Source organism: Cajanus cajan, chromosome 7 (genome assembly GCF_000230855.2).
Source record: "Cajanus cajan strain Asha chromosome 7, NIPB_CcT2T_4, whole genome shotgun sequence".
NCBI classification, from domain to species: domain Eukaryota; kingdom Viridiplantae; phylum Streptophyta; class Magnoliopsida; order Fabales; family Fabaceae; genus Cajanus; species Cajanus cajan.
The window spans coordinates 61147259-61250546 of record NC_138523.1 but is presented as its reverse complement, the minus strand read 5'-3'; the positions used below and the strand labels follow the sequence as shown (position 1 = coordinate 61250546).

The 103288-nt window shown below is 33.1% G+C and overlaps 10 protein-coding genes and 1 long non-coding RNA gene across 17 annotated transcripts; 4 read left to right on the top strand and 7 right to left on the bottom strand.

Moving 5' to 3' along the window:
• Positions 1-1248: 1248 nt before the first annotated feature.
• Positions 1249-4110, bottom strand: RAD52-2 (cobalt ion-binding protein). The gene is made up of 4 exons (XM_020368652.3): positions 3607-4110; positions 3430-3467; positions 3206-3297; positions 1249-1591 (listed from the first exon to the last, which is right to left on the bottom strand). Exons 1-4 carry the CDS (start codon positions 3966-3968, stop codon positions 1439-1441), a joined length of 645 nt encoding a protein of 214 aa, XP_020224241.2. The 5' UTR covers positions 3969-4110; the 3' UTR covers positions 1249-1438.
• Positions 4111-9459: 5349 nt separating this feature from the next.
• Positions 9460-13580, top strand: LOC109806551 (trihelix transcription factor ASR3). 2 transcript variants are annotated; one of them, XM_083060419.1, is made up of 3 exons: positions 9460-10365; positions 10460-10501; positions 13006-13580. In XM_083060419.1, exons 1-3 carry the CDS (start codon positions 9669-9671, stop codon positions 13251-13253), a joined length of 987 nt encoding a protein of 328 aa, XP_082916545.1. In that variant the 5' UTR covers positions 9460-9668; the 3' UTR covers positions 13254-13580. The 2 variants fall into 2 exon arrangements, with proteins under 2 accessions (XP_082916545.1, XP_082916544.1); XM_083060418.1 differs by having other exon boundaries at positions 9461-10365; positions 12970-13580.
• Positions 13581-18151: 4571 nt separating this feature from the next.
• LOC109795341 (myosin) lies at positions 18152-28694 on the bottom strand. Its single transcript, XM_020354803.3, has 17 exons — positions 28056-28694; positions 27826-27968; positions 27676-27742; positions 27560-27601; positions 27426-27488; positions 27077-27126; positions 26963-26990; positions 26724-26798; positions 26535-26645; positions 26391-26451; positions 20715-20831; positions 20439-20560; positions 20274-20343; positions 19989-20030; positions 19842-19882; positions 19402-19528; positions 18152-18472 (listed from the first exon to the last, which is right to left on the bottom strand). The coding sequence occupies exons 1-17, from the start codon at positions 28350-28352 to the stop codon at positions 18363-18365; spliced, it is 1566 nt and encodes a 521-aa protein (XP_020210392.1). The 5' UTR covers positions 28353-28694; the 3' UTR covers positions 18152-18362.
• Positions 28695-32436: 3742 nt separating this feature from the next.
• On the bottom strand, positions 32437-37231 carry LOC109791654 (uncharacterized protein At2g33490). 2 transcript variants are annotated; one of them, XM_020350977.3, is made up of 10 exons: positions 36846-37231; positions 36691-36763; positions 36523-36597; positions 36387-36448; positions 36238-36306; positions 36016-36044; positions 35732-35939; positions 35394-35630; positions 33323-34283; positions 32437-32712 (listed from the first exon to the last, which is right to left on the bottom strand). In XM_020350977.3, exons 1-9 carry the CDS (start codon positions 36945-36947, stop codon positions 33330-33332), a joined length of 1809 nt encoding a protein of 602 aa, XP_020206566.1. In that variant the 5' UTR covers positions 36948-37231; the 3' UTR covers positions 32437-32712; positions 33323-33329. The 2 variants fall into 2 exon arrangements, with proteins under 2 accessions (XP_020206566.1, XP_020206563.1); XM_020350974.3 differs by having other exon boundaries at positions 32437-32797; positions 36846-37230.
• Positions 37232-48560: 11329 nt separating this feature from the next.
• On the bottom strand, positions 48561-49731 carry LOC109795030 (serine/threonine-protein kinase PBS1-like). Its single transcript, XM_083061055.1, has 5 exons — positions 49528-49731; positions 49337-49450; positions 48993-49248; positions 48878-48885; positions 48561-48752 (listed from the first exon to the last, which is right to left on the bottom strand). Exons 1-5 carry the CDS (start codon positions 49729-49731, stop codon positions 48561-48563), a joined length of 774 nt encoding a protein of 257 aa, XP_082917181.1.
• Positions 49732-50360: 629 nt separating this feature from the next.
• DCI1 (delta(3,5),delta(2,4)-dienoyl-CoA isomerase 1) lies at positions 50361-51509 on the bottom strand. The gene is made up of 2 exons (XM_020354437.3): positions 50845-51509; positions 50361-50752 (listed from the first exon to the last, which is right to left on the bottom strand). Exons 1-2 carry the CDS (start codon positions 51470-51472, stop codon positions 50562-50564), a joined length of 819 nt encoding a protein of 272 aa, XP_020210026.1. The 5' UTR covers positions 51473-51509; the 3' UTR covers positions 50361-50561.
• Positions 51394-53107, top strand: LOC145949674 (uncharacterized). Of its 2 annotated transcripts, XR_014428062.1 has the most exons (3): positions 51394-51527; positions 52703-52746; positions 52839-53107. It is a non-coding gene; the product is annotated as an uncharacterized LOC145949674 (long non-coding RNA). The 2 variants fall into 2 exon arrangements; XR_014428061.1 differs by having other exon boundaries at positions 52703-53107.
• Positions 53108-55863: 2756 nt separating this feature from the next.
• On the bottom strand, positions 55864-60483 carry LOC109808033 (serine/threonine-protein kinase PBS1). 2 transcript variants are annotated; one of them, XM_020370841.3, is made up of 6 exons: positions 60338-60483; positions 60025-60221; positions 59601-59806; positions 58641-58830; positions 56848-57239; positions 55864-56756 (listed from the first exon to the last, which is right to left on the bottom strand). In XM_020370841.3, exons 2-6 carry the CDS (start codon positions 60158-60160, stop codon positions 56298-56300), a joined length of 1383 nt encoding a protein of 460 aa, XP_020226430.1. In that variant the 5' UTR covers positions 60161-60221; positions 60338-60483; the 3' UTR covers positions 55864-56297. The 2 variants fall into 2 exon arrangements, with proteins under 2 accessions (XP_020226430.1, XP_020226438.1); XM_020370849.3 differs by having other exon boundaries at positions 60350-60456.
• Positions 60484-68615: 8132 nt separating this feature from the next.
• LOC109813717 (exocyst complex component EXO70C1) lies at positions 68616-70448 on the bottom strand. The gene has a single exon (XM_020377961.1). It carries the CDS (start codon positions 70446-70448, stop codon positions 68616-68618), a length of 1833 nt encoding a protein of 610 aa, XP_020233550.1.
• Positions 70449-73385: 2937 nt separating this feature from the next.
• LOC109817672 (uncharacterized) lies at positions 73386-81049 on the top strand. 3 transcript variants are annotated; one of them, XM_020383001.3, is made up of 7 exons: positions 73387-73850; positions 73931-74383; positions 76069-76225; positions 76562-76734; positions 79080-79135; positions 79416-79518; positions 80804-81049. In XM_020383001.3, exons 1-7 carry the CDS (start codon positions 73476-73478, stop codon positions 80891-80893), a joined length of 1407 nt encoding a protein of 468 aa, XP_020238590.1. In that variant the 5' UTR covers positions 73387-73475; the 3' UTR covers positions 80894-81049. The 3 variants fall into 3 exon arrangements, with proteins under 3 accessions (XP_020238599.1, XP_082916543.1, XP_020238590.1); XM_020383010.2 differs by lacking the exon at positions 79080-79135 and having other exon boundaries at positions 73386-73850; XM_083060417.1 differs by lacking the exons at positions 79080-79135; positions 80804-81049 and having other exon boundaries at positions 73386-73850; positions 79416-79679.
• Positions 81050-98557: 17508 nt separating this feature from the next.
• LOC109795102 (photosynthetic NDH subunit of lumenal location 5, chloroplastic) lies at positions 98558-101284 on the top strand. The gene is made up of 5 exons (XM_020354520.3): positions 98558-98698; positions 98797-99186; positions 99264-99318; positions 99392-99477; positions 100896-101284. The coding sequence occupies exons 1-5, from the start codon at positions 98651-98653 to the stop codon at positions 101046-101048; spliced, it is 732 nt and encodes a 243-aa protein (XP_020210109.1). The 5' UTR covers positions 98558-98650; the 3' UTR covers positions 101049-101284.
• The last annotated feature ends 2004 nt before the right edge of the window (positions 101285-103288 follow it).

The window sequence follows — 103288 nt, the reverse complement described above, 5'->3', positions numbered from 1 at the left end:
TATGTATATGTATATGTATATGGATAACTATTAAAAATAATTTCATTTTAAAATTGTCTCGTGCTTTACTTATTTCGTTACAAAATAAATAGCTATTAAATATATACAACAATCTCGTTAAGTTGGAGTAAAAATATTTACTTTTACAGTAACAAGTTCACACGGTTGATATATGTTGATCTTACTAATAGATCGTTGTTTTATTCCAACATATTAATTTATTATTTTGAATTAGTTATTTACATATATTTAAAAACATTTTTACTTATAAACTTTAATAGTATAAGACAGTTATTTATTTTGTGTATTACATTTTTACTTTAAAATTATGCAGATAAAAAGTTTTACCTTTGAATTTTTTTCTTAGTTTTTATAAATAGATGTAAATTGAAAAATAAAAAAAATCATATATATATATGTGTGTATTTATATTAAATCTGAATGTGAAAGAAATCTTATATTTTAGTATAATTAGCATATTAAAATTAGAGATTTAATTAGAAGCACCTAAAACACATCAAAATAATGAGGAAGTTTAACATATTAAAAAATAACGTTAGCGGGTGGAGGATTTAATCACAATTTTTAAACTATAAAATTTTTTTAAAGCATTTTTAACTATAGAGACCTAATTTAAAAATTCAATAAAAACTATAATGACAAACAGATTAATTTAACTAATTTATTCTTATTTTTTAATACAATATTTCAATAATATAAATCATGCGTTGTAATATGTAAATATATATTATAAATGCAATTGAAGAAATGTGTGATGCTTTATTTTTTAAAAATAAGATTAAAAATTTGAAGAAAAAAAACTCAGTTGAAAATATATATTATATAAATATAAATTAGTTCTATGTATAGTGGGGTAAATAAATAACCTCGCTCACGTTAATAATATTTCTTGTAACTTGAAAATATTTTAAATATGTTCTTAATCACAGGAAGAAGGGCGGGGACACTCACTAAATTACTATTATTATTAATCCCAGGTATGAGTTTTAGGGCGACGGGCTACGCCTACCTTCCATTTGCTACACCGGTTCGCGTCGCGCCAACACCCAAGACATTAGTCCCACGCATAAAGAGCGCGGAAACACCTCATACAATACCCAGTCCTCGCTCCCAACAAAAACGGCATTCCTTAATAATAATAATAAATTTTTATTATTGTTGCCGTTTTTCATTTATTAATCGAAGGCATTAGGCCACCATAACCTACAAAACATGAAGCCATACATGTACCTGAGCAATAAAAGAAACTTGATTTCACATGAGCAATAAAAACAAAAGATACGGCTTCAAGTTTTCCACAATACTTGACAGTTTATAATGAGTACCTAACAGCAGCCACCTATTGTCTACTTCTATTCACATCAATGAGAAGAAAACAATACAACATCACATCCAACCAAAACAAAAAATTTGAAGCTTACATGCGGCTCATTTTATCTTCATGATACAAATACAAGCCAAGACCAAACCGGGCACAAGCTTTGCAGAAAGCAATTTCCTCGGCAGCTGAAACTGGATCACCAATGGAGACATCATTGGGTGATATTGTACCAGTTGACTCACGATAGGCCTGTCATCAAGGGAGAAAATACAGTGCTTAGACATTTCAGATGTTACTAATTCTGCAGTTAATGGAGTAGAAACTCTCACTTTGACCTACAGGAAGCAACACGGCCCTCATCAAAGAAGCCTAAGCTTACCAATAAATTGTATTTACCTTTCTTCTTGTTACAGGGGTGATTATAATATTTCAAATTTGAACATTTAGGATTAGGAAACTATTCTATAACTCATTGCGAAAGTAATTTAGTAATGTTGTATTTCCTGGTCTTGAAACTCCATTTATGATCTCATAAGCCAATTCCAACCTCCACTAAAGGAGGAGGGTTGTGTTAGGTCCTTGAGTGCAAACATAAAACTTGTCGAAAACCCAAACATGAATCACTAACAACGGATTATATGTGCTAGTGCTAGTTCGTTCTTGGGAAGCAACATGTTGTATGGCTCGAGTACAATATTAAATGAGCTGGTGCCATTACCATCACCACCTGGATGTAGCGTTAAATTAGCAAGGGTCCTCACATTTCCTGGACAAATACGAGTAAAGAAACTATTCTAGGAGTGCCTGATAAGGCTTAGTACTTAGAACATTAGTACTTTGATAAGTCTTCAGAAGTGGCGGACAGTATGATTCAAATAAGAATTAATATCATTATTCTTCGAGAAACTAAACTAATATAAATAAGGAAATCTAGATGAAGAATGAAGTCAAAATTATTGTGGATAAAAATTGGAAGAGACATGTGGTGGCTGTAAAATGGATTGGGGACAAGAACTTATCTTTAAAATTAATGATTGCACAAGAGACTAATAAAATCAACAATGTTAATACACCACTAATAGAACCGGACACACTTTAGGAAGAAAAGTTTTGGAAAGTTTTAGAGGGGTTGCTTTAGGGATTTCCACAAGAAGAAAAGATTACCATAGGCAAAAATCTAAATGGACATGGTAGTGAGACAATGCAATTTATAGGAGATCATGGATTGGAGAGCTAAATGACGAATGACAATTTATTCTTAATTTCTTAATGGCATAGGATTAAGGATTTCAAGATTAACACTTGTTTTACGAAGCGGGATGATCATTTAATCACTTACGGTACTAGTTCTTGATGTAAGTTTTAAGGGTCATAACTGGAAAATCTGACAAGTTATAGATCCAAGAATCAAGTAAGGGTGGTAAACATTTGACTTTAAGAAATAAATTATCAGAAGAAAGCAATTGGGAATCACAAAGTAGTGCTAACCTCGTCTCAACGAGATTATTAAGGATGAAAAGGAAAAAAGTTTGGTTATAGATCTAGAAATATGGGAGTACTATGTTAAAATCACAAAATTTACCTGCCCCCCTTCCTTTTCCGATCCTATGTAGGACCTGAATTTCAACAACCTTACCTAGGAGGATCCTCATTCTAGTAACCATGATACAAACTATATACAAGCTTAGAGAATTAATTGTTAATTTGCGGCTAATCAAAAGATGAGAAAGAACAATCAAATGCAACAAAGTGAAGGGGGGAGGGCCGGAGGGGGTGTGAGGGGTGGGGGGCAACAAGTGGTATAAGAAAGTGAAAAATCACATATTTTAATTTAAATAGACTACAAAACGACTAAAGGCTCACCTCTCCATCAGATCCCCGCACAGTAAGACGGTATACCACAGTTACACTGCCATTGTCAGAGAAAATGACATCGCGTATCTCTCCACACCATCCTGCAAAATAGTTTTGAAATTTACATTTAGAATGAATGAGAATGGGTAACATCTTTGGTCCTAATTAGACAGTGCACACAATAATTAATTAGAAAACAATGCGAATTCCAATAAACGGGTAACTCCAAGCACCTGGGGCGTAGAAGCTCAACATCCTGTTGGCATGATACCTACCAAAGGAACAGCAACAGATAGCATAATTTAAGTAATCGTCGTAAATATTTAATTTAGCAGATTTTAGAATATCTATTTGGAGAGGAAGAAAAGAAAAATAGTGAGTAAATTTGAAATTAACATGCAGCAAAGTACCAGGGGATGAAGGTGGAAGCAGAAGGGTCTCCAGGGACACGAGCTTTGACGATAGTATCGGGGATTCTTTTATTGAGGTCTCGGAGTATCTCGGCTAAAGGACGAGTTATGCAGGATGAGTTGGAGAAAGGAGAGGAATTGTCCAGCGGCACCACGTAATTCGAATTAGACACGCCTCCTTTCTTTCCATCGCTGCTTTTGCTGCTTCGCTCGTGAGTACACTTGAGGGTCAGGGTACCAAGGCGATCCGTTACCCCAAAAACCCTTTTCCCAAACACTGGTTCAAAACCTTCTTTCCTGGTTTGGACATAGAATGACAGCGAAATTATCTTAGGCCTAACCGCAAAAGCCATCGCCAGCATACCTCACCAACCTCTCAAATCCCCAGTTGCATTGGGACAGTCTAAGACAAACTTTATATCAAATCTGACTAGAACCAACCGCAAGAGTTTCAGCGGTGGGAAAGTAGTGTTATTTAGGTTGGCTCACCTACTCCACATTACGATCGGAAGTTGGAACAAGTTTTTTTTTTTTTGTTAAATAATTAAAAGTTATTGTAAAATATATTAATAATATAAAAAAGCTTTCCAAAAACTAATTTTATAATCATCTTTATTAAAATACATATATTTGTGCATTAATTACATTATATAATTTAGTTTTATTTTTGTGTAGTCTCTAATAGTGATAGGACGATAAACTTGTCCATTCAAGTAATAATTCGAATTTGAAATCATTAGTCGTATTAATTAATTTATGTGTTTAGTAATATAATATAGAATCTAATTTTAAAACATTATAAGTTCATATTTTTATTTTATTAATTAATAATATTTTAATTTGTACAATGTATATAATAAATGTATAATTTTGTATAATAAATAAATATTTTAAATATATAAATTATATTTTTTTTTGTCTAAATTGCAAGTACATTAGGGAGTGTTTGGCCCGCACGATATTTTTATATTTTTTTTAAATTTTAAAGTTAGAATCTTAATTTCGTTTGATAGTTATTTTAAAAAAATAGATGCTTAAGGATGTTGTTTCTCGTGAAATATTTTTATTTTACTTTTTCACAAAAAAAATATTTTTGTAAGAGAGGTGGGAATCAAATTTTCTTGATTAGGAAAAAAATCTAATGTATATTAAAAAATCACAATATTTTTTTTAAAATTTTTTCTTTTTTTCTCTCTCCTATTTCTCTATTTCTCTCTCACACTCTCACTCCCTCTGTCTTTCTCTTTCTCCGTGTCCCTTTCTATTCCCTTATGTTTCTTTTTCTCCCTCTCCCTCACTCTCTCACTCTCACTCCCCTTTCTCGCTCTTTCTCTCCCTCCCATATCTTTATTTCTCTCTCCCCCCCTCTCTCTCTCCCTCCCATATCTTTTATATTTTTTAAACCAATTGACTAACTTAATTATTGAACTTTATAATATATATATATATATATATATATATATATATATCATAATCTTATATTTTAGAATTATAACTATGTTAATAATAGGTCAAAAAAATAAGTATCAACCACAAACAACCAACTTAATAAACTTAAAATTTTAAATAATCTAAAAGTTGTTAAATAAAAAATTAACAAATAATACCAAATTGATACTAATTATCACAATTTACAACTATTATGTATAAAATTTAGTTAATGTATGAATGTATAATCACATAAATTAATATTTATGAACCTATAAATAAATATACTAAATGAATCAATCCATAAGCCAACTTGGCTCACTATGGATTAACCCACAGAGAGCTTGATTGTAAGTGGGTTAGGCCAAAATTTCTTTATATCCAAAATAAACTAGATTTTCTAGCCTAACTCGACTCAAACTCGTGGTTAGTTGAGTTGATTCACAGGTTCCGGGTCACTTTGATGACTCTAAATATAAGCATTTCAATGTTGTCAATTTGATTGAGATGTTAATATTTTACTATATTACCTGATATTTCAACTTCCATTGAATCTTTCTAATGATAATGTTAGAGATTAAGTATTCTTTTTTAGTCATTGTAAAACCAATAAAAATCAAACATATAAGATTAAACTAACATATTTTGAATAGATAAAATAAATTTTTTAAATATTTTTTTTGAGAAAAAAAATATAAAAATTTAAACCATATACTGAATGATTTAGCACTATGTTGTTGGAAAAAGATGTTCTATAAGTTGGTGGTGGTGGACAAAATGCATTTTCTAAGTCTTCTTCTCCCTTGAGATTCCTAAGAGCATTAGAATTGTGGTTCTTGTTGTTGGGAACGTTCAAAGCACTTAAGGCTAAGAATAAGAGTGAGTTTAGTGTGAAGCTTCCTCGAAGCTCAAAGTTCTTCTCTTCCTTTTTTTCTCTTCTCTTTCTTCCTCTTCTCACTTTGAAAGCTCGAAATCAAGGTAAGGGAATCTATAATTGATTGTTGATGAATTGGCTAAGTTGCATGTTGTTGATTTCAATGAAATATGATAATGTTGTTGGAGTTTTCATATTGTATGATGAAGGGGTTGAGTTTGAGTGTTCTCGAGGTTGTGAGAGATATTGGTGATTTGGTCTTAAATATGGTTTCATGTATTATTTTTTGTTGGAAAAGAGTTGAGAATGCTTCATATATATGAAATTTGATGTTGCATGTGGTTGATTTTTAAGTTCCAAGTGTGAATCTGAAGTTTTGGAGTTGAATGACTTAGTGGTTGTCTGGTCTCAATGCTAAACATTGCTTTTAATGTTGAGCATTTGGGCTCATCGAGATTTCGAGGTTGAGCATTGCTCTCGATGCTAAGCATTGGACTAATAGAAATTTCGATGTTGAGCAAGACTCTTGATGTTGAGCATTGGGCTCACAGAGATTTCAATATTAAGCATTGTTTTCGATGCTTAGTAGTGGGCTCACCAAGATTTTGATGAAAAGTATCGCTCTCGATATTGGACATTGGGTTCACAAAATTTTTGATGTTAAGCATTGCTCTCAATGCTGAGCATTGGGTCATAGAGAATTCGATGTTAAGCATTGGACTCATAAAGATTTTGGTGTTGAGCATTAAACTCACATAGATTTCGGTGTTGAGCATTGCTCCTTATGCTAAGTGGAAAATTCTCTGTTGCAAATTTTTTTTTGTGATTTTCAGTGTAGTAAATGATATAGTTAGAACTTGAAGTCTTCATAAGAGTTGTAGATAATCTTTTTAACTTTCATATGAGATAAAGATGAGTTTGATTAGACTAATGGAACTTCAATTGTGTTTAAATTTGTGAAGATTATCATTGTATGATAGTCGATCTTGATAAGATGTATGTTGATACATGTTGTATGATAGGTGAATTTGGTGAACATGAATAGAAGACTTGTGTCTATTGCATGTTGTATGATGTAAGATGATGATGAAAATCATTGATATGCTATTATGATTAAGTTGTCTAGCATTAATATGCTATATATGATAAACATGCTAAAGTTTGCGTGGTAGAAGTAGTGTATTGACATTGATATGCTATTGTGATTAAATTTTCTAACATTGATATGATATGTATGATAAATGTGATATAGCTTTCATGGTTGGAGTAATGTATAGGATGTTGATATGCTATTATGATTAAGTTGTCTAACATTGGTATGCTATGTATGATTGATATGTTATAATTTGTATGATTGAAGTGTTGAAGTAACATTTATATGTTATTATTGAATGAATTGTTGAGCATTGATGTTATATTTTGATAAATTGTTAAGCATTGGTATGCTATTATTGATTGATGTGTTAAGCATTGGTATGATATACATGATTGGTATGATTTGATCTTTATATGCATTAACTTGTGATAATGTATATAAAATATGTATGTTGAGGTGTTGATACTAAGAATGTTGCAGACATTAAAGCATGTTGATTGACTTAGGATTAGAAGAGAGGATGTTGTTTAAAAAGTTGAAGATCCCATATAGAAAATAGTGTATTGGCGCTTTAGGAGGCCAGTTGTTAAAAATCCTCCTTAAACAGGTGTGAAACTCTTGAAATGGATTTTGTTGAGTTTCGTCCAGGCCTCTAGTTAATGTGGAGTAAGGTATGGAGTCGATAACTATAACCCTTAACTGATTACTAGCGATTTTTTTATATAAATTTAATCCAAATCAAACCAATCAAAATTGATATAATAATTTAAATATTTTTATAAAGAATAATACCATAAAATAGTCAGCTTTGATTATAATTTAAGTTTTTTTAATGTGCTCGAATTAAATAATTTTAAAATTGTAATTTTTTTTAATAATATTTTAAATTTTTGTCTTCTAAAATAATACTATTAACATTATTAAATATGCATAAACAAAAAAAGGATAAAAAAAGAAAAATATTGAGAGATGCATACACCGTATAAACTTAAGAGTGTGTTTTGATACCCATTAAGATAGAAGACAATGAGAACAATATAAGATAAATGTTCAAGTTAATAGATAATTTTTGGTTTTATATATTATTTGTTGAATAATAAACAATATAAATAAAATAATATTAAATTTACTTTAATATTATTTTTAATAATAATTATTATTATCTTAATGAAGATGATAGTAAAAAAATTATGATGATGACAATAATATTGTAGTCGTGTTATTGGTGACAACAACAACATTGAGAATGGTAAAAATAAAGTGTTTGTGGATAACAAAAATGATGGTAATAGATTGCAAAAGTAATGGTTGCCAATAATGATGATAAATAACGACAATAATAAGGATTGATATGATGTTGACAATAACATGATAATAATTAAATATGATTTTGTAATTAAAACAAAAAATTATCCCATAACAAGTAACAAAAAAGTATAACTTCTGTATTTTTTTTTTAATCTCATAACCCTTTTATAAGTTAAATAAAAAATAATTATATTTATCATATTTAATAGTAGGATTTTTATCGATTCAAATAAACCTTAAATATATTTGTCATATTTCCATAATAGATAAACATAAATAAATACTGAAACTTGATCTCCTAAGTAAACTTGTATAACTTGATCATGGGCTTTAAAAGGATTTTAAATGTTTTGTAGGGACATTTGCTTTTCAATTTTTTTTATCCAAATCAAAGGTTAAGTGAGGTGCAGGTATTTATATTTAAGTGGCCTAAAATGCCAGCCAAAAACGAAATTGAAAGAATAGTTCCAAATTTAAATCGATAACATTGTTAAATCCATTAATTATATTTTTTACATTGATAGTGAATAAAAAATAATTATTATGTTTTTAATAGTATAATATAGTATTCTGAATAAGAAATTGTCTTAAAAAAATAGCGATAGACGGGGGATAAGAGTATTTCTACATGGAAAACTTATTTTAGGTTTTTAATTTACTTTTTGTGAGCTTTACAATGTCATGTAAAATTTTAGAATACATTTTTTTTAAAAAAAATTTCTCCAATAAAAAAATGAACTTAAATTATTAATTTACTTTTGGATTCTTAAAAGTTTTTATATAAAATAGTTCTTATATATCAGATCCGTATCATCCTACTTCAATAATAAAATTTGTAATTTTTTATCTATAAAAAATTATTATTGGAGATGGAAAAGTACTAACAAGAATTTGAAAGTGCTCTTCGTGGCATTTGTTTCAAACCATGGGTAGCGGATAAATTAATAAAGAAAATGGCATCAATAGAGATAAGGCAGAGGGTTAAATTGAAATATGAGGCAACGGAAATAAATAATAATTAAAAAAAACCTTATTAAGGGGTCAGGGTCAATAAGCTTTTATTTGGTAGTTAAGGGTCAATAAGCTGTTTAGTGTAGATTATAGCCAGTTAGAAATTGAAAACCAAGTTACAAATAATAACAAATACTAGTACAATTAGAAATGCCGCAAAAGGCAAAACAAAAACAAAAACTAAAACGCCCTCTCTCTCCTCCAGTTCTGTGCCTCTTCTCAGTGTTGACGGAGAAGGATGAGGTGACGGAGCCTCTCTTCTCTCGTAAACGGCGTAACGGACATCCGAAAAGGAGTCACGTGGCGAAGAAAAAGAAAAAGGGTGGGTCGGGTCAGGTGGAGTGAATGGCTTTGGAGCAGGAATTATCTTTGGGTCAGAATACGAATAACCGAAACACAAACACAAACGGCGTGGATGGTGGAGAAGAGGGAGGGAAAGCGCCGAGGCTGCCTCGGTGGACAAGACAAGAAATTCTGGTTCTAATACAGGGAAAGAGAGACGCGGAGAACAAGTTCAGGAGGGGTCGGACAGCGGGATTGGCATTCGGGTCGGGTCAGGTGGAGCCAAAATGGGCATCGGTGTCATCTTACTGCAGAAAGCATGGAGTGAACAGAGGTCCGGTTCAGTGCCGGAAAAGGTGGAGTAATTTGGCCGGAGACTATAAGAAGATCAAAGAATGGGAGTCTCAGATAAGGGAGGAGGCGGAATCGTTTTGGGTGATGAGAAACGATTTAAGGAGAGAGAGGAAATTGCCCGGATTTTTCGACAAGGAGGTCTATGATATTCTTGATTCAGGCTCGCAGGCGCCGACGTTGGCACTCGCTCTTTCGTCGCCCACAGTAACGCTGCCCAAGGACAATGACACTAAAAGAGTGCCTGACCCCGAGGAGCCTCATCCTCACCTGAACCTCTATGATAGTAATCGAAGTGCCGCTGGCGAGGATGGCTTGTTCTCAGATTTTGAACAAGATGAACTCCCTGCTAGTCCCGAGAAGAAGGACATTTTAACGCCCTCCATTCCTGCTCCCATCCCTATCTCAGGTTTTTTATTTGCCTTTTCTGCACTCATCACAACTTCCACTCCTTGCTCTGAATACTCATTTCCTTTCCCTTCATGTTTTCTTCTCATTTCCAGAGAAACAATATCAACCACTCCTCCGCGGATGCCAGGCTGAAGGTAATGCTCAATATAATGCCACACTCCTCTTTATCACATTTTTGTCATTGTTTCAGATTCATTTAGCAAATGTTCAAATCCAAAGCCTTAACTCTACCAATCATCCCTACTTTTAACACCTCTCCTCCTACTTTCGAATTCATCAAATTAAATCCCTTTCAACCTAAAACTTCATTCAATAATTAACAGAAATCTAAACCATCAACTTTAGTGCATGAAATTCTAAAGATCGATCAAATTAGTCCTAACCAAAAGGGTCTTGCTTAGTTGGTTAAATAGGGTGTCTAAGTTGTTGTCAATCCCTGCTTTAGAGTCAGAGCTTGATTCCGATGAATCAAAAATAAAAAATATATATAATGACAAAATAGTCCCTGAAATTGTAAATTATCAATAAATTTAATCCTTCCGCTTGATGTCATTAGTCATCTAGCATAGTTAAAAACTTAAGTCCTTTGTTTAATCCTGCATGTTACACAACTTGGACTTGGTTTAGGGGTTGCTTTGATGATATTTTCTCAATGGAAAATCAGAAAACTAATGCAAAATTAATGGACGGAAAAAGAATAAATATGTAGGGAAGGGGAAAATTGATCATTACTCCACCAAGTTGGCAATCACAAAAGCTCTTTTAGATTCTAATAATGAAGAGACTGAATTGATTGATGATTTACAATTTTAGAGAACATTTTGCTATTTTGTTAATTTTAAGACCAATTTGATGACTAAATTGGTCATTCACTTAACATTAATTTGTAAGGAAAAGATATATAAAATATTTCTATAACAATAAGAAAACGAAAAATGGTTTTTGTTACATTTTATTTTCTATTTAAATATTTTATGCATCTTTTCATTTGCTAATTTATTCAAATTAATGATGTTACACCTTTATTACATTTCGGTTAATTTTTGAATGAAATTTTGAAGGGAGGGGTTTAATTTGAACTATTAAAACTACGAGGACTAAACGTGAGCAATTAAATTTAGGGGAACCAAAATTACACAGATTAAAAGTATGAGAATCACAAGTGCAATTGAGTCATTTTGAAATGAGAATATTGATTTGGCAAATTTGCTGAGTTCATAATGTCTGTCATAATTTATTGAACATCTCGTGTATTGTCTTAAAAGAGTTAAGACTCGAATGATATAGTTAGCAATATTTAGTTATAACATTACGATTAATTAAACTTCTGCCCAGTTCGGAGAAAATTTTCAATTAGACATTTATAGGAAAAGAAAATAAAAAAGGTAAAATATATTAAACTTTTTTCTTAAGTTACTATCAACTTCACACTTTATTTTTTTATAGAAGCTGTCTCATCTAACTTTTCTAAAAACTAAGGGGCATAAGTTGATTTAAACTTGTAGAAGAAGTTTAACTCATTTTGCTTTCTATTTTTTTCTCATATTAGTACTTATTGAAACATTTTCCCAAACACGGCCTTCATATTTGATCTGATTTGGCTTCTATGTGCTGTTCTTAAGATTGCTTTCTCTCCTAACCAAATTTGATGTGGTGGGCTCTAAACATAATGGCTAATGCCTGTTTTAGTTAGTTAAACTGCACAAGATGACAAGATGGCTAGCCCAAAAATATGGAAGCTACTTGAATGACATTTCTTTATCTCCAGATCCAGAATATGGTGAACATGGAGCTTTTAGACCTTGAATTAGCTAAAATCCATCTGTGGCAGCTTGCTACCTTGTTCAATATCTTCTTGTTCAATAGCTAAAATACCTTGCTACCTTTTAGACCAATGCTTTTGTTTCTGTTGCTGCTTCTGATTCCTCCCGCAGCCTGAAAATAAAGTCCATTGTTTTCTCATTTCATCAGTTTCCTGTTTTTGCATTTGAAACTTCAGTAATGCCATTATATTATCTTCTTGTGCTAAGTTTCATTTACTCGTATTCACTTTGTATCAGTGTCTATGGGAATTGGTAGCATAGAATCATCCAACGTGTGATTGCTTACTTAAAATGATCTAGAAATTATTTGAATGCTCGTTTATGAATATTGCATCCGTACAATATGAATCAGATCAAAGTTCCTTACATATAAGTAAATGATGTCAACTTCTATATTCACACAAGTAATGCTACTTACAAATCCTCACACTCTCACTCTTCCATGAGTCATTGGATATTAAAGTTTGTTGTAACCTTTTTTTGGAACGGTCTAAATTCGGTACATACCTGATACCTCGCATGGTATGAGTAATTCTTTAACTATTTATGTTTCAAAAATCAAAAGCATGTTATTCATAAATGGAATTTTTTTTTGATAAAATCATTCTAAGAGTCAATAGCTTAGTATTCTGATTAGTGATTATGAGCTTTAGCTGTGGTTGTAGCTTCTCATAATAGACTTAAAAGCAAAGGTGCTGGTTGAACAATGATAATATTGAGGACTTAACTGATGCTTAATTATACATTTAACTTGTTTAAACATTCCTTTCATTCTATAGGTGTGACTAACGAGAAACAGTCTACTTCAAATCCAGAAATGGGTTCTACATCTCAAGGAGAGCGGAAAAGGAAGCGGTTAGCAACTGATGGAGAGGAGGAAACATTGCAATATCAATTAATTGATGTCTTAGAAAGAAATGGCAAGATGCTAAGCGCTCAACTTGAAGCGCAGAATATAAATTTCCAGTTGGATCGGGAGCAGCGGAAAGACCATTCAAGTAATTTGGTTTCTGTGCTTGATAAGCTTGCAGATGCTCTAGGGAGAATCGCTGATAAATTATAGTGCAAGAGCAATCAAAATACAGTGTACATAGAAGTTGAAGTCCGGTAGATAATAGTGGTTTCTGTTATTTGTCTCGGGATGTCTTCTAGAAGATGACTGCCACACTTGTTCCCCGTTTGTTTTCCTTTCTGGACATGCCATATTTTTGTGGTTTATTACTGCCATTTTAGGATTTTACACACATTTGGATTACAGCTCTCTCTCTTACTGTTAATATAAATATAAATCTAAATGAGGTTATACGAGTCTTTCCCTGGGAAGTACTGCTTGTATGGATGACATTTCATATTTAGATTCACTTTTATTAGATGTCCCTTTCATTATTAATTCATATTTTATTTGTTCCGATAGTTTAGGTAGGGGTGTTCATGGCTTAGACATTTTCTTAGAATTATATTTTAGACTTTATTATTAACTCTAATTAATTTAGTGTTAACATGACTAATAAAATAAATTAGAATTATTTTTTAGACTTTATTATTAACTCTAATTAATTTAGTGCTAACATAATTAATAAAATACAAAAATATTATTATAGGTGAAATTCTTTTGGTGGACCTCTATTAATTCTCAGTTTGGTAAATAAAGTATTAAATTAAATAGGATATTATCAGGCTTCAGCTAACTATTAAGTGAAAAATAGTGTTTTCCTTAATATGTCATTGGTTCTCTATCTAGTAATCATAGATGTGTCACCTCTTATCTATCATTTTCATGATAAAAAAAATAAAAAATATATTTGAAGATAACAAAAAAATATTTTAAATTTAAATAATTAGATTAGTTTTAGGTGTATAATTCAATTAAGTAATATGTTTATTATTTTATATACATAAAACAATTATATATTTTTTATTTTTAATTATAATATATTGCAAAAAGTAGTTTTTATTGTTTTAATATTGTTCTCACTTTGTTTCTAATTTTGCACATTTTTAAAAAAAATATTTTACTTAGATATTTATAATTTACTTTTAATATACTATTTTTTTATCTTTAAAGAAAAAATGACTACTTGTGATATATTAAAAAATAAATATATTACGATAGGTCAAAGTTAATTAATTGAAATATAAAAATAATATTAAAAGTACTTTATAAAAGTCTAAGTAAATTATAAATTTTAAACAAATACAATTTAAAAGCAAGTTAATGAATTGAAAATTAAAAAGTATTAAAACAATAAAATTACTTTTCATAATATATTTAAAATTTAAAATTAAATTATATGTTGTTATTTTATTTATATAAAATAATTAATGTATTATATTATATATTTTAAATCAATCTTATTATTTTAATTTAAAATATTTTTTATCCCAATTATCTCAATTAATATTTTTATTTTATTAGTTTTGTTAGCATTAAATTAATTAGAATTAATGATAAAAAGTAAAAAAAAATATAAAAAACATGTCAAAAATCTTAAAATAATATATTTTTAAGGACTAGATCAAGCAAAATCATATTTATAAAGATTTAAAATATATTTTAGTATTTTTTATTAATGCAAAGAAAGATCAATTTATATTAGTTCAAGATCTTTCCCTCTAGGATCTTAATCAATTATTTTAGTTAGAGCATGAATATTTGTCCGCCTAAAATAAAGTGGATAGAGATAAAAATAAGAGACAAATAAATAGAGAATATATATTAAATACGAAAATTTATCTTACATAAGAGTCATTTTATAAAATTTTTAATTTTTTATTTAATTTAATTTTTATTTATCACAATTATTTATTAATTAAAATTTTAAAATAAATTATTAACAAATAAAAATAATATTATGTTACAATATAAATTATTTATCATAAATTTAAAATATAATTTATATATATATAAATATCTATTTATATAAATTTTAAATATAAATATAAATATAATATTTATTTGTATGTATAATTTATTATTAATTTTAATTATAAAATATTAATTGAGAAAATGTGTCGATAATGACTTAATGAGATAAACATAACAGAGATAGAGAGAAAATAAGATGAAGGAAAATTGAATAGATAATGAGTTTTTATACATTTTTTTTTAAATATAAGAAAGATTACCAAATTAGTCACGATAGGAATTGAACTTAAACCTAGGATTCACTTCAATATGCAACACAACACTCACACAGAGAGTGTATTCCTCTCCTCCCATGATGATGGTTTACAAGACTTGGGATAATGCAACCTCCAGTGTGATGTAAAATAAAATTAGGGTTTTGTCTCTGTGTTGTGCTTTGTACCTAGGACTTTTGTCCTTGGTCTTCTTTCTAAGGATTTTGTGAGGAAATCAAATTCGGAAAACCAAGTAAAGCGAAGAAAACTTGAGTTTGAGAGCCGTGAAATTCATGCAAATGGTCTTGTATTGTACTCTTGTCGATGATTTACCTTACTATATAGTCGTGTATAAGAGCTGATGGTGTCGATTTTATTTTGATTAATGGACCTGTACCACTCGATCGGTGGCGAAGAGAGTGGGCTAATCAAGTCATTACGCCTTCTTGGCTCATGACTTACGGGGTTTGTGTACTACTCGGTTCAGTCCCTTTGCATCCGTGAGGCACCTGGACACATACAACTGGCAACCGAGGTAGTAACTAATGAGAACGCCAATCCTCCGCGAACATTTATGTGTTAGGAAAACGCTAATCCCACTTGTTTCGGTAAAAGGATACTAGTCAGAAAACTCCTACTGATACGAACTATAACAGAATCAAGCAGTCGTCCTGAGTTAAAATATTCAATGAGTGTAACCTATTTTTAATAAAACTCTTTTTCTTTTATATACGTGAGTGTTATATTAAGGATATAAATCTTTTTCTCCGATCTCAATCTCTTGAAATAAGCCTTGATTTTATTTATCATAATGAGTCTATAAATCATATTAATAATCGTAATTAAATATGAAAATCGTGGAAATTACTGTTTTAATTAGTTTTAGAAAATTTGTGAGTGACCCTAAATTCGACCTGTTTAATTGATTCGGTCAATTGGAAATCTGGAGGGTACACAACCCTCCAGACTCGAACGTCAAGGGCGCGAAGAGTCTCAAATTAGCCAGCTTAGCCAGTTTAAGAGTCAGACGGTACACAACCCTCCAGGCTCGAGCACTAGAGTGCAAAGAGTCTCACTCGTTATGCCGAATTCATGTTTCTGCATTGTCAAATTAGTAATTGCTCACAAGATAATCTTGTTATTGAACAACTGATTATCAAGTGAATTTGATTTCCAAATAGCATTTCATGCATGGTAGATAAAGATTTTAGTGCGTGTCGAATAGTCAATTAACAACCGATTTCATGAAGATTAATTCATGAAATTGGAAGATTAGATTTTAACCAAGTATTTTTGTTTTGCAGTATCAAACATCTTATAAATTATGAGCACATCTAATGTATTGACCCAATTCAGAAGGTAATAGGGCACCAGAAATTCACCGATATGATGAAGACCTTAAATTATTTTTCACGTCAAGAAATTAGAATTTAGTTGACCTTAAAACACGTATTTGACGTTAAGAGTGTATGTTGATGAAGACCTTAAAGTGTTATTCACTTAAGAAATCGAAATTTAGTCGACCTTAAAACACATCTTCAACGCTAAGGGTGTATGTTGGTAAAGACCTTAAAGCGTTCTTCAGGCCAAGGATTCAAATTTTAGTCGACCTTGAAACGCGTCTTTGATGCTAAAGGTATATGTTGGTAAAGACCTTAAAGTGCTCTTCAGGCCAAGAAATCAAAATTTAGTTGATCTTAAAACGCGTCTTCGATACTAAGGGTGTATGTTAGTGAAGACCTTAAAGCACTCTTCACGCTAAGAAATCAAAATTTAGTCGACCTTAAAACCCGTCTTCAATGCTAAGGGTATATGTTGGTGAAGACCGAAGATCTTAAAGTACTTTTCACGCCAAGAAATCATAATTTAATTGACCTTAAAACGCGTTTTCGACGCTAAGGGTATATGTTAATAAAGACATTAAAATATTTTGACATAAATATTTTACTCATATCCTAAACATTCTTCAATTATCGTTATTATAATTCATAACAATCAAGTAATAGCTGATATTTTATTATTGAAAAATTAAAAGAATAATTGATTTTAACAGGTAATTTATTGTAATGTTATATTATCAATTTGATAATGATTGTTCCATAATTATAGTCAATTAGCAACAAACATGATTATTATATATTAATTATAATTTTGAACGAGTTATTTAATTGAAAGAAACTTAGTTATTTAATTGAAAGAAACTTTGAATCCTTTTCTAATCACAAAAATATATAACACAATTTTTTAAATGAAACCATAAAATCATACCATAAACATATATGTAATACTGAATTGATTGAAATTGTATTGATTGCCTTTTATTTTAACTGCGAAACTGATAAATTAATTACTTGCTAAACATAGTGCTAATTATTATAAATTGTGAAATTATATAAACTAAATAATGCAATTAAAATAAATTAAAGTATATATTCAGCATCATATATCTTGTCGAATTAGATTCTATACCTATTTGTATGATCTTGTCGAGTTAGATGCTATGCCTATTTGTATAATCTTAGTCAGATCTGACTCATCTTTCCTTTATTTGCTTTTTGCTTTCCATATTTTATAAATAAATATAAAAAAAAAAGACACATCCTTGTTTGTTCCCTTAAAAAAAAGCACTTTAGAGACTTTTCCAAGTAAAAGAAAAAAATTGATCAATAATATGAGATTCTGTTATAACTATTTTAGTAAAATAATAATAATAATAATAATAATAATCACTTTTAAAAGCATATCAAGCACTTGATTTTCCTTTTCAAAATAACTTTTAGAAGTTATTCATATCACCGAACTTCCGATGTGTTAAATGCATCCTAGTGGTGAGATTCTCCATGATTATAATCGGCCAGGTTATGACTATTATTTATGTCATCGAAGGTGAAGGAACAAGAGAGCGGTAGCTTCATCAGCTCCTAGAGCTAACAGTGCGAGTAACCTCATTTGAACACAAAGTGCAAGGTGACAGTCTCCCGAAGGAAGATGAAATTCACAATTCATATGTATAAATCAACAAACCTCAAGGAAATTAAGCACAAATTTCAGGTCAAGACAACTTTCGTGCGACAGTAAAGTCATGATCAACTTCCTTTCTGGATGCTTCCCAAAGTCGATGTTCAATCCCCATTTTCCTCAGCTCAGAAAGTCCTTGCTCAACTGGAATTTGAAAAATACACATAAGTAACTGAATGCATATTTTCCGAGAATACTATTAAGTCATTTTCAATGGAGGCAAAATTAAGGATTTCTTTGGTTCAAGGAGAAGGGGGAATGGTAGAGATTTTAATGAAGGGAAGTGGGAGGGAGGTAACTCTTTTCTCAAAAGGAGTGAAAAGATTTTAAAAATCAATTTAATCTTTATAATTTTAAATTTTAAATTTAAAAACATTAATAAAGATATTTTAGACATTACATTAAAAATATTTTAAAATATTTCCACTCCCTTCCAAATTCCCTAATATTGATGAAGGGAAGGAATTTTGTTTCATTTCATTCCTCTCCCCTCCTAAAAACTTACCAAACAAGAAAAGTTTATAAAATTGCCTATCCTCCATTCTCCTCTAATAAAATATTATGTAAAGCATTTCTTTCAAGTGCTTTATGAGAAGACGCGGAATAGGAAAAAAGTCAGAGTGTAAATTAATTTAACATCCCTGGAGTAAATGGGTATGGAAATCAGAAGGCAGGAGGAAGAAGGAACAGCCATTTATGTTATTGGTAAATGATAGATGACATGAACAGTAACACTAAAGGGAGAACCGGGAACTTCAACACATCAAAATTTCAAGCAAATGGATGCATTTTGAAGTGTCCATGTATCACATGACAAGACTCCCCCTACCTCGTTCTTACCCAATTCTAGACTCTAGGTCTACCAGCTGAGACTCGTTTCACATAAGGAGTGTTAATAAACTATGTCTTCCATGATTAAAGGTGATCACTAGCAAAGCATCGAATCGAGAAATATGTTAATGGTGACACCATAATTGAACATTTTTTCTTTTGAACCAATTAGCATAATACTGGATCGATGCATCCAGGCGTGCTACGAAGTAATCAATTAAAGCAAAAACGGTAGACGCTACCATCAACAGCATCATGTGAGGTAGGTGAATGCCCACTCCGACCAATCCAAAATTGAAGGCGTTCTTTGGCAGTGTCCTCCTCTATACCATGAGCCTTGGCTCTTCTCCAAAAATATGTCAGCCAAGCCTGTCAACGAAGAGTAAATTCACATAGAAGGCATGTTTCAGTAATACAAACCACACATTTCTAATCAGACAGAGAGAACCACGAGAGTAAACGTCACCTTCACTGGTTACAAATCCAAACTAATGTTTATGAAAAGGTTGAGGATAGGATGATGTAAATCGTTAAAAAGTACATGTTACAAAAATTAAAATCAAAGAACCATGTAATCCAGAATCTAGAAAAGCATGCCTTCTAAATGAAATATATAGACATGTCAAGAAGCTGACAAAGTGGTAATAATACGGAATGGATAGGTCGTAAGAGAACAGAATACCTCCTTGAAAAGAACATCCTCAGACTCCTCTGGGCTCAATTCTACATAAAACAGATATTTAGCATAGCTTTAACTTATCATTTGCAATTTGCACAAAAGGGACAACGTATAACTATTTCAGCTAATAGTAGGTGGGAGGTAACTTACCAAAGGCTTCCATAAACTTAGGGTCCCCGGGTGATTTAATATCTGGCAATGGCCAAAAGTGTACAAAATGTTATTAGTATGTAAGAAAGATGGTTTTAATCTGACAGATTTACTGTGTATAACAATCAGGCAAATAGAGAGGCAACCCAAATTCAAGCACATTTAAATGATTCGTGTCTCCTGATGAAAATTTTCTAAAGTCAACCATCTCTTCATCGAGGTTAGTTGCCTTGCCTCCACTGAAATTTTCTCAGTCCATTCAATTACAGCGGTAAGAACACATACCTGAGACTAATTGTCGAGCAGAATTTGGACGCCGCTGTTGGGCTAATGCTTGCACAATAGCATCCTCAACCTTTACAAAAAAGAAAAAAAAAAACTTAGATGACTGACTTTCCTTTAACAGAGGAGCATGAAGGGGGGCAGACCACCCATATATTTGAAGAAAACCTTTAAAGAAGCAAGCTCCTTTAATCCCATTTCAACTGAAAGCATACTTTCAATATTTCCTTCTCCGGTAAGATCATTTAAGTCAGGAACAAGTTTGCTTCTCTTCTCTGTTGAATCATCACCTGTTTAAAAATCACAACAATTATCTCTGGAAAATTCACTAGTCCATGCAACAGAATAATGAAAATCATCACTATAAGAAACATAGAGCACAGATTTGCCCTACTATGCAGCCAAACTAATATGAACTGTAGAGTCCAAATCTTTATTTCATGCCTTTTTCCCAGCATTCCTCCTTAGCCTTTTGTCCAGCAGAAACAACGACCTCAAATGGAAGAGGGGCTAAGGATGACCAAAGCTCATACTTGGAAATTGCAACATCTGCACAGATGCCTATAAACCAAGGAAAAAAGTTACACTAGATAGAAGAGAGAAGTGAATCATAAAATTATTCACTTATCCAAATTGACTGGATCCAAATTATATAAAGTATAATTTTTACATGCATGCAATCATACAAAAATTTAAAAAAAAAACTGATACTTAAAAGCTCTGGTAATGTATTCCAGTGCTGCTAAGAGATGCAAAAAAGAAAGATTAAATTGCCACCTACTGTGGCTTAGTTTATTTTGCAGCAAAATCCCAATATGTAATCATCACTCATTAGTTTAACAATGTTAAGATATTCTATGATATTATTATGATAAGATATAGTTTACATATATTAGTTTATCTTCTCCTGATTTATAGTTTATCTTAATCTCAAAACTTTAGGGGTTGTTTCTGTTACATGTCTATTTATTTAATTGTACCCATCAATTCAGAATAATAAGAAATTATTCATATTCAAGTTGGTACCAGAGCATTCTGGTCAAGGAACCCTAATCCAGCTGCCAACATCTAGGGTTTTCGACTTTTGTCAGCGGTTGCTAGAGTTGATGCCACCTGCGTGTTTAGAGGTTGTCAATCAGCCTCTCCGTTGCAAGCCACCTCCAGCTGGTGTCTCACACACCCTCACACACGATTTTTGTTGAGGAAGCTCACCGGCGCGTGAGGTTCACACGCCGCCCTCCAAGCCTCCGTTTGTGACTTTGTTACTCCGTTGGACTTGTCAACCCTCCCTCTTCTCATTTTGACCATTTTCAGGTCGTGGGTCACACTCTAGGTGGTCTGTTGGTGGTTGTTTGGTTGTTGTCTCGAAGTTTCGTGGTTGTTTGGTTGTTGCCTCGAAGTTTCGTGGTTGTTTGGTTGTTGCCTCGAAGTTTCGTGGTCGTTTGGTTGCTACCTCGGAGCTCCATGGTTGATTGGTTGCTACCTTGGAGTCCCGTGGTTGATTGGTTGCTGCCTCAAAGGATTTTTGATTTTGAGTTTTTCTTTTGTTGTTTTTCTCCTTTCTCTCTTCATGGCAGAGATTCCCAAAGCGAATCCAAAAATTGAATCCTCCAAAAGGGGGTTGGTCTCCTTTGCCTTTTCTGGATCACCTACTATTACATCTAAAAAGCTGTACGGTAAAAACTATTTGGATTGGTCTACTGCTGTTGAGATGTGGTTTTTAGCCCAGGGTCTTTATGATCATCTTACTAAGAAGGCGTCCGAGGTTGATAAAGAGGTGAGAGATGAATGGAAGCGAGCAAATTATCAACTTGTATCTCTATTGTGGCAGCCCATTGAGCCTAAATTAATGGTGCATTTTCGTCCATACAAGATATGCTATGATAATTGGAAGAAGGCCTGAAATGTCTATGCCAATGATATCCAGAGATTGTATGAGTCTATTCGCGGTCTGACAACCCTTCATATGGTTGATAATGATTTGTCAACGTATTTGAATCGTGCTCAATCCACTATTGATGAGCTCAAGCTAATGTTGGTTAATGATGATCCTCAGCAAATATTTAAACAAACTTGATAATATGTTTATGGTGTTTATCCTTCAAGGCCTTCACATAGATTATGGATCTGTTCAAGATCAAATTTTGACAAATCCTGTCATTCCTACAGTGGAAGAGCTCATAGATCGATTGATTCAGGTCCCTTCATTGGAGGCAGATCCTCACACAAAATCTGAGTCCTCTGCTTTTATCTCTAGTACAACTGACTGTGGAAGTCGAGGTTGTGGTCGTGGTACAGGGGGTAGAGGAAACCTCCATTGTACCTACTGTCAAAGAGATGGACATACACGAGACAGGTGTTATTCCTTGCATGGCTTTCCGAGCAAGACAGCTAATGTGGCTCAATCTCCGACTTCAGCTCTAGAGCTCAAGATTGAATCTGAGGGCAATCATCCAATCTCATTATTTGCCGATGATTACAAAGAGTATCTTCAACTGAAGGCAGCTCAACAGGCCCCTTCCTCTGTCACTGTTGCTCACACTGGTAATTCTATAGTTTGTCTCTCTCATTCTATGTCTATTGGACCTTGGGTTTTGGACTCCGGTGCTTCTGATCACCTAACTGGTAATGTCTCCCTTTTCCCTAGCCTATCATCACCTAAAACTCCACACCATATCACTTTTGCAGATGGGTCAAAAGTCCAAGCCATTGGTATTGGCCAAATATCACCTATCCCTTCACTACCATTAAAATTTGTCTTACTAGTTCCTGGATGTCCCTTTAATTTGATTTCTATAAGTAAGTTGACTCGGTCACTGAATTGTGTCATAACCTTCACTTCTGATTCTTTCTTGATACAAGATCGGAGTATGGGACAAACGATTGGAGCCGGATCTGAATCACATGGTCTCTACTACTTCAAGCCTTCTACCTCTACCATATGTGCATCTGTTGAGTCTCCTAGTTTAATCCATTGTCGCCTGGGTCATCCAAGCTTGAATAAATTAAAGAAAATGGTACCTTATCTCTCACGATTGGAGTCCTTAAAGTGTGAGTCGTGTCAATTAGGGAAACATGTTAGAACTTCTTTTCCTAATAGTATTAATAATCGAGCTGTGTCTCCTTTTGATGTCATTCATTCTAATGTTTGGGGTCCTAGTCGTGTTCCTTCTCTTTTAGGACACAGGTATTACGTCACCTTTATTGATGATTTTTCTAGATTTACTTGGATAATTTTAATGAAAAATCGTTTTGAGTTTATTCAATATTTTTCAAAGTTTTTATTCAGAGATCAAAACTCAATTTGGCAAAGTAATTCGGATTTTATGAAGTGACAATGCTAAAGAATAGTTTTCAGATTGCTTCAAATCATTTATGACTTCCCATGGCATTGTACATCAATCTAGTTGCCCTCATACACCTCAACAAAATGGTGTAGTTGAGCGAAAACATAGACATATTGTGGACATTGCTCGTACTCTTTTATTGAATGCCAATGCACCCCAAAAGTTGTGGGGCGATGTTGAACTTATTGCAGGATATTTAATAAATCGAATGCCATCCTCTGTCTTGAATGATCAAGTACCTTATTCCCTATTATACCCATTGGATCTCCTTTATTCTGTTCATTCTTGTGTCTTTGGTTGTACTTGTTTTGTCCATGATCTTTTCTCAGGACGTGCTAAATTGTCTGCTCGGGCTATCAAATGTGTGTTCTTAGGATACTCTCATGTCCAAAAGGGGTACCGTTGTTACTCCCCTGCTACGCATAGGTTTTACACCAGTGCAGATATCACTTTCTTTAAAAATGCACCATATTTCATTGCTACAAATGTCTCTCCAATTGACTTAGATCTCCTTTCTCAAGTATTGCCTACTCCTCATTTTGATCCTGGTGTGCCTCCTACACCTGCTACTTTAGAGACACCAGAGATTCCTCCCACACCACCAAGGTTTGGCAGTCCTCTACACCAATTTGGGATAACCTATGAGCGTCGATCACATATTGTTGTTCCTGCTCTGACCTCCTCACCTACTTCGGCCCTACCTACCTCAGTTGACTTGCTCATTACTCTTCATAAAGGTAGCCGTTCTACTTGTAATCCTCATCCTATTTATAACTTTCTTTCATATCATCGTTTGTCTCCTACCTATTATGCTTTTGTCTTTGTTATTTCCTCTGTTACCATTCCCAAGACAGTGCAAAAGGCATTAACCCATCCAGGATGGCGACAAGCAATGATTGATGAGACGACAACTTTAGACTCTAACCACACTTGGGTACTTGTCTCACCTCCGCCTGAAAAATCTGTTGTTGGTTGTCGGTGGGTCTTTAATGTTAAAGTGGTCCCTAATGGACAGGTGGATAAATTGAAAGCCCGTCTTGTAGCTAAAGGATACACGCAAGTATATCGTTTAGATTACAATGACACTTTTTCTCCAATTGCGAAGATGGCCTCAGTTCGTCTCTTATTAGCCATGGCTGCTATGAGGCATTGGCCTTTGTTTCAATTAGACATCAAGAATGTCTTCTTATATGGTGATTTGGAGGAAGAGATTTATATGGAGCAACCTCCCGAGTTTGTTGCTCAAGGGGGGTCTGGTCTTGCGTGTAAATTATAGAAGTTTGTATGACCTCAAACAATCACTTCGTGCTTGGTTTGGTCAGTTTAGCAAAGTTATACAGGAATTTGGAATGATCCACAGCGAGGCAGATCACTCTGTCTTCTTTAGACGCTCACTGACACATAGATTTGTTTATCTTGTTGTTTATGTAGATGATATTGTAATTACAAGTGATGATCAGGAGGGCATCAATGCTCTGAAGCAACACTTATTAAAACACTTTCAAACTAAAGATTTAGGTCCCCTGCGTTATTTCCTTGGGATTGAGGTCGCTCAGTCAAAGTCTGGTATTGCTATTTCTCAGAGAAAATATGTCATTGATATTCTAGAGGAGACCGGACTTACAGATTGTAAGTCAGTTAACACTCCCATGGATCCCAATGAGAAGCTTATGCCTAATCAAGGGGAGCCTTATCCTGACCTAGGAAATATCGGAGATTAGTGGGAAATTGAATTATCTCACCATGACCAGACCTAATATATCCTTTCCTGTCAGTGTTGTAAGTCAGTTTCTTAACTCTCCCTATGAGAGTCATTGGCATGCAGTTGTTCCGATCCTTAGATACATCAAAAGATTACCAGGAATGGGACTTGTTTACAATGATAGAGGACATATAAACATTGTTGGATACTCAGATGCAAATTGAGCAGGTGATGTAAGTGATAGACGGTCAACATCAAGCTATTGTGTCTTCATGGGTGGTAATCTTGTCTCATGGAAGAGTAAAAAGCAAAGTGTTGTTGCACGATCAAGTACAGAAGCAGCATACCGTGCTATGGCTCACACCACATGTGAGCTCCTGTGGCTAAAATTCTTAATTCAAGAGTTGCAGTTTTGCAAGGTTGGTCATATGGAACTAGTTTGTGATAACCAGTCAGCTTTATACCTATCCTCTAATCCATTTTTTCATGAGAGAACAAAGCATATAGAGGTTGACTGCCATTTCATCAAAGAAAAGATCCTCTACGGTATCATCAAGACCTCCTCAGTTTGCTCCAAGGATCAACTTGCAGATATCTTTACTAAATCTTTACGAGGTTCTAGGATAACATATATATGTAACAAGCTAGATGCATATGATATATATGCTCCAGCTTGAGGGGGAGTGTTAAGATATTCTATGATATTATTATGATAAGATATAGTTTAGATATATTAGTTTATCTTCTCCTGATTTATAGTTTATTTTAATCCCAAAACTTTAGGGATTGTTTCTATTACATGTCTATTTATTTGATCGTACCCATCAATTCAGAATAATAAAAAATTATTCATATTCAAGTAACAATAATACTAACATGCATAAATGGTGAAAACAATATAATAAACAGCTCTAAAAGTTTATTCGGGTTCTGTAAAAAATGATTGACAATTTGACATACAAAACCAATTGATATTGAAAGAACTCATTAGTCATGTCAAGAAGAGATGCAATAATGTTACTCTCACTCCCAAAACAAAAGGGAAAAAGAAGTTAAAACACAGTGGCTTACCATATTTTGCAGCTAAACCCCAATAACGGGCAAGCCAACACCTCTTTAGAACAACTTCTTCCTGGCAAGAAAAAAAATTATATAATAACTTTTTCAAACAAGTGACAAATAAAAATGGACTCCTGCAACTGTGGAAGTAAATACCATTTCTTTTTGAGTTAATATCATTCTTTGAGTCATTGACCGAAGAGCTTTTACTTCAGATTCAGCTCCATTTAGCTGTCTCACTGCAGCCTCAGTTTCAACTTTTGCATTCTAATTCAGAGAAAATAATTAAACATACATGGAAGCTTGTGTTGAGAATGTTAAAAACACAGCATATTCATTATTCACCTCAATTTCAGCATGTAGAGATGTGATTTCTTTATCAACTCCATCCTTAGAGTCTTTGGCATTTTTAAGCGCAGCCTGTGAAATTTAAAGCTGTACTGAAGGCAGTTTCTCACAAGGGGATTAAGCAAGAAATGGAACATCCTACAATTTACCTAAACAATATCTCCATTGATAAAAATTAACTCCGTTCACAGTTTGTATAAAATACAGCTCTATAGTTAAAGTTTTCTCCACATTACCTCTCTTTGACGCAATGCTGCTTCCTTTCTGCAATTCAGTAATATGGAGATGTCATATGCAATACTAAGTGAAGGAAAACCCATATGCAACAGTTTTGATTTCATTTCACTCACCTGCTCAAGAGTTTGGCTTCCAAAGATACACCTTCTCCAAGGGAAGCAACCTACAACGTCAGAGATAAAAGATTAAAAACTGCACATGCAGACTTGACAGAAATTGCACAGGCACATACATATATAAAGTATAAACATAAATATCAAATTAAAAAAAAAAAGGAAAGTTCTGTTAATTAGAGAGAAACTCTTTAAGTATGTTTGTTCTTTTAATTTTTGGTTACCTAAGGTATAATGAGATAGGATCCAAACACCTAGCCTAATGGTAAGGAAGTGACCATTGGGGCAAACGCCACATTCTCCTAGCACAGCATAGTAAATATGATAATAAATAAAGCCTGAACTGGACCTGCTTCTCTAGCTCCCTAACTCTGGCCTCTGATTCCTTGCATCTCTCTTCCTCGAGTCTGAGCTGCATTTTAGAATAGTTGAAAATGATGTAAGCTGATTGAGAAGTGGAAGAAACAACGTAGATGGTAGTACCTTGTCTAGAATAGTTTCATTCTCTTCCTGCAACATATCAACCTGCAGGTAGAGGTAAATTATATTAACAAATTATTATTGATAGAAAGATGAAAAGGCGGAAGAAAGTAATTAACCTGATCACGAAGTCCAGAAGCGTCTCCTGAATCTTTTGGTGGAAGGAGTCCAGTATGAAACGGAAATCTGTATAAGAATGAGCAGATAATGAATGCATTGTTACAGATCTATTAGTTAATATTGATATTGATAGCGGTATGAGAAATTACCTTTTGTTGTTATCTTTGGGCTTGATGGGAGGGTCTATGGACGGAGGAGGAGCTTGAGTCCTGAGGCTTAGCGGTGGTCTATTATTAGTGGCAGGTGGTGCTGGACGAAGATACATTGATTCTTCTGTCCGAGCAGGAGCAAACTAATTAAGTAACGTAAGGAGGTGAATCAAGTTAGTTAGAGTTGGTTAATTATGGATACGAGTGGAGAGGAAGAGAAAGAGTGTTACCGTAGACGCAGGAGACGGAGATCTATGAGAGTTCCTAGAAAAAGAGAGAGGCGGAGGAGCAGTGTAGCGAAATCCTAGATCGTCTTCCTCCTCCTCCTCCTCCTCCCCCGCACTCTGAGAAGCCATCACCTGGGCGAGGCGCTGAGCTGCGGCTTTCGCAGCAACATTCTGAGTCCTTTTGACGCTTGAGATTCCGGTGAGGGTGAGGGAGGACGAACGAGAATGCCCGTTACGTGACTGTGACTGTGACGACATCACATTCCCAGTTCCAGATTCACTGCTCCACTTCCGTTCCATCTCTCCAAATTAATGTCTCTTTACTCGGTAGTTAGTCACCGGAGCTTCTTCACTCTCATGACTCTCACTCGCTAACTGCGACTATGACCCACTTTTCATTTTTTTTTCTTTTAAATTCAATAACTAATGGCAAAATAGTAATTAATCGCGCAAGCCAGCATGCGTTGCATCTTCATCTTTCATGGCCTCATATAAGTCATAAATCTTCCTTCCAACACGGAGCCAGCAGCCAGTTTTGCAAAGGACTCATCCCACTTGGAAAATCTTGCCAATCACTACCCAACGTTTCTTTACTTTTCTTTTGGTGTACTATCACTACTCACTAGCCAACATCTTGGTCCTGCTAACACGGTGTCGGTTGATTGGAAAGAAAAGAATTTGAATTTAAATTCAAGATAAACAGAAAAGAAAACAAATTTTAAATTCTTGTATCTGGAAATCAGCTCTTTTCTGGTTCTTTTTTCACTTTTTTTAATCAAACAAAAAAAAAACGTAATAAGTGTTTTTCTTTTTCCCAATTTTTTTCTTCCTACTTTCATTACTTTCAAACATAGTAGCACACAACACAATCATATTAACATTACCCAAAATAAAACCAACAAACCCACAAAGACACAATCTCAACAATGCCAATAAGTCCAAACACTATTGTTATCACAAAAATTATGATCATACAATAAAAGAATGTTGGAGGCTAAAAGATCGAATAGAAGAATTGATCCAGACAGGGCAACTCGTCCATTACATCTAGCGATCTCAGCCACATCGAGGCAATTATCAAAGCCAAGGTCAAGGTCGCAGGTAGGGAAGAGGCCCGCAAAGTCAGATAGACTAACCCTCAAGTGCTCATCAAGTACGAGTAACACGAAACTACAAATAGGTGAGCAAGACAGAGAATGTGCCTATCTCCGTGAGGTAATTAACACTATTCCGAGAGGATTCACAGGAGGGGGAATGACCAACTTGGCCCGAAAAAGACACCTGTGAAACATTAACAACGTCAGCTCCATGTTAATCGCCCCCATCCAAACCACATTGTCGATCATGTTCACCAACGAGGACTACCTTGGCATCAACCCGAACCAAGATAATCCAATGGTGGTCGTAGTGGAATTGGCCAATTGAGAGGTGCACAAAACCTTAATTGATCAAGGAAGTTCAGTTGATGTACTTTATTAATTTAAATTGACGGATAATTATAAAATTATTTTATACGTTGATATGAATTAATGAAATGAAGTATCAAATATTTTCAAAAAAACTTAATCTATGTATTAAAAACTTTAAAGTCAATAGTTGGATCGTTAAAATTTGATGTAAAAATGAGTTATTGAATGAAATAAATCTAAGTAAACTTATTATTGAAACCAATAAATCACTCATTACACACACATACACACGTACGCGCACACACATATATATAACTAATGTAATTAAAATTTTATAAAATAATTATATCAAATAAATTATAAAATATTAATATATTAGACGTGCCTGAAATAAAAAATATATATATTTATAAAACACGTGATTAATTGAGTATTGTGTAAAAAAAATAAAAACAAGTTCATTGAACTGTGTGCAGCTTGGAAAAGAAGTAAAAAAATTCTAACATTTACTATCATGCCACCATGTTTTCAATTCAAAACATCATTTTTCTGTTTTCAAAGATGAGCTTATTTTGAAAATGTTTTCATTGAAAATATTTCTTAAAATTCTAACATTTACTATCATGCCACCATGTTTTCAATTCAAAACATCATTTTTCTGTTTTCAAAGATGAGCTTATTTTGAAAATGTTTTCATTGAAAATATTTCTTAAAATTAAAAGTAAATATATTTTCAAACTTATTTTTCTTTTTTTTTTCTTCTTAAAATGGAAACAGAAAACAGCGAAACCAATCAAGTTCTATTTTTTTTAAAAAAAAATTCTCCTATTTCTTCTTGTGTCCACATAAGTGGAAATCAAAATGAAAATTTTAAAAATATATTTTTAATTTCAGTTTTTCTTCTCTCTTTCACCTCCACATGGTGTGTTGTTAGTAAGAATCAAAATGAAAAATGAAAAATAATATATTTTAGCTTTGTATTTCTTCAACATGTTTCTTCTTCTTCTTCACTCTTTCTTTTCCTTAGCTACATTTTTCACTTTCTTTCATTTTCTCTCTTCCTCTATTCAGTGTCAATCTCCATATCATAACAACATATACATATTATTGTAATTTCTTTCACTTTCTTTCACTTTCTTTTAGTCTCTGTTTTGTTTCATTCTTAAGATCCAAACAAACCATTTATGTAAGAGAAAAAAAGTTAATGTATGGTCATGTCTTTCTCTAATATAAATTTTTCATTACTAAAAAAAATATTAATGTACCTAAATCAAATCTAGCTCAACCAACAATTAAATTAGACCAAGCCGTAACATTTTTTTTCTAACAACCTTTCAAATAATCTCAATGCATTGTTATCAATGTCATATTTTGCATTTACATGACATTATGTTTCAATTTACAAGAGCTAACATTTTTATAAACCCCAAAATCTTCCTGATTCTTCAAGATCATGAGAAACATTTTCTAGGACTTCTCAGAGCATGTGGACAATTGAGATAAAAGAGAGAGAGAGAGAGAGGAGAAAAAACAGGTTGAAGAAAGGAAATTTTAAAATATTTTTTTAATTTTTATTTTATCCCTACATTTTCATTTTTATACCTGAACGTCATGTGACACTGTGACAGGCTACAAAGAGACGAAAGAAAGTTGCAGAAAAATAAAATAAAAATTGAAGGTACTAATTAATTCAAGTATAGACTAATTTTATACCATTACCGCAAGCAACTGAAGTTATATCAACGATATTTTCTCCTTCACTAGAACTATGAAGGTACGAACAGTTTGGGATGACTTTTTTGTAAAGAGAACGCAATTTTTTGCAATACAAGACTATTATTGTTCCTGCGTAGGAACACTCCTCTTACCGTCCTTTCTTCTTGGTCTCTTATGTCTTCTTAATCTTCTAAGTTCTTGATCCTCTGGGTCTTCGGTACCGACCGGATGCTGTTTCTGAGGGGTGGAGAGGGTACCTGCAAAGGCACTCCGACGATCAAGTAAGTATTCGGTATAGAGCAATAAGTGTTTTTATATGGAATAAATCATACCTCATTTATGTCCCATCACCTGTGTATTTATAGTGACATGTTTGGGCCTGGTGGGCCTTCTGTCTTGGGAGATGGGTAATATTTTAATTGACCTTAAGCTCCCCTTAATCAAGGTTGATGCTTGTTGTATAACAGGTGTTTAATTTGCCAGTGTTTTCAGTGAATTCCCCTTAAGTCAAGTCCTTCGGTCAAGTCTGAAGCCGACGGGGTATTCGGCCTGGCTTGAGGCCGAAAAGGTACTCGGCCTGATCTGGGGCCGAGGGGGTGTTCGGTTCGATCTACGGCCGCAGGGAGTATTCGGTTTTTGGTTCCTGGCCGAAGGGGTACCCAGCTTGGTCCATGGCCGAGATGGTGTTCAGCTTTTGTAGTGACTGCTTGTGATTGGGCCTAGGGGGGGTATCCGGTTTGGTTCCTGGCCGAAGGGGTACCCGGCTTGGCCAATGGCCGAAATGGTGTTCGGCTCTTGTCGTATTCTGCCTTTGACCGAGTCAACGGGGGTGCCAACCCGTACAATTATATTATGAAGAAAACAATACAAAAGACCAGGAAATTGATACTTGTAAATTGTTGCATGAAATCCTTTGAATTTTAAAACAAATAAATTGAGCTCCGGAAGATTTGTTACGACTTTTGAGTTGTTCCCAGAAATGATCATTTATTAGTTACTGCAAATTGCTATATTTGGATTCCTTAAAGTGAAAAATTTTAACTATTGATGACAAAGTTCATGGTAATATCTATTTTATAGATTTTCTTATCATAAATAATACTACCTCCTCCATTCCTCCTACAACATCTTATTATCTTTCTATTCTATTAAAAAAAAAAAGTATTTGGATGAAAGCATAATTATATTTAAATCTTGAAAATATATTAAAAAAATTAATACTTTCATCATTTAGCAATTAAGAAATTATTGAGACGATGTTGTAGAAAGATTTATATCACTTTTCACTCTAAATTTCACTTTAAGGAGCTAAATCTCTGCTTAGATGCATAATTCAACAACGCAATACATGCGCATTTATTTCAATAAAATAAAATACACGCTCCCATTTATGAGCGAATTAACAATATTAACGACGTATAAAAGAATTATAAAAGGAATATTTACAGATTTGCAACTGTACCAAACTATGAGAAACAAAACTTGACCCTTGCGATGTTGAATAGAGCTTATCTTCATACTCGAAAGCAATTAATCTGCGTAAGTGCCACATGTGAGCCATTGGACTTTTTTTTTTTTAATGAAGGCCATTGGATATTATTAATATACGCATGTACATACCTGAAAGCAGAAAATAAATATTCAAGTCTGTGTTAAACCATTGTTTTCTTAGAGGATTATTGGTACCAAGTACAATAATACAGAAATTTTTAAATAAAATCATCTTTCAATAGCAATATAATTTTGGATTACATACCCTCCAATTAAAAATAGTTACTAATGGCATTTAATTTCAATCCTTTCTACCAATTCAAACATAGCTTAAAGATCCCGTGCTTGCAATGTGAATACATTCAGTGCCCATGCACATTTCTAGAATTTATTTGTATAGAGGTGTCGAATGATAGAACTTAATAAACATTATCCTCCATCCCAACAGGGCATTCCAAGAACTTAATATTATAGGACTGAGAGTTAACCCACATATCCAATTTTCTCACTTGAAACCGGGTAATAAGAAGGATTTTCCATTTATAAATGAAACTTAAATTATATTTAATAATTTATAACAAATACCTAATTAAACCATGAAAACAAAAAATAAATGAAAATTAAACAAAAGTATCCTATTTTAAATATTATTACCTCCAGACTAGACAGCATGAGCAACAGTCTCAGAGCCATCTGATGATGCAATATCTTCGGATATTGTTGATCTATTAGGGTCTTCTAGTGGTCTTGATCCATGTAATGCTGCAACTTTAGCACCACTAGAAGGTATGGAGAAACTTCTAGCCATGGATGGAGGAGGCATTGGCAATGGAGATGCTGCATTTGACGCAACCAAATTATTTGGAGCAGAAAGCTGTTTACCTCTGGAAACCAATGGACCTGAATGTCCAACCAAACCTACAAACTTTGAATTGGATGGCGAACTGGTTGGAGGCCTTGGAAGTTCATGAAGCTCGTTTATTTTAGGTGAAGATGAAAGAGGGGGAGAAGCACTAGGAGATACTTTTGGAGACGACAATGGAGGCTGAAGATTTGGGGTCCCTAAAAGAGGTCCAGAAAACAATTGGACACTTTCTACCGAGACAGGCTTGGTTGGCCATGCATTACTAACCAATGGACCAGAAAAGGCATGTCTTTTAATCTTTTTGGAATAAGCGGCAACAAAACCACAATTTGAGGATGAATTACCATCAATTAAAGGAGGTGGAAATCTTGTGTATGCAGTATTACTGTTGCTCTCCTTGAGTACAGACTGTGCATTCCTAACATTAGGACCAGAAAGTCCCCCATCTCCAAAATTGTTTTCATATTTCTTTTGTTCCAGTGGGGATGAATGCCACAAATTCTTCATAGGCTCATTTAAATTTGTCTTTAGTTTGGAAGTTACTTGATTAATTGACCTCGAAGATGTTGTACTCTTTGCATCAACTGGTGTAGGCAGCACGTATGAATTGATCTTCCGTGATAATGTTGGCCGCATATGTCTCAGATTTTCGATAGAATCAGGTTTTTTGTCAGCAAAAAGTGGGGCAGATTGGCTCACTGACCTAGCCCTGAAGGAGAATGAATTCCTGCGAAGCCTATCAAAGTTTTCCTACATAAAAAATATAATTATATATATGTGTATATATATATATATATATATATTCATCATGCATATTCATAAGAGTTCAAAAATTTTACATTAGAAGAACATTAAATAATCTCATTTCCAAATGCATCAAGAAGCTTCCACATGAGGAGTATTATATCAAAATGTGAACTATTTCCAGTCCTAAATCCCAACAACCGATGCTTTTGTTTTCTCTTACCTTCAAGCATTTACAGTTGAACCTTTGGGAAATGCAAGTTCCACCAGGTCCAACTGCAGAAAAGCATGCACGACTCAACATGCCAAAATGAGAGTAATTAGGCCAATGTAAGTGCTTTATAGATAAAAATTAAAACCTAAAATATGGATCTGATCCAAAATATTAACAACGATAAGTGTTTCGGTAGTACAATAAGTTTAGAGTACCACTTCCATAGAATTAAATAAATCACATTTGAAAACAAATATTATGGATTTGAAGTTCCTGTGCACAAGCCCTTGATTACTCTATCTACAAACTCTGATTCTAACAGATTTTGGTCCTACACAACAATACATAACAATGGCCCCCCTGATTTTCGTTTTACTCATTTTTCTTTAGCATGTTAGGATTTAAAACCGCATCTGTTGTTAGGAATGAAACTAAAAGGGGTGGGGGGGTGGTATGGACAGTGTATACTAGAAGGAAATAGAAAAGGAGGTTAGAGGTTTAGGTGGGATGCTAGGTGGATAGGAAGGCTACTTAGCCAGCCATTAAATAACAAATTGTATTATAAAGGGGAAGTAGCTTTTGGGGAAAACAATCTGAATTGAGCACTTTGCTTTGGTGTAAAGGGAAAGCCCTTGGAGGAGAATACTCTCCTTGATTATTTGGATCACAATAACAGAAAAACTTCTTTATCCTTCTCTTTCAGTCTTTCACTCTAACCTTACGTCTCTGTCTCTCAATCTACACAACTTCCCTGTGTGTACTCAATTAATGGCCAGCTCATATTGATGCTGGTTTGTTGGGAGGCTACTTAATCTTCATAATGTCCATTTATCAGTGAGATTGAAATATGCAAAAGGAGGAAAACAAAAGATTATAAATTTGTAGATGCAGATGTTAGTCACCTTCATTGATTTCTCTAAGGTAGAAGAAACATCTTGCTCGTGTTCATTTGGTGCATAATCAAAACTCAGCTCCCCATCATCGTTCTCATCAAGGCTGTCATCATCATCATCATCTTCATCTTCCTCCTCTCCTTCAATACCAATGAAGTGGTAATCAATGTGATGCTGTTGTGTTACAGATTTTACATGTGGCTCTACTGTCTCAAGAGATTTAACTGCTTTCTTAAAGAAACACAACTGTTTTTGGGGACAAAGAAGAGTGTTGACAACGAAAATAAACATTAAAATTTCCATAGCTCTCCCAGATCTGAAAAAGAGATATTGGGAGTAAGCAAAACCTGAGCTGCATGATGACGTGCTGCCTGTGTTAGAAGGCTCCACGATTGTCCTTGTCTCAGAGATTTCAAGCGGAAAACAAATAATGTAGCCTCCTCATCATATTCATCTCGAGCAATTCGCAACTGCTGCAACGAAACACTCTCTGCTTTTCCACTTCTAGACCTACCTCTTTCTCTATATCTCGTTAACATGGACTCGTATACTTCTCTGCAGATTATACACCAAAATGATAAGGCACGATACACATTCAAAGACAAAAGTAAATCCAATTAACACTCCAAACCTTTTGTCGTCACAATGTTGCTTCATCTCCTGCTTGGGCATGAAGAAAAACAAAATCAATAGAGACAATAATAGAAGTTCATAGGCAAAAAAGAATAGGGATGTGGTAGATTCAACAAACACAATAGCAATCCTGTTTGGATGAAATAGAAGCATTGCAATAAATATATTGATGGGGCATGATGTTAGAGAGATAACAATAGAAGGGTTTGATGGAAGAAACCTCGACAATTCGAAGTTCATTGAGAAGAGAGTCTGAGGGAATGGTAATTGTCTGGGTGATATGAGAGCGCTGAAATTGCAAAGGAAAAAAAAAAGGGGTTAGAAAAGAAGAGAGATTAAGGAATTGTTATAGTTAGGAGGAGTACTGACATAGTTATCAATGAGCTTCTGGAGCTGAAACTGCATTTTACCGAGCATTATGAGAACTTTGCCTGCATGAGTTTGGAATTAGGTATCAGGAAGGAAGAGAAAGAGTGAGTGTGAGAGGGAAGTGTAGAGTAGGTACCGCTTTCTTCATCGTCATGCAAGGCGGTTTTCTGAAGAAGACAAGAGCCCAATTCTCCCAAGGACTCTGAGAATTCTGTAAGTTTAGATAATTTTGATTATTATTATTATTATTATTATTATTATTATTATTATGGAAATAGAAATAGGAATAGTAGAGGCAGCACACCATAAGCACTGTTGGCGGCCTCTGCTGCAGCGGAAAACAAGCTTTCGTAGCAGTCTTTCATGTCTTGCATGTCCTGCAGGGCATTTTGAATATGAATTTGATGGTCATAATTAAACAGAGAAAAAAAAAAAAAAAAAAAAAAAAACCTAGTGTACCTGGGTAGCCTGAGCGAGGTCCTCTAACTGGGACAAAGGCAGAATGTTATGGTCATGCTTGTCTACTGCCAGAACTCCCAACTTTCTCAGAGACCTCTTCATCTATGCAATTGCAATTCAATTCTCTCACTCTCTCTCTCTCTCTCTGCGTCTGCGATGCGATTCGATGCGAAAACAAAAGAAAAAAACTCGGTCGGTCAGTGACTGAGATGATAACAAGTTAACGACCTCCTAATTCCAAAATTTCAATTTCCCATTCCCCATCCCATCAACCAATAGCATCTTCTTTGCATTGCAGTCAGCAGCCCTTTTCTTTTCCCCGCTCAATAATAAACTATTTTTTTCTTCTTTCTTGACTTCTTCGTATTCTCTTCCGCGTTTCATCAAACACTATTATCTTACACTAACTACACTATTTTGTGTTTTTAACAAAACTTTTCAATTTTATTTTCTTAATTTAATGTTCATAAACGCTTGTTACCAAATTATTTTTTACTTTCTTTATCCATAAAATTTTGATTTAGTAAAAGAGATTAATTTCCCATCAAATATTTAACTAAAATTTTTATGAGAGACACTAACATTTATTATTTTATTTCATCATTTTCAAATAACTTTTTCGTACTTTTTTTTATATACACATGGTTACTTGTTCAAAAACATGTAAGAAATTAATTATATATAATATAATATATGTGAGAAGATATTCATTTATTTCGACTCTATTTAATAATTTATTATCTACATCAAATTTTAATGATCTAATTATTAAATTATACATTTTTAATATATAGATCAAGTTTATAAACTTTTAAAATAATTAAAAATTATTTGTTATTCCATTTAATTAATTCAATTAAAAAATAATCATAACAACATTTTATACGATGATTTAAATTAATGAAATAAAATATTAAATAATTTTTAAAATTTTTAAAAATTTGCATACTTAATCTATATATTAAGAAAAATTAATTTATTGACTAAATTATTAAAATTTAATGTAAAACATAAGTTATTGAATATAATAAGTCTAGATAGATTTACTTTTGGAGCAAATAGATCCCTTGTTCACCATTGGTTTTTCATATTTGACTGGCACATTATATTTTCTTTGAATTTGGTGCAATTAATTTTAAAAAAATTAGTGTTGATTCCTCTTGATCACTAACAACATAGTTTTTATATATATATATATATATATATATATATATATATATATATATATTAAGGACTAAAAATATGTTTTAAATTTAAAAAATAAAAAAAATATATACAAAAATTAAAATAATATTTTTGAAATTACATGAGGTAAAAAGATAAATCTTAAATTTAAGAGATCAAAATAATTTTAAAAAATTATATTTTACAAGATTAGAAATACAAATTTTAAATTTTGAGGACGAAAAAAACATGTACTCCTGTATCGTGGTGGTCTCCTATGGACCAACCCAAGGCACGTTGGCAAAATGTCGATCCAACATACTCTTTACACCTTAGTGCTTGAGTATGGAGGACTATGTACCGTGGTGGTCTCCCATGGACCGACCCAAAGCACGTCGGTAAAATGCTGATCCAACATACTCTTCGCACCTTAGTGCTTTAGCATGGAAGACTATGTATCGTGGTGGTCTCTCATGGACCAACCCAAGGCACGTTAGGAAAATGCCGGTCTAACACACTCTTTGCACCTTAGTGCTCGAGCATGGAGGGCTATGTACCATGGTGGTTTCCCATGGACTGATCTAAATCACGTCGGCAAAATGCTGATTCAACATACTCTTTACACATTAGTGCTCGAGCATGGAGGGTTATGTATCGTGGTAGTCTCCCATGGACTAACAAAATATCGATCCGACATACTCTTCGCACATTAGTATTTGAGCATGAAGGGTTATGTATCATGGTAGTCTCCCATGAACGGACACAAGGCATGTCGACAAAATGTAGATCTGATATGCTCATCGTTCCACAATGCTCAAGCCTAAAGGGTTTGGTATCGAGGTGGTCTTCAGGCTTGGTACCAAGGTGGTCTCCCGTTGCCCAACCTGAGGCACATTAGCAAAATGCTGAGTCTACCGACAAGATCTCTTGGATAAGGAACAAGTGTTGTATACTGACAAGGTTCGAATTATACGTGTGGAGACTCAAATATAGGGTTATTTATTCGCCCACTTAGACAATCAATAACATTTCGTGAGATGGGCAATATAATGGTCATAAACATCAAGATTTACGAGTCCATAATGAGACGTGATTTAATGGATCACAAGAAGGAGTGTAAGATTCATGGTTGTAGCGCTACGCCACTATATGGAAGAACGATTAGGTCTAGAAGGATAGGTTACTCTCATCAAATATTTTAGGCCAGGACTGCTATCGAGTTCTTTTAACACTGTATCGCTAAGGATTCTTCGGCAATGATCTCTAACACTCGAACAACTCCAAATTTGGAGAAAATACAATTAAGCCAAATAATAATACTTTTAAATTAATTTAAAATTTTTATTTTATTCGGATGATAAATAAATTTGTTTTTAAAATACAAGTATGGTAAGTTTTATTTATTTATTTAATATTTATTTATATAAATAATTTAACTTTCTTCATCCTAAATTGAGAATTAAAAAAAGTACTAATACAAATATGAAAACAACTTTAGATAAGAAAAATGTTCAATAAGTTCTCATAATTTTTCTGATATATAAAGTTGTAATTTTTTAATATATAAAGTTGTAGTAAAGTATCATTTTGATTTTATTGCAAAAGTGTCAAAGTTTTGATGTGCTTTCTAAGAAAGCCCGTTAAGTTTTTAAATTATTTTTTACATGTTTACTATATATATATATATATGATTAAAATTTATAATAAATTATATAAATAAATATTATATTTAAATATATAAATTATATTTAAAATTAGTATGCATAAATTTTATTAAATATGTAAAATATATTTTAGATTTATGATAAATGATTTGTATCGTAATAAAAAAAATTATTTATTGATAAATTATTTTAAAATATTAATATTTAATTTATAAATACAAATTAAATTAGATTAAAAGTTAAAAAATTTCTACAAATTCTCTTGATAAAAAAAAATTCCTACATATATATATATTTGCAATAAATGATCATAAGGGTCGATTAAAATTAAAGTAATAGTAGAAAAGGAAAAGTTAGCTAACTATTTTGGATACATGTTCAGTTTTAGAAATTTTTTCTTTCTCGTACATAGATTATTGGAAGCATCTAATCAATTTTCTATGGTCAACAAATGTATAATTGAACACATTATGTAGGGCCAAATATCCCGAAATGTTTGACCGTTTACAAACGGATGAAACAACAAAACATTCATTTCAAAGCAGTTTCGATCGAGAATACAAGACCAGACCATGATTCATGAAGGAACTCTCAGAAAGAAAATTAAACTATTCGTTTTGGTCAACAAAACGTGTTCCGTGATTCCCAAGTCAATAAACATTTTCTTCATCCCCTCCTCCTCAGTGCTCCCCAAACCTCAATAATTCAAATCCTGTAGGTTTCCTTTCCATTATCTAACACTGTTATTGTGTAAAATTTCTTAACTGTTAGAAAACATTTTTTTATGGAATGGATTAGATTACTTGAAGAATTTACTTTGAACTAAAGTTTGAAATTTAATTGAATGATTCATCAAAGTAATTAATAGTGTGTTTGGATGAAGAATTTTACAAATTCAAGAAATTTTAAATTCTTGGTATTTGAACTTTGATTTCAATTTCTATCATTCTTAAAAGATTTTGTTTGGATAAATCAATTTAAATTTCTCAAATTTTAAATTGTTAGGTTGGATATAATAATTTGATTCTATCATATGATAAAATTGATCTTAAAAATATATTTATATGTTGAGATTTTTAAATTAAATTTTTAAAAAATAAATATTAGCTAATTTTTAAATATTTAATAATTTTAAAAATTAATATTAGATAATATTTAATAATTTTAAATATATTTTTGAATATTCAATAATTAAAAACATGAAGAGATAAGAGATAAGATAAAATATATAAGTGAAATAAGAAAAAAAAAGTATGAGGAATTTCAAATTCTTACTCTTTTGGGAGAATTTGAAATTCTACTATTTCAAGGAATTTCACAAATACTTGAATTTCAAATTTCTTATAAATTCTTCATCCAAACAAGGTATTTCACCTCAAAGAATTTAAAATTCTTCAAATAAATGAATTACTCCATTTAAATTCTCCATCCAAACACACTATAAAGGTTTAAGGTGAGAATCAAAATATGAAGATTGAAGAAATGAAAATCTCTGGTAGATCGAATAAAAAGATAATTACAATTATTTATAATATGTAAATTGCAAAAAATATTTCATATCATTAAATATTTCATATCAATGTTATGATTTAAAAAAATAAATGACACAAATATATTAAATTTGTATGTTTGACCATATTTAAGTTGAAAACATGTAAATAAGTTTTATATATCGTGTACTATATTGGGATTTTTTCGACTAGTGTATTATCCTTTTATTTTTCGACTAATGTTTTGCTTATGTTTTTTGTCAACTAGTGTATTGTCATGATATTTTTGGATTAGTATACTATTTAGGTATTAGGTTGACTAGTGTGTTTTTCTAGGTATTTTAGTATTTAAGTATTTATTCGATTATATGTTTATGAAATGTGTGTTTATTGAATATCATGTTCATAAAATATTGAGTTAAGATATATTCAAATTATAACCAATGAATATTTTATCCCACTTGATAACTCAACTAAAAATCAAGGTACTCTATTAATAAGATACCAATTTCAAAAATCGTACAACAATTATGATAATAATGACTAATTCCTGACTTACTAAAATCATTAATAATGTGACACTATTTGAGAAATTGAAACATAAAAATAAGATATTTGTGTTAAAAGGTTAGTCCTAATATATAGATGCTTTCTCACATAAAAAGGGTGAAATTTGACTAGTGTTCTAGACTTGAATAGTCGTTAAATTTTCTAGTGACCATTCATTATATGTTGAAATACTTATATAAAAATTACTATAATTAACTTAATAGCAAAGAATTGTGTAATATGTATAAAATTCTACATTCAAATTTTATTCTCATCGTAATTTTTACCTATAAAAACACACTTATAGAAAACATTCCATAAAATTTAAGACTCAAACAGATTTATAAGTGTCTATATCGTGCCTAGTACATGTTTTCAAGAATTACGTTGCTTTTCCATTTACATTCGGTATTTCAATGTACATTTTTAGTTTCTTTTAATTGGCTCATTTTTATTATATAATTCTTCCATTATTGTTCAATTCGTTTAATTCCAAGAGCTCAATTCTTGGTTATGTATATTGGAAAAGAAAATAATTGAAAGAAACGATAATCAAGTGGTAATTTCTGTACTTCAAACAATTTAATTTTCATCTATTGATGGGGCAGTATTTATAATATAGATGAAAATATATTTTTATTTTATAGTTTTTTTTTGTATTTTTTTTTATTTTTTCACTCTAATGCAATATTTTCTTTTTATTTGCTTTTTGTCACTTTAATTCATGACAACAAACAATAAATAACATTTTGATTAAAAGTAAACTAAATCCCAATCATATTAATTTATACTCAAAAGTCAAAATACCACATCCAAATTATAAAATTTGTATATTATATAAAAATAACTTTAAATTTTCGAAAAAATCCAAAAGTAATATATATTTACTATTTTTTAATTAAAATTCACCAAAAAATTAATTAACATAAATAATGCAAAACTAACATTAATTTATAACTAATTTATTCAATTGTATATTTTAATAATGTAACGTGTTAAGATAGAAGATATAAATTGATAAAAAATTAAAAATATCAGTATGATTTATAATGTCGAGACCTTTGAATCATTTTAAATAAGAACAAGACTCAACTATAATCTTGTCTTCACTGATTAGAATTAAAATTACATTTATATTTATATGAAATGAAGAGCTTTTCAGACCTCATGTATATTACTGTTAATATATAAACTTTATAAAGGTACTGGGTCTAAGTTTTTGCCTTTAAATAACAATAATAGAAACTGGAATCAAAATTAAAAATTAGTTCCTACTTCACTCCCTATCGCATCTCCATTCAGCGGTAGAGGTTGATTTACGCTTAAGCAAGGTCAGGAGTTCGAATCCTGCCTTGTGGGTCAGCTATCCCACCTTTGAGGTGCCTCCAACGTAGGAGGAGATTAGTCACTGTTATCGGCGGTGAATACTCTAGGGACGAACAAAAAAAATCTCCATTGAAATATTGTTAGAATAGTGGATTAAGCCTAACTCAACCCTACAAAACCGGTTTGTAAGATGAGGGTTGCTTTCCACTTATATACTATTCAATTTCCCAATAAATATTGAACCAGGAGGATATGTAAAGAAAGAATTCAAAAAGTCGTGGTTCGGGGAAAATGATTGAAGAGCAGCAGCAGTATAAATAAGCAAGAGATGAGAGGGGAGGAGAGGAGAAGACATACGAAAGAAGAATGAAAAGGACTAGCCAAGAGGAGAGAACCCATGCCTATATCAACTAATTATTGAAACTCAAAAATATTTTTAAATTTCCAACAATTTCCAACCACACTTACATGCTTCTCTAATTGTATTATGAAAATGTCATTGCCTGCTCCGGTTTTTAGTTTTCCTTCTCTGCGCACTTTTGAAATTTGGAGTTTATTGTTGTTTGAGATTAATGGATTTGGAACAACTTTCCCCACACACGATTTTGTGGTTTTTTCTTCTGTATTCAAATACCTTATCTGATTGGGTAATGGATCTTATTAGATTATAGTTTTACTAATCAAATAGAGTCTTTATACAGTATGTATTTAATAGTAAGGGTTTGTTTATGTTTAAATCACTTGATTTAAAAGAAATTCATTGGGTTTTGTTTCTAAAATTTGTGCAGAACATTTTCAATAAGAACCTGGGGCAGAGAGAAGAGGCAAGGTAATGTCTGTTTCATGACACATGAATCATTTTCTTCCATTTTTCCTTCTAGTTTTTTTCTGCACCCACCATCATTTCTTCGAAAGGATTGTGCCCGAAAGATGCTATCTCACCACATTTCTCAAGAAGCCTTTTGTTTTTAAGCTTCAAGAGAAGTTATCTTCTCAAAGTTAGGAGAATCTACAGATTGATAGATTAAGAAAAGAGTTTGGCAGACTTTATTTTTGGACTCAAGCTACCCCTTTGGGCCATACACTTCTTGAGTGTCATCTATTCTTATAAACAAATACTACAAACAGATAAAGGTAGCACAAACAGAAACTTTTACCTGGTGTCTAACTCTCAACAAACAACCTAAATTTGTACTTCCAAAAAGTTAGCTATTTGAAGAATTTAAAGATTAAAAGTAAAAAAGAAAAACAACACAAATACATGCCCACGGGAAGAGACAATAGGGAATAGAGAATTGGCTCCAGTAAAATGTTTGACAAAAAAATCGGAAGAGTAAAAAAAATCAGCTTTTGCCATTGTTTCTCAGGCTTCGTAAAATAAAGAGACAAAAGGTAATAGAAGAAAACAAAAAGGGAGCAGAATGGTGAGCGCAAAAGGGATCTCTGGGAGTGTGAAAATTTCACCTTAGTGGGTAAGCTTTATTGATGTCTGATGAAAGAGCGAAAAAAGTGGTATAAAAATTGCAAACGTCCATAGTAAGTCATAAGGAGAGAGACGATTGTAGACCTTTATTAGGGAAAAGTGCTTCACGAAAATGGAAGAAGTTCAGATAACGGAGTGAAAAGATTTAGCAGGAGTCTTTTGGAAAACAATGCTTCCTCTGATTTAATATGAAATTTGAAATTTGAATTTTTTTTGTTTGTGTTTGATGGGAGCTTTGTTCCATACACGAAAATTATGAGGATTGGAGGAGTTGTTCGGGACTACACCGAAAGATGGTTATATGGCTTCACTAAATTTGTTGGAAGGGATGGCCATATTCTAGCTGAGCTTCTTGCCATCAAAGAAGGTCTGGCAAGATGTTGGGATAAGGGTTGGAAATATATTATCTGTGAATCTAACTGCTTGGAGATCACGGAAGCACTTTCCAATGGGGAGGTTGAAAGAAATCATTGTCATAAATACAATGGTATCTTGGAGGATATTCATACCCTCTTAAGAAGAAACTGGTGCGTTAAAATCTCCCATATCAGCAGAGATGCAAATAAAGTGGCGGGATAGGCTTGCTAACTGGAGCAGATCAGAAACAGATCGGGACTTGCACTGGTTTTGCCCTCCTAGCAGCGTTTTGGAGCTCTTAGTTTTAGATATAGGAAACCCACGTGATCTTGCATGCATGGGGTTGCGCAGGTTTTAGTTTTTGGCTTGTTTTTTTTTGGTAAAGTTTTTGGCTTGTTTGGATATCTTTGTTTCCTTTTCTGTATTTTTTCTTGTTTCTTTAAGATGTCCCCCTGTACCAAAACAAAAATGTGAGGAAGGCGTAAGGAGGATATATATTCCAGGGGCAAGTAGTAGAAGGCATGCGGCTGTTTAATGTAGAATTAGTAATATGATTTTTTGAACTACTTTTTTTTATTTATCATTAATTATGTTTTATTATCATTTTTTTTTTCTGTTTTTTAGGAATTAAAGAGTTAAAAATAGTGCATCTTTAATCTTTTCATATTTTTCTGGTACATTTTGTCTTTCATATTTTATCAACAATTTTTTTATGGCATTCTGTAGATTCTAAAACAGTTATGTTCATATTTAGAGAAAAATATCATTTTTCACTATTATACTTTTGTGTTTCAGAAAGATTCAACATGGGAAAAAGTAATAATTTTTGTTTTATTATTTTCTTAATTTGTTTATTTGTTGGTAAGTTTTTTATTGGTTAATAGTCTTTGGATTATGTGGTCATCACACCGGTATTTTTCATGGTGTTTACGTACCTGTTTCAATGAAATTGTAAAAAGACCTCCCTATAACTAATATAAAAATAGCTATACATACTGTTCAGAAGTGATGTCATTTTCTTGAATGAATTTGATGGTTTTTGGTACGTTAAGGTTTAACTAACATGGATATATCCTATAGCACACAAGGATATAATTAACTTCCTCCTATGTGAAAAGGATATTAAACTTCTATATTATTCTTTCATTATCAAACTTCTGTATTTTACTGGCCAATTTTCTAAAAGTTGGGGCTTTTGTGATTGCTTCCACTATCTCTGTTAATGATCAAGTCTGTATTTTATTGTTACTTGATTATATGCTGCAATATTTTGTAGGAACTAAATAACTTGGAGAGTATTTTTGCAGATCTTGGAATGTTTGGTCTTGAAAAAACATGCTACAAGAATGCCATTCCAATTAGGTACACGAGCTCATCAAGGTGTTGACTAAACTAATTGACAAGCTAGAAAGAAGAGATGATCATTCCAATGTTGAGATTTTGCAACATATTCCAAAACATACATTGTAGCATAGAAAGGATAAGTCGAAGGAAATGACAAAAATTATTTCAGTGGTGTAATCATTTAGTATTTGACAAAAAAATATTAATATAATATCTATTTAATATTTTAATATTTATTAATAAATAATGTATATCCCGTGAGTATAAAATCTAGTTCTTACAATTTATTGTACTTCTCGGAAAAATGACAGCAATCTTCATACATCATTGTTAAACTTGCCATAAAAACACAAGTTGGCAGGGAAAGCCACAATAGAAGCACTCAAGATTTACCATTTGAACTTTTCAGAATTCCACACCAAAAAAATTGGCACACAGATAGAAAACCCATGCAAGAAAGGATTTCTCATACAATACAAAGCCCCGCAAGCTAATGTGTTAGAACACACTCAGAATCAAAGGAAAAAAAAGGGTGAGAGAAAACAAGAGATGAATTATTATTTATTTTTTTATAAGCAAGAGAGATTTAAATTAAAAGGGAGTACAAGAGGTACTCCAACCCGTTACAAGGAACACACAAACATAATTATAAATAAAAATCAAGGTCGAAACTATGAAAAACATAAATTCGGGTTATGATATCAGTTAATGTAACTAAAAGAATATCCAGAGACAGAACTAGTTATCCACTTCCATGAACGCAGTTTAATGCTGTCCAACACTTCCTTACAATCCGAAACACCTTGCTGAAATGTGATCACATTTCGATGAAGCCATAGTGACCAGATAACAGTAACAATGATTTGCACGGAAACGCATTCAGAAACACCTGCCACCAAAACACCAGACACTTAATCGGAGCCTTGCTTTTCCAAAGACTTTTTATAATTTGTTGAAAATCTGAAGAATATGTAGGTTCTCCACCCAACAAGCGCTGGAGCCAAAAGTACGCACTTTTCACCAAGAATACTCCATCCTTATCACAAATTCATCTCCAATAATCTTGCTTAGAAGGGAAAATCTACAAACCTTGAAGCATATCCAACAAGGTATTCACACTACTAACTTCATGGACAAAAGGTTCTCTTCTCCACTTAACCTGCCACACCCACCTAGATCCCTCCCATGTTCCATTATGTGTCACCACTGACAAAGGATCAATAGCAAAGGAGTACAAACGAGAGAAAACATCCAACAAGCGCAAACCACCTAACCACTTATCCTCCCAAAACTGGGTCATAGTGCCATCACCAATACAACGATCAATTTTTTCATCTAACCAAAAATTTCCTTATTGTAGCACACACACTATATCCTTCCACCACCAAGAAGCCCTCCTATCCACATCAGAACAATTAGAAAAGGACTCAATGCGCCTATACCTACTATGAAGAACTTTAGCCCACAACATCCCCGGAGAAAGCATGCTCCTCCACACCCATTTTCCTAGTAGTGCCAATTGAACAATCTTACATCCTTGATTCCTAGTCCACCCTCAACCTTAGACTTACACACAATTTCCCATTTTACCCTTCTTTGAGCCATCCTTGACACATCTCCACAAGAAATCACGTTGAATGGCCACAATTTCCTTAATCATTGAGTTCGGTGCTTAATAAAATGACAGAAAATGGATGGGCATAGCATTCAGAACCGAATTAATTAAGGTCACCCTCCCCCCAATGGACAAATGCCTATACTTCCAAGAGGATAGACGCTTTCGTAAGCCATCAAGTATTGGTTTCCAAGTAGACAACTTCCTAGGATTTGCACCAAGAGGTAAGCCCAAATGCTTAAACGTTAGTTGACCCACCTTTCAATGTAAAAAAGCAGCTGCCAAATCAATGAAATCTGCCCCTGAATGGATACCAACCACGCAACTCTTGTGGAAATTTATTTTCATACCTGAAATTAACTCAAAACAGCACAAGATGGCCTTTAAACATCACAAATTTTGCCTAGTAGCTTCTCCAATAATCAAAGTATCATCCGTGAACTGTAATAGAGAAATCCTCGGACCTTCACCACCCAAGTTTAATCCCGTAAACAAATTCAAATCTAAAGCCCTAGTCATCAACAATCTAAGACCTTCCACAACGATCAGGAATAGAGATGGTGCTAATGGATCCCCCTGCTTTAATCCCCTACCAATAGATACTTCCGCTGTAGGACTCCCATTCACAAGGGCTGATAAAGTACCCCCACATACACAACCTTCCATCCACCGGACCCATCTCTCATCAAAACCGTACTCTCGAAGCATGAACAACAAATAGTCTCATTCGACATAGTCATATGCCTTCTCATAATCAATCTTCATAACAAAAATCAACTTCTTATATTTTTGAGCATAATCAATGGCCTCGGCAGCAACTAGAACACTATCCAACATATGTCTATCAGGAATAAAAGCAGACTGATTTTCTGAGATAATTGATGGAAGAGTACCACGCAATCTATTCGCCAATACCTTAGAAATAATTTTATAAAAGCACCCAATAAGCAACTCCCTAAAAATTATGAATTTAAAAAAATTATTTCTTACTTTTGTCTATCACACATACATCACTATTTATTAACAACTCCCTAACTAACCGAATTATCTACAACACAGCCACGACACTTTGTATATGAAGATGCATGTTGTTTAACATCCTTGCAGTTTCACGAGGGGACTCATCTTTCTCAGATCATTCCGAATCCCATCTACGTGCAGATCCTCCACCTTTATCATCTCTGTTCCTTTTATCTTCACCAGCTCCCCTATGGTCGTATGCCTGGTTCGCTGGAAAAGAAAGGGCTGTCACCACATCCCCAATGAGAGGACGTGCTGCCGATTGTTCTTGAATGCACATTGTTGCCACAGCTAGAGCTTGGTAAAGACCCCGCATGGGATACCGCCCCTGCAGCTGTGGATCTACTAACTTAGGAAACTTCCTGCGGTCGTTGAACAGTGGACGTGCCGGCTCAAACATATAAAACCACCATTACCACTTCCATGGTTATATATGCATAAGGCAATGCATGCCAAACTAATAAAGACTACAAGATTACCCATGTGACAAGGTTTTGTTCTCCATGGGATCGGATGTTGTCAATGGCCTTGCGGCCAGTAATCAGCTCCAGGAAGACTACCCCAAAACTATATATGTCAGACCTCAAAGTCAGCTGTCCAATCATAGCATGTTCCGGAGCACAGTAACCATAATTTCTCATGACATGGGTGAAAACATGTGCTTTGTTACCAACAGGCCAAAGTCTGAAAGTTTTGGATGATAACCTTCATCAAGTAATATACTAGATGATTTGAAGTCTCCATAAATATTGACCGGAGGATTTACTTTGTTTTGAAGGTATTCCAATCCTTTTGCTGCCCCAGCAGCTATTTTCATCCTGGTGTTCCAATCTAATGGCTCCTTATCCGGGGTAAGATCTGCACTCCAGTCCATAAATAATGATTAAACCTTAGTTATTATTAGAAAAAGCTAGTCTTGCAGGCCACATACCAAGTTGATAAGGCTTTATTAGAAAAAGCTTTTAGATTTTAACAGCTACTACATTAGCATATATATGCATCATAAATAAAAATAAACTTTCCAGTGTAACAGCGTTATTCTTTCCTCTGTCTCTCTTGAAGGAGCTAAAGCAGAGAATTATAGAGGCAAAGCATGGAAAATAATAAATAAAAGCACATAACATGACAAACATATTTGCTTAGGTGTTCGGTTTCAGCTCAAGGGCAAAACCCTTCAGACAATGATATTTACATTAAAGCAATTAATTATATTTTTCCGTATTGCAAAATATATAGTAGTATCCGTCTAATCGGTGGTTTTGAATTTGAATCCTAAATATGTAATTATATTAAATATTTAAAATAGTTTTGTTGTCCATATTGGTCCTTGGAGATTCAAACAAAATTGTCATTAATGAAAAATACATATGGTCTAAATTAAAACTATTACGTAATTTTGTTAGTGATATTACATTTTGAAACATTTGACTGTAAGTCTTTTCTAAGAAATTATAAACTTGAGATAATTCCTAATCTTATCCTCCCGTGTATTTGCACTGCATAAACAGATAATGGTGAGCCTTTATCAATTTTGAAATGTATTAGCATCTGATCTTAGGAGTCGGCCTATTTCTAAAAGAGAAAACTTATAATCAATTTCTTAATATATGAGAAAGTACTCGACTAAAACTGAAACAAAGAAATTCTTAATATAAAAAGTGGTATTGAACTCCAAAATATATAGTACTAGTAAATGCATTGATTTTAGAGCTTGGAAAAGAGTGGTTTCCGTTTCTGCTTCTGTGCCATCACTGCTTCAGTTAAGTCAGGGGATAACAATCTGGAAGCATTCAAGGTTGCAACATAATCCAACCCTTGATCCACAGCTAAGTCCCTACTTTTAAGCAAAACCATTTTTGTCCCAACAACTGCAAGGGGAGACTTGGTAGCAATTGCTGTCATGTGAAGCATAAGTCAGAATAAGGACAAGTTGCAAGTTGCAAGTTGCAAGTTGCAAGGAAAGGAAATCAAAATTACTAAAATGCACCTTGAGCGACAAGGCGGACGGCCTCGTCGAGGTCGTTTTTGGAATTGAAAGTGCGAGAAACGAGACCCAACTCCTTAGCCTCGGAACCGGAGAAGGTGCGAGCCGTCAAAGCCAATTCCATGGCGTTGGCGAAGCCCACAATAAAGGGCAACCTCTGAAGAGTTCCGAGATCAGCCGCAAGGCCCAAATCCACTTCTTTCACCGAGAAAAATGCCTCCTTTGTGCACATCCTTATGTCACACGCCGTTATGATATCAATTCCACCGCCAATGCAAGCTCCATGTATGCTGGCGATCACCGGCTTCCGGCACCGTTCCAGGGCCGTCACCGCATCTTGCATCGCCATGATCTGTCGCCGGAGGCTCTCGCCGGAACCTGAATTGCCAGCGCTTGATGTTGATCCCAAAATGGAGAGGTCGATGCCGGAGCAGAAGTGCTTGCCAGCACCCATCAAGACGATGACCTTGACTTGGGGGTTGTCATCGAGTGCATAGAGGACTTTGGGGAAGTCAGTGAAGAAATCATGGGAAAGAGCGTTGCGTCGTGAGGGACGATTCAATACAAGATAGGAAACACCCGATTTTGGGTTCTTCTCTACAATTTCCAGGCTTTGGTATTTCTCTTCCATCCCTCTTCAAACCCTATCCCATATGCAACAACTCACACATTGACATTTATATGAGGTATATTGAATTGAATTTTTTAAATTTTTTTTATTATAAAAAAGTTTTTAATATTTAATTAAGATTTTTTAATATAAAAAGTTATGTATTATTTAATTAAAATAATTAAAAATTTTAAAAATATATCAATGGTACTCAATTAAAATAATAAAAAGATTAAAATATATCAAAATCTATTAATATTTGATTAAAAAATTACTTAAAAAATATAATAATATTTTAAAATATATAGATTCAATAGATTATTTTAAAGAATGAATTTTATGAAACTTTTTAATATAATTTATATATAATTTATTCATCCAAAACTATCATCAAAACTTTATATAACTTTTTTTCTTCCTTTAATTTTTCTCATTTTTTCTCTCATCTTTTTTCTTTTATCTTTTTCTTGTATTGCTCTTTTTCTTGTGTCATTGGTATTCTTCTTTCTCTTTTCTATTTCTTTTTTTTTTCCTCTCTCTCTTTCTTTCTTTCCTTCTTCTCTCTCTTCTCATGTATTTTTTATTTTTTATTTTTTTTATTTTTGTTTATCTCTATATTTTTTCTCTTTCAATATTTTTTGTTACATTTTTATCTATCAATGTTGATGTATAATTTATCAATTAGATAACTATGATTTTACGAACATCCCACCAACTTTTACCACCTAAAGAATATAATCCATCGTCTAATCCCCTTTTAAGTTCACAGGTTTCCATTGAAAAATCAAGCCATCAAAATAGAAATAGTTCCAAATGTGAAGGGAGTTCTAATTTAATTGGTACTAACAATCATGCCAAAGTTTTAGATAATTTGTCTATTGACATTGGGGCCATTGGTGTCAATTTTTTTTTTAAATATCTAACGTGTTGAAGGAAAAAAAATGGCAATGAGAAAAGAGAAAAATAATAATATTTTGGATGTTATAAAAAACATTCCAAATTTGAATGACAAACTTGTTTCATAGTTGTTGGTTTGCTTGATACTAAAGCAAAAAAAAAAAATTTCTTTAAGATGTCATTAGAAAAATGTTCATCTTGGATAAACTTCAAGTTAGGATGATTAACAATTTGTTAAACTATATTTTTTAAGTGTTATTTTGACTGTATTTTGGTTGAAATATTTGATTTTATATTTTGGTGGAGCTATAATGGTTGAACTTTAATAATATAAAGAAATTTGGATTGCGTCAGGGCTATTTATGGTACTCATTTCGACAATAGTGAAGGGACAAGATGTAAGTAATTATTGTAATTGTTATGGAAAGATATCACAAAATGTATTAGCAACTTGTAAGTTTGATTTGGAATTCATGTGTATTCTTAGCAGATGGGAGGGTTGAGCTCATGAATCCAAGTTATTAAGTAATACTTTGACAAAGCAAAATGGACTTGAAAAAGTGTCTCAAGGTAAATTTTTCAATAATAAATTTTTTTTCATTTTTTTATACTAATTTTATATGTTGTATATGTAATTAGATAAATATGGTTGAGCTCATGAATCCAAGTTATTAAGTAATACTTTGACAAAGCAAAATGGACTTGAAAAAGTGTCTCAAGGTAAATTTTTTCAATAATATTTTTTTTTTCATTTTTTTATACTAATTTTATATGTTGTATATGTAATTAGATAAATATTTTCTAGCGAATTGTGGATTTTCTAATAGATGCTAATTTTTAACTCCATTTTAAGGTATGTGATATCATTTATGAGATTTTGCAAGTCATTGATCTCAAAATGAAAATTAGGTATTCAATTTATATCATGCATTCTCTAGAAATCTAATCAAGATAATATTTGATATTTTAAAATCACGTTTCACAATTTTTAAATTAGTGTCTCAATTTCTATTTTAGACACAAGTTGACCTATTATTAGCATGTGTAACACTACATAAATTTTTTCACAATGTCGTTTTGATGAATTTTCAACTAAAATAATTGATGACTCTTCATCTTCATTACTACTAGTTCATAAAAATCATAATTTCGAACATATTTTCAAACTCGAGTATGAAAGAAAATATGTCAATGCATGAAGGACTAATATAACTTTAAATATGTAGAGAAATATTAGTTAGGAGGACATTAAAGTCAATTATTTGTCAAAAGATGAAAATAGTTATTTATCAAATGAAAGAAAAAATTGTGTTGGTTTTACTTTTCTTTAATATGTATGTTATATTTTTTTATTAATTCATGTAGCATTAAATATGTTTTATAAATCCATGTTTTTATGTGAAATTTATAAAATCCTTTAAAATTTTATGATATAGATCTATCAAAATATGTTAAAATTGATTAAAATTTGAGCTATAAAGTCTTGATTAAATTCATGTTTAAAAAAAATCTTAAAAATCTTAAAAATCATGACATTTTTTCAAAGTCTTTTAAAATCTATTAAAATTCACAAGACATTTCCATACCAAAATAGTCTTTCAAAATTTTAATCCAATACACTCCCTTAAACTAACTTTTTTTTAATAGTATTATGATACTAAATAATTTGATTAAGAAACATAAATCAATATCATTTACTGTCAATTGAGCTAAGCTAAGTAACCTAAACTATAAAATAAATACACCTTCATCTCATTTTTTGTTTGCTAAAAAGACTTGAAAAAAATATACATTTACAATTAATGCAAACTTAAAAAATAAACATTCATTATATATCTATGCATATTATTGAGATAAAACTCAAATTTTGATTGGAGAACAACACCAACCATATATAAAGAATTACACTTAATTTTAATTCCTAAAAAAATATAATTAATATGTTTGATTTCATAAATTTTTTAATGTAATTTTTCAATATGTGCTTAATCTTTTTTTGTTTCCTACCAATAAAATAAAAATTTAAAAATAAGATAAAATATTTTAATTAAATAATAATTAAAAACATAATAATAATAATAATAATAATAATAAAATATTTAATATCATATTGATATTATAAACAACAATCAAATTTAATAGACAAAAAAATTTCAAACCATCAAACAAAATGAAAAGAGAGTAACAAGTAAGCAACAAAAATACAATAAACATTCTTTACAAAAAAAAAATCATTATTTGATAAATATTAAAAACACATTTTGTAATAATTTTTTATTTTTTTAAATTATAAAATTTTATTAATCTTTTTTATTCTTAAAAATTATAATATGATAATAAAGTTCAAACCTAAATCATTGTGCATACTATACTAATCTCTCATCACTAGATTGGTTTTAGTAGTTCAAAAATATATTTACATTATTTAATAAATTTATTATAATTTTATAAATTATAATAAATTTTAATCAATAAAAATCATTAAAATAAATATATTAGATTTTTTTAATATATATTATATATATATATATTAATTAGAGAGCGTACGTACTATTACTAATACTAATTCATTTCTTTGTCTTCAGTTACGTAAGAAAATTACCTAAAAGTATTAACATAATGAGATAATAATCCTATAAGTACCATTATCTTATCTTAATAAAATTAAAAGTATACAAAAATAATAAAATATTTTATATTAAAAATAAATTACTTCATTATCTTATTTTTTTATAAACAAAAATTAGTGAATGGTGTTTGATTTAATAAAAAATGATTTGATATTTTATTTTTATAAAACAAAATTGACGTAATATATTCATTTTAAAATACATTAAAATATGAACACTTTGATTATCTTCAAGTTCTTGTTCAATTTTAACAAAATTTGATATACACGTATAAAGTGATGTAAACTTTCAATCTATCGGTTGGATTTACAAAATTCACAATTAATATAAAGTTATTAAGCAATATAATACTTATAAAAGTTACACCGGTGTAATTATAACCCTCCTCATATATATATATATATATATATATATATATATATATATATTAGTTTGCAAAATTAATTTGTAATTAATTGATATACTCAATTGTATAAACTTCAAAGAAATTGGTAGAAAAAATATAGTTTACATATTCAAATTTATATCACTATTTCACATACATTTTGTTATTAAAACTAATTATTATATTTATTAAATATAATATAACTATTAAATTTAGTAAACTTAATAACAATATATGCATATTGAACAAGAACATATAAATTTTTAAATGACTATATATATTAAAATTTAAATATATTATGAACTCTTTTAAAGAAATTTTTTCAATAGTGTTAAACTAAACGATGTAAACCATATATCTTGATATAAGAAGTAATATAATACCCGCATTTTTTATGATAAATCTGTAACTTATTTTATATCAAAGAGAACTTGGATTTCTCATGAGAAAGAAGAGTATTTTATTTTATCGGCAGTAAAGTAAGTTTAATGAACTAAATATGAGAGCGAAGAAACTTATTGCTTTTTGGCTGAGATTAGCAAGAAGACGTTACAATCTTGGATTCATTCTCACATTTTAGCTCAAAAAACCCAGGCGAGTAGGAACAAGCATTTTGGCCTGCAGCATTTTCAAAAAGCGTCGGTCCTCAACTCATAACTTTGACCTCCTAGTTCTAGCAAATAATGTACACTCTCCAACACCAATATGCTCGTGTGCACGAGGTAAATGAAAGTACATAAAAGAAAACTTGGTGAATAAACGGGGGTGATTTTGGTACCCGGTTCATTATGTTTGGTTGCGGCGCAAGACAGATTCTAAACAAAGTAGAACCTGGTGAATGGCCAAAAAGGGCATTTCAGACTCGCATTGCATCTGCATGAGCGCAGCTGAGCTGAAGACGGTAATGTGATGGGAAGGAATTGTACAATGGAGACTAGGCGTTAGAACCATCAAAACTGCCCTGCGCACTTTGTCGTCTTTTCTCCCTCCAGTTCTCTCCCCACATCTTGGCTTCAGCCACCGCACGTTCTCTATCAAGATGCATGTTGTTTAACATCCTTGCAGTTTCACGAGGGGACTCATCTTTCTCAGATCCTTCCAAATCCCATCTGCGTCCAGATCCTCCACCTTCATCATTTTTCAATATTCTTCCTCCTTTATCATCTCTGTTCCTTTTATCTTCACCAGCTCCCCTATGGTCAAATGCCTGGTTTGCTAGAAAAGAAAGGGCTGTCACCACATCCCCAATGAGAGGACGCGCTGCCGCCTGCTCTTGAATGCACATTGATGCCACAGCTAGAGCTTGGTAAAGACCCCGCATGGGATACCGCCCCTGCAGCTGTGGATCTGCTAACTTTGGAAACTTCCTGCGGTCGTTGAACAGTGGACGTGCCTGCTCAAACATACAAAACCATCATTACCACCCCCATTGTAATGTATGCATAAGTTAATGCATGCCAAACTAATAAAGATTAGATGATTACCCATGTGACCAGGTTTTGTTCTCCATGGGGTCGGGTGCTGTCAATGGCTTTACGCCCAGTAATTAGCTCCAAGAAGACTACCCCAAAACTATATACATCAGACTTCACAGTCAGCTGTCCGGTCATAGCATATTCTGGGGCACAGTAACCATAAGTTCCCATGACACGGGTGGAAACATGTGATTTGTCACCAACTGGACCGAGCTTTGCAAGACCGAAGTCTGAAAGTTTTGGATGATAACCTTCGTCAAGTAATATATTAGATGATTTGAAGTCTCTATAAATGACAGGAGGATTTGCTTTGTCATGAAGGTATTCTAATCCTTTTGCTGCCCCAGCAGCTATTTTCATCCTGGTGTTCCAATCTAATGGCTCCTTATCCGGGGGAAGATCTGCACTCCAGCCCATAAATAATGATTAAACTTTAATTATTATCAACGTAACTGCATTATGTTTAAGAAAGCAGTAATGTAAAAACACGACATTTATTCTCCACTCTACCCAAAAGTATTGAGATTTTAGTCAATCATCATAAGACATATATGCTAACAAGGCAAAATGGAAACATTTCTGGCAGACAAGCTAGTCCAAACATTAAGTTGATTAGGCTTCATTAAAAAAATGCTTTGGGATTTGAACAGCCACTACATAGCATATATGTGCATCGTGATTCATGAATGGAAAATAAACTTCAATGTGACAACTTTACTTTTTTCTGTGTCTCGCTTGAAGGAGCTAAAGCAGCACCCTGAATGGGTAGAAGTTGCTTTACTCCATTCTTCTTGTTAAATTTAATAATTTATGGCGTGGAGGTTTCATTATCATTATTCATTAGACACAAAGTCCGCTATTCTATAATATCCCTTCTTGCAATTTCAAGACCATAATTAATATACAAGAGTTACCTAATGGTGATAACAAGCACATATTTATGAGAAAAAGCACAAGAAATGATCTCGATCAGTGTGGCAGATGATTTATTGAGCAAAATGTACCAACCAGTTGCCCATAATTGTATAGCTTCCCCGTGACAGAAGGAACTTTCACAACAGTAAAATAGCAAAATCAAGAATTATTAATGGCTATAATCATTTTTGCTTTATAGAGGCAAAGAATGGAAAATAATAACCATAAGCATCTAACATGATAAGCATAGCTGCATGGGTGTTTAGTGTTCCCGTGAAGGGCTAAACCCTACAAACAATTCTTTGTCAAATTGTGGAATAGTTAAAATTACTCAAAAGAAAAATTTCTTTTTAAGTAGATATGAAAGAAAAAATAACATACACAGTAGAGAACAAATGCATAAGAACTTATCCAAGGTTACCTTGCAAGAACAGACCACTTATTGATTAGAAATGAGATTCTAAATAGGAAGTCAAGTATGTCATACAAATTAGAATACGCTGACTACTATAGGATTTAATTTAATTTCAGCACAGTTATTTGCCCTAAAGCTTAATTATATTTTCTGCATTGCAAACTATATAGTGGTAATGGTTCTTTAAACTATACCATAAATTCAATATAGAGATGTTAGATTATGTAAAATCTGACCGTAAGTCTGCTAAGAAATACTAAACCTTGGATATAATCTTATCCTCCCCTATTAATACTGCACAAAGACTGCACAGATACTGATGAGACTTTCATAGTTATTACCCACTGATCTTGGTGCTCAGGATATTTCTAAAAGAGAATACAAATTATCATTTTCTAAATATACAAGAAAATACTCAACTAAAATGAAGAAATCTAATCATGGAATTAGAAAGGGTAGAAAACAGCCATACCATGAAGATGGTCTTCCAATGACCCCATTGGCATGAATTCATAAACTAAGAGGCGTTGGTCCCCATCTGCACAGTATCCAATTAGATTCACAAGATTAGGGTGGTGTAGAAGACTGAGCATGAGAACCTCCACAAGGAATTCCCGATTACCCTGAAGACCATTTCTGTCTAATTGTTTTACAGCCACAACCTGTGCAGGTAAATGAACAAATGTCAGGACTCAGTACTCACTATTCACCAGAAAACAAAAACTCTTTGAGCATAGGAGATTAAAGTTGATATTATTATATTAGAAAATGGTGTTGTAATTCCTTTTAGTGTAGTTTACCCTATTTCAATCCTGGATTGATCCAATCCTGGATTGATCCAATCCTTGCACATGGGAATGGGACCTGCTGCATGTGGGGCTTTGTGCATACTATCAATTCATTTGCAAGTGGTAAGAGATGGTGAAAAAACAAAGTGTGAATGAATCATCTCCCTTACAAAAAAAATAGGGAAAATTTCCAGAGATTACAACTAAAAGTTGGAAAATATGAAAATTGCAAAGAGAGAGAAGCGAAAAGTGGTAAGTTGGACCAATGTTATAGATATATGGTCGAGTATTTCCTTCTCTCTCCTCTTCCCAAACACCCACAATAGAGAAATTGTAAATTTTGCTTAGCAATTGTACCATTGAATAATAAGAACAATATTGTCAAACTATGAACAAGGGGGGAAAAATGTACGGTTTGGAAAGAGTGTGATCTATGGAGATGGTGCTTGTATATCTTTTGGTACTCAAGAAAAATTTGAATAAAATGCGGATAAGAAGTTAAGAAGAAAGAGCAATTCTGGGTTTGTGGACAAGGATGACATCCAAGAAGCATGAAAATATTAATTTGTAGCCTACACATTTTATGACTGAATCATAGATTCATAGGTCTCCAAAATTGGTTTGGTTGAACATGAAAGAATTACCTGACCCGTGGTTTCGAGACGGCCCTTGTAGACCCTTCCGAAACCACCTTCCCCCAAAAAGGACTGGGGCCTAAAGTTCTTGGTTGCGGCTGCAAGCTCACGGAAAGTAAACGTTTGAGCGGCAATTTGAACAGCGGGTCCGTCCTTGAGAGCAGCCAATTCCCCATTCGAGTCTCCATTACTTGTTGACCTTAGCTTCTCTGCTCCTGTTATCCAATTCCAATGCAAAAAAAAAAAAAAAAAACAACAACAACAGCAAAAACTTAGGAGCAGTGATCACAGCTGAGCTGCTATTGTCAATCATTATACATACACCATAGATCTGATTTCAGTCTCATTCATCAGAATCAGATCAAGCTGACTGGAGTTCAATATAAATAAATAATAATTTGTTTGTTGAAAAAGAAAAGAGAAAAGAACTAACCAGAGGCAGAGGGCAATCTGGAAATACGAGAGGGGACAGGGGGCTTAAGCTCATGGTCATGATGATTCGTTTCCTGCTGAGGATTGGGATTCAGCTTCTCATCCTCCCTCGAATCGAAACAAGAAAAACAACCCATTCCTTAATCCAACAACTTCGCACACACGCAATCAATCAAAGCCTCGCCTCATCTTCCAATCCTAAATAAAACTCGAGATTCTATTCTATGTCTTGAAGGAAATCAATAATAATAATAAACTTTATATTTGGTTTGGTGGGGTGGCAGAATAGAAAATATGTAAAATAAAACAAAAACCTTTGCGCGTACAAGTTAGTCCTTCCACTTTCACTTCGACCTGGGACTGCAACTAGGAATAGGACGACACCAAGTCCGAAACAGCGAGGGGGCTTCGGATTAATTCGGAGTGGATCCCAATCTACATATTATTTTTCTTAATTATTAAACCCAAACAATATATCTATTTTATAATTTTTCATTAGATAATACATTATTGTTAAAATTAAGGGTCCAGTTTTTTGAGTGTGTGCATATTTTTAGATTTTAAATATAATTTTCAAAACCACGCGCTTTTAGCTCAAATACATTTTTAACTAAATTTTAAGTTCATTTTTAAAAGAAAAATAATCTATAAATTTAGCTTTTAATTCTAAAAAAATATTATCTTTACATTTGACAATAATTTTTTTTTATTGTTATGATTGTTATCAGTAGGGTTGAAACACCGTACTTCTTCTATATATATTTTATTTAAGTTAAATTGAGAGAATTATAATTTTATGTATTAACAAAAATAAAGTTTTTTTGATTTTGGTAATTTTACAAGGTGAAAAACTACTGTGTCATGTGTGTAGTAAAAGTTTTTTTTTCCTCATGTGTAGTAGAAACTGATAAATGATTGGAGAAGTTGTGGAATAATTTAATATTAATTAATTAGTTATTAAATTAATATAATAAATAAAAGTTACTAAAATGTCTTTCATTGATAAAAGAAAATATAAAAGATAATATGATAAAAATTGTAAAAAAAACATAACAAAATAAGTACATAAAAATTTCATATCAATTTTATATAAATTATTATTATCATAATAATTAACATCATTATTAATAAAATTATTATTGTCACTAATAATATTGTCATCATCTTTATTAACACTAACATTTTTATCATTGTTAATGTTATTATTACCATCATCATCATTATTAGTACTATTAATTTTATTATTATTATTATCTACATTCATAATATCAATGATAATATCTTTACATATATTGTCGTTATTATAACTATTACAAAATACACTTATAAATTAATTTTAACTTGACAAAAAATTTGTAGAAAAAACTAAAAATAAAATTGAAATAAAATAAAAACTAAAAATTAAAAATGAACTATGGTGAAATTAATCTTCAATTTTTATAAAAAAAATTTAAAATAAAATGGATTTCAATAAGGTACTCTCATTCCAAAAAATTATAGAAGTTTGTTTGAAAAATTATTAACGATTAATTTTATAATAATTTTAACTGTTTTGATAAGTTAGTTTTGATTTAACTTTTGTTTCTAAGCAATTATACAATTCTAATTCCTCAAATTTTATTAGTGCAATTTTAATTCTTTAAGAGAGATGTACTAAATTAGAATTTTAATAAAAAAAATTTATTAGAATTTTTTTTATAATTTTTAATAAAAAAAAGTTTTAATACAAAATAATCACATAATATTTATAAAAATAAAATAAAATTTAATAGTTCATCAAAATTTAATATTATTCAATTAACATTATCAGAGTAATAAATATGAATAAGTAATGTCATATACGACCTTATTTTATTTACAAATTTTATTTAAAAAATTTTATTTTCATAATTTATTTAACTTCATGCACGCTTATTATAAAAGGTTAGTTCAGTGTCATTCGACTACTTCGTGTTTATAGCTACAACTAGGCATGGCAACGGGGCGGGGCGGGAGCGGGTTTTACGTTTCCTGCCCCCGTCCCTGCAAATTTAAACCGCCCCCGGTACCCGCCGGGGATAAAATCTAGGTCCCAATCCCCACCCCCGGCGGGGTTCGGGTTTCCCCGCCCCCACTTTTATTTTTTTTTCTTCTTTTTTTATTTTAAATAAATATGAACAATTTAAAAAAAATAAAATAAAAATAAAATAATATAAATTTTTACATATAAATATTTATAATTTTGGTTTATATATATAAAAATAATTTTTTAATTATATTAGTAAGCGGGGCGGGGGCGGGAACGGGTATGGGGACGGGGGCGGGGTGGGTATTAACATCCCCGCCCCCGCCCCCGCCCCCGCCCCCGATTTTATCAATCAGGGAAAACCCGAACCCAATAGACACGGGTTTTCCCCATCCAAATCGGGGCGGGATCGGGCGGGTACCCATGGGGGCGAGTTAGATTGCCTTGCCTAGCTACAACATTCATCAAAAAGTTAGTTTTTCACTTACATCAATATGTGTTTAATATTCAATTTTTTTTTCTTCTTTTTTTCATATAGCAATAACTAAACCCTAAACCCGTCCCCGCCCCCGCCCCGCCCCCGATTTTATCAATCAGGGAAAACCCGAACCCGAACCCGAACCCGAACCCGAACCCGAACCCGATAGACACGGGTTTTCCCCATCCAAATCGGGGCGGGTTCGGGCGGGTACCCATGGGGGCGGGTTAGATTGCCTTGCCTAGCTACAACATTCATCAAAAAGTTAGTTTTTCACTTACATCAATATGTGTTTAATATTCAATTTTTTTTTCTTCTTTTTTTCATATAGCAATAACTATCTAAGAATATTTTTTTAGTATTTTTATATATTTAATTAAAGTGTTATATATTCATCTCCTTTTAGGATTTGCACTCAAAATGTTCATCAAACTTTTTTAAACAAGTTTTCAGGAGATAAAACTTTTAAAATTTTAGAAATTAAGTCAACATAATGTTGGAATATGAGCGTCTATTACAAAGAATCCTATCAACATTGATAGCATAAAGTGATAGTAATTTTTATTTTTTAATTAAGTTATTTAAAGTTTGAATATTGATCTTAAATATAAAGTTGACTATATTTTAAAAAATTTATTTTATTTGTACTCAATTTGTAAAGGAGATTATGGGTGGGGAGAGGTTGGGGTAGTTAGAAACATGAGAACCTAGGTTTAGTCTTCATTACGACCATCTTTGTAATTTTTCCTATCTTTACAAAAAAAAAAAAAAGAGATTAGTCACTCATTTCAAAAGTAAATATTTTATATCAATATTATTACTAAAAAGAAAAAACTACAAAAAATCCAAGCAATGTCAAATTTAAAAAAAAAAAACAAGTTATAAAAATCAATTCTTCATATTTTTAATATTATTATAAAATTTAATCGATAAAATATTTTTTTTTGTCATTTTAATAGTTTAATCAAGATTTTATGTAGATTTAATTTACGTCTAACCAAAATAATTAACATCACATTTATATTAGATGTTGTCTCAACAGAGAAGATAAAATAATATTTTTTATTCTATTTGCATAATATTTTATTATTATGAATATATTTTTGTCTTATTTACAGTCTTTTTATCTAACTAATATATTTTTTAAAATATATATATATATATATATATATATATATATATATATACTTTTTATTTATTGCATGACAACACGCATATAATTTCTCTCGAAGGATTAAATACTAAACTAATTATTAAAAAAAAAAAAACTAATCATCACAAAGAGAAAAAAATGAGAGAAAAAGGAAAAAAAATGCATGTATAATAATTAATATAATGTTTTTTTATACAATAATTCATATAATGTAATAAGATAGAGATGAAAATAAATAATAGATACTAATTAATGAATAATAAAATATAGAGAGATGTCTATATATCATCATTCTTAAAATAATATTATTTTTATAATAATTTAATGTATTTTTTTTTAAATATTAATTATTTTAATTGAATATTACATAAATTTTTATATTTAAAAATAAAACAAAATTAAACACTTCAATACTTTTTTTAATAAAAAAATATTTCAAAATTTCAAAATTAAATCCAATATACTCTTAAATTTAGAATATGTTTTACCTTAAATTTCTGCATTTACGATTTTGAATACTTCTAAGTTTTATTCTATTATTTTATCTTCGCATTCCTGTAAATCTAATTTATGTTCTTTTATTTTACTTGAATCTGCCTCTTGAATTCATTCGATAATTCTGTTTAACGACTTGTTTAGTTCTTATAAATTACTTTTTTATTCTTTAAGCTTAAAAAACATTTTTTTTAACTTTAATAAAAGTAATTTCAATTTTCTTTTAGTCCTTACCATTAAAAAAAAGGTTAAAATTCTAGATGATGTGTAGTTGACCTCAAATTGATATGTATTACCCTTTACATCGTAGTCTTATACTATTCTTACATTTGAATTTTTATATTTTTATTTTTTTGTTTCTAAATTTATAATCTTCTTAATTTTAATTCATATATATATATATATATATATATATATATATATATATATATATATATATATATGAGTATTTATTAACGTCGTTATCATTCATCTTTCTATTTTTTCCTTCTCCACTTTTTTTTTTTTTTTCCGTCAATATTTATCTTCTTTTATTTCTTTTTTCAAATTTTGCCTATTTTTAATTTTCTTATATCTCCTAAATTTTATTAAAAAAAAGCAAAGATTTTTAAAGTAATTTGTGAATAACAATTTGTATCAATGCTCCTTATAATAATAAAGACTTACTAATTGTTTTAATACTTTTACATCATATTTTAGATCACATAATATTTTTGTTGCATTGCCGTCAAAATTTACTTTTGTTACTTTTTGACAGCAATGCATGATAATTGTTCACATAGTACTGACAGAAGAATCCAAATGTTTGATATAAAGTTATTAAAATGATACAATAAAATAAGTCTTCATCATTGTGAAAACTAAAAGATAGAGATTGTGTAAGTATAAAAATAAAAATTTAAAAATAATACAATACTATAGAATAAAATGTAATTTACAACACACATTAATATCATATTAGAAAATTTTGTGATGTTATATACAAGAAATGTAGAAGTTTTCTATGGGAAGATCATCAGTTACATAGAGAAGTTCATGTTATTGTTTGTCTGTTACTTGTGAATTTAAGGAGGAAGGATGTCTTGGTTTAATGATCTAGGATTGACAGGACTTAAATATACTTTCTCATGTTCATGGTGCATGTATCAATGAATGGTAGGTGACATTTTTTTAATGGCAGGACTCGAATACACTCCCTCATGCCCATGGTACATGTATCAATGAATAGTGGGTGACCCATTTTTAAGAATCTAAGATAGTTTTGATATTATCTTAGAATAGTGGATTTGAGTCTAACTCAACCCTACAAAATTGTCTTGTAAGATGAGGGTTGCTTTTCACTTATATATTATTTAATTGCCTAATCTCTAGTTGATGGGTTGATTGACCAATTCGGGGTAATTTTTAAAATTATTTACGTAAATGAGACTATTTTGAAACTATTTACACCTTTGGGGCTCTTTTGTAGAGCGTCGCTATGACCCATAGTGACATACGTGCCACGTGCAATTTTTTTAATTTTAAAAAGTCATAAAAGTCATATTATGAAAGTCACTACAGCTGACAGTGACCCAAAATGGCTTTAATGAAGTCGTTGTAGTCTATAGCGACATCCATTAAATATTTTTTTATAAAATAATTTTTAACAAATATAATTAAAAAATAAATAAAACTAAAAATATTTAAAATTATTAAACGAATAAAATATAAATTTAAAAATAAAATATGAAAAAATTGATAATATAAAATGAAATAAAAGAAAATAAAAAATAAAAAATAAATTTAAAAAGGTGGTCGCTATGGCCTATAGCGCTACTTATTAAATATTTTTTTATAAAATAATTTGTAACAAATATAATAAAAAAATAAATTTTAAAATATTTTTAAAAAATGGAATAAAACATAAATTTAAAATTATAATTTGAAAAAAAATTGATAATATAAATAAGAATAAAAGAAAATTAAATAAATAATTTACTGAAATTAAATAAATTTTTGTAAAATAATTTACTAAAATGTTGAGTATATAATAATTTTTAACAGATATATTTTATTTAAAAATTGTGTATAGTGTATAATAAAAAATGAAAAAAAAATTTAAGGACAAAATTTATTTATATAAATGGAAATAACATAAAAAATAAAAATATGAAAAATATATTAAAAATAAAATAATTAATAAACTGAAGGGAAAAAATGTTTAAAAAAATTTTAAAATATGTAAATTAAAATGAATATATAAATGAAGGATTTGAATGAAAAAAATTGAAAAAACAGAAATATAAAATTAATATTTGAAATAAATTGATAATATAATAAAATAAATAAATAAATAAATAAATAAATAAAGCATGTTGCTATGGGCTATAAGGACATTTTGTCGCCATAGCGCCTCCTTCATGTTTGAGAAGTCTTTCTGCGCAGAAAATTTGGTTTTGAAAATCGCAATTTATCCGAAATCAAGTCATGTAACTAGAACTTGGCATGTACCATGTTCACATGTATGGCTTCAATTTTCAATTTCGTTATGCCAATTTATACGGACAAATGCTATGCTTAGTAATGGGTTAACAGTTGATACGCACTAGGTTTTTAATTTATATATCAGTGTAATTATTATTAACAAAACATTGCTTAAAATTAGAAAAAATAACGCTTGAAACTAAGTCCCTTTACAGTTATAATGATTTTTTTTTTTCATTTCTTGCTTATTTTTATGATAAAAAAAATTAGATGCGTTGAGTTCATAATATAAAATAAAATAATAAATTAAGAAAATAAGTAAATAATTTAAAACAAAAAAAATAAAAAATAGAAGTCGCTATAGTCTATAGCAATATTGGGTCGCTATAGGCCATAGTGCCTTCTTTGTTAAATATTTAAAATATATAAATTAATAATTAAAAAATATACTGAAGAAAAAATGGTTTAAAAAAATATTTAAATGATATAAACTAAAATTAACAAATCCAATGAAAGAAAATAAATTTAATATATAAAAAAATTAAAATAAATTTATTATATTTTTAAAATGGGGATGTAGCCCATAGAGACTTTATAGAAATTGTTACAGCCTGTAGCGACTTTTACCCGCTAAAATTAAGTCGTTCACATTTAAAAAATAAATAAAAATACACGTGGCACGTATGTCGTTATAGACCATAACAACACTGTACAAAAAAGTTCCAAAATATAAATAGTTTTAAAATAATCACATTTACATTAAATTTTAAAAACTATCCCAAATTAATCGATCAACCCTAATTGATATAGAACTTGAGTTTAAACCAGAGAAACTTTGGATTCAAGTGATTAGAGTAAAGTATAATTGCGGTGAAGGCCTTATTCCTAATTTTCGGAAGAGGTCTAATGTACCAAATTGTTGGAGAGGTATGTGTGATGCTTGGAAGTATGTGAAACTTGAGATTGCTTGGAGAGTCGGTGATGGCTTAAATGTCAAGTTATTTTAATTAAGATGATCAATATTATTAATATTATTTTAAATTAAGGTAATTATATTTTTTTTTTACTCGACTGCAATCCTTGCACGTTTTATTCTGCAATTTTTTTTATGTCGTTAATTCTTCTACTAAAGGCTCACTTTCGATGACAAATAACAAGAAAATCATATGTCTATTTTTAAATATTTGTTGTTTTCATACGATTTTTTTTCTTTCACTTTTTATTGCATGGTTTGAACGAAACATGGGAGAGTATTTTCTTTGGATTCATGAGATGTATCAATGGACTAAAAAAAAATTGATTAGAATAGTTACGACAAGTATATATATTTATCTTCTTTTTTGCTTTTTTCCTTTTACTATAACCCTTACACGTTTTCTTTTACAATTTAGTTTTACCTTATATATTGTTGACTCTTCTGTGAAAAGTTCACCTTCAATAAAATCAAAACTTGTTTGATTGAATATTATAACACTTATTTATATTAAAAAAATCTTAATTAAATTCTATAAGATTTTTAGGAAAATGATATTTGTAAAACAAATTGTACATTATTTTTGTCTTCATTTTATTTATTATATATATTAACAATAAAGAGACATAGACATAAAAAAAATATATTCTGCAAGTTGTTGTATGAATTACTATACATATATCATTACTATTTTTTATAACAAAAAAAAAATATTTTAAAATTTTAATCAAATGCACCCCCAAAGGTTATTTTTGTATTAAATAAGCTCCCAGAGATATCTATAGTTCATAATATGTTATATAAGTTAACTATGTATTAAATTGGATAAATATAATATATTAACACTAATGTATTGTCAATTTTACTATAATTTTAGATAGATGGGATTGAAACAAAGTAAGAATATGCATTTTTAATTACATGCTTAATGTTTACATAAAGAAATACATATTTTGACTGTAAAATGAAGATATAAATGAAATGTAAAAAGGAAAGAAACTATTGTATAAACAAATCTTGATTAATCACGTCCTCTTTCGAGTCATGGACACAACATTACCATCAAAAAAATCATCAACCAAAAGCTCAATATCTTCGGGGTGATATTTGATATACTTGTCAATATGTCTACTTGATTCTAGATGTTGTTTGAATCTTCCAACAAAGGACCGGTAAGCTGGAATCACCAAAGATGATATTGAAACCCTGAGTTCAGACTGAAGTTGCTCATCAACCACCATCCAAGTACTTTGGGTCTTATGTATCTCTTCAAACATGCTATTGAAACACTTAAACCTTTCCTTCACAAGTTGTTTGGACACTTTGTTCCCAGTCCCCAGCAAGCCCTCTGGCTTAAGGCATTGCAACACCTTACTCCAAGTTTCCCTCTGATAACACTTATGGTACAACCTTAAACCCGATTGCCTCTTTCTACACCAATTGTCACCCATCATATCATGCAGCTCACTACATCCTTTGACTTTCTGCACTATGTATCTCCCATTGTTCATTAGAAAAATGTAGCGCAAAGCAAGATCCCTATACAAATTTGACTTCCTTTCCACATTTGCATCCAAAAGGTCCATGATGGACATCAATTGAATTGCAAAAGGTGAATCCTTAGGTGTCCCTACATCTTCCACTTCTTCGATGGATTTATCATTATAAATATCAATCCTTGTAAAGTTTACACTTTGGCCTTGTTCAAACACTTGCTCCAATGTATCTTTGTACTCACATGCATATTTAAGATAGTTCATAACATAACGAGTCAAAGGGTGAACTGCACCATTAGGGACAGGAATCCTTTCATTATCATTTTTTATGGAGTTTTTCAAATCACAAAACATGGCCACAATAGCCTTTATTACCCTATCTTTTGCAATGACTATCTCATATGCTACCTCACTTGCACCCGGCTCTAGACAAGAATCCCCAATAATGTCTTCTCTCAAGGTCTCGTACATATCTAGGAATTTGAATAGTTTTTCTGTCGACCATTTCGTTAGAACGACGCCTTGTGCAAAGTTGAGTAAATGAATGATGACATGTCGTGCAAGATCAATAAATAAGCTCTGTGATATAAAGGGTTGATTGGGGAAGATGGAGTCATAAAGTCTTCGTTCAGCGTTGAAAAGCATGGTGGTGCAATGTCGAACCACTTGATTCCATGTTGTAATTTCTCTTTCTAGTGTTTCCCATGACATTTTGCACACATCTTCCATTCTCATGCTCCTGTATCCAAGTCTTTGTAAAGCAGTCTTGAAAGCACTTCGCCTGAAATTGGCGAAAGCAATGCAACACTCTGTTTCATAGCCAACAACAATCATTGTAGTGGCAATCTTGTTCAAAATGGAAATCTTATGTGTAGATAAATGAGTAAGGAAGTCTTGATGATAGTGATCTTGTTCATGTTGTGGTGGCTCAGGAGAGTCAATCTCAAAAATGACGCTTAGATCAGAACGGGAACCAAAAGAGAATGATTTATTGGGTGTTTTGGGTTCCTCCAAAAGAGAACAAAGATCTTTCTCTAATAGGGACATTGCTTTTTCTAAGACGGAGCTAGTTTGGTCCAAGGTATTACTACAACTACAACTAGTTGAGAGCTTGTACATGCGATTCACAACATCTAAGAAGGAGTTGTCATATGTTGCATCCTCCCCAAACTTGGTTCTCCCACAATTGTAGCTATCCAACATATCCTCAAACAATTTGGGTAGCACACGAACACAATCTGGAACATCTTTCCCCCCATTAGCACCTATGATAAGGAGAAAAGCATCCACATCCTCCACAACTTGCATCAGCTCTTCTTTTTCACCATCCATTATCCCAACATCACTTTTTCTTGATGACATGTCTATCCCTTCTTCACATTAATTTATGCCTATGACTATCTTCTTTATAGTGTCAATCAAATATGAGGTTTGGGCTATAGGCTCAAGAAAAACACCACATTCGCAGTGAGATGTATACGAACAATGCAATTCCTTTTTCATTTTCTTCATTTCACTAATTCTCTCTCCAAATCAAAATCTAAGCACCAAATTGAAATTTGAAAGGGTAGAGGCGCATCCTGTCCCCAATTGCTAGTTAGATTGTTGATTTGATCTTCTTAATTTGCCTCTCTACCTTCGTCTATTTTCCTTTTCTATTTTTCATTTTACTTTCCAACTATTTTGGTGGAACTAACTCGTGGTGTCTTGACCATTGACCTAAATGGGAAGGTATTCCGATCTTTATGGCTAATGCATATCCATTATCTCCCTTCTTAATTAATGTCACATTCTTACTTTTAGTTTCATTCTTGTATAATTTCACTTTTACTTTTACTCTACACAATTAAATTATAAATAATTATGTTCAAAGTTTGACGTCCAATTTTTGTTTAGTTAAAGTTGTTTAACAAATTCATGTCCACATATGAAACACCATTTACAATAGTTGAAGAATACCCATCTTTTTATCTTTACCAATAATACAAAGCTCTAATAGTTTTTCATCTTCATACTTCGACAATAAAATTTCAAAATAACTTCATATTTTCATTTTATTAGTTTTTAAGGGAAAAAATACTGAAGTGATAAAATTTAAGATACTTTTTTTTACCAACTTTTATATCTTACCAATTTGTTAATTATTTAACTCACTCTTTACACTTTCCTTATTATTTTGTTATTTTCTTAATTTTTTTGTTGTTGTTGTTATTGTTGTTTTTATTTTTCTTAGTTAAAATGATAAAAGCTAACATACAAATGTATAAATATGTTTGAAAGAAGCATCCGATATTGATCATGTAAACAAATTGCCAGCAAGTATGTTTTGATTGTTTTAAGAACAGATTTTTAATATTTTTCATCCATTTAAAATTTTCAAATTCTAACTTTTATATTATATTAAAGAAGTATTATGTCTTAGGGTGGAGAGATGGAGACATATAAGTTCTACCTTCCATCTGGCTAATGCTTGGATGTGGTGGTTTATCTTTATAATTAAAGACTAAACTGGTGATATTTAAATTTCAATAAGACGTGGACAAGTTGTTTAGAGTTATTTATATTTATCTTTGTATTAGTACAGAAGTGAATTGCCCTTGCATGTTTAAGTAAATTAATTTGAATAGTTTAATTACATTAAAAAAATTAATTTGGTTAGATAAAAAAAATATTACTTGAGTTGAAAGACAATGTTAAAAAAACAATCATATTAAAATTATTATAACCATTAATTAAAGAAAATATAAAAATTGTAGTAAAACGTATGGCTATTGTTTACTTTAACGAAAGAAATATATATTTCGATAAAGTAATTAGAAAAAAAAACAATAAAGAATAGTAATTTGTCTAAGATTTTTTTTTCACTTAAAAAAAATAGTTGATATTTAAAATCATAGACATTTATTTTAATGAATTGTTTTGAATAATGGATTTTGTGAATTTTTTTTATAAATTTACTTATGATTTATTCATCCAACAACATCACTCAAATTTTTAAAATTTCTAGTGAACTAGTATTTTAGCATGTCAGCCGTAGAATGTATTGTTCAAACACATTGAAATGAGAGAGATTCAGAGATTTTTATAAATGTGAGATTATATAGTTAAAAATGATTTAAAATAATTAATTTATTATACAACTTATATCAATAAGATACGTATATTTTTCAGTAATCTATATAAAATAAAATAAAAACTTCATAGTTAAACATATTTGACTTGTAACAATTTAGATATGATTGACTTTTTAAAAAATTTTCAAGATTAATAAATTTTATCACGATAAACTATAAAATACTTGACTATGTACTTACTTATATATTAATCTATATTATCTAAAAGGACATAAAATTATAATCAATTATTTATTGAAAAATTGAAAAAATCGTATTTATTTTATTTTATTTTTATTCAAACTTTATTATTTATATTAATATTTTTTGTTAATTTTTTTATTTTTAAAAAATATATAGTATCCTTTAAAATTTCATATTAAAAAATCTTAATTATAAAAGACTTAAAAATCATTACAATTTTACAAGTATTTTAAAAAATTTACGGGGCATTTTTATACTAAAATAATCTTTGAAAATACGATGGAGGGGCAAAATAAATTGAACTGAACTGAACTTATAAAAACTATACTGAACTTAAAAGTAGTTTTCATGAACTGAACTAAACTAAATATTAGTTCAGACGAACTGAACTGAACTATTTTTTTGTGTCACTGAACTGAACTGAACTATACTATACAAACTTGAACTGAACTGCAATTTAAATTGTACTGAACTATTATGGTATTTTGAATTGAACAATTTTGACTCATTGATCTATCAAATAGGACACATTTGTCAACTTTACTTTATTTTCCATTTTATTTAAATTTTTCAAAGAAAAAAAAAATAAAATTAAGTCAAAAAAACTCAGTGAATTTTTTAAGCCTAAAAATAAGTAGTCCAACATAACTCAATTGATTCGTTAGGTTTGACAAAATTGATTCCATTTTTTTTATCACTTTTTTTTCTAAAGTTTTAGTTATTAGACTATCGAGTTAATCTATTAAGACATAACATTTTAGACACATTTAATTTTTATCCTTTTATAAAAATAGTTCAATTTTTATAATTCAGTTCAGCTTTGTAGTTCATTACAGTTAACTTTCCAACAGTTCAGATCAGTTCAATTTTTTTTTTAAACAGTTCAGTTCAGTTTTTTATAGTACAGTTCAGTTCAGTTCACCACCAGTTCAGTTGAGTTCAGTTTTTCCCACACCCCTATAAAGGAGCCATAGTACGGGTAGAAAGGAAGGTGTGAGACTGTGAGAGTTTAAATTGGGAGGGATCAAATGGAGTAAGAATATTAGGAGTAGGAGAGACCGAGAGAGAGTGGATGATGGAGCGGAAGGTGGTGAGTGTGCTGCACGGTGGTATGATTATAACGATGGACAAGGAGCTGCGGGTGTTTAGGGATGGGGGCATCGTGATTGAAGATGATAAAATCAAAGCTATTGGAGAATCTGCTCATATTCTGGCTCACTTTTCTCATGTCGCCGACCACATTCTTGATCTCACAGGCCATATCTTACTCCCTGGATTCATTAACAGCCACGTTCATAGTTCCCAACAACTGGCGAGAGGCATAGCCGATGACGTTGACTTGATGACCTGGTTGCATCACCGCATTTGGCCATACGAATCCAGCATGACAGAAAACGATTCTTACCTCTCTACCTTGCTTTGCGGGATCGAACTCATTCACTCTGGGGTATGTACTCTAATTTAATTTGTAGCTCTCCAGGCATTTAGGGTGGGCTCAATTGCCAATTGGGATTGATTTCGTTTCAGGTAACCTGTTTTGCGGAAGCCGGTGGCCAACACGTTTCTGGGATGGCTAGAGCAGTCAGCTTACTGGGTTTGCGAGCTTGTTTAACCGAGTCAACCATGGACTTTGGCCCCGGTTTGCCACCATCCTGGGCCACTCGCACTACTCACCATTGCATCCAGTCGCAAAAGGATAATTATCACAAGTACCATAATACAGCCCAAGGCCGCATCAGAATCTGGTTCGGAATTAGGCAAATCATGAACTCTACTCCTCACTTGCTTATCCAAACAAGAGATGCTGCAACACAACTCAAAACTGGAATACACATGCACGTTGCAGAGATACCCTATGAGAACCAACTAGTCATCGATGCTCACAAAGTAGACCACGGAACTGTTACATACTTGGACAAGATACATTTCCTTCGGAACAATCTCTTAGCAGCTCACTCAGTTTGGATCGATAATAATGAGGTAAATTTCCCTTTACAGCTCTTATTCCTGAAAGAATGAATCAGCTCCTCTCCCTATTTAACTGTGATGCTATCTCATAATTAACTACTTTCGTATTTGCCACCTTCTAAATACGAATCTCATAATTTGGATGGGTACAGACGCACATATTTTGGGTTTCTCAGAATATCTTCCCACCTGGTAGTTCAGAGACTGATTTCCCAGAATAAAGTAGAGACTCTTCTCAGCAAGTCAGCAATTTTTTCCCCATATACATGAATTATGGATAGAAACCAAAACCATGTAGTTAAAACCTGAGTCCTTTCTACTCCGTCCAACATAATTGGTCCCAAGTCCTAACACATTTTCAACCTCTGAAACATTATTTTTTCTTTTTTACTATTGCATACTTTTTCTTTTGCCTAAATCTCCTCCATGCTATTAAATTTGTGTTTTTGACTCTTCTGAGCTTTAAATGTCGGTTAATATACCATCAATTTAGTCACCCAAGTATTACTCTCTATCTATTTAGTTCCTCAAGTAATAAAATTATGTAAGCAATCACAATATCCATCAGTTTAGCCTCTGAGTTGGTATATTTCATTAACATTCTGGAACTATTTTGATGGATTTTTCAATACTTGAAGGACTATGATTTCAAATACTCGAAGGATTACTAATATAATTTTCTTACTTTAAGGACTATTCAAGAGAGAGAATAATACTTTAAGGATGAAATTGTGGGTTTACTCTGAATATGCTGAGTTTTAAATAGCATAAATTATAAGGAAAAAAAAAATTATTTGGTTGAATTTTTATTTTTTTTTGAAAGGATTTTGCTAACTGGTGTCCTAAGGACATTAGTTAAAGAATCAATATGGAAAAAATTTTCATTAAAAATTACAATAAAGTTATGTGAGATAATATGCAGATACACTTTTCAATAATAATTTTTTACTTTTGATTCCCTAACTAATGTCCTAAGGGTACTGGTTAGAATTTTCATATGTAGTCAAGTTATTTCTATCACTGTGAATATCAATTCAAGGGTAAAGGCAGGAAAAAAAATCATTTTCTTAAAATCAATCAATAAAATGGAACCAATTAAAGACTAAGTAAAGAACTCTAGGATCAAATTTATATCCCAGGGATGTGAGTTCGAATCCCGCTATCCGACTTGAAAACTTTGTTAATGGGTAAGTACTTTTGTAGGCTCTCTTTGAGCCTTGAAGCCTCATCTGTCCTAACCTTGATAAGTCTTTGGAACTTAACTCTTCTAAACTTTTGCAACAAAAAAAAGGAGAAAGTTAAGATTAGGAAAAGGCTTATCCATGCACATACAATGTCACAGAAGATCACCAACCCTTACGAGGATTTATGGTAGAATTATGTATTGCCTACCAATTGAATAAAATGTATCAATATATTTGGGGTTGGAATCTCCTATCCCATCTTCTGTCTCTTTCCCTTTATTCCTTCAACGAAAACTATTTTTATTGAAGTTGTTATGTTTTTATTGAATTAATATGTTTTAATTGTAAAGACAACAGAGACAGAAAGTAGAAATATGTGATTTGCATGCATACATGGGGTTCCAGAATTGAACTAACATTTCCTAGGCCATATTTATAAAGTTTGTTGGGATGGTAAGTAATCCTCGAGTTAGTGTGATGAACACTACTTATTGCTGCATAACATTTTTTCAGATATCTCTTCTTTCAAGGGCAGGGGTCAAAGTGTCTCACTGTCCTGCTGCTGCAATGCGAATGCTTGGATTTGCACCTGTAAGGGAGATGCTTGATGCTGGCATCTGTGTCTCCCTGGGAACTGATGGGGCCCCATCAAACAATCGCATGAGCATCGGTTCATCTTAACTCAAACTTTTAAATTCTTTTTTATTTGTTCTTATAATTTCCCTATATTCAGTAATTCCACTTTAGTATTCACTATTTAGTTGGCTTGCGTTCAAATTTGATCGTTGTGTGAAGATTTTTTACTTTCAATATTGTATTAAATAGACCACAGAAGCAACCTATCCGCTCACAGTGGAATAGGTTCTCGTAAGACTGTGCGTCAAACCCTCACAGACCGCAATGTGGTGGGAGTCTCTTGCCCGGATGGAAAATACCGGGCAGTACACTTCTCTAAACATTTTCATTTTACTAGGTTGAAGTTTTCATTAATAAATTACATTTGCAGTTGATGAAATGTACCTAGCTTCTCTAATTAACAAAGGACGGGAAGTTTATGCTAATGGAACGACAGATCCAACTGCGTTGCCTGCCGAAACTATTCTTAAAATGGTTACAGTTAATGGTGCAAAATCCGTATTATGGGATGATGAACTAGGTTCTCTTGAGGTTGGGAAAAAGGTTGGTATTGGTTCGCATCATTGCGTTTCTCTTCTCATTTTTATTATTATGGTTTTTTCTTCTCCTGTTAACTGGGACCAAATATGAGATTGCTCCTTGTTAAGCACAGCATATACTTTAGAGTATAGACATTTGAATTCAAAGTTAAAAACTTTGAATAAACATTCAAATTGGTCCTAAAATTTGAAAAATGTCAATATATTAGTCTCTGAAACTGAGAAATAGTTAAATATGTCCCTAAAATTGTGACTTCATAATCATATTAGTCCAAAGTCCAAAATAAAAGTATCTTCCAAATTCAAAGATCAAAATGGATGATTACTTAAGAAAAAAAAACTTTTAAATAAATGATCAAATTAGCACTTGAAATTGTATAGCATTCTCAATTTAGTCATTTACTCTAGTAAAACTAAAAAAAAGTCCCCAAAAATGTGATCCATCACTCATTTGAGTCTCTCCCTTAAATAATTTTTGTTTCTTAAATAGAAGTGGCTATGTAACACAACAATGTCATGTGCATATGTAGAGTAACACGTGTCACGTGAGCGTGCCACGTGATGTACATATACCACATGAAATATAACTATAACACAATATCATTTTAATTCTTAAAATTATAATACAATGGCACTTTAGTATCTAAAATTGTAACTTAATGTCACTTTAATCTCTAGAATTTTAACTCTGTCACTTTAATCTCCTAAGATTATCATAATTTTATTTAAATTAGATAATTATGACTTGAATATTTGCACAACAAAATAGATAATTAAGTTAATATTGTAAATATAGTGATAAGTATAATTAAATTGTACTAAGAAGGTATTAGAGGACTAAGGACCATCATGCCAAACAATTAAAAGAGAAAAATAAAATAAAATAAGAATAAATATTATGCAATATGTACCACTTTTAAAATATGTTGTTAAGTATATTAATCTTTATAAAAAAATAATATTAATTTATATAAGAGAATTAATTATGAAAATAAAATATAAATATAAAGAAATTAGAAACTATTTTTATATATGTATTCTAAAAAATGAAGTGGGTAAAAGAGGGAGGAAATTGACAATAAGAAAGATATAGTATATTTAAAATGAAAAAGACTAGTATTTTAGTATGTACAATATATGCACATTTAAATGTTTATTGTATATAACTAAAATTTAAAATAAATTATGTATATAAGTAAATATTATGCTTAAATATATAAATTATATATAAAATTTGAATAAATAGATATTTTTAAATATATAAGTTATCTTTATGATTTATGATAAATAATTTATATGATAGCAAAAAAATTTATTTAATGATAATTTATTTTTAAAATATTAAATTTACTTCATAAATATTTATGATAAATAAAAATAGAATTAAATATAAAATTAAAAGAATTCCTAAAAACATTCTTGTTGAAAAAAAAAATCCCTAAAATTGTTCTTGTACAATATAATCGTTTGTGTTTTATATATAGAAGTTCACACAATGTTAAATACCAAATTTTTAATATGACTTGAATATATTTATCATATTATTTACTATATTAATTTAATCATCTATTTTATTATGAAAATATTTAAGTTATAATTACTTGATTAAAATAAAATTGTGATAACATTTGAGGACTAAGGTGACGTCGAGTTAAAAAATTTAGGAACTAAAGTAATATTAATTTTAAGAATTAAAATGATATTGAGTTATAATTTTAGGGCTAAATTAACATTATCTTACAATTTCAGGGACTGAGGTGAAATTGTATTACAATTTCAATTTAAAGTAACATTGTGTTACAATTTTAAATTTTAAAGTGACACTATGCTATAATCATATGTCATGTGATATATATACACAATAAGTAACATACTCATGTGATATTTGTTATTTTACATATATATTACATGTGTCATGTGGCATTATCATGTCGTATAGACACTTTTGTTTAAAAAAATGAAAGATATTTAGTGAATGAATTTAAATGAGTGAAAGATTATACTTTTAAAGTTTTTTTTTTTTTTTTGGAAATTTCATTAGAATTAAGAATCAAATTGAGAGCGTTATACAATTTCATTGGTTAATTTGATCATTTATTCAAAACTCTAACGGTTATGAACTTATGATGTTTCATTTTGTGAACTCTAGCAAGCAATGGAAATTAATAGAATTTATGATATCATTACCTTGCGTAAAACTTGTTGCATTCAATTTGATAAATGTTGCCATTCTTTGCTGGCTTTCATGGTCAATACTTCTGCAATATATTTCTTTAATAGACCACATCTTCTGTGGGTGATAACGCAGCAGTTTTTGCTATTTCTAGTGACGTACTTGTCATTTGACAGGCTGACATTGTTGTAGTCAATCCCTTGTCTTGGCCTATGGCTCCTGTTCATGACTGGTACGAGCCATTTCTTGATTGGTACTTTTGGTTAATTATAAAGACCTTTTTAATGACTTTTTCTTTTTTTAATAAGATGACTATTCTAGTTGTGTGAGTACGAAAATGTGACGATTGTGATATAGCATGCATTATATAAACTATAAAGCAATTTTGAGGCTAGGTAGCGGAAGTTCCTTTCTACTGCAACCTTGGCTGGCTACATTCAGCTCTCTATTCCATGTACGCCATCCGAAGACTCTTTTTTTTAATACATATTTTCTGTCTAAACAATATGCAGCATTTCCAGCATAGTGTATTGTATGCGATCAGAAAATGTGGTTTCTGTCATGTGCAATGGCTTATGGATAATGAAGAACAAGAAGATTATGAATGCGGATGAGGTATTTTATTGAAGCATTTTTCGTATGTAAGAGAAGGGCCGGTAATGATATGAACCAATTCTATATTAGTTTGAGGTTTCATCGATAATTAGCTCTATGTGAACTAACACTTCATTTGAATGAGCAATGAAACAAGGGGAAAAGAAAGGTTTAAATATCCATTTATCTCTAAAATTTTATAAATTTTAACTTTTAATTTTTATAATTAAAAAGATTTCATTTTAATTCTTCTACATATTATTATTTTTTTCTCTAGTCTCAATCGTCTATTCATTATAGGATAGGATTTTAAGGAAAGGTTTATGAAACTATAAAAAATAAAATGATACAAAAATATTATGTATATACTTTATAGGGATTAAAATATAATATTTTTTAATTATATAGAGTAAAGACCAGGTTTATAAAATTATAAAGACCACGAGAGTATTTAAACAAAAACATAAAATTATAGAGCACAGAAGTGTTTTAAAAAAAAAGAATGAAAAAGGAAGAAAATAGAAGAGATAGAAATAAAAGAAAGGTAAATAGATAGAATAAATTTATTTTTTGAATAACAAAAAATAAAAAAGAAATGAAATGGAGAAACTTTTTCCACTTATTTAGATGAGTGAATATAGGGTTTAGGGCATGTAAAAATATTTTTTTATTAATTAATAAAATGAATTTAATGTGAAGATTTGAACTTTTTACTCTTATTTTCTCTTAACGTAAATAATTTTTATATTATAAAAAAATAATTTTGAAAAACTAAAACATAAAAACAGGCTTTCTCACTCCCCTACTTTCATGCCACTCAACTTTATTTTGCCAGTTTTTTTTTTTAAATATCCTTTATTCTTTTTTCAAACAGTGAAAGTGTAGTGTTTTTATTTTTATTTTCTTTACTTTTTTTAACTTTTGTTCCGCACACCCAAATGAAGTGTAAATGAGTTGAACTTTCTAAAGAGTAAATTACTATTTTGCATAAAATATATACTGTTGTCTTTTTGAATTTTAAATATATGTTAAATATTATTTAAATCATTTTTTTTATTATTTTAGATTAATGTAATTGATGAATTAGTCTTTTTGGGACTTCTTTAAAAAAATAAATAAATCTATAGATTAATGTGACGTCACTTTACCAAAAAAAAATATGTGACAACGTCATATTTGATTCAATTCCAGAGGACTAGAAAAGCCAATTCCAAGATTGTATCTTTCAACTTAGTTTTAAGTTTAGGACATCTTTCGTCTGTAATCATTGTGACAAGGAAAGTTTAACTTGTGTTGTCCACAACAGGAAGAAGTTATTTCGAAGGCAAAAGAAGCTTCTGCTGAGCTTCTGAAGAGGGCAGGCATAGAATTACCAACCAGAATGAACATCATTTGATTGTTGTTTCTCGAATATTGTCTATGATAAGTGTTTGATGTAATACAGGAAATAATGTAGCCACTTGCCCAATCCGATGAACATGTTTCCGAGAGGCGCCAACTGTTTGATGTGGAGCACATGACAGTGCAAACATAAGTGAGTTTGTTGTCTGCCTCCAATGATGCCAATAGCCATAAACAGTAGGGTGTTGAAAAAATTATATTAAACTAATTTATTGTAAAAACTAACTTAAACTAGACTATAAAAAACTAAACTAATTTTTTATAAAAATTAAACTAAATTATATTTTAAGTTTAGTTTTAAAAACTAAATTATTATAAAAAATAGTTTAATACACTTTAATTATTAAAAAAGTTATAATTAGGAAATGTTCTAAATAATTAATTAGAACTAAACTAATAAATAATTAAATTGGATTAAAATAGAAAAAAAAAATATTTTTATCAAAATTGAACTAAAATAAATTTTATGTTCAATTTTATAAATCTAAAACTATTTTTTAAAGAGTAGTTTGTTAGACCAAACTATTAATAAAATTGAATTTTTATTATTAATTCATTTTTCTTAGCTTTTCAATTTTGTCTATTGCCCACTTTTGAGTCAGTATACTAGTGGTTTAGTGTTACTATGCACAACTACACATTTTTTTATATTAATTTATAGGATTAAAAGAAAAAAATAATTTTCATTTATTAATTGAATAAAAATTTATATACCTTTGGTAATTATTACTCTTTCAATATTTTTAATATAATTATTATAAAATTAAAAAAAATGTATTATATATGTATGTATAAACTTATCTCTTTATTATCCAAATAATTTTATTTTTGATGCTAAAGAATATTATTATTTTAATAAAAAATTATAATATTAATTAATTGAGTTTACAAAATTATAAAAGTAACGGTATATATTTTTTAAAAGTCATATTATTTTGTAAAGAACGTATTAACTTAAAAAAAATAGTTACATGTAATATTTAGATATTATTTTTAAACCTTTTATTTAATAATTAATAAGATCAGTAAATTGATTAAAAATTAATAAGATTTGATTGATTTTTAAAAAATATGAATGAAAGATCTATCATGTGAACTTTTTTCAATGTTATACTTGTTTTACATTTCAAACTATTTTAAATTTAATTCATAATTAATATCAATAATTTGGTAGTTCAATTTAAAAATGTTAATTTTAAATTTATTTTTTAATATAATTCAATTTAGTTTATAGTTAATAATAGTTTAATTTAGTTGATATCATAGTTTAGTTTAAACTCTTAGAACTATAGCGTACTAAACTAGATAATAGTTTAGGTTAGTTTAGTCCATATTTATTTTAGTTTAATTCAATTTAATGAACTATTTATTATAATTTAGTTTAATTTTTTTCTAATTTAGTTCAATTTAGCAATTTAAACACCCTAATAAACGGTGCAAACATTAGTGAGTCTGTTGTGCGCCTTCAATGATGCCAATATTCATAAGTTCCGTTAGTAGAAGAGTAAAACAATATTACAATTTGCGATTAGTAATATACAATCTAAGATAATATTATATATATATATATATGTGTGTTTTATTAAGAGGAATAACTCTTATTCATCGATTGGATCTCTATAGAATATAACTTTTCTTAAATTAGGGATTGAACTTTGATATTTGATTAAGTAACACAATGACGAATCATTTGAGCGGATGGCTTTTGACAAAATATTTATATTTTATCCTCACGTATAGTTTATATTAAAACTTATATACTTTTATGATTCGTAAAATTCTATTAATAACTAGTTTAAATCATGGTCAATTGTGAGTTTTTTTGTGTCACGAGCTAAGAGAAAAAGCAATATTCTGACAAATATTTGAATATTACTTGACTTTAATTCTCAAACCTAAAAATGTAAACATACAAATAGTCTAATGTAAAAATGAATTATTATGAAATAAAAAGGTGACACAATAATAATAAATCAATAATGATGACATATTACAAAGAAGTTTGTGATAGAGGAATGTAAATTTATAATTTGATTTTGAGATTTTAGTAGAGTATGATATGTTAATGATAATACATTACAAAGAATCTCGTGATGAAAAGATAAAGGTTTAGTTTGATTTCGAGATTTCACTAGAGTAAAATAGGTCATGATTTAAAAAATAGAAAAAAAATCAAAGAAATTAGAAATAAAGAGAAGCGAGAAAATTAAAGATAACTTTTATTTTTTATTTTATGTTGACACTTATGAAAGTTTATACTAAGAAAAAAAATCAATAAGATATCACACTTTCCTCTTTATTTTAATATTATTGATTTATTTTTCTAAAATTATTGATAGATTTTTGTTAACTAATGGAGAGATCAACTATTGATTAATTATTTGTAATTAATTTACTTTTTATAATAAAATTTTAGTAATCTAATTATGTTACTTTTTTATGTTATATAGGCTATTTTTTTGTGTCCCTTTAATAACGGGGCCGTGTAATATTGTAAATTATAATAATGTTATATTATTCTTAGTTATTTTATGATGATTAAGTTGAGATTGTTTATGTTGAGGGGCTTAGGGGTTTAAGGATCTTTGTTGAGCTTCAGTGGTGTTGATAGGGAGTTCTCTAGTAGACACCCAGTCTGACCTAGATGGAAGAGTATATAAGATTTCTATTTTGAACAAAGCCTCATAAGGCTTTTAGACAGAGGATTCTAGTGAGAAGGTCTTAGGTATGTGAACTCTTTTTATCTCAATCTTCTTCTTCTCAATTATTTTCTAAGTTGTGTTGTTGTGATTTATGTGGTGGAAACCTTGAATCAAATCGTTGACTTCATATGGAATCGATCATTCTTCTTCTACCTCCAAATTGAGCTACCCGAGGTAAGGGAAGTTAGATTCTTGCGTCTGTGTACTCTTTGAACCGTTGATGGTTGTGTTTGTTGTATGTTGCATGAATTCATTCCATTTTGTGGTTGTATGTAGATCAAATTTAATTTGGGTTGAGGTGAAAGTTGGGGTTTTAGGTTTCTTGTAAAGAATGAGGTGAATTAAGTTGATTTGTAGTTTTCATGCGGAGAGTTTGGGTACATTTTTGAGTTGATAGTAATGTATATGTTTGTTGTTTTGTGTTGCATGTGCTAGAGATTTTCTGAATTTCAAGTTGTAGCTCAAAATCAAGTTCATCATGTGCAGAATTTTGATGTCGTGTTGGATGTGCCTTCAAGGCATTAGACATTGTTCTAATTCAAGGCTCTTTATCTTGATCATGTTGGGCACATGATTGGTGGCTTCAAACGTAAGGAGAGAGACCCGTCTCGGGTTGGAACTGTGTCGAGTGTGGTAGGCCCAATGTTGTGTGGTGCCCAACATGGTCAAGCCAGAGCTCTCTGTTTGGATTTCATTGGGTGTCGAGTTGGTGACACCAAGCAAACCTCAAGTAGAGACTCTCTGCCTAATATGAGATTAGGCATTGTGTTTTACCATGTTTTACCATGTTAGGCGTGAGGTCCTAGTGACCTCTACCTTAGCCACACTAGGCGTGGGTTATGTGGCACTAGGCATGGGCATTGTAGAGAATTTCTTGCTTGGATGACGTTGGGTGTAAGGGAAGTAGCATCAAACATGAGTTGCTAAAGAAAAACATGATGATTTGGTCGATGAAGTATTTATTTCTTGCTAATTTAAGTTGTTGTATGATAATATAAGGAATGAGTTGTAGAGATGATGTGGTATATGATGATTTGGTTATGAGTTGTTGGTTGAAAAATATATATGAGTTGTAGAGTTGTGTGTTGATTTTGTTGCTGTATTGAAAATATAACGAGTTGTTGTGTTGATCACTTAGAATTAGAGGAAATTTTTTTAAAAGTTGCATATCTCATTGTGTGGATATTATGTTGTAGTGTACTAAGATTCCAATTTGTTGAAAAACCCTTCTTAAAAAGTTGACCCTTGAAGTGGATATTGTGTTGTTTTCTCTTTTAGGACTTTGTTGGTACTGTGTGGACAAGATCGAGACACAAATATTCACACAATGAATTATTTACACAATTACAAAATCACAAGATTAAGAATTACTAAATAGCACCAAATCCCCGGCAACGGCGCCAGAAACTTGATGAGGTTTTTCGCAATCTCACCACTTGGCAAGCGGACCAAGTTTTGAAGTAGTATTCAAATATCGTTCTCAGGGATTTGAGTGTTTAGTAATTCTTGCTCTAATGATTTAAATGAGAATGTTGTTATAATTGCAAATGAGTAAAGACAGAGTAGAACAACATAATAAAATGAAAATAGTAAAAACTATGGTTAAGAAACAAGGATTGGTTCAGAAGTACTTGCTAACTCGTAGATCCTCTTAAAATAAATGCGATTCTAATTTCATTATTTTCACGTTCATTTAGTAATCCAACAAGATTCCTCAAGGTTGAATCCTAAAGTCATTAATCTCAAAACATGATTCCTCTATGTTTTGAGTTTAACACTTCGCATTAGGAACAATGTCTTGAACAATGTGACTAACCAAATCAAGTCTATTCCTAGAACGAGAAATGATTAGGTGCAAGATTCAGTTCGGATTTTCAAAAACGTTTTCCAACTGGATTCAAAAACCAAATATTCATACAACGGGTGATCAAGCCGATATAAGCATTAAGAGAAGAATCAAGCACAAATAATGAGATCTAAATGCATATATTTAAGAAGAAGAAGAGTTAGTAGTTACATCCAACCAATCCTTAATGAGTTTAGCCACACATGGCCATTACAGGATCAAAGAGTGAAAAGAAGAAATTACAAAGTAAAGGATGAAGAAATGGAGTTGATCTTCGTTCCCAAAGGATTCAGCTTCCAAATCTTTGTTCTCCCTTCGTTCTTCCCTCTTCACGTGCTCCTCAATCTGTTTTTTTCTCTCTTGTTCGTGATACCCTGTTTTTCCATATTTTCCCCCTTTTATATGAGCTTTAAAACAGGGGCAAAGAGTGATTTTTCCTCCCACGGCTGCAGCTGTAGATCCACAGCTATGGCTGTGGAGAGTCCTTCAGGATGAAGAAACCTCCAAAGCTGTAGTTGTGGTTTCACAGCTATAGCTGTGACAACTCCTTCAAACTTAAGGAACCTCCAGCGCTGTAGCTGTGAAGCCACAGCTATGGCTGTGGATCTCTAGAGTTTTTGCTGGGTCCTGGGTGCTCCATGGCTTTAGCTTTGAGTTCACAGCTTTAGCTTCAACTCTCTGGAACTTCAAATTATATTTCAGATTTTCACAGCTCGAGCTCCAGATTCACAGCTATAGCTTCAACTTTCTGGATTTCTAATTCCTTCCCAGATTTCCACAGCTCGAGCCCCAGATCCACAGCCATGGCTGTGGATCTCTGCCTTCCCAAAAAAACTGCAAAAAATGAGGAAATTCCTTAAGATTTTGCTTTACTCCTCTACTCTTATAGTATAACTTGATTCTTTAAATTAAGGGGGTAAAATAACATATATAATATCTATAATTACCAAAAAAAAGTACCAAAAATTGAGTGCAAATCATGTGTAAAAGACACTCAACAAGTGACCACAGTGTAAGGGTTAGGTTGAGTTATACTGATTACAAGTGACCAACTGAGTAATATATGAAGTTAGAAACTTTGTTCCTAACCAAGTATCGAAAGGTTGTAGTATTTGAAAGGTAGTTAGTGTGCTAATTCTATAAAAGGCTTGGTTAAGCTTGCTAAATGTCATGGTAGGTCCCTATTCAACTGTTCTATCTTGACATTAGTATTATATTTCCTTGTTTAAGTGAAAACATCTAAGAAACTAAGTTGGTGTGTTATGGATTTATATATAATTTGTTGTTGATCTAACAAACTCAAAAAAATCACTTTGTGTTGTTGTCAGTTCGAAAGGATTAAACCACTTAAACTGCTCACTTTGTGTTGTAGGAGATCTCCTAATTAAAATGCATGACAACACATATGAGTTGTTGTGTTGAGCATATGATGGGTTGAGTTGACTATGTTGTTCATATGCTATGTTGAGTTAAGATGATTTATGATGTTGTGATGATTTAGAGTTGTACCGTGTTGATTTGTGTTGTTTTATTGATGTATTGTTGAAGATTAAGTGATGATGTATATTTCTGTGATGTATTTATGCTGATTCTTTTTTACTCTAACTTATCCTTGCATGTTTTCATGTGGTGTGGACTATGATAATTATACATGGAATGAGAGCAATATAGGAGTAGGGCTAGAGAGTTGTTTTAGAGGCCACCCAATAACATAGGAGCTAAAGGATATTTTGTTGACTATCCTGTGGTGGTAGTTTTGTATAAACATTGTAGTTGCTTGGTTGACAACTTACGATATAAAATTTACATTATTATAATATTGTATTTATATTGCATCTACTTATTTGGTCGATGTTCCTTATATACTTGTAGTATAATTCAGGTTCTAGTATTTAAATACCTATAATCTTAAGTTAGATGTTTTCTATCGTTAATTACTGTTTCATACAATATAGAATTTAAGTCAGATCGTTATAGGTCTTGGACGATCATTCAATTAACTCATACTCAAGGTCACCAATAATTTAAATTTAAAACTTTGTGTATATTATATCATTAATATAAATGCAACATATTAAAAAAATATAATTTAAAAGACAATGCATGGACAATTTTAATATCAATCTAACACTAAGACTTATAAATACATCGAAGTCAAATGAATATATAAATTAATATATATTAATATATTTATACAAAAAAAAAAAAATATTATATAAAATATAATTTTTTAAGAAAATATAAATATAAATTTTAATGACTAAAATATACAAATCAGATATTTATATCTTATATTTTTAATTAATCTTTTTCCAATACATTTATGTTGATATATTTATATTTATTAAAGTATTAATTTATAAATTAATATACTTATAATAATAATAATTATTATTATTATAATATTGTTAATCTTAACAACATATATAATTTTTTTATTTAATTATAATAAATATTTGAATAATTTTATATTTTAATAATTTTTTTCATTAGAAGTAAAAATACATTTATTTATTACTTATTTAAAAAATGTATTATTCTACACCACTTGACCAAGTGGTTCTTGGTTATTATTAATTAATATCTTAGTCCATATTAAATGTTAAATATTTCTTATATATAACTAAAATTTATGATAAATTATATATATTGTACCGGAGAGACCGTATCGGTCACGTGGGCCAACACGTGCCATTTCGTCAGACACTCATGCATAGTAAGCCACGTACAAGCATCACCATCAACGTCGGCTCGGCATGAGGTCGAGAACCGACATCAGTCTGGTTAACGCCAATATGGACCATCATCACTCATCGAGTCGGATCGGTCAAGTACCGTTCCGACATAGATCGTACCGGAAAGTATACAAGCTGCCGTATACGGACTAGACGGCTCGGTCATTTGCCGTTCCGACTAGTATTGAGTAGTCGGCTCGGCCTCTTGCCGAAGAGTTAAACAAGTCATAACGGTAATTACAATTAAGAAAGGTAAGTACATGATTAAAGCCTAACAACCAATTAGTACCGTATTACCTAATTTGGTAAATATCTGAGAGGGCCCATCACGCTCAGGCCCATGTCAGATGCTATAAATAGGTCACACACAACAAGGTATGTCACTGTTCATTCATTACCCTAGAAAATCGTGCCCATACTGACTTAAGCATCGGAGTATCTTTTGCAGGTACCTCCCCCTCCGAAGAATCCACCTAAAGCTCTCGTTCGGTCCTCATATTCCCCTGAAGATTACGAGTGTACCCTCAGGCAGGTACATTTTGGCGCCCACCGTGGGGCCGAACCGATAGCTCTCGAGAAAGACGTATCCAACACTGTTTCGACGTCATGGTGAAGACAAGGAAGACTAACGCTGAACACCAGTCCGAGGAGGAGCATCAGTCCGGGGCCGAAACGGTAGAGGAGACAAACTTGACCGATGTGGTACGACAAATGAAAGAGGAAATGATTGCCATGAAACAGCAGCGAGAAAGAGATGCCGCCGAAATGGCTGCATTGAGAGAAGAGAATGCTGCCCTGAAAAACCAATACCGAGATCCCACATGGAAACCATCCGAGACGACCCATACTCAGGGGTCGTTTCATTCACACGGACACCACACCCCTGCCAACCACACCTCTAGTGCCACCCCAGCCGCTCATGCTTCAGCTAGTAGGCCGATACTGCCGATGCCGGCCGGAGCACATCGGCATCCCTTTACATCAAATATCATGCAGACCGCGCTTCTTGATCATTGGAAGTCGTTGCCTCTCGACAAGTACGATGGGACCACTGATCCCGATGAACACGTAGATGTGTTCTTGACTCAAGTCACTTTAAGCACAACCGATGATGCCGCCCTTTGTCGAATTTTCCCAACATCGCTAAAAGGACGAGCTCTGAGTTGGTTCACTCGGCTTCCGGCCAACTCAATTGATTCGTTTAGTACATTGGCCTCCCAATTCACAATTCAGTTTGCTACCAGTAGGCCTCACCAACTGACCTCGTTGGCTCTGGTAAGCATTCGTCAGGAGAAAAAGGAATCCCTTCGGACATTCATGAGCCGATTCAACAAGGCGGCATTGGAAATCCGAGACCTAAACCCGGCCGTCGCCCTGCATCATCTGACTACCGCCTTGAAGCCAGGTCCCTTCGCCAACAGTATTTGCAAGAAGCCACCATCCGACATGGATGACCTTCGGCGACGAGCCGATAAGTATATGCAAATGGAGGAGCTAGCTGAGTTCCGCAACCAAGCTAGAGCAGAAGTCGCGGCAAAGCCTGAAAGGCCAGTCGAGAATAATTTCCGAGGTCGCCCGAAAGAATTGGTACCTCGGGAGAGACCCCCTCGTGGCCCAAGGTATTCCCAGTACACACCACTTAACACTAACAGAGCAGCCATACTCGAGCAAGCGCTGGCCTCGGACGTGTTGGCCGTTCCAAAACGAGCTTCTACCCCCCCCAGGGCCGACACAACAAAATCTTGCCGCTACCACCGCAATCGGGGGCATTCAACAGAAGAATGCGCGGCTTTAAAAGACAAGATCGAAGACCTAATCAAACAAGGCCAGCTACAGGGTTTCATCGACCGACCGCACACAACTCGGCACGCCGACCGGTCAAGACGGCACGACCCTGAGCAAAGGAGAATGGAACCACGTCAGTATAGAGAACGGAGCCGGTCCAGAGAAAGACGAGATGTCGAACCCTCGTCACAGCCTCGGCGAGTCATCAATACCATAGCAGGTGGATTTGCTGGTGGTGGCTCATCTTCCTCATCGCAACGGAGGCATCTACGGGCCGTTCGGCATGTTCACGCCGTTGAAACAGTCCGTCGGCAATTACCTACTATCACCTTTACCGAAGCCGATTTCAAAGGCATTGATCCGGAGCAAGATGACCCAATGGTAATCAGTGTAGAAATCCATAACTGCATTGTGCGTAAAACGTTGGTAGATCAGGGAAGCTCGGCAGATATCTTGTACTGGAACACGTTCAAACAGTTGGGTATTCCAGAATCCGAATTGGTCCCCTACAACGAGCCACTGGTGGGGTTCTCTGGTGAGCGAGTGAAGACAAAGGGGTATATCAAGCTGTCCACACGGTTCGGATTTGATGAAGCTGATCACCGCGATATCCCAGTCAAGTACGTAGTGGTGCACGCCAACACATCTTATAATATTATGCTAGGACGACCGTCCTTGAATCGGCTCGGAGCCATTGTCTCCACTCCTCATCTGGCCATGAAGTTCCCGGCTGAGTCCGGACGAATCGTCACCATACACGCTGACCAGAAAACGGCGCGCGAATGTTATTTTAGTAGCTTAAGGTTGCCGAGAATGGAGGAGCCAACCGAACCGAGAAGGGTGCACTCGGTTTCGCAGCAGTCGGCCATCGACCTCGATCCACGAATCGATCAGGAGGAGAGGGTAGAGCCCATTGAAGACAAACAACCCTTCCAAGTAGGAACGACAAAATCCCAAGTTACTTACTTGGGAACCTATTTAACCGAAGGGGAGCGCCTAGCCATTCAGCGTGTGGTCCTCGAGAATAGAGACTTGTTCGCCTGGCACCCATCTGATATGCCTGGCATTGACCCCAATTTCCTGTGCCACAAGCTCTCCGTTAGCAAAGAGGCTAGGCCGATTGCTCAACGGCGCCGGAAAACGGGGGAAGAAAGAAAAACCGCCATCGAAGCAGAGGTGACCAAGTTGCTAGACGCTCAGTTTATCCGAGAGGTGCACTACACGACTTGGCTGGCTAACGTGGTCATGGTTAGAAAGTCAAATGGGAAATGGCGTATGTGCACCGATTATACCAATTTAAATAAAGCTTGCCCAAAAGACGCCTACCCACTCCCGAACATCGATCGGCTCGTCGATGGGGCATCCGGCCACAAATTCTTGTCTTTTCTGGATGCTTACTCGGGATACAACCAGATCCGGATGCACCCCCAAGACGAAGAAAAAACGGCATTCATCACCGAAACAGCCAATTACTGTTACCGGGTGATGCCGTTCGGATTAAAAAATGCCGGGGCCACATATCAACGTTTGATGAATAAAATCTTCCACAACCAGATCGGCCGAAGCATGGAAGTATATGTTGATGATATGGTGGTAAAATCAAGTGATGTATCGGCACATACGCATGACTTGGCCGAAGTGTTTCACGCGCTTCGCCAACATCAGATGAGACTCAACCCCGACAAGTGCGTATTCGGGGTCTCAGGCGGCAAGTTCTTAGGGTTTATGTTGTCCAGTCGCGGCATTGAAGCAAATCCTGACAAGTGCCAAGCCATTCTAAGCATGAAAAGCCCAAGTACCCTGAAAGAAGTTCAGAAGTTGGCAGGCCGGCTCACTTCGCTTTCCCGCTTTCTTCCTTGCCTAGCTGAGATAGCTAGACCCATCCTCCTCTTGCTCAAGAAGACCGAGCGATTCCAGTGGACCCAGGAGTGTGAAACATCATTCCAACATTTCAAGGAGCGCCTTAGTACACCCCCAGTCCTTTCCAAACCAGTTGCCAACATTGACATGATTATATACTTAGCGGTTTCCGACAGCTCAATTAGCGCTGCGCTAATACAAGAAAACCGAGAAGAGCAACAGCTAGTGTATTTCATCAGTCGGACTTTGCAGGAGGCCGAACGACGATACCAGTTAATTGAAAAGGTAGCCTTAGGACTCATCTACACTGCTCGTCGACTGAGACAATACTTTCATAGCCACAAGATAATTGTTCGGACCGATTGTCCAGTGGCAAAAGTATTAAGAAAACCAGAGATTGCCGGCCGAATGATGGCATGGTCGGTCGAGTTGTCAGAGTTCGATTTGTCCTTTGAGCCGAGAGGTCCAATCAAGTCGCAGCACTTGGCTGATTTTGTTAACGAGCTTACCCCTTCGGGGCGTTTTGAAGACGAATCATGGACCTTGCATGTCGATGGGTCTTCTAACGCCCAAGGCAGCGGAGCAGGAGTGATACTGGCTAGTCCCTCAGGCGTCACAATTGAGCAGTCCCTTCGGTTCGGTTTTCGTGCCTCCAATAACCAAGCGGAATACGAGGCCCTACTAGCTGGGATGCGGTTGGCAACCGAGATGGATGTGAAGCGAGTCATATGCTGGACCGACTCAAAGATAGTGGCCGAACAGGTCAATGATAATTTCCAAGTTAAAGATGCGAACTTATTACAATACTATCATCTATTCCAAAAATTGAAGGATGAATTCAGTGAGGTTCAGGTTCGCCATGTTTTGCGTAGCAATAATGAACGAGCTGATCAGTTAGCTCGGCTCGCCAGCAGCCGGAAGCCGGGACAGCTGCGCACCACTATTCATCTTGAAGTTCCCTCCCCAAGCGTAACAACCGAGTGCATGGCAATAGATGAATCACCCTCATGGACCACACCCATTCGGAACTATATCACTAACGGCGCAGTACCGGCCGACCCGTTGGAAGCTAAGAAGTTGCGAACACAGGCGGCTCGGTACTCCATGATAGCCGAGGACCTCTACAGACGGGGGTTCTCCACCCCGCTGCTCAAATGCATAGATAGTCACCAAGCAGATTACGTGATGAGGGAAGTCCATGAGGGTATTTGTGGCTCCCATTCCGGAGGACGAACCTTAGCAGCTAAAGTCTTGCGGGCCGGTTATTATTGGCCAACTCTGAAGGGGGACTGCGCCGACTTTGTCAAAAAATGTGTTCAGTGCCAAAAATACGGGAACCTCATCCATGCTTCAGCTGCTGAACTGCATAGCATCAGCTCTCCATGGCCGTTTACTTTATGGGGCATTGATGTACTCGGCCCATTTCCGGTGGCGAAGGGACAAGTTAAGTTTCTCCTCGTAGCTGTCGATTACTTCACAAAGTGGATTGAGGCCGAGCCGCTTGCCTGCATCTCCGCCGCTAATGTCCAGAAATTTGTCTGGAAGAACATAGTTACCCGTTTCGGCATCCCATATGCCATCATCTCGGATAACGGCCTTCAATTCACGGACAAAAAGTTCAACTCTTTCCTTGAAAACCTTGGCATCCGGCATAGGTTTACATCAGTTGAACACCCCCAGTCGAACGGCCAGGCCGAAGCGGCCAATAAGGTTATCCTCACCGAATTAAAGAAACGGCTCGGTTCGGCAAAAGGGGCATGGGCCGAAGAGTTGCCAGAGGTCCTTTGGGCGTATCGATGTACACCACAATCAACAACAAAAGAGACACCCTTTCGCCTGACTTACGGCGCAGACGCCATGATCCCGGTTGAAGTCGGAGAGCCATCATTCCGAAGACAGCACTTCCATGAGGAGTCTAACAATGCTTCGCTCCGAGCCGAGCTTGATGTCCTCGATGAAGCACGGGAAAAAGCACAGATTGTGGCCGAGGCATGTAAACAACGCATGACACGCCGTTTCAATTCAAGTGTTAAGCCGAGAACATTTCACGAAGGTAATCTTGTATGGAGAGCAACCGGGTCAGCCAGACGCAACTCTTCAGAAGGGAAGCTATCAGCCAACTGGGACGGCCCTTTCCGGATACGGCATGTCCTCAACAATGGAGCGTACAAGTTAGAAGAGCTGTCCGGCAAGGTCGTTCCTCGGACATGGAATTCTACTCATTTGAAGACATATTACAGTTGAATCAACATCATGTATTTACATTTCAACTATGTATAATGATGCACTCTTTTCCTTGAACCGGTCTTTTCTCCTCTTAAAAAATCGTGAAAAGAGGTTTTGGCCGGCAAGGTTTTTAATGAGGCATCCAATCAATAAAAACACAGTTCAATTATCTTTGACTTACTATACATTTTTAACATTAGTTTTTACAAGTCTTCCCTCCCGAGATGTCTCTCGGCTAAGGATGTGACTTTCAATCCTACAAGTCTTCCCTCCCGAGATGTCTCTCGGCCAAGGATGTGACTTTCAATCCTACAAGTCTTCCCTCCCGAGATGTCTCTCGGCTAAGGATGTGACTTTCAATCCTACAAGTCTTCCCTCCCGAGATGTCTCTCGGCCAAGGATGTGACTTTCAATCCTACAAGTCTTCCCTCCCGAGATGTCTCTCGGCTAAGGATGTGACTTCAATCCTACAAGTCTTCCCTCCCGAGATGTCTCTCGGCCAAGGATGTGACTTTCAATCCTACAAGTCTTCCCTCCCGAGATGTCTCGCGGCCAAGGATGTGACTTTCAATCCTACAAGTCTTCCCTCCCGAGATGTCTCTCGGCCAAGGATGTGACTTAATCCTACGTCTTCCCTCCCGAGATGCCTCTCGGCCAAGGATGCAGCTTTAGTTTTAGATCTTCTAACCCGAGATGACTCTCGGCCAATGAGAAAAACATTGCGAAAGAAATTCAAAGCAGTATACGAAAAGAAAAATCGAATTTATTAAAAGGCACTATCGGCCTAGCAACACAAAAAAACGAGCACTATTGACCCGGAATTACAACGCAAAAACCTAAGAAACTACCTCCGCCTCGCCGGGAATCGGACCAGCCTCAGGCGCTTCTTCCTCCTGAATTGTAACATCCTCATTTGGCTCGTTCGCCCGAGCCGGAGCTTCCTCGTCGGCTTGTTGATCAGGAGGAATAGAAGTGAGGTCCACCAGCTTCCCTTGAAAGAAATCTTTCGTCATGTCAAGATGGAAGTCTGGCGGAAAGTCGCCGAAATGACAGGCTTGCCGAGCCGCTTGGGCAAAGCCGGCCTGATGCTGACTAAGGACCTTGGCACGCGCTTTCTCCTTATAGGCCTCGAAAGCGGTCTTCTCAGCATCCAACCCCTTCCCTAGTGCAGTAACCTTGTCGGTCTCGGTCTTCAAAGCAAGTTCGAGACGCTGAACCTTCAAGGCCAAGTCGTCGGCAACCCGCCCTCTGCGATCCATTTCAGCCTGGTACTTGCTGTTGGATGTTTGAGCGTCTGTTAAAGCCGCCAGCGTCTCTTGAAGAGACTTCTCCTGCTCAGCAAGCTGCCGGCGCAGCCCATCAGCCTCGCCGTTCGGCTGCATAACTATGCTTTGGGCCATTGCCACGGCCCACACTTGGAACTCGCAGAAGAAGCTCCATTTTTGAGCCGAGCTCATGCGACTCAGCATCCCTTGGCCGGCTTCAGAAGTTAAGTCTTGACTCAGGAAATCCTGAGCGTTGACGTTCCCGGCCAAAAAACTTGGCGAAGATAGACCTTCTGGAACAGGGGGGCTAGCCACTCGGCGTTGTTTGGCCCGGCGACTTTCTTCCTCGGCCCTTGTGTCCGGCCTTCTTTTTTCAGGTTGGGGCCGAGTGGGTTTCTTTTTCCGAGCCGAAGACCCTACCCCACCAGCTTGAACGGCAGCTTGATTCCCACCCATCGGGGCTGAAGTCTTGTTTCCAGTAGTCGCCGCCAATTGATTCCGGATCAGGTTACGGATGTCTAGATCGTCATCTCCATGGGCAGCCATTATACCTGCACATCATTAGTCAAAATCAATGATAACACACAAATTTAATTAAATAAGAAAAGTACTATACCAATTAGTTCCTCGACTACATCGGCCGATTCAAACAACCGGATCAGAGGACGACATGGTAGAGGCCGAGGTAGTTTGTCTAAAAAACTTAGACTCATTCTCTCCTCCGGGGACATGCGTGATTTGGAAACCGTGTCGTACTTGCGCGGCTTCCGGGTCCAATACAAGGGAAATAGGGGATTCCCTTCGGCATCAAAGAAATACTTTTTTCCTGGTTCTGGCCGAATCATCACCTTCATAAATCCCACTTTAAATTTTTTGTACGAGGTGGTAAAAGGTTGCAGCAAGCAATCATTGTGACGAATCAACGACAGCCACTTAGCCTTTTTCGTCGGCCGAGACGTATAGAAGTGCAGGAATAGATGTGGAGTGGGTTGGAGACCGAGGGCTAGACACAAATGCCTAAACCCTTGCATAGCGGCCCAGGTGTTCGGGTGAAGTTGGCTCGGCGCCACATTAAGAAGTCGAAGTATACTCATGAAGTAATCGTCAAAAGGGAGGGATATCTTCAGATCCCGGAACATATAATCATACACGTAAAAGAATGGGTATTTGGACGATCCTTGATTCAAATAAACGAAGTCTGGATTCGAAGCCCCGTCACCTCGGCACGGTTGGAAAAAGACAGCAGAAGGTTCTTCATCTTCGGGAAAGTTTAAAAACTTTATGGCCGATACGAAGTCCACAAGAGACTTCTTGCTCGTATACCGAGAGTATACACTACCAACTTCACCATGTACCCACGAATACCCGGGAGTCGATATGGGAGGAAAAATTCTTGACGATTCCCCACCCCGACTCGGCTGATCTTCAGAACCCGCAACCGATGCCGAATCATTCCCGCTTTGCGACCGATCGGACCCCGAAGCCGACTCTGCGGAATCGCCCCCATTCGAAGCTGAAGCCGACGCTACCTCCTGGTTCGGCGTCGTCCTTAACCTAGATTCCTCTTCGTCCCCAGAGGAGTCAACATGAACAATGTCCAGGTTAGCCATTACGTACCTGATGATTGAACTTGACCAATTGCTGTTGAGTACTCAAAACGCTCTCAAGTATCTTCGGCTCGGAGCAGCTAGTAAGTTTGCATGTGGAAACCCTTCCTCCTACACATCTATTTATAGGCGTTCTTAATAGGCAACTGAAGAGACACCCCCTCGTGCCTACCGTTGGATCATTTAGATCCAACGGTCTAGGGCGCGCAACTCTTCGCATGCGGTTATATCCCTTCGCTTCCCACCATAACTTCTCGCGTACGCCATCAACTGCCCAACGGTTACAACCCTTCATATCCCACCATAACTTCTCGCGTACGCCATCAAATGCCCAACGGTTACAACCCTTCATATCCCACCATCAGTTGTAACCCTTAGCTTCTTCTTCAACACACCAACTGAGAAATCCTGTTTTTATTCCATTAACCTTTCGCGTCGCTTCGCTCCTCAAAGGCTGGGGGGCTTGTGTACCGGAGAGACCGTATCGGTCACGTGGGCCAACACGTGCCATTTCGTCAGACACTCATGCATAGTAAGCCACGTACAAGCATCACCATCAACGTCGGCTCGGCATGAGGTCGAGAACCGACATCAGTCTGGTTAACGCCAATATGGACCATCATCACTCATCGAGTCGGCTCGGTCAAGTACCGTTCCGACATAGATCGTACCGGAAAGTATACAAGCTGCCGTATACGGACTAGACGGCTCGGTCATTTGCCGTTCCGACTAGTATTGAGTAGTCGGCTCGGCCTCTTGCCGAAGAGTTAAACAAGTCATAACGGTAATTACAATTAAGAAAGGTAAGTACATGATTAAAGCCTAACAACCAATTAGTACCGTATTACCTAATTTGGTAAATATCTGAGAGGGCTCATCACGCTCAGGCCCATGTCAGATGCTATAAATAGGTCACACACAACAAGGTATGTCACTGTTCATTCATTACCCTAGAAAATCGTGCCCATACTGACTTAAGCATCGGAGTATCTTTTGCAGGTACCTCCCCCTCCGAAGAATCCACCTAAAGCTCTCGTTCGGTCCTCATATTCCCCTGAAGATTACGAGTGTACCCTCAGGCAGGTACATATATAAATAAATGTTATTTTAAAATATATAAACTATATTTAATATTTATATAAATAAGTACTTTTAAACATATGAAATATATTTTAAATTTATGTTAATTAATTTATATTATAATACAAAATTATTTATATTAATTGATAATTTTTTTTAAAGATATTAAAATATAACTAATATATATTATGATAAACAAAAATTAAATTTAATAAATTTAAAAAATTAGTTAATAAAAATTATTAAAATATGTTTTGAATTTAATATATATTTATACATATATATAAGAGAAAAAAATTATTTATTTTAAAAATAAGTATCTAGATTTATTTTATTTAATAACTCATATTTTATATCAAAATTTTAATAATTTAATTATTAAATATAAAATTTTTAATATATAAATTAAGTTAAAAAAAATTTATACTTCATAATTTAGAGCTATGTTACTATTAATAGCGGTGTGATTTTAAAGACATGGGATATTCATTGGAAGATGCGTTAGTTGGAGAGGGATATGATGGTAATTTATGTTACTTGAACTTGAGAATTAAGATTGAGATGATATAATATCCTCTCGGTCTCACTCACAGTCCCGTTGTCAGGTGTCTGGGAGGGTGAGGTTTGTTAGAGGCAATCCATAACCATGTCCATGGCGGCAGCATTTACAACTGCAACTGCAACACCGAGACTGGTAATTAGTTTTGGTTGAAATGAATGTTGTTATTATTATTATTATGATTATTATTATTATTATTATTATTTATGATTCATTTGTGTTTGTGTTGTCAGTCAAATGTTGGAGAAACCAAAGCTTTGAACCGTAACCCTAATTCTAACCTTAAGCTTGTGCGAGGGTTTGGGTTTGGCGGTTGTTCTGTGAGTGTGAAAGGGGCAACAAGGGGAAGCAGAAGCGTTCGTGTTGTTGCGAGTTCTTCTTTGGAGGCAAGTGTGCAGTCAAAAGTGACTCAGAAAGTATACTTTGACATCAGTATTGGGAATCCAGTTGGTAAGCTTGCGGGACGGATTGTGATTGGACTATACGGCGACGATGTCCCCCAAACAGCGGAGAACTTCCGCGCCCTTTGCACTGGAGAGAAGGGCTTTGGCTATAAGGGCTCTTCCTTCCATCGTGTCATCAAGGATTTCATGATTCAAGGAGGCGACTTTGACAAAGGAAATGTATGTTATTGCCAATGCCACATCTCTTTTTCTTACCAATTTCCATTCCAATCAACAATCACATATTGCATTTGCAGGGAACTGGAGGCAAAAGTATATATGGTCGTACTTTCAAAGATGAGAATTTTAAATGTCAGTCTCTCATTACATTTCCTGTTTTCAATTTCAAAACTACTACTAATACTCATGTGTACAATATCTCTAGTGTCTCATACTGGACCAGGAGTTGTTAGCATGGCAAATGCAGGTCCCAACACAAATGGGAGTCAGTTTTTCATATGCACTGTCAAGGTATATTTCTCTTCAATGTTTTCAATTATCCATGCTTGTTCTGGTCAAAACCCTTCCCCAAGTTCCATGCACTTCCTGTTAACTTGATTATTCTTTTAAATAATCAAATCCAAACATGCACATGGGAATGTATTAAAAAAATGCACTCGAGTTTAAATTGATATCTGGTGTTCTCCTTCTTTCATCCCCTTCTTCACCCCTTCTAAGAAAACAGCAAGCCACTACACCTAGATGAGGATTGAGGATGGAGAAAGAAAGACGAGTAAAAGTCAAAATACTGTGATTAAATGAGTATGCTGTATTTCTAACACATGCCTGTATAAAACTAACATGGTTGTTGGGCAACTGGTATCATCTGTTAACTTTATTGGCAACTTTTCCATGTGCATGTCAAATGAGCCTGATCTTCCCTGTCACTAAAATATGCCAATTTTTGCTTATTTTTCTGTGCAATCAATGACAAGATCGTTGATTTCATCTGTGAAAACCTCAAATATAGAAAATAGCAAATTTCAACATATTATAATCCATGTTGTCAAAGATCTAGATCCTACTTAGGATCAGGAAGGCGGTTGCAAGTTTGTAAAACAATGCTAAATTATACATTTACACTAATAGATAGATGCGTGCATGCATGCATACATACTATATGTTATCCTCGAACACATTCTTTGCTGCATCTTCATTAATCTCATGCTCCACCTTCATCATGCTGCACCTTCATTAAACTCATGCTCCACTTTCATCACCACTCTCTCCAGCATTAGGAACATCAAATTAATCTATAAGTGCAGCTGATGTAGTAGTAGCACTATCAGCACTCATAGTCACAGCACACACACACACACACTGAGGATCTAAACTTGAAAGATTCAGAAGTCAGAGTGCAAGACAAGCAGTGTGCTCACAGTCACAGCAAGTCTGAACAAACAGCAGCAAATAATTTCAGAAATCAGAACCAAGAGTTTGAGAGAGACAAGAGGGGAGGCCAAGAGACTGAGAGATTTGAAGAGGGAGAGAAAATGGAGTGTGCTGTGAGGTTCATAGGTATGAGAATGAGGGAGAATGTGCCGATTTATGGCAAAAGGTTAAACTGCATTCAGGGAAACCAGGTCATACAAGATTGGAAAAGTCCAATCCCACATTCGAGGAAAAGGTCTGATCCACAATCTTGCTCTTGATTCATCTTGGGAGCAGGTCGTAATATGGTGAAATTGTGGGAGCAGGTCTTGATTCTGACAACATTGATTATAAATTATAATTGAAGAATCTAATGCTGTCTACAACCTAACATTTGATTCATATTTATGATGAAATGTTAAAAACTCTTAAATAGCTATCTATGTAGTAAACTACGGTTGAAATTGTTTGTGTTCCTTGGTTTTGACATAATCAACTTGTTTGGTGAATTTTCTCAGACACCATGGCTGGATCAGAGGCATGTAGTATTTGGCCAAGTTTTGGAAGGCATGGATATTGTTAGGTTGATTGAATCACAGGAGACAGATAGGGGTGACCGTCCTAGGAAGAAGGTGACCATCAGTGACTGTGGTGAGCTTCCAAGTGCTTGAGGTGGTTCTTGTGTATTTTGTTGGTCATTCCTTCTATTAACTTGTTGACTTAAAAGAAGGGAAAAACCCGGGGGGGGGGGGGGGTGTGGTCGAGAAGAAACTCCTGCTTTCTGAAAATTTTTGTTTGACTATTAAGATAAGCTGAGTAACTTTTTATTTTCATACTGAACCTACAAACTTTTATCAGACACCTGTATTCTGGTTGAATTATATTTTGATTTGCCTGGTTGGAAAAACTTAATATCCCATTTGAACGGTATCTCCTCAAGGCAAAGTGCGGTTTCCTTGGGGAATTGGATGGCTAGAGATTTATAGGAGTCTTCTACAAGATGCATGATGAAATACGATATCATTGCTAGTGAATTGTGGAAGACTTCTTCCTAACGATTCTAGTGTTATCTTCATCGAAATTATATATATTTTTTTCCCTAGACCCTTTAAGAATGTCATTGAAGTTTCTAAACGAAATTCCTCTTACTGTTTCAGAAGATATCCTTCCTTTAAATCGTGTATTAGGTGATACCCATTTTAGTTTTAAATTTGAAAGCATATAGCTTGATTGACGCTGAGGTTCATCTCTATCATCTAGCTATATGTCTCTAACGCTCCTCTTTCTACGTAGTGTTTGAACCTCTGAATAGAGGATAAGTTTTGTCTTGAAATGGGTTGCAGATGAGAAGATAAGTGTCGTATAAAACCAAAGTAATAGATGAGAGATTTTATATGGATTGTTCAGTAATAAATGAGAACAGAAGTGTCTTATAACAAAATGACAACATCATGGGGTTTTGTAAGAATAAATAGAATTGCCTTCATAATTAATGGGGTCCCACTCCACCAACTTAGATTGGCTTTTTTTTTTGTTTTTTTAAATCAGGAGAAAATATTACATTGATGATAATTTTATTACTAGGCTGATGCTAGTTGTTTCTAGATAAGCCAACCTTTAAGTCGACATGAAGTCTAATAGCTTATCAATCATGCATAACTCTGGTACGAGATTGGCCAGGTGAGTAAGTTTACCAATCTTGTCCATAACTCGAGTGTAAAATGATGGTGATTTGTCTCACGTTAGGCTAGGCAAACTGGTTTACAACCCCTCGAATGCCAAGACTAGAAGACGAAGGCGATTTGGCATATTTCAGTTGAGTTTAAAGCTTGTGAGTAGAGTTCATAGTCTCCAAAGTATGGAGTTTGGAAGATGATATGCTTTCATGTCGGATTCTTCGAGAATATCAAAATGTACCTTTAGTAAGCTTCAGAAAAAGGTAGTGGTTTCCCATGTGTTATTTATTAGTGCTCCCCTGCTTCAGCAATTGGTGGTGTTGTAGATGGGCAATATCTTGTTTATGGCTACTTGAACTCAACCATAATTATTTAACTAGTTCGCCTTATCCCGGTGACTTCACCAATTATCAAGTTTTATCATTTTTACTAACGATACCTATAAATGCTTACAAACTTTACAAACTTAATACAACAAAAATGACAATTCTTACAAGATTGGAAAGACGCAAAAATCCTTTGTAAGAACCAAAATAAGGCATTTATGCACATAAAAATGTTATTTTTCTTTAAACAATTCATGTGTTTGGGGAAATTGTTAATGAACTTACACTTAACTTTTTTAGGTGAAGTACATTAGTAGATTAGTTTAGAATTTATTGACAAAAGACTCATTCGTTATTTTGATCCATTTGTTCATAATATGGATGAGAGAAAAGGGAGAAATGTGATTGAGAAAGGAGTTCAGAGGCCAGAGAAGGAAAAATTATTTTATTTTATTTTTAAAAGTAAATTGCTATAATATCCCTATTATAAATTAACTAAATCAAATAAAATGAATGAGTTTTCCCCCCTAAAGTTTTGGTGTAAGCCAGTACATTTTCAATGTCAAAATGAATCTTGGAAAATTAGTCTTTCATCTACCGAATGAAATGATACTATAACAACGTAAAAAAATGGATTTGTTTCATCTACAAAGAGAAACTATATAAAACAAGAAAATAATCTTCCGGAAAACATGAGGCAACTTTGGCTTTTTGACCCCACTAAATTAAAAAAAATTAAAAATACACAAAATAAATTAAAAAAAAAAAACTAATTACTAAAATAGGTGATTTTGGACACATAGGCGCTGATGTGGCATACAAGGCGCAGGGGGTAAGGCGTTTTGTAGATGACGCCTTCCCCCATGCGTTTTCTGCGGCTGATGTGGCAATGAACAGAAAACGCCCAGA

Coding starts and splice junctions, on each gene's coding strand:
- RAD52-2 (XM_020368652.3), bottom strand. CDS start 3,968: ATGCTGGCGATGGCTTTTGCGGTTAGGCCTAAGATAATTTCGCTGTCA. Junction 3,468..3,606: donor GCTTCCACCTTCATCCCCTG/GTACTTTGCTGC, acceptor TTCCTTTGGTAG/GTATCATGCCAACAGGATGT. Junction 3,298..3,429: donor GTTGAGCTTCTACGCCCCAG/GTGCTTGGAGTT, acceptor ACTATTTTGCAG/GATGGTGTGGAGAGATACGC.
- LOC109806551 (XM_083060418.1), top strand. CDS start 9,669: ATGGCTTTGGAGCAGGAATTATCTTTGGGTCAGAATACGAATAACCGA. Junction 10,366..10,459: donor TGCTCCCATCCCTATCTCAG/GTTTTTTATTTG, acceptor TCTCATTTCCAG/AGAAACAATATCAACCACTC. Junction 10,502..12,969: donor CCGCGGATGCCAGGCTGAAG/GTAATGCTCAAT, acceptor TTCATTCTATAG/GTGTGACTAACGAGAAACAG.
- LOC109795341 (XM_020354803.3), bottom strand. CDS start 28,352: ATGGAACGGAAGTGGAGCAGTGAATCTGGAACTGGGAATGTGATGTCG. Junction 26,646..26,723: donor CTCTACATGCTGAAATTGAG/GTGAATAATGAA, acceptor TCTCTGAATTAG/AATGCAAAAGTTGAAACTGA. Junction 19,529..19,841: donor AGGATGTTCTTTTCAAGGAG/GTATTCTGTTCT, acceptor CTTCGTTGACAG/GCTTGGCTGACATATTTTTG.
- LOC109791654 (XM_020350977.3), bottom strand. CDS start 36,947: ATGAAGAGGTCTCTGAGAAAGTTGGGAGTTCTGGCAGTAGACAAGCAT. Junction 35,940..36,015: donor CAACATTGTGACGACAAAAG/GTTTGGAGTGTT, acceptor TATAATCTGCAG/AGAAGTATACGAGTCCATGT. Junction 35,631..35,731: donor CACGTCATCATGCAGCTCAG/GTTTTGCTTACT, acceptor CCCCAAAAACAG/TTGTGTTTCTTTAAGAAAGC.
- LOC109795030 (XM_083061055.1), bottom strand. CDS start 49,731: ATGGACTGGAGTGCAGATCTTACCCCGGATAAGGAGCCATTAGATTGG. Junction 49,451..49,527: donor TTTCAGACTTTGGCCTGTTG/GTAACAAAGCAC, acceptor ATGATTGGACAG/CTGACTTTGAGGTCTGACAT. Junction 49,249..49,336: donor AACAAAACCTTGTCACATGG/GTAATCTTGTAG, acceptor TATATGTTTGAG/CCGGCACGTCCACTGTTCAA.
- DCI1 (XM_020354437.3), bottom strand. CDS start 51,472: ATGGAAGAGAAATACCAAAGCCTGGAAATTGTAGAGAAGAACCCAAAA. Junction 50,753..50,844: donor CGTCCGCCTTGTCGCTCAAG/GTGCATTTTAGT, acceptor TTCACATGACAG/CAATTGCTACCAAGTCTCCC.
- LOC109808033 (XM_020370841.3), bottom strand. CDS start 60,160: ATGGGTTGTTTTTCTTGTTTCGATTCGAGGGAGGATGAGAAGCTGAAT. Junction 59,807..60,024: donor CAGATTGCCCTCTGCCTCTG/GTTAGTTCTTTT, acceptor ATTGGATAACAG/GAGCAGAGAAGCTAAGGTCA. Junction 58,831..59,600: donor GTCTCGAAACCACGGGTCAG/GTAATTCTTTCA, acceptor TTACCTGCACAG/GTTGTGGCTGTAAAACAATT.
- LOC109813717 (XM_020377961.1), bottom strand. CDS start 70,448: ATGTCATCAAGAAAAAGTGATGTTGGGATAATGGATGGTGAAAAAGAA.
- LOC109817672 (XM_020383001.3), top strand. CDS start 73,476: ATGATGGAGCGGAAGGTGGTGAGTGTGCTGCACGGTGGTATGATTATA. Junction 76,226..76,561: donor AAACAATCGCATGAGCATCG/GTTCATCTTAAC, acceptor TTACATTTGCAG/TTGATGAAATGTACCTAGCT. Junction 76,735..79,079: donor CTCTTGAGGTTGGGAAAAAG/GTTGGTATTGGT, acceptor GTCATTTGACAG/GCTGACATTGTTGTAGTCAA.
- LOC109795102 (XM_020354520.3), top strand. CDS start 98,651: ATGTCCATGGCGGCAGCATTTACAACTGCAACTGCAACACCGAGACTG. Junction 99,187..99,263: donor GCGACTTTGACAAAGGAAAT/GTATGTTATTGC, acceptor TTGCATTTGCAG/GGAACTGGAGGCAAAAGTAT. Junction 99,319..99,391: donor CAAAGATGAGAATTTTAAAT/GTCAGTCTCTCA, acceptor CAATATCTCTAG/TGTCTCATACTGGACCAGGA.